Source organism: Nyctereutes procyonoides, unplaced genomic scaffold, assembly GCF_905146905.1.
Source record: "Nyctereutes procyonoides isolate TBG_1078 unplaced genomic scaffold, NYPRO_anot_genome, whole genome shotgun sequence".
Taxonomy (NCBI): Eukaryota; Metazoa; Chordata; class Mammalia; order Carnivora; family Canidae; genus Nyctereutes; species Nyctereutes procyonoides.
In genome coordinates, this window is record NW_026575140.1 from 33,864,212 (window position 1) to 34,007,164 (window position 142,953).

Here is a 142,953-nt window from a genome sequence, read left to right on the forward strand (position 1 = left end):
TAGTGTATAGGAGTATGCCCTGTCGTCTATCACAGGACTACTGTGATTGCTGAATGAGTTAATAGAGCTAAAAATTAATGGTAAAGCAAAATACATGATTTTACTGAGATCCCATGGACATAAATTAAAAAGTTAACTTTAGAAAATACTGAGAAAAAAAAAACAAAACCAAAAAACAAAAAAACAAAAAAGAAAATACTGAGGATAGGATTTTCTTTTCACTTTCCTCAGGAGCTAGACTAGGTATTTATCCAAAGGATACAAAATTAGTGATTCAAAGTGATTCACATCTACCCTAATGTTTACAACAGCAATGTCCACAATAGCTAAAATATGGAAAAAGCCCAGATGTCTGTCGACAGATAAATGGATAAAGAAGATGTGCTGTATATGGTATAATGGAATACTACTCAGCTATCAAAAATAATGAAATCTTGACATTTACAGTGATGTGGATGGAGCTAGAAAGCCTTATGCTAAGCAAAGTAAGTCAGAGAAAGACCAATACCATCTGGTTTCACTAATATATGGAGTTTAAGAAATAAAACAGATGAACATATAGGGGAAGGGAAGGAAAAATAAAAGAAGATAAAAACAGAGGGAGACAATCCATAAGAGCTCTAAACTATAAGGAACAAACAGGGTTGCTGGAGGGGAAGTGAATGGGGGAATGGTGTAACTGGGTGATGGACATTAAGGAAGGCACTTGATGGAATGAGCACTGGGTGTTTATATGCAACTGAGGAATCATTAAATTCCACTCCTGAAACTAATAATACACTAAATGTTAACTAAATTGGATTTAGATTAAAAAAAAAAAAAAGTTGCCCTGCCATTTTGAGGTAAATTAGTAATTAACTTATATGAGTTTTTGTCTTTAATAAATGTAATTATTATTGAACTTTTACTATACACTGTACTATTTTAGTCACTACAGATATAGCAATGAGGAAAAATAGGTAAAATCCTTGTATTGAAGGAGCTTGCAGGGATATATGCCAATCTGTTACAGCAGGGGGAGGAAAAGGGATATAGCAAGTAAAGCAATTTCAGATAATAAATGCTACAAAGAAAATAAAACATCTTATTAAAAAAAAAACAATAGGGAGGGATATTTTAGGTTGGATGGATAGGCAAGACATCACTGAGGAAGAGATGTTTGAAACCTACACTAATAAAGACAATGTTGGATAGAACATTCCAGGCAGGATGCAGCAAATGCAAATGCCCTAACCTAAGAACAACCTAGGTGTGTCTGAGGAACAGAAATAAGGTCAGTGAGGTCTGAATGCGGCAGAAGACTATGAAAACGGTAGAAGATAAGGTGGGAGTTCAGATTTTATTTCAGATATAGCGGGAAGATAGAGAACTTAAAATGAGTAGAATACATTTATATTTTAAAAGATTAGTCTGGATAGAAAAATGGGCTATACAGGACAAAAGAAAAAAGGAAATCAATTATAAGTCTAAATTAGGAAGGTAGCAGGTGAAGTGGAGAGAAATAGCTTCCTTGTTAACACAAATATGACAGTGGCTTTTATTTTAATTACCATAAATGGTTTTCAGAATAAATATATAAGCCATGAATTAAAAAACATATATCTAACTGCTTGCATGATATTCCTTCATTAGACTGCTGAAATAACCATGTTCTGGTTCTCTTTGTATGTTCACAATGCTTTGTCCATAGTAGTTACTCAGTAAGTGAGGTGGGCAACAAAACCTCTGAGAAGGGCTGGCAGGGGGAAGAGTCATGAAGAAATCCAGGGCTAGGCTCTAGGTGGTCAGGAAGCACCACTGGCTTTCTGTTCCTTCTTGTGGGATTACTGCTTCCTTAGACAAAGGTGCTGGTAATGTACTTTGTGTAGGGCTCCATTAATATATACACAGATTCAATGTCATACGCACGGCAGTAAAACTCCTCTTAATTCTTAAAACTTCTGCACTATAGGACAGTTGCTAATACTCACCTGCCGGCCCACTCGATCTGGGGGAGGCCACAAGGCATCATCCTCTTTAGTAATTTCACTATCATCAATTATTCTCTTCAGTTCCTCCATTACACTTTTATGTACATAAGCCTGAAAGCAAATTTAAAAAAATGGAATTTAAGTTGCATCCCTAAGCAAGTGTTCTGACTCAGATAATTATTAAAGATTTAAAAAAAAAAAAAAAAACGTAATAAAAACTGGTCTCTGGCACCACTGTAAGGCAGATGGCATTCAGGTGTGACCTCAGCATGCTCAAGAGGACAGGGCCAGAAGTGCCCAGTGACATCATACCCCATCTACTGGTTTCTACTTCTTGGCACATCCTGTTCACTTGGAACTTCTCCTTGCTTACAGACTGAATTCACACCTGAACCCAGAACAAAAGATCTGTGAGTGAACCCTGGTTATTCCTACCGAGATGACATGCTTATGAAGACCAGAGACACATCTTTTAAAATACATTTTGTATATCAGTCCACACATAAAATATATAAGTATATAAGGAGGCTGAGACATGTGGGTAAACATAAAACTGAATGCTAGTTAAACATAACAGTATGAAGATATATTAACTGTTAAGACATTTTCAAATGTGACAAAGTGGTTAAAAGGAAAGAGAAGCTTTGATGAAGCCTCAATAGTGTGGCAGAAATTAAACAAAATAGAGCACATGGACTTGACAGAGGCAGGCATAGCTTTGAATTCCCACTCTATCTCTTGCTAGTCAGGATGAGGTGACTTTGAACAAGCCCCATAATTAACATCTGGGCCTTCATTGTAAAGGGTATATAATACCGTTAATCAAAAAGGCTTACAATCAGGGTGAAATAAATCATATGTAAAACACCAAGTGCCAAGCCTGGCATCTAACCTGCATTCAATGATGTGAACTGCTTTCCCATGTTCCCTTTCCCCCATCCAAATGCAAATTAAAGAGCTCTTCTGAAAGCTATGAACCAGGAAATACACAAAACACTTTAGGTATAATGTATTTAATTCTGTGATAGCACTGGAGAGTGGGGGGGCAGGTTAATTATATCTGTTTCTGCAGACAAAGAAACAAACTTTATCAAGCCAGGTTATTTGCCCAGGGGCACAGAGTAAATAGCAGATTCAGGGTTTAAACCAAGATTTGCAAGACTTTAAATGATTACAAAAGTGGTTTAGCATTGTAAAAGAAAACATAAACTAAAAGATGTGAGAAAAAATTTAGGTGTCTATAGGTATGTCTATACTTCTCTATTCTTTTTCAATACTACTTACTCCCAGAAAGAACAAAAACAAGACAAAAGGCTAAATTGTAGTGAAAGAAAGGCTCTCAGAAGGCTCATTACCTCTTTTCTGATCATGACGTCATTTTTGTAATTGCTGTTGTTGGCATATCTCAATTTCCCTGTGAGGAGCGAAAAAAACAAATTCAGTGTATATTAAAAACGTATGAATAAAGCTTTATTAGCTCACCAAGACTATCAGCTGTTGCTTAAAATGTATCCTAGCTTTCCCCTCAGTGTCTACCAGATTTACTATTCATACTTCTGATGTTCCAACAATAGCAGTCTTTCAGTTCTTTATTTTCGGCTATTAAGTAGCCTCAAAGCCAGAATATTGCTGACATTGAATTATAATTCTTGCAAAAGGCAGCTCAGGTGTGATAAAAGAACATAAGCAGAACATTGTGACTCTGGCAAATCATCTCTCTGCAGGTTAATGTCCTCAGCTGAAAACAGGGATAGTGATGGTAACTTACTTGCACATAAGGCCTCCTGAGGCTCAGATGAATTGTGAAAGCAGTTTGAAAATTGTAAAATGCTGTTTATTTATTTTTTTTAATTTTTATTTATTTATGATAGTCACAGAGAGAGAGAGAGAGAGAGAGAGAGAGAGAGAGAGAGGGGCAGAGACACAGGCAGAGGGAGAAGCAGGCTCCAAGCACTGGGAGCCCGACGTGGGATTCGATCCCAGGTCTCCAGGATCACGCCCTGGGCCAAAGGCAGGCGCTAAACCGCTGCGCCACCAGGGATCCCTAAAATGCTGTTTACATATTATTCATGTGACCATGCAACACTCTGATATATTCCTATGGTGGAAAAGTTTTGGTTTTATTATTAAGCATATTTGGTATACAAGGCCTTTTGTGTGTATGTGCATCCAGAAGGCTATATGCTGGATATGAAGGAAAAGAGAAAAGGAAATAGATGAATTTTTACCTTTGGGATTGAAGGAATACATGTAAAAAGAGCCAGATTAATTGATGCCTCACTGCACTATCTCTGCCTTGTCTCTCTTGGTTCAGTTCATTCTCCATACAGTAGAGAAAGTGATGTAGTTAACAGACCAATCTAATTAGGTTACTCTAATACTTTTTTTTTTTTTTGGTAAGATTTTATTAATTCATGACAGATGCAGAGAGACAGAGACATAGGCAGAGGGAGAAGCAGGCTCTCCTGCAGGGAGCCCAATGCAGGTCTCGATCCCAGGACCCCAGGACCATGACCTGAGCCAAAGGCAGACGCTCAACTACTTAGCCACCCAGGTGCCCCAGGTTACTCTAACACTTTGATAATGACAATGGCTTCTCACTGCCTTCTTGATAAAAATCCAAATTCTTCAACATGGCGTAACTGACATGAGCCCCTGCCTGCCTTTCAGGCTCCCTCCTGCAATAGTCCACTCTTACACAGCTGGAGTTAACCACCTTACTTGGTTTCTGCTTGAAACATCCCATGCACTTTTTGGTTTTCAGCTTCTTTGATGTTGATGTCCAAATGCCTAACCAACTCCTACACATTACTAAAGACTACACTCCTCTTCCCCCAAGTCATTTTATGCAGGAAGCTTTCTCCCATCCTCAGGCTACCTGAGGGTTAGGTTAGGTTGCCTTCTTTCTGCTCCAGAGTCCCTTCTGCTTCTTTGTACCACAGCATCAAACACACTATCCTATCATTGTTTGTTTACAACTGGGGCTTGTCAGATTCATCTTTGTGCCCCCATTTAGTGGGAGGGTTTTTTTTTTTGTCATCTTTGATTCCTTTTCCTCCCCCACAGTGGTCCTTCCCCCAGATCTTATCAAACAGCAACGTCCTATTGGTTCTGCTTCCAACAGTATCCTGAACCCTTCTATGTGCTTTTGATAGTACCCTAGTCCTAACCAGCATCCTTTTTACCTTGACAACTGTTCACTGTCTAATAAGTTGCCCTGTCTCCACTCTTGCAATGATTAGATTACTTTTTCTAATCATTACTCTATTTCTAATCATACTCCATGATTAGAATACTTTTTCAGGAAGAGATCACATCTCTTCTCTCCTTAAAACTTTCCAGTTGCTTCCTGGTGCACTTAGAAAAAAATCCAGACTCTCCACCATGGCCTGTAAAGACCTACATGGTGTACCCCTACTTATCTGACATTGTCTCCTACTCTTCTCCTCGGAGCTCACTACTTCTTCAGCCATACTGGCCACTTGGAACATGCTCGTTCATGCCCCAAAGCCTTAACACTTGTTACTCCCTCTGTCCAAAATGCTCTTCTTCCCGAGCTTCACAAGGCTGGCTCTCCTTCTTGTCACTTAGGATTCAGTTCAAATATTACCTTTCCAGAGAGCACGCCAGTGGCCACCCTGCTTAAAAGCAGTCCACTAGCAATTACTCCATCGTTTTGTTTCATGCTCTGACCACTCGTCGTTATCTGAAATCTTTGTTTGTTTATATCTCTCCCAGCACCAGAATATACACGCTATGAGAGGAAACTTGTCCCAAATTGTGAAAGAGAGCCTGGCACAAAGTATGCAATCAGTGTCTGCTGAATGAAGCATTCCAGTTAAAAAAAAAAAAAAAAAAAAAAAAGGTCCGTGCACATGGAAGAACCAGTGGAGCGGTCACAGGAGTGGCCCTTTCAGATCCGCGCCGCAGTCATCAGTCCCGTCCTCTCCTAGCTCCCGCTCGCACATTCCGGGGCCCGGGCCTCCCCGCTCGCCCGACCCCAGGCCCAGTCCTCGCTCGGCCGGGGCCAGAGGCCGCTCTTACCGTCGGGTCGGAACTCAAACTCCAGGAACTCATGGCCGAACTTGCCCTTGTGACCCACGTAGTAACGCAGATAAAAGTCACTCTCCATGGTTCATAAGGAGGCAACGGAGACGAAACTTGACCAGCAAACCTCGCCGCCGCGCTCTGCGCCCAACACTGACGTTTACCGGGGCGCGCGGATGTGACGCCAGGGCAAGGCTGCCGGTCGCGGCGAAGCGGCCCAGGCCGTCCGCGTTCCCGGAAGTGGGGGCAAGTCTGGCCCATCCCCCGGCGGAAACCAGGGCCCTGTCACACGGAGGCGCGGTCAGCGCAGCCCCGCCCCCTCGGCCGCCGGCGGGAGCGCGGCCACGGGTCGCCCCCGGGTTTCCCGAGGCTGGAGGCCGCCGGCGACGCGAGGGCGCCCGGGCTTGGGCGGCGGGTCTGGGGACCCTGCTTCACGACGTCCGGCTGAGCTCCGCGAGGGCTGCGCCCCAGGCTCGACCTCCGTGTACGTGGACCCAACGTGGGCGAGGCCGAGACAGCTGTTCGCCGTCGGTGATGAAGGAGCTGACCGTACAGGAACAAAGGCGGAGGGACCTGACCCCACGGGCCGCCGCGCGCGCTGGCACAGGGCTCAGAAGTTGGCTCCGGCCGAACTTTGCTCACGGAAACGCTTCCCACAGACGCTTTTCCTGAATCCGTGGGGCTGCCGCTTCCCTGGAACTGACCTCTCCCTTTTTATCCCTTTTACTTTTTTTTTTTTTTAATTCCTACTTTTCCCTTTCTACTTAGCTGGTCTCTAGAGCAGGTGCTGCGAGTAGAGGTTAAACTGGATATTGAATTTCCTCGTCTCGTTTTCTAGGCTCTGCTTTCCTACCCGGCAGGGATTCTCCGACCTGGCTGCACAACGGAGTCATTCGCGAGCATCTTAAAAATACTGATGCTTGGGCCCCACCCCACACCAAATAATCAGGTTCTCTCGCCGCCGTGAACCTAGCGTTGGTACTTTTTTGCAACCCCCCCCCCCCCCCCATGAACAACAGGGTAGGACTGATGCCCAAGAGGCCCTTGTCCTTTCAGGCCAAATTGGTTGACCTCTGTGAAGTCTTTCTGGCTGTGGAAAATTTTCCTCCTTGAGTAGGCAAAGGACAGTCAAAATCCTAATTATTAGGAAACTGCATTAGCTCGTGGAAGTTCCAGCGAGAGCAGGGAATTGTGAAATCAGGTCTAGAGACCGTGCTAAGATGGCATCATTCTGGGGGCCTGGCCACTGTAATTGTATACTGTTCTTCATTGAGGTCAGTGGCCTCTTGATTCTCATTCCCAGTCTTAGCATTACTCCTTTTCTTCCCCCAAAAAATAACTGGTGTAGAGTGGGTGTGAAGAGGGAAAATCACTGGAAGCTTGTGTTAAAACAATCCTTGTGCGATTTGATTCGCTATGATCGAAGGTGTGAACTAACCTTCCACGCCGCAGTCATCAGTCCCTTCCTCTCCTAGGATCAGTGAATCTCGAGGTTCACTCAAGTTTATCTTTAAAATGAGGGACGCCTGGGTGGCTCAGTGGTTGAGCATCTGTCTGCCTTTGGCTCAGGGCATGATCCCAGAGTCCCCAGATCGAGTCCCACATTGGGCTCCCTGCATGGAGCCTGCTTCTCCCTCTGCCTGTGTCTCTGCCTCTCTCTCTCTGTGTCTCTCATAAATAAAGTCTTTAAAAATAATAATAAAAAATAAAATGAGAAAAATAATGTTATACATCTGGCAGGACTGTTGTAAGAATAGAAAACAAAATCTTGGAAATTGGAAAAATACTTTGCCAACTGTAAATTGCTATAAAACTACAGGGTGTTTTATTTAAACACACACACACACACACACACACTGGGGGACACCTGACTGGCTCAGTTGGTTGAGCATTAGACTCTTGATTTTGGCTCAGGTCATGATCTTGGGGTCCTGGGATCAAACCCTATGTTGGGCCCTCCCCCTCCTCCCAAGCAGGGAGTCCACTTGGGATTCCCTCTCTCTCCCTTTCCTGCTGCCCCTCCCCCTCTAATAAATGAATAAATCTTTAAAAAAAGAAAGCATGGGATATGGGTGGTAACAAGGGAATTGTATGAAAAAGAGAAGGGAACCACGAGGTATTAAGCACCTAATAAATGTGAATCCATTTACAAATGCTTATTCTTTGAATCCTCACAACAGTCTTGAGGTGGTAATTGCAATTAAGTATATAGATTCATCAGGTAATTACCACGAAGTTATTTTCCAAGAGTGAACTTATAAAAATTATACTGTAACTGTTGAATCTGGGCATCTGCAGATGTGGCAAATTATCAAACGTTTTGAGAAAACTTAAAGGAACTGGACACCAGTCAGACTGGATCCAGGTTTGGGGGCATGAGACAACATGGTATAGCTGAAAGAACATGGTCTGTGCACTTATTGTTCTGTGCTGGGAATAATACAATGGTGAACAAGACAGACCTTTATAGAACTTGCAGAGGAAGCAGTTAAGGAGCATGCAAGCAATTATAATGTAGAAGCAACGGTTACAAATAGAGGAAGCACAGACTACTATGGAAGCACATGGGATGGCTCCTAATCCAATCTAGGGGCCTAAGGGAAGTCTTCCTGAAGGAAATGTTCCAGATAGAGGGCCCAGAACTGTGTGGTTGGAATACAGAATGAAGTTGTGAATATAGTAATGAAGTTGGAGAAGGGACAGAAGCCAAATGGCTTACAAGCCATATTAAACTAGAATATGGGCCAAAACTCAAAGGTATTGGATTTTAACGCAAGGGAAACAGATGAAGAACTTTAAGCAGGACAATAGAAAGGCTGGTGGTGACGTGACCTCTTGCCTTCTAGGAAAAAAAATCACTCTAGCTGCAATATTGGTAGGAAGTTGCTAATAGTGATGACCACCCAAGATAATGGTAATGGAGATGATAAATGTGGATGGATTCGTAAGGGGTGGGCAAAGGAGAGTAAGATGTGGCCAGAGAGGTAAGGAAAAACCAGGAATACGGTGTCACGTGCGCCAAAATAAGAATACTCTAAGGTGTGCCAACGGTGTCAGATACTGCTTCCAGGACAAGGAAGAGAAAGACTGAAACTGTAAGATTTGTAATCAAGGGATACCCGGAGTGGCTCAGGGCTTTAGTGCCGCCTTCGGCCCAGGGCGTGATCCTGGAGACCCAGGATCGAGTCCTGCGTCGGTCTCCCTGCCTGGAGCCTGCTTCTCCCTCTGCTCGTGTCTCTGCCTCTCTCTCTGCATCTCTCTGTGTCTGTCATGGATAAAGAAAAAATAAAATCTTTAAAAAAAACTGTAATCAAGGAAGTCCCAAGGGACCTTGGTGAAAGTAGCCTCGGAGGCATAGAAGTAGAGGCGAGGCAGTAGTACTGGTATGCAAATAGGCAGAATTTGTTATGGAAGCAGAAATTACCCAACCCTGCGGGTTAGGTCTGAGTCTAAGAGAATGGAGGATTTGTGGAGGAACAGTCCTACGCAATATCAAGGACAAGCAAAAATTAGACGGAGAGGCGGAGGACAAGCTAGGCACAGAACACCCCATGTGCTACATGTACTTTGAGGTTACTAAATATAACTGTGTGACTTGGGGTAGTTCCTTCACCCATTTCCTCATCTATAAAACGGCAATGATAATATCGATAGTATTTATCGATTGTTGAAGGCTTAAAATAATTTATGTTGAATACTGGGTATACACAGTAGGGACTCAACCAGTGATGGTCCACCCCTCCCCCCCTTAAAGCATCACAATGAAACACTTTCAGATTTTAAAAAATGAATTTAATCTCTCTCTAGAAACAGTGCACTGATTTTACAAATGTTCACATTTGGTTTTTCGTTCACCAAGATGATGTCAGTACAGCTAGTGAGATGCAGCACACCACCCTTTGCTTCTGGAACAGAAACCAGACTGCACAGGGCACTGAGTACAGAAGCTAATGAAACTCGGAATGACAAGACAAAAAGAGCAGAAACTGTTAGTGTGACCCAACATTCTAACATGCCTGTTACATCAAATATGGTCCTTTGAGGGTGGGGAGTGGGGAAGACAAACAAGGAAAATTCATTTGGGTACAATGTGATGGAGTCTGCAAACCAGTACTTCACCCCCAAATTAACAACAGCTGTATAGAACAAAATGCTATTTTAAAACACATGGTTTTGTACAGGTATGTTTTCTCTTGTAGTTTTTGTAAAAAAGTATCAAAACCTTCATGTCTTTAAATATATATATACATATACAGGTGGCTTCTTTAAAATTACTTTTTATAGCACAAAGTGTTTGCAAATGCAGAGGGTTTCTGCTGATTCTTGACTATGCACATGGTGCATAGCCAGAATGAACAGAGTTCCTGATTTCTTATATTAACTGAAAATTTGAAGCTGTAATTCCTCCACCTCTAAGTTCTCTGTATCCTGAAAATCCCCAATACCCTAAAAATACACTGTGAAAAGACTCCGATACTTTATCTTCATGCATTGATGGGAAATGAAGTTATTTACTCTGAATGTTTAATTGCTAACTCATTTATATTCTGTTAAATAATGAGCATGGCTGGAGTCAGGGAGAGGAGTGAGGCTCACATTCCTGTGCTCTCTCCTGACTCCCACCGGCACCTGACTAGACAGTGCTTGGGGTTCCCTGTGCAGATTACACATCTCCCAAATTTCGTTTTCTCAATGTTGAGAAAACCTCAGAGACTCTTGACAACATGGAGTACTTCTGTGAAAATTCCATTACCCTTATATTCAAATAAGGGTCAACGCAAACATACGAAACGCAGTCACTATTTCCCTTTGGCCACTGGAAAGCTTGAGGCTAAAGACTGCCATGTCTGCAAAGTGCTGGCGATGCATCCTGACGAACTTTCCATGATGCACGTGGTGCCTCGTACACAATAAATGACTAAGAAATGTTTGCATAATTGAATCAAATTAAACATAAGTGTTCTATAAAGTGCTTACATTGAACCTGTCTTTCCATCCAGCCTCATTTCTTGCTAAGTCCTCCGTGAGCCTTTTGCTCATTACAATGAATTACATGCCGTTCCTGAAAGCCCCCATGCTGTTTCATGCATGTGTGTCTCCTCTGACACCCCTATTTAGTTTTTAAGACTTAGCATAAGGTCACTTCTACAATGCCTTCCTTGACCCCATTCCTCATCCCCTTATGTAGAAATGACCTCTCTCTCTCACTTGTGCCTTAATAATACTCTGAAAAGAATCTCTTCCTTTTTTGTTTCCACATGTCTTCCTCTATTGTTACTCTGAACTCCATAAGGACAGAAAACACTTGAGTGACTTGTAAATCTACAGTGCCTGGCACTTAGTTGGTACCTAGCAAAAGGTTTCAGTGAATGAATATACTGCCATCATGGAGAAGATTAGAGGGATCACAGTACTTATTGCCATAAATTTAACTCTGATCTCATCTTGAGGGTAAAGCTTACCTCAACCTATTTTATAAGTAATCATGTTATCAAGAGTAAATAAATAAAATTTTAGTTTTCTGTTTCTGGAAGGCTATTTCTACCAGTGTCTTCATAATTCCACTGGAAAGATAGGCCATAAGATAGGTAGCAGGTTTCATACAATGTTCAGACAGTCCGAAGTAGTCACCTGAAGAAGGAAAAGGAGGAAAAGGTCTGGGACCAGTTTCTTTCAGACGGAGGGGAAAAAAAAAAAAGTCTGATAAATCTTCTAGCCTCCTGGCATTATCTGTAGGTTTCCTTCCAGCTCTACAGTCCAAGGACTCTATGATCTGTTATTGGCTGTAGGTGCATGATAGCACAGGGGCAAAAGGCAACAGAAATGTAATAGTACCTCAAAATGAAGTTCAGAAGCCTCCAAGATTACAGAGGGAGGATGGACCTAACCACCTCAGATTTCATCTTATTGACTACCATCTGACATGTGGGTACTCTGCAATTTGTCTTCTGCAGGTTGCTTTCATAGCCACCTCTTCCAAACTGCAGTTGTAACATATTCAGGAAACGTGGATGTCTCTGAGAAAGTTGTGTTTCATCATTTTGAGATCTCAGGCTGAACCATCCTGACTCCATTCATTCTTTTTTTTTTTTTTTTTTTCCCTGTGAAGGCCAGGATCTGACTGAAAGTTTAGAAACTACACATTAGTCACTGTTCTCATTTCCCCAGGAAATTCTATTTCTTTGGAGGTGGGTCATAGAAAAAGTTGCTTGTGTCATGTAAATCTCAAAATTTTTTTGTCATTTTTCTTCAGTCAAAAATAATTTTACTTTCCATTCTTGAAAGAATAGTAGCAAGTGATTAAGCTCCATAGGAGTTGGCCACCTGTTCTTAAAATCCTATTTGGTATTGGTCTCTAGGTCAACTGCCTCTCAACGAATGTTTCGGGACGATCGACACATGCGTATCATGAGGAAAACTGCTTGTTTATGCAAAGCATAGGGCCGAGGCTCCAGAACACGTTGTTTTCTCAGAAGTTAGGAGACCATGAGTAACGTGGAGAAAGGTCCTAGGAGCAGGGTTACAGAACTCCCAAATGCCCACCTGGAAATTTGAAGGGTATCCAAGCTTCATTGAGTTGGGGGGCCCCAAAGGCAGAGGGGTATCAGAGTTTGTTCACATGTCTTGTCCCTGGCTGTCTGGCGGGCGTGAAGTGGCACAACAGCAGAGTTAGGAAAAGATCAGGTCTTGGATGAGAGCCGCTGGGGACAGACTTCCTTCTGGGACTGTAGGATTACGTTTTCAATGGTAGACCCCACAGAGAGAAAACAGCGCTTCTCCCACCTCTCCCAAGGCCCAGGAAAAACAAAGAAAAGTGTCCATAATGAAAAAAAATCTATACATATACCAGAGTTTTTCCTTTTATTTACAAAGTAGTAAACCAAATCCCTGTGTGAACACATGTACCCAGTATACTATAGTGTTGTGTATACCATTTCCCCCTCGTAGGACATCAAGTTTGGCCACTTTTTCTGACCTAAGCCAAAAACCAGTCTCATCTATATGAACACATGATGGTAGCAAACCTATGTTGTTTCCCTCACAGGAAATGGGAGAGAGTAAGGGAAAGGGAGAAACAGAGATGTAACAGAACCTACTCCACTGTCCTTATCCTCACCCACAGCATATCTCAGAGGTTCAGTGCCTGAGCCAGTCTCTACAGGAAACCTGAGCTGTTCTAGAAATGTCTGCACTTAGCTCTCTACGAGTAAGGACGGCACCCTAGGAGGGCTTCAGAGAAGACGAAATGAATCCAACCCAAGCATCCTGAAGGAAACTGAAGTTACTTGAAATGCTGAACTTTAAAACAAGGAGCGGCCAACGTTCAGGCATATTCTCACAGGAGCTCATGAGAACTTCTGGCACTGGTTCAAGTCTGTGCCCTGGCTTCAGCCACAGAAGAGAAAGCCCAAGTGGGAGCCACAGCAGCCATGGGAGAACTGAAAGGCTTTTCGTGACTGACGGGGGTCCTAGGAATTGCCAGAGGTGGGAAAGATCTGCCTCTTCCACTACATGTTTACACAAACCATGGCATCCGTTTTTTTTTTTTTTTTTTTTTTTTTTGAGCCAAATTGCCAAAGGCTTCTCTGAAAACTACAGATATCCCTCTGTGGACTGTTTTGCAATGCACTTATCTGTATGGATTTGAACAGCCACAGGTGCACCTCTTGTCTACAGACCTCTCTCTCTCTCATACATACACATATAAACGTAAATGCACACAGAGTCTGCATGGTGGGCCACTCATACCAAAAATAAATACTCTCATATCTCTAAATTATTTATAGAACTAATCTTATTTTTGAAATATGTTAATAAATAATCTAAGTGGGAGGAGGGGGTTGAAGTGTTTTCTTCTTTTTTTCACTTATGTTGATGGATAGCCACAAAGCATAATCATTTTATATACCAAAAAAAAAAAAATCAAATCCAAACTCCAAAACCTAAAAAAGCCCCCCCAAAACCAAATACCCTCTTGTAAATATACTTTTAAAATGATGAGTAAGCTACTGTACCACCAGCCCCATTTGGTTATGTACATCATGTTAGTCACTTCGCAGTAGCCATTCCATGAAATCCTCATGGGTAGTGCAACCAGTTAAAAAGTGTATAAAACATTATACATATAAAAACTCTCACATCCTTTGGATGTTTGCAGTTCATCATAACTTTGTGGTTACCGTTCCGCAACATAAATTAAAAAGAAATTACACACATACACGCTCACTCACTCACACAGACCCACGTACAGAAACCCCTTCACCCAGGCATACACCATCCAGAGAGTGTAGTGCATGGGACTGAATTCCATGAGGCACGAAGGGAGTGGTCCCATCCTCAGGGCAGTCCATCATCTTCAAGGCTTAATGCCACTCGCTGGGGAGACAGAGCAAAGAGATCGCCATTAGACCCACAGGAACTGAGTACCCACAAGGCAGCAAACATTCCATTACTTTACAGGCATTAGCTCACATCATCTTCATACTACCCCAAGAGACAGGTTTGTCTTACTTATTTTACAGATGAGGACACGGAGACTCGATGAGCTTTAACAGCATTTGTCCTGGATCGCATAGCAAGTGGGTGAACTTAAATTTGAACCCAGGTCTGTGTGAATGCAGAGCTGTAGCTTTCTTCATCACTCCCTTCTGCCTTGATGTAAAGCAGTGCTTAGAGTTCTCAACTTTCTGAGTCCTTTTCCTTATAGGATTTTAGGTTTGTTCAACATCAGTGGGTCAGTTCTGGCAAACGTTTCACCCAGGCCATTAGCTGCTTGCCTCTAGCTTGTGAATCACAATTAGGAAGGCAATCTGCCCCATTTCTCCTAACTGATTATACAGGAACAGAAGGCAATACAGGTCAATTAAATTCAATTTGTCTTTCCCTCAACCCTACTTTCCAGTCATTAGATGCTAGACTTCCTCTGTTAGTGGGCTGAGCCCATTAACCCCTGAGCTGGTCTATTCCATTGGGACAGTGGAATTCACTTCTTTCTTACACCCACATGAAATCTGTTTAAGTATTCTGAGGTTCCCTGACCCTCGTAGACTCAGTGAGTTCTATACAGACAACCTGTGAAATCTGCAGACAGTGTCTGTGTTCCCTTCCTTTCCTTCTGAGTATTTTCTCCTCCAGGCTACATATCTAGCTTTCCCTAGCTGTGTCTGATGTAACCCTGTGTCCCACTCTTCCATTTCCTGGATACATTCCTTTGGGAAGACCCCAGTGTTTCAATATCTTTCTTGTAGCTAAGTGAATTTGGGCTTACCACTTCACCTCTCTGAGCCTTGGCTTTACCATCTGTCAGATGGGAGTAGTAACAGGTCCTACCACATAGAGTTGTTGAGAAACCAAATGAGATGATCTCTATGGAGTACTTAATACAGTAACACACATGGGGGCCAGAGTATTCTAGATCAACCTGATAGCATAATAAAATAGAATCAGACTAACATTTCCCATCTGTGGAATTGTGCCTACAGACAATAAAAAGGGACCCCACTGCCTTTCAAGTCATCTTTGGGTTACTGGTGGTTTTGCATGAATGCCACAGCCTTGCTCTACTAGCATAGGCACTTAAGACTCTCTTCTTCCAGTCCAGTTACCCTCCCGCTCTCTCCAAAACAGATCTCTAGGCCAAAGGCAGGTCTCGGAAGTGATGCTGGCACTACCTGACAACAGGTTGCTGAGGACACCAGTTCTTGGAGCTCCCAGGCTATTCACCCCATGATGTAAGTGGAAAGAGCACAGACTTTTGTGTACAAACACACTAGAGTTTTTATCCTGCTTCTGCCACTTCTTAGCTGTGACCCCAGGCAAGTCATTCAAAGTCTCCAGTCTCAGTTTCCTCATCTGCAAAATGGGGCTAATCACATCAACTTTATAAAGCTGCTGTGAAGACCACACAAGGAAATGTATGTAAAACACCAAGTAGTGTCTGACACACAGGAGGTTCTCAGTAAATGTCGATTTCCTCCCTCTCCTGCTCTATTTCCCTGCAGCTGGCAGGAGCTGATTCCTCGGGCCTCAGATACATCAGAAATCGCTCCTCCAGAGTGGTAGTTTGCTCCCTGGGACACAATGCCACTTCACACGTACAGAGTGCTTTATAACTCACAAAGCTCTCGCACGTGTGCCGTCTCACCAGAACACTATGAATTTAGGAGGCAGATAGAATGGGGGTTATCATTCCCATTTTACAAATAGAAGTGAGCAGAGAGAAGTGACTAAGACCACAGCTACGGAGCAGTGAAAAAACCGGGAGTCACCTCCTCAGGCTAAGCTCAGCGCTTCTTCCACTGTGCCCCCACCTAGTCGAACACTTGGTCAAGCACCTGTTTGCGTGATCGGCCGAGGCTGAAGTCTCAAGGCCATCTGCCAGCCCTCCTCACTCGCTTGACGTCATTTCCCATGTCTCCCCTTCATGAATAACGTGCTTCAGCACCAATGCAGTCTGCTCTGCCCCATACTCGATCATTTCTTCCATGCGCCATTTGCTCAGTCTACAACGAACTCATCTTTCCTCTTTGCCCCAACACCCAGCTTACAGTTTGCAGCCTTTCAGGACCAGAAAGCCTTCTAGGATTGGCTGCACTTGCCTAGGCTCACGCCCTCACTCGCCAGCCCCTCAGACTCAAAGTGGCACTGCCCTACCTTGCACTTGACGACAGGCAGCTCGGAAAGAGGGTTCTTCGGGAGTTGGTGCGGCTGTGACCTTGGGTCCCCCGGCAAGACAAAAAGCTCCTTGAGGGCAGGGGCTGGGTCTTCCAGTTCTCTGGTCTCCCCAAGACAGGGCTCTGCCCACAGTGGGTGATCAAAGCTGCTGATTGCCTGATAGGGGGATGGACTGGATGACCTATGAGGTCACACTCAGCCCCCTGACTCTGCTACACCACCATGACATCTGCTCCAGACACTCTGCGGTCCTTGCTCCCCCAAGAAGCCAAATCCTACTGTACCCCTCAACCTTTGCACAGGCTTCTTTCTGGAATATGCCATTTTCCTCCTTCTCTTGCTGAAAAACTATTAACCTTTCAAGGATTACAGTTCATTTGTCACCACCTCTGTGAGGCATTCCCTGCCTGATTTCCCAGACAGAATTAAAAAAACTCCCTTGTAGATGCTCCCATAGCATTTGTTTGGCAAATATGTACTGGGAGCCAGCTATGCTGTGCGAGGCACCAGGGAGACAGATTAATTGAACAATCCTGCCCTCAAGGAGCTGACGGTCTCATGGGGAGACCAATGAGCAAAAAGACAAGTGGACTACATTGTGGCAGGAGCTGTGATGGAGACAGGCTGTGGAAGAACAAAGGAACCAGGGAAAGCTTCCTGGAAGAGAGACTCCTGAGCTCCACCAGGGCACTACACACACAGCTATACATAGTAAGTGACTCCCTCTCACCCCCACCAGCTCCTTGGAAGCAAGTACACTCCTTCCTTCCTTCCTTGTAAACATGCATATCTGGTGCCGTGCTTGGCTTGCTGCCAGCACACAGGGTTTGCTGAAACCAAAATATTTGAATTATGTGGGCACAGTTTGCATGGCCACAGTGATTCTTCCAGGCCAAAGATTCTGAAAACTTAGCAGAAAGAAAGACCTTTGGCTTCCTTAGCCTAGGAAGAGCCCCTAGCTACAAGGTGGTCCTGACACACTTTTACCCCAACCACCTGCCCCAGCAACCCTCTGTCCCGAGGGCCTAGAATAGTGCCTGGCACATGGTAGGTTCTTAATAAATGTTGGAAGGCAGGAAGGGAGGAAGGGAGGAAGAGAGGGAGAAAGAAAAGGAGGGAACAAAAGAGGAAGGAAGGGAGGGAGGGAGGGACAGAGGGAGGAGGAAGGCAGACTTCCAGCAAGGGGTACTTAAGGGGTACTTACTGCAGGATAGACATGGCCAATCTGTGCAGTCCTCCCTATGTGGAGCTCATCTTCATCCTCTTCTTCTGTTGTTTTCCTGTACACTGGGTTGTCAAAATTCATGCTTTTGGTGTTCTTCCGCTTCCAGTTTCTCCAAATCAGGTAGCCGCTCATGCACAGCAGGGCTATTACCGCTAGCGAAAGGGACACACACACTGAGCTTCCAGGAGGCTCCAGCCCATTGCTCAAATGTCGCTGCATTTCTTGCCACCTAACTTCCCTTGTTCTTCAGGCTGTTCTCCCCATTATTCTTCTGCTGCTTGGAAGCCCTTCTCCTATCTCTTCCCCTATCACCCACTCATCTTTGAGGATCCAGCTCAAATGTGAAGTCTCCTCAACTTCTCCAGCAACAAAGAGTCAGCTGCCCCTCCTGAGTGTCCCCAGCGCTTGGTACTGCACTGCATATACGGGTACCCTGGCCTGGACCGAGCTCTTTGTGGGCAGGGACTGTGTCTTCCTCATCTCTCTGCCTAGCTCAGCAACATGTACTGAGTGAATGAGTGAATTTCTTCACCACACCTTTGTCCTAATGCAGCTGCTTCCTTGGAATGGAGGGTGGATGGGGGTGTGGGGGCGTTTCTTTCCAAAGCTAGGGCTCTGCAAAAAGAGGAGCATCTCTAGAAGGAGACACAGGCTCTGAGCTGTAATAGACAAATGTATTAATGAGCAAAGGAGGAAGTTCTCAAACACAGCTGGGCAAAGATGGGGCAAAGCAGCTTCATGAGATAATAGGCAATCACCATGAGCATTCAAGTGGAGGCTGGTGACAGCTATCCAGGCTGCTAGAGAGGGAGTTTTTACTTTGGTAAGATTGTAATGGTCGATACCCTTTAAAGATAGGAATAAGGCAAGGATACCCATTAGCACTGCTGCAATTTATTGTTTCAGAGATCTAGCTCTGCAGTAAGACTAGAAAAAGAACTGAAGAGGACACACAGGGGAAAGCAAGAAACCAAAGTGTTATTATTATCAGTTTTGTACGTTTAGAAAAATCTTGGAAAAGCAGATAAAAAACTTAGAAATCACTTTAGTTCATCAAAAATTAACATAAAAAGTCAATAGCTTTCTTACTAATCGCAATAACCAATTAGAAAATGGAATGGAATAAGAACACATTTGTAGTAGCGCAACAAAAACTACAAAATATCTGGAAAACCTAATAAGAAATGCACAAGTCCTATATGATCTATACAATTTTATAGAAGGACATAAAAGAAGGCTCAAATAAGTAGCGAGATGTGTCTTGTTACTGGATGCAAAGCTTCTATATTGTAAAAACATGAATTCTCTCCATATCAACTTATATATCCAAAACGTAAGATTTCATCATGATTTTTATAGAATTAAGAGGATTCTAAAGTTCAGCTAGAAGAGAAGTTGAAAAAAATAGCTAAGTTGTTCTCCCAGTATTCTATTAAAAAATAGTGTGAAGTTCATCTTCTAGCAAATAGGAACAGATAGATAATTGGTGAAGAATGAACAGCCCAGAAGCAGATCAAAGTGTGGGTAGGCATGGAGTTTATAATAAAGATGATTCACATCAGAGGGATGGATGATTTTTTTTTTAATTTTTTTTTTATGATAGTTACAGAGAGAGAGAGAGGCAGAGACACAGGCAGAGGGAGAAGCAGACTCCATGCACCGGGAGCCCGACGTGGGATTTGATCCTGGGTCTCCAGGATCGCGCCCTGGGCGGCAGGCGCCAAACCACTGTGCCACCCAGGGATCCCGGGATGGATGATTTAATAATGGTCTTGGAAAAAACAGACAAACAGGTCTGTAGGAAAAAAAAATAGTTAAATCTCTACCTCACAGCATACTCTAAAATAAATTCCAAATGGATTACTGTCTAAATATAAAATAATATGGGGCACCGGACTGGCTCAATCGGTTGAGTGTCTGCCTTCAGCTCAGGTCATGGTCTTGGGATCCTGGGACTGAGCCCCACATTGGGCTCTCTGCTCAGCAGGGAGCCTGCCTCTCCCTCTCCTTCTGCATCACCCCCCAGCTGGCTTTCTCTGTCTCTCTCTCAAATAAATAAATAAATAAAACATTTAAAATAAATAAATAAATAAGTAAGTAAATAAATAAATAAATAAATAAAGTTTAACAGAAAAATATGCGGGGATATATTTTAATAATTTACAGTGAGGCAGACCTTCCTAAGTAAAACACAAAACCCATAAATTCTAACACAAAAAAATGAACATATCTGACACTTGAAATTTTTAAATTCATGCATGGCAAAAGATACCACAAACATATTTAAAAATCAAGTGGGAGTATGGAAGAGAATATCTGTAATGTATATTACAAAGGTTTAATGTTTGTTATGCACAAGTATTTCTACAAATAAGAATAAGATCAAAAGCCAATAGAAAAACAAGACAAGACAGTGAATAAGCAATTCATTAAGAATGAAATATAAATGGCCATTAAGCTTGTGAAAAGATACTCTACCTCGTAAGGAAATGCCAGGAAAAGAATACTATTCTTTCACCCCTCCGATGAGCAGAAATTAAAAATATTAATTATATCAGAGTGGGTTATATCAGGGAAACTGCACATACCAGCCATTCTGTAGAGGACAGGATGGCAGCAAAGAGCTTGACTTATCTTTCACTAAACAATGTTCAAAGTATTTCCCACTCTCTCTACTCAAAATCAGCCCAGAATGGTCTAGCCATCATCTTGACTGTCAAAGCCTTTCACGGCCAATTCAAAGGGCACCTTCTGTACAAGTACCATTCCCTCTCTTCTGCAGGGCATCACGCTTCTATTGCAGCACATGGTAATACGCATTAACACCTCTCTCGGGTCACTTACTATGACCAAGTCTGATTAAAGTCTGAAAGCTCTTGGGATCCCTGGGTGGCGCAGCGGTTTGGCGCCTGCCTTTGACCCAGGGCGCGATCCTGGAGACCCGGGATCGAATCCCACGTCGGGCTCCCAGTGCATGGAGCCTGCTTCTCCCTCTGCCTCTCTCTCTCTCTCTCTCTGTGTGACTATCATAAATAAATAAAAATTTATAAAAAAAAAAAAAAGACTGAAAGCTCTTAAAGTCTTTCATCTTTTTCTTCCCTGGATCCCTGGCATTTGGCACAGTTTGCACAGCACAAAACTTCTGAAAACATTCCTTCACTTGCTTACCACCATACTGGTGATTTCTGGGATAAATGGGCAAAGTCCTCATCCTTGAGAGGCTCATGGGCAAGGAAGGGAGATTAACCTGTGAATGGGCGCCATTCGAAGACCCCACCAAGAAATGAGATGAGACTGGTGCAAGAGATGGGACATTCAGAGTACTATGTAGACAGTGGGGTGGGAGAGAGTAAATCAGCCTCCAGGGTTTTCTGCGGGGTTTAAGCAAATTTTATATTTTGGCCATAGTGAACTTCTCGTTACACACACACACATACACACACACACACACACACACACACACACACACACACACCGTGGTATTTCCCATTCCTGGCCTTTGCTTCCTGCTGTTTTCACTGCTTGGGTTGCTCTGGATTCTTCTTCACTTGGCTGCCTCAGTGTGAGTAATTTCCTATCATTTCTACTAGTAAACCTTCCCTGCCCTCTTCCCCTCTCTTCTGATGCCAAGTTATGTACTTCCTCAGCACTTCCTCTGGACCACATATGGCTTGACTTTAGATTTCCCATGTCGTGATCAGATTGTCTGTTACACGTATCTCTCCGACAAGACTCAATGTTCGGAGGACAGGAACCGTGTCTCATTCATTTTTAATCACCTTCTCTCCATTTATCACAGAATCTGGTACATCACAGCGCCTTGATAAATGTTTGTTGAAAACCAAACAGAACGAAAGCAAGGCAGCAGGATTTGCTAAAGGGATGGCAAGCAGCTCTCCTAATTAACTCTACAAATAGAATATTTGTCCTACCAGACACTGCCAGGAGCTGGGGAGAGTAGCGAGCAAGAGAGGCACCAGGCCTGTGCCCGTGGAGCCTATAATTTGCCATCAGGTGGGTGGCATCCAGAGTGTGAAGGCCAGGGAATAGGGATGCCCTGGGACGGCTGCCTGGGGCCAGGTCCCAAAGGGCCTTACATGCCAAGCTAAGAAACCAAAATGCAGTACTGGGGAGTGGGCAGGAAGGCTGCCAGGGCAAAAAAATCTCTGAGCTAGTTTCCTCGATGGGACAGGTCAGGGTGCTCATTGTCCTGTCCTAGTGCTTCTCCCCAGGGCTTGAGTGCACTTTCTCTCTTCTCCCCAGTGACTTGGGGCCACACTCACCCATGGGCACAATGATCCCAATGACAGCAGCAGTAACTGTTGAGCCCATCTTGCCACCTTCGTTCCCATCTGCAAAACACAAATGTGCAGAATGATGCTCCATCACTGTGAGCCCAAGTCCTTGCTGGCCTCAAGCTGAAAAAACTCCCCAACTGCTTCTTGTCCCCATTCCAGAGAGATGATCCTGGCTCATGCCTAACAATTCAGTCTTCCCAGATCCTATCAAAACTGCCCTGAGGTGAGCAGGACAGATGTCATCTTCATTTCACACATAGGGAAGCAGAGTCTTCCTGGGTTCTGGGGACTCACAGAGAAGCAGCAGAGCTAAGACCCAAAGCCGGGATTTGTGCCCCATGTCCCTCACCCTTCTCATGGGACCACAGTGCTAGAAAGCTGCGGGGTGTGCTTGGCCAAGTGAACACTGTGGTCTCCATGCTGCTGACGGATCGAGGCAAATGTCTTTTCCAGCCAGGAGCTAGTGCCTGTCTCTATTGTTTGGATAGTCCATCTGTCCATCTGGATTCTCAGCTTATTTTCAACAAATAATTAAAATGGGATGCAATATAATGTAGTGGAATCAACAGCACAGGCTCCTGGGGTCAGACACCCTAGGTTCAAATCCCTACTCTCCACCTCACTACTTGCATGGGCAAGTTACCCACCTCCTGGGGACACTGCAAAAGTCAAGTGAGACAATTCACATAGAATGCTTACTTAGCCCAGTGCCTGGCACAGCCTTGCCTGGCTCAAAGGGGGTTGTTTCAAGGCCTAAGTAAAGTATACAAAAGCACATTCTACACTGGAAAGCGCTCAGTAAATGTACCATATTTTCAAAGTGTGTTGCACCATCCTTCCCAGTCTTACAACCATCTTTACGATAACATCTGTATAGCACTTTTTAGTTTAAAAAGCTGTTTTCCTGGATGTTCACGACAGCCCCCTGAGGCATGAAGAGGAACTGCCAGTGACATTCACTCCAGGAGGACAGGTGATTGCTGTGGAAATGGCCCGGATGCCGTCCTCACAGCATACCTGTTTCTCTGCATTACTCTCGGGCAACCTAAGTGGTAGGGGGAGCAAAGGGGGACACTGTGGCAGGGCCGCACCCCATTGCTCACGAGCACGCACTGGACAGCGAGAGTCAGGCCCAGAGCAGCAGGGAACCAGCGGGGAGACTCCATGCTTGGAGGCTCTGCCCCAGATGAGAGGACCCAGAGCTCATCCACGTGCCACCTGCCTCTCCAGACTTCGAGGCAAGTGCTCAGCTCTGGAAAGCCAGCTTCTGCAGGCAAGATAGGCCCGATGAGAAAAGTGCTGCCAAGCTGCTTGGTTTCTGGGCCACATGTGGGAAAAAATTTAAAAGGTGGTTTATCTTCTTAGGGGAAGTCCCCTTGGCAGGTGACTCAATTAAAAAGGTGTCTGCTGGCTAATGAGACAGAACATTCCTAGCAGTGACAATTACTGCTCCCGATGATTTAATAAGTGCTGAGCTTAATTATTTTCATGCCAGGGTTTGGAAAGAGGGCCTAGCAGACCACAGTGATGGATATTACTATCTGGGAACCTGCAGAGGGGGCTAAGAACCGACACCAGAGCTTCTGAGGTCCGCAGATTAGAGGGACACCCTGAGACACACCCATCAGCACTGCGTGAACCCCGGCACAGGCCCAGCAGCTGTGTATGTGAGCACTTCTGTTTACACTGCCTCCTCAGTCTATCCAGGCAATCTTGTGAAGCAGGTGGGGGAAGGGTAATTACCATTCCCTCTTGTAGGTGAAGAAACTGAGGCTCAGAGATGGGAAGTAGCTTCCCACAAGACCCTCTACAGGTTAGGGGCACCCGAGACTCCTGAATTATAGGAGGGCACCTCTACCTGCTTCCTCAGGGATTCTGCTCTGGTATGATCTCTTCTTCCACAAATCTACCCACCCCAGCCCCATCCTGGCTTCCCAAAGGCCCCCTCCCATGCCTTGGAAGAATGTGGAACTCAGTTCCTTACAGTGCTGGGAGTGGTTGCTGGTCCCAGGGCTTGGGGTAGATGGCTTGATGCTGGGAGTCCTGGGGACACTAACTGAGCTCGGGACCACAGCTGCCAGGCTTGGCGTCTCTGTGCTGTGGTTCTGGTAGGTGAGGCTGTGGATGGTGGTCCCAGGGGCTCTTGTGGTGTCGGCTAGTGTCCTCGCTGTGGTAGGAGCTAACGTCGTGGTTGAGGTAGATTGAGGTGCTGGAGAGGAAATGCCACAGAGGTCACTCGGACAGAGTATTCTATCGCTTTATGCCTAACTTATTGCCTCTACGAATTATAAACTCCTCCTCATGGCTCAGCTCAAATGCCACTTTTGGGAAGGCTTCCCTGAACCTCCTGAATGGGCTCTGACTTTTCCTTTAGCTGAATCCCAAGCACTTTGTGTTTATACTGCACAGTGACTTGATTAAGACAAGTCATTAAAACAAGGCTATAGAATCAGGCGTGGGCAAGACCACCGTAAAGACCGGGAGAAGGGGAAATCAGATAAATCTAGAAGGATTTTACATGCATATTGTTACACAGTGCTAGATTTAAATTCTCACTCCACTTTAAGCGACTGAACCTGGAAATCACAACAATCTCAAACAAAAGGTCTTGACTTTTGATCAAGACGAGACAATGAATATAAACTTATAAGGTTGAAGTATGAACTATTAGTCCCAATCATATCACAAAAAGGCTTCTGTGTACTGTGTTAAAGTGCTACTTGAGGAATAGGTAAGCTCGAGGTCACCTGCACAGAAACAATAACCAAAGCCATAGGGATCAAGGGTTCTTAATTTTAGGTCTTCAAGGGCTCCAGAAACCCCCTGAAACTGAATTTAAAATGTTGTATGTATACATGTGTTTCTCTTGGAAGTGAGAAGAGAAAGCCTGGGAAGGGCTGGGAAGGGCTGGGGGACACCAGCATTCCAGGAAGGTAAAGAAGGCGATAAGCATCCAGAACAGACAGACAAAAACCGGGAGCCTATGTCGCCCCAGAAGCAAGAGAGTAGATTTTAGCAGGAAGGGGCCAGACCCTTGGTAGGTCTGCATACCTCGGTAGCACCTCTTCATGTCTGGGCCAAGCCACATCGTGTCAGGACAGGCACACGTGTACTTGGGAGACAGGCTGGAGATCTGAGGAGCAGGAAGGCACAGGTACTCACAGCCTCCATTGGGCTGGGCACTTAGCTCACAGGCATCTGCAGCTAATGGCAGAGAGAGAGAGAGAGAGTTGGAGCAAAGATGAGACACCAAGTTGTCCTTCTCCCAAGGAGGGAGGCTCTTCTCACTCTGCTGGCTCAGACGGCTTCCTCCACCACTGTTACTGGTACCTGATGTTTTACCTCCCCCCACCACTTTCTTTCTTGCTTTCTTTTTAAGATTTTATTTATTTATTCATGAAAGACACAGAAAGAGAGAGAGAGAGAGAGAGAGAGAGAGAGAAAGAGAGAGAGAGGCAGAGACACAGGCAGAGGGAGAAGCAGGCTCCATGCAGGGAGCCCAACACGGGACTCAATCTCTGGTCTCCAGGATCAGGCCCTGGGCCGAAGGCAGGCGCTAACCGCTGAGCCACCCAGGGATTCCCCCCACCCCCCACCACTTTCCTTCAATCTGACGGCAGCTCTGAGAGGCGGCTGTATGCCCCAGAATCTCAGACAAAACACCCCTAGGCTCAAAAACCACAGATTGATCAGTTATAACTCCATAAATTTTACAGATGGAATTTACCCTGAGGTCTGCTGGGCTCCAAAGTCTATGTTTCCCCCTATGCCACATGCCACATCTCTTTCTTATTTAAATTTCTATATCTAGAATCAGGCACCAAGCTCATCTCCTTGCTCCCCTGTGCTTTCCCACCGGCACCCTGGCAGCCACAGCTGAGTGACAGGTACACTCAGCACTAGATCCTGGCGGGAGAGGACGGGGCACCCCAGTAGCAGGATTCCCAGCTTCTGGTCCCAATCCACGAGCTGGACTGCTACAAGGCCCCGGGGTACATTCGCTGATACTGCTGCAAAATGAGCACACATAATAAATGAGAGGCGACGTGCTCCCTCGGGGCAGAAGGAGCTCTTGGGATCAGACAGACCTGAGCCTGGGTTTTAGCTCTGTCTGTTTACCTCCCTGAGCCAACTTTCCTTTACTTTCTCAAGGAGAAAAGTAATAACCGCTCTTTGTAGGCACAAAGAGGAGTCTATATGGCTTCTATCTCCAGCCTTATTTCACCAAGAGCTGAAGGAAATGAGATAAAACGTGTGACAGCAAAGCACTGTACCAACGAGAGGGGGCTGCAGCTAGATCCCTCGGGTGCTGGGACATCGCGTCACACCAACGTGTGCACAGCCTGACTAGTACAGGGAGAGGACGTGGGCAGGGGACCTGGGGCCACGGAAGGCTCACCTTTGGGCTGCTTCAGCTCATGGAAGATGACAATGTCATGTGGGTTATTGAGGTTCTCAGCTAAGACGGAGATTTCCAGGCCGTTGAGCCGATTTGCACTGAAAATAGCCTCATTCTCCAGGTCTGTCCAGAACACCTTGTCCTGTGGGGTACAGAGGCAGAGGATGGAAGGCCTAGAGCCTACACCCATGACCTCAATCTGAGGGCTCAGCCCCAAACCATAGTCAGAGGAACTACCTCAACATCTCCCCTGATCTCCCCTCATCCACAGATTCACAGGAAGGGGGGGCTCTCAGCCTCGAATCTGTGGCACAGACCCCAGTTTCCTTCTGTCACAGATGGTTATCTGTGGATTCTGTGCTTTGGCCTGAAGCCTGCTCATTAACCCTGAGCTAAGCCTGCTTCCCCGAGTCCAGCAGAAACCCAGGGTTGGATCTCGCCAGTTGTTACCATTACTAGGCCTGGGACCGAGACTGGAAGGGAGGTATGAACCACAGAGGACTATTCTCTGTTGGGCCCTCCTACAGCCTCTGGGTATACACATGTCTGCATCTAGTCCATACAGGCCCACAGGTACATCCGTGGGCAAACTCACAACTACAGGTTTAATCATGCAGCTTCGTGCATAGGTCTGGACACACACCCATGTGTTCATACACACACAGAAAAGCATACTTGTACCGAAATGACACTTAACCAAGTACTGGTATACATATTTACATATTCACAAGCACCAGCACATACAGAAATGCACACTTTATGTATACACATGCACACATACTTTACACGTACATGCCACATATATGCACAAGCACACACACGTGTCTGAACACACCTGTCTGTCGAAGCAGGGGCTGCACTTGGAGGTGGGGCTTTGCCCACAATTTCAGAGCAGTGCTGAGTGTGTCACTCCAAGCTAATATTGCCAATGCCCACCACAGACCACTGTCCCCTTGCTTTCCCTCCCCTTGGGGGCAGAGTGAGTACAGGGGAAGAGATAGATATGTTAGACCTTGGTTGGTTCTGGCTTCCTCCTTCCCCAAAGAGAAAGGTTGTTAGGGTCAGAACACAGGCACGGGAGGGTCTGGCCTCTCCTCCCTCTGAGGAGCTCCGTGAGGACCGAGCTGATGTCCGATTCGCTTCTACGACCTCACGCTCCAGCCAAGGTCAGTGGGAGTATGCTGAACTGAATAGCATCTCTCAGGCTACTTTCAACAGGAGATTCTAAGGAAATATATGTTCCTTCTTCCCTCCCTCCCTTTATTGGATTCCTCCTGTACAGGGGGTACAGTGCCAGGTGCTAAAGGTACAGAGAGGAACACACGCAGTCCAGCAACTTACCTGTGAGAAGTGCTCTGAAAGGGGTCTTGGGAAGGAAGCACAAGACAACAGGCTGCAAAGCCTCGGTTTGCAGACATACAAGGTCACCTGGCTTCCCTGTCCCTTTGTCTCCATTTGGACAAATCTCAGAGAGCCACCCTCTTTGAATGAGTCTTTCCTAGGCTTTGGCTTCCTGATTGAGCAGTGTCCCCCTCCTGGGGCTCACCTCAAACACAGCTATCCCAAAAGGGTGGCTCAGGAAGTCAGGGGAGGAAATTAGCATCTTCCTGTTGCCTCCGCTGAGGTCGATGCTGGAGAGCTGGTGAAGCTTGGAGTCTACCCAGTACAAGCGCTGGTTCAGCAAATCTTGGGGAGGAACACGGGAACAGGGCATCAGGTCTTGAGTTCAGGACCTCAACCAGGATCTCTGCTCCCCTGTGCCCACTTCCCTACCCACATACCCAGGCCAGGCCTCACATAGAGGGCAGCCTGGGCAACCATCCACAAATACAGGCACCGGCACTGTAAGGGGATCTAAAACAGGAGCCATGGAGCTCCAGATGATAGTCAAGACCAGGTCGCAGGACAGGCCCCCAACCTAGGGAAGGCAGGGCTCACCCAGGGTGATTCCATTGGGCCATTCAATGTTGTCTGATACCAGTGTTTGCCGGTCCACACCGTTGAGCCCAGACTTCTCGATCTTGGCTTGATACCCCCAGTCAGACCAATACATGAACCTAATAAAAGAAGAACTCAATTGGGCTTTTTGTCTGCACCCAGGGTGTGGGTGGTCTGGGTCACAGGGCTCAATGACCCATTGAATGTTGAAGATTATACTCAGTGGGGACTGGGAGGGCCTCTGAAATCCATCGGAACCATCAAATCTAAGAGTTAGCAGGTGCGTTAGCTTCCCCTCATCTGAGAGCCTGGGGAAGCCGGGACCCCAAGAGTCCCCCTAGCCTCAGCTGAACAGCCTCTGAGCCCCTCTCTCCCACTCTGGCAGCTTTAATCAGAGCCCTAGAGGCCAGAGCAGGAAAGGCCCCTGTCAACCCTCTTTTACTCTCCTGGTCTACAGAGGAGAAAGTGGCCAGCTTACCCAGGGTCATACAGCGAGAACTCAGCCCAGGGTTTCTCTCTCGTCTTCCTTAAATATTTATTGAGTACCTACTATGTGCCAGGCACTGAGCTAAAAGGTTTCACCTCATGTACTGAGAATGTAGCATCCCTGGTCCGTTAATCCCATTCCCTATAGAGCAGGCAAATGAACTCTCAGAAACCGAAATAAGTTGTCACTCTCTAGTGTTTAAACTTCATGGTGGCTTCTCTTATTGCCTTTAAAATAAAATTACAAATCCTGGGATCCCTGGGTGGCGCAGCGGTTTGGCGCCTGCCTTTGGCCCAGGGCACGATCCTGGAGACCCGGGATCGAATCCCACGTCGGGCTCCCGGTGCATGGAGCCTGCTTGTGTCTCTGCCTCTCTCTCTCTCTGTGTGACTGTCATAAATAAATAAAAATTAAAAAAAAAAAACAAACAAACAAATCCTTCCCATGGCTGACAAAGCTCTGCCTGCCCAGGCCTCTGGCGGCCCCTTTGGTTGTCTCTCCTGCCACCACTCTACCCTTCCAAACCCCACGCATGCCCCAAGGGGCTCCAGGGCACAAAGCCTTTGTCAGACAGAGCTTTGTCTTCACAGAGCCTCAGGTCACCACCCATCCCGGGGCAACCTCCCAGCGTGAACGTCTCTGCAGTACAGGATCCTACTCTGTAAGTAGGTGTGCCCTGTTACTGGCCCTTGCCTTCCTAGCACTCATACAATCAGTTATTTATATGTGCATTTGGAGAGTTTGGTGTATTTTACCGTCTATTTTCCCCACTAGTCTAAGCTCCACCGGGGGCAGGCTCATCTGTCTTGTTCCCCATTGTATACCTGGCAGGTAGCTCATGTGTGACACTGAAAGAGATGCTGATTTAATATTTATTGGACAATGTATGTTCTCATTCGAGCCTTACAACAGCCCCAGGACAGTGTTAATTATTAGCCCCATTTTATAGATGAGTAAATTGTGGTTCAAGGAGTTGACTTCCCTCAGATCTCACTGTTACTACGTAGTGAAGCAGCCAGCCTTCAAATTTAAATACATAAGCCGAGGGGGACGCCTGGGTGGCTCAGCGGTTGGGCACCTGCCTTCGGCCCAGGGCAAGATCCTGGGATCCAGGATTAAGTCCTGCATCAGGCTCCATGTGGGGAGCCTGCTTCTCCTTCTGCCTGTGTCTCTGCCTCTCTGTCTCTCTCATGAATAAATAAATCTTTAAAATAAGAAAAAAAAAAAAACCAAAGTCAAGCCGAATGGTGGGCTTAACTCTCCCCAAAACTGCCTCTGCTGAAACCTAGTGTCAAGGCAAGGCTGACTTGGAGCTGGGGAGCTGAGTAGTTGCGCTGGCTACCCTCTGTTAGCCACTTTGGAGCCACTCTCGACCCATTCTGCTCTGCACACCAAAACACTGACCCACATGCGAGCCACATCAACGGGCTTGGCTCCCTGGCCTTCTGGCTTCCAGCTGCATTCAGCAAAATGTTTGAGCAGGAGGGAGAGGCTGAGGTCAGGATGTTTGTTCCAGGCTCCTCTCTACAAAGCTGCCTCTGGCTGGCTGCTACTCCGAAGGTGACCACCTTTCCTTCCTGACCCGGGTACGCCTACACTGTTAGGGACAGAGCATTAGACCTCACCCACTCCTCTGTAAATAGTCCCTTCGTCAGACCCTCCTCAAATGATCTTTTTTTTTTTTAAAGATTTTATTTATTTATTCATAGAGACAGAGAGAGAGAGGCAGAGGGAGAAGGAGGCATCATACAGAGATGCCCAACGTGGGACTCGATCCAGGGTCCCCAGGATCACACCCTGGGCTGCAGGTGGCGCTAAACCGCTGCGCCACGGGGGCTGCCCTCCTCAAATGATCTTAACTTGGGTGTGCGGTGGGTTTCCCACTGGGACTAGGACTTCAGATGGGCTGGGTATAACCATGTGTGGGGGGACACAGGGAGCAGGGCGGAAGTGGGGGTTAAGTGAGCCGACTCAGCACCATTGGGGGCCTGGCCCTGGGCTGGGTGCACCTAGGTATGATCATTAAAGCACAGCTGTCACAGTCACCACCCAAGGCCTCACACATTCAAGGGCCACCCTGCCCCCCAGCAGCCCTCCCTGGAAGAAGAGGGGTTTCCTATCCCTATTTCACAACTAAAGAAACAATAATAGGAAGAAGCTGGTGATCCTGACACACTTAATATGACTTCCTGGGACATCCCTGCTGAGGAAGGGAGGGAGGAGGCCTGCTCTGTTCAGAGTCCCTACCCCCAAAATGGAGGTGTGGCCAGAGCAGGGCAGCCTGGATGGTGAGAGGCCCAGAGACTGAGGGCACAGGGGTGGGGAGCCTGCAGCACAGCAGACCTAGTGATCTTGGTCCTCAGGTCTTACTGGTGTCCTGCAGGGCAGGGGGTAACATGCTTGATGTGACTCCAGAGGCCAACGGAGACAGTCAAAGTTAGGCAGATTTGGGAATATGAGGGAAAAAAATAATCCTAAACATTCTCTACGGGCAGAACTGCATTGAAACGAAACGGCCCCTATAGGAAGTAATGAGCTCCGTGTCTCTGGGAGTGTGGGAACAGCCACCAGATGCCCACCTGCAGCAGACGGTGGCCCAAGGAAAGGTTTCCTGCCCCAGGTGCTTCTACTAGGAATCTCTAGAGCCCGACTCTGCTCTGAGATGCACTGATCCTATGACATGATGAATGAGCAGCAGAGTCCAGGAGAACCCTGGTGACTATACCCAAAGAAGGGTTAACAATCTGGGGGGGGCCCACACGGTCTGTCTTGGGCTGCCTCAGTGGCCCGGGGCCTTCCGAAGTCCTCAGATAGCTCTGATGACAGACACCTGGGGCCTGAGTGCCTACAGTGAGAATGTGAAGTTTGGGTCAGACACTCACCCTCTCAGGGGGTCGACCGCGATGGCCCGGGGCTCACTGAGGTCATGGCTGAAGAGAGTGCATCGGCGGGCGCCATCCATCGTGGCCACGGAGATGGTCTTATTGCCGGAGTCCGTCCAGTAGATGTGCTTATGGACCCAGTCCACCGCCAGGCCCTCTGGAGAGTGCAGCTGCTCATCCACGAGGACCTCCTGCTCTGCTGGGTCGCTGGCCTTGTCCATGTAGGCGCTAAGAGCAACCAGAGCTGGCCATGGGTCCATCTGGAACTGCCTGGGAACCCTTTCCCCCTCTCTCCTCTCTAGGATATGGCCGTGGATTTTGGAGGAACTTGACTAGTTTCTATCCCACACATTCCCTGGGCCACCCGGGGTTGGCCTGAATCAGCCACGGCCTCTAGCCTGGAGGAGCCCATTTTAGTGGGGACAGGAATTACTAGCCAGGTAATCACAGCACAATGTGGTTACAGAAAGCCTCAGATACTACAGCAGCCAAGAAGGGAAAACCCCAGTATCCTGGGAGACTGGAGAAGGCTCCGTAGTGAGTCCTGAAAGACTGGTCATGAGGAGCACAAGGGACAGAAAGCAGAAGGGACAGCACATGCAAGTGCCCAGAGATATATATTCTGGAATCCTGAGGTACTGGGCAGGAGCAAGTGCAGGCAGCGGCCGCACCCTGGCAGGCTCTGCAGGATGTGCTAAGCAGCCAGATTTTACTCTGGAGGGAGTAACCAGACAGGTAAGAGGACATGGTCGGACAGGCATGTGGGATCATGGGCACTGATCATGGGCTAGAGGGGAGGGGATGAAGACAGGGAGATGGGCCAGGGGCCATGACAGCATCCGGGTGAGAGATGAAGGGAGTCTGCCAGCAAGAATGGAAGAAGGGGTTGAGAACACAGCAGGCACTAGCTGCTTCTACGAGTGACTGTAAACCGAGTATGTCTGTGCGTTCAGGGTGTGCTATGCGTCTAGTTGTCAGTGAGTACCACCCTATAGATCTGCCTCCATCCCTCCATCCCTCCCTCCCTCCATCCATCCCTCCTCCATCCCTCCATCCATCCCATTGTTCTTTCAACAGTCTACCCTGTGCTTGGTCATTGGCAGTCCTGCCAGGTGGATCTCAGGACACAGAAAGGACGTAACATCAAAACAGGAGCCTGGACATGCAGGGAGGCAGGCTTGTGGCATTTGAGAAAAACCTACGAGAGGACCTCCCTCCTCGTGTGTGTGAGGGGCCTGTGGAGAGCCAAAGTCCACCGACTATGGCATCAGACAAAGTAAGGGCTGGATTGGAGGTAGTGCCATCCAGAAAGAGTTCCCTGACACCCCAGATTGGGTAAGAGGCCCCCCTCTGTCCTTTACCCTCAGGATCAGCATAATGAACATCATTATGTCAGGAGTGCAATCCTCCAGGCAGGACTACATCCAAGTCATCTTGGACTGAGTCATCCTGAGTCATCCACAGGATCCCATACACAGGTATGTGAGCTGCTCTAGAAGTCCTTTCTGGCCGGTGGAACATTTCCTGTCCTGCACTGCCCCACTGGGTCACCAGGGGCCAGTCAGAGCCCAAGCTCCTCTCCCAACAGGGCTCTCAGCCGAGGCCAGCCCAGGGGCAGGAGGAGGTCTAGCAGTTCCATCCACTGTGATCCCGCGTCCTTTCCCAAGTCCCTGTCTGTCCTGGGGGACCCTGGAGGCAAAGAGGGGACAGAGGCCACCCTTCCTCTTCTCCTCTCAGGCCCCTCCCCTGCCCAGGCCTGGCTGCAGGACACCTGCCCCTGCTCACCTATAGATCTTGCGGTAGGAGAGGTCACACCAGTAGATGCGATTGGTGGCAACTTCAACATCCAGCGCCACAACGTTCTTGAGCATGGGGATGAGGCGCGAGTAGTCTCGCTTCACCAGGTCTATCCTCCGCACTTCATGCCGGTTGGTGAAGATCAGGGAGGGGCTTTTGCCAGCTGCCATGCAGGATGGTTGAGAGAAAGGGTCAGTGCAAAAGGCAGGGCTCTACCCCTGGCTAGCTTGGGTGAGGATGCCTCGTTTCCCTATAATATAGGAGTGTCAATTCCTAACTCACAGCTTAAAGGAGCAGATGAAAAATGGGTATAAAAAGTAAGGTGCAAAGTACCACGCATAACAGAAGGATTTTTATTCTTTTTATTAGAAACAAACTCCCCCACATCCTTTATGACTCCGTTTCCTCTTTAGGCTTACACTGAAGGCCTTCTGTGGTGTGACCCCGAGCTCCTGGTCTGGCCTCGTCACTCACCCCTAACACACTTTGACTCCAGCCACCAGACCACCTATTATGACCCAGCCGCAGCAGAGCTTGGCTGCCTCGCGCCTCTACTCAAGGGGTCCCCTCGCCCTAGAATGCAATGCTCCCTAACGCCCCTGCTTAGGGTCCCACTGTGACAGTTCAAGAAGGAGAAGCATGAGCATTAAGTGTTTTAGAAAGGGCCTGAGGCTACAGTGTGAGGACAAACATCAGAACTAGGGTGATTTAAAAGAGGAGACTCAGTCTCAGACTCTTCTCCCTGAAGCCAGAGTCTCTAGTCTATGCGGAATGTGTCTGGGGACACGGCAAGGGATGAAGCTGCAGAGGCTGGCAGGGGCCAGATCGGGAAGGGTCCTGTGAGCTGGGTGTAGACTTTGCCCTTGACTCTGAAACAGCAGCAGGGACGGGACAGTGGAGACAATACACGGCTGCCCACGCACACACAAAACCCACTTTTAGGAAGATCACTAGTGACCCTGACATTCCTGGCTACTCAATACAAGGGTCACTATCCCAGAGGCTGATGAGGGACTAGACTTAACTCCGGCTGCCACTCCCACAGCCTGTTTTTAGATTATCGGGCCACTCTCAAGTACCAACACCTGTACCTGGTGCTGCCTGGGCCTTCTCCCTCTGTGTTGCACCTGGTCCCTGTCACTATGCATCTGTGCCAGGCTAATGAGTTCCCTGGGGGCCAGGAAGGACCAGCACAGAGCCCTGTGGGCCTGGGCCTGTGACCTGTGTGTGGTGATGAGGAGGATGTGGTACCAGCAGAGAGTCCAGAAAAACAGAGCTCTGGGTGCAGAAAGGGAAAGAAGGAAAGCCGACCTGCCAGGCTCTGTTTTTTTGTGTTTTTGTTTTTTTAAGATTTTATTATTTAGGGACTCCTGGGTGGCTTAGCAGTTAAACGTCTGCCTTCAACTCGGGGCGTGATCCTGGGGTCCCAGGATGGAGTCCCACATCAGGCTCCTTGCATGAAGCCTGCTTCTTCCTCTGCCTATATCTCTGCCTCTCTCTCTCTCTGTCTCTCATGAATAAAATAAAATATTTTAAAAAATAAATACAAATAAAAAACTTTAAAAAGACTTTATTATTTATTTGAGATAGAATGAGAGAGAGCATTAGAGTATGAGCTGGGGGGCAGAGGGAGAAGCAGACACCCCCCTGAGCAGGGAGCCCGACACAGGGCTCAATCCCAGGACCCTGGGATCATGACCTGAGTTGAAGGCAGACGCTTCACTGACTGAGCCACCAGGGTACCCTGTATTTTATTTATCAAATTTCTTGTCTGTCCTCCAGCAGGATGTGAGTTGCACAAGGGCACACGGGGACCTGTGTCTGCTTTGCTTACTGCTAAATCCCCAGCGCCTATGACAGTGTCAGGTGTTCAGCATAAAGAATGGAATAGAGTGTATTCAGGTGGCTGAACTGGTCAATGTGCAGGTCTGCGCATGTCATGCTCTCTATGGGGATGACCTGTTCCGTGTGCTGTCTGCATGGTCCAGTTTTTGTCCGTACAATGTGTGCGGTGCAGGTGCACCCTCTATGCTATCCTGAGTGGCTCTATGCAGGGTCCATGCAGGTGTCAGTGTGTGATGTGTTGTGTGTGTGACGTACACTTACAGTCCAAGCATGTGTGCAACCTGCCTTGTATGTGTATGCATGTGCATGCACAGGTGTGCCCACCTGCTCCTCACAGACGTGGCAACATGTTGCTTTCTGAACCCCTTCGGAGCTGCCCCATTCCCCCCACCTCGGGGCGCCCATACCGACAGCCTTGCAGTTCTTGGTCAGCGTATCCATCTCATAGCCAGGGTGGCACTCGCACTTAAAGTAGCCCTTGTAGTTGACACAGATCTGGCTGCAGGCATCGGGGTCCTCACACTCGTCAATGTCTGTGAGGAGGAGCACAGGTCAGAACTGGCAGGGGGCTCGGCCTCTGCTTGGGGGTAGGCAGGGGCAGGAGAGGGGAGGGTCTCACCGCCACAGGTCTTCTGGTCCAAGAGCTGGTAGCCTGCTGGGCACGTGCACTCAAAGCCGATCTTGAGGTCCGTACATATGTGGGAGCAGCCCCCATTGTTGTGCAGACACTCATTCAGTCCTGGGGAGGGACACAGGCTCCTGAGGGTCCCAGAGCCCAGGCTAGGGTGGGGGCAGGACAGGGGCAGGGCTGGGAGCTGAGGTAGAGACTCGGGATGACAGGACCCCCGCAGGGCCCGGATGCTCTCCATCCACACTAAGCCGCAGCCTCATTAACCAGGTGACTGGTCAAGAGGAGGCTTAGAGAGGGGCAGGTCCTTGCTCAAGGCCAGACACAGAGGCAGGGACAGAGTGGGACTCAGGCCCTATGTCTCCCAGGCCAGGACTCTGTCTCCTGGGAGGCTCAAGGCAGTGAGGGCCACCTGAGGCCTTTCCTTCACAAGCACTCGCCTCACAGCTCCTCCTTCCTTGTGACCTCATGGTGCGTGGACCACACCTAACCCTCAGGATGCTTCAAGAACCCCTTCTGAAATGCCCTTACTTAAACATCTCCAGCCTCAAGGAGCCCCCTTCCCCCTAAGGCAGCTGGCCCCGTCTGGAATAGCTCATTATGAAGCTCTTCCTCATTGGACTGGCCTTTCTGAAGCTTCTGCTCCCACTCCAGCTCTGCCAGGTAGGGTTGGCCAGAGCCTGAGGGCTCCCTCAGAAGCTCCTTAAAGGGCTGATTTCTGGTGCCCTGCCATTCAAGTGTCTTCCTCTGGACACATCCCATCTGTCCACATCCCTCCCTGGACAGGGCCCAGAACTTGTCTGCCGCCAGCCAGTCTGAACAACCAAGGCTGTCCCCACTGAGCTTGTGGTTATGTAGGACCCCAGGCTTTATCTACACAGAGCTGCTGCTTGACCACTTCTCTCCTACCATGAAATATGATGTACTGTTATTTCCACCTTCTCCCCTCTCAGCACCTGTCCCTCTTCCTATACTTAGTCACAGGCCTGGTCCCGGGAATACCAACTGTCCCAAGGGCTGAAGGGATGCCAGGAGCTCATCTGCTCTCCCCATCCTCCACTCCCTCGTCCCCTCTGGCAGAGTCCTAAGGGAGATCAGAGAGGCCAGGACCGAGGCTCACCATGTTCTCACAGCATCTTCTGAACTTTGGAATCACAGGTTAACTCTGCAAGCCAAGAGAAGGTGCCATGCCACCCTTCTACCCACCAGGTTCATGCAATCACCACTCCAGCCAAGCCAAGCAGAGCTGAGAGGAGCCAGCCATGGCCATGCACACAGCTGGTCTGAGCTGCCCACCCAAGGCCATGCACAGCTGTGGGTGCCCCACCTTCAGCCTGAGCCATGCTTAGGGATTATTCCCCATTACCCCTGGGCCTCCTCCTGTTTGCCTGGGATGTTGGTGGAACTGAAAGAACAAGATCACAGCAATCCCATGACTGGAAGGTTTGGGGTGACTGAGATGGGCCCAGCCCTGGGAAGGCCCAGCCCCTTGGGGGGCACTGAGCCAGGACAATTTTGAGGTGGTCTCTGCGGGGCACCACCACAACACCAGGAATCTTCCATCACTCCACGCCTTCCCTGACCTGTATTATTCCCTCAGGGCTGTCCATCCATCTGCTCACTGCTCAGTCACTATCTCATTCATGCACCCACTCACTGCCCCCCTCCCCCCACAGGCAGCAGCAATTCAACAGCTGTATGTACCAAGCACTTGACAGACTAGCATGTGTAGGATGGCTCTGAAAAGGGAAAAGGGTTCAGATTTCTCTGAAAGAAGAAAAGCACAGAGTCCTCTAGGGCTGAGGTGCATTGGAGCAAAAGAATGAGCAGTGGGTCTGGACCTTGTTGACCTTGCTCTGGAAGGCCATGGCCGCCAAGGCAGAGAGGCTGAAGGGGATTCCCTGGGCCTTCCCGGTTCTATCTAGCCTGGAAGCGATTCCATTGGATGCCTGCAGGGGACGGAGGGGTGGTGGTCCAGAGGCACCAGGGAAGGAAGGGGAAGGGTCACTTTCCCCAGCACATGCACATACTTGCATGCTCACACACGCCAGTTTACGTGCAGAGGCACCAACAGGCCCATGGGCTCCATAGACACATTCATACAGACACGGGGACACACAGAGACACGAGATGTGGTTCCCTTGCCTTACTAAGAAGAGCCATAGACACAGAGACTGGCCTCTCACCAGCACAGAGACACAAATACATGCATACCTACTTCTCTCAGGTGTGTCATGCAAAAGACCAGAAAGAAGAGATTTAGTAGGTTGGCAGTCCCTGGCTAACTCCAAATCAGGGTGGAGTGGGCGGCCAGACTCAGGTGCTCCCACTTCCTTATCCTCTTTTGTCTAGGCTCCTTCTTCTGGGGCTTTTCTTGGCAGGGCCTCTGCAGGAGCAGTAGGGCCCAAGAGGAGCGTCTATCCTGCAAATTCAGGTGGAGGGTGGGTGACCTTCACCCAACTACTCTTCCTTCCAAAATCAATTTTTAAATCTCCCCCAGGGGTGGCAACATGCTGCTCCTGGGGAGTTCTAGACAATGAGGATCCCTGGAGTGCCCAGGAGGGGAGGTGCTGAGTGAAAACGGGTCTGCCAGGAAGGTAGGGCTTGATCTAGGCTCTTTGTTCCCAGGAATTCTCTGTCCAAACCCCTGAGCTCAGAAATGAACCTTCCTGGAGCCCACACTGGGTTTCCGGCATGTTCTATCAGATGCCCACTTCACCTACAGCCCAGACTCTCCTGTTCTTTTTAGCCTGGAACCCACCCTGACAGCTCTAGCCATTAGGACAGCTCCCTCATTCCACCCCTTACTCATGCCCAGCCTTTAAGTCTTGTCTCCCAGAAAGTCCAAGCTCCTTGGGGCTCAAGATAGTGCCACCCCCTGCTGCTGGGTCTGCCTTACTCTCACTCAGGCCTGGCCTGAGGTGGGCGGCCTTGGATGCACCGCAGTTGGCTACCTCCTGCTGTCCCATCTCTCCCCCTTTGCCAGGATTCCTACAGGGCCTGGATGGCCTCAGAGGCAGGGCACTGGCTAGGTCAGCAGGGTAGAATCACTGAGGAAGAAAGTTTCAGAGTGAGCACACTCAGAGGTCTGAATGAGGAAGGAGGGAGGAGAGGCCAAGTCTGTGAGAGGAAGCATAATTGGGCACCTGGGTTGGAAAGGAGAGGCGGTTCGATTTGGAGAGATACAGAAAGAGGCCCCAAAGGCAGAGAGTCCCACCTGAGGCCACAGGACAGCGCAGGAGTCCAGAGAGAGGGTCAGAGCAGACTGTGTGCAGAGGGGCAAGGCATGGGCCTGGGCCCGGATGCCAGGAGGGGGTGCGGTGGGTGGGGGGGTTAGTCCAGCAGCCAGAAGTGGACAGGTACTGTACCACACTCTTTCAGAGGCTCATCCGACCAGTCCCGGCAGTCTCTTTGAGCATCACACACTTTCCCGCCGTCCACGCACTCGCCACTCTTACACTGAAATCTGCGGGGACCCTCACATGTTGACTCTGTCGGGCCGGATAAGAGAGTGGACAGGACCTATGAGACCTTGGGCAGGAGGGCTGGTCTAGGTCCATGGGAGGCGAGCAGAGTTCCAGCCCCAGCCCCAGTCCTACTGGTCTCTAGAGGGCCCAGGACAGACGGTTGAACACAGGGCTGGTGGGAGCTCAGCTCTCAGAAGTGCAGGACCCCAGGGATAATCAGGATGCCCAAGCATCATCTAGCTGGGTAAGGCCGGGGCGGGGTGGGGGTGTGTGCCTATCTGGCAGTGCTGGGCCCGGAGACAGAAAAGCAGGAGCCCTACAGAGATCCTGGGGGCTGCACTGACCATCTGAGGTGGACCTGTGCCCTGGAGGCCCTGCACAGGGGAGGTCACCTCACTGCTCAACCCTTCATCCATTACCCCAGATGACCCCTGATCAGGACCCTAGCTCCTGCAGGCGGGGAGGATAACCAAACAGTCATCGGAGAATTAAGGGGGCTCCGTGGGGACTGAACCTCCACTCCTGGGAAGGAAGCCACTTGGAGGCCCGGATGTGGACAAATGATGGAGGCTGGACATCCTACAGTGACTTTTCATGTATCCCTAGTCCTCTCAGCTTTTGCAAAGTCCTTTAAAATCCTGTTCTGGGGCCAATAAGATCCCAGGAAGTAAATCTAGGTAATTTAGGGGCAAGTCATGCTCTGGGGGAAGACACATCTCAGGGACGGAGGGGAAACCTCTCTGAACTCTGCTCTCTCTGGAGCCCAGAGAGCTCAGGGCTCTTCTTCAGGGAGAGTGTCTCTCCTGTGGCCCAACCCCACATACCCTGTAGACAGCCAGCCTCGTCACTCCCGTCTGGACAGTCCTGTTCCTGGTTGCAGCGTTTGAGTGTTGGGACACAAGTCCCATCCCCACATTGGAACTCATCCCCACGACACGTCCCCAGAGCTGCCAAGAGAGGGCAAAGAGAGTGGGTCAGGCCCAAGGTGGTGTTAGGACCTCTCTCCTCCCCCAGGCCCCAACGCCCAGACCATATCCACCCTCAGCAAGAACAGAACCAGTGGCTGAACTTGGGAGTCCTCAAAGGACACCTGGCCAAGGCACTTTCAGTGTAGAAATGGGGAGACTGAAGCTCAGAGAGGGCGAAGGCCTCACCCAGGATCACATAGCCCTCTGGCTGGCAGAGCCGGGACTAAAACTCAGGTCCCGTTTTCCCATCCACCACCTCTCCCCAGAGCCACCTATCCCCAGTGGACCCGTGGCCCTCTTTTGAGTGTTGGTGCTCATTACTTAACGACTTCATCCCTTCAGCAAATCCTTCCTGAGCACCTACTGCATGCCGGGCACTAAGTGGGACGTCGGGAACCCAGAGACTACTGGGGGGCTCCCCACCTTCTTGGAGCTCAAGGTACTACTGGAAGGGGAGCTGAGGAACAAACAGACGACATCACAGCAGAGCTGTGCTGAAGGAGATGGTGGTTCAGGGGAGGCGGGGAGTACCGGGTAGGGAAGCCCAGCTGGGAGGGTTGAGGCCCAGCAGGTGGAGGGGGGGCAGCTCCTGAGTGTACCAAGGTCCCGGGCACTGCAGCCAGGAGGCAAATGCTCCAAAGGGCAGGGCCGGAGAAGACCCTCGGCCTCTGGGGTCAGACCCGAGCTGCTCCAAGCAAGGACTCCACCTGCCTCAAGCCCGGCCGCCGTAACCCAGGTAACCGGGGCCTGCAGTGAGGGGGCAGGCGCGCCCACGGAAAGGAGCGGGGGCTTACGGCAGTCGGCCTCGTCCGACTTGTCCTTGCAGTCGCGGTCACCGTCGCAGCGCCAGCCCAGGTGCACACACTCGCCGCTGCGGCAGGCGAACTGGGCGGCAGCGGCACAGGCGGCGGGCGCGGCGGTGGCCCCGGGGCACAGGTCGGCCGCCTCGTCCGAGCGGTCCTCGCAGTCGAACTGGCGGTCGCAGACCCAGCGCTCGGGGATGCAGGCGCCGCCGCCGCCGCCGCAGCGGAACTCGCGGGGCCCGCAGGCCGGGTCGGCGCAGCCACGCTCGTCGCTGCCGTCGCCACAGTCGTCGTCGCCGTCGCACACGAACACGGCGGCCAGGCAGGAGCGGTTGCTGCACTGGAACTCGTGCGGGGCGCACACTGCGCGGGACAGAGAGCCGGTCGGCCCCGCTGCGGGCGGGCGGGGACACGACGACACCCTGACCCTTGCACACGGGCCACAGGTGGGGGCCTGACTGGGGTACCGGAGGGCACTGGGGCTTCTGATCCCAGCAGGGGCCTCGCAGGGGACATTGGGCAACACCCTGCCCTCCCTGACCTCGCGGCCTCCTTGCGGGGATGATTCCCCTCGGGCAACAGCACGGAGGTGGGGCTGGGAGCACCTGGGCGGCAGGCCCCGGCGGTCTTGAAAGGCCAGGTGATGTTCCTGGACACGACGCCCAACGTGATGCTGACCCTTCCCCAAGGAATCAGGTCTGGAGCTGTCTCCTGATGGCAGGGCTGAGGCCTCTTCCCACAGCTATGTGCCCGCAGCATCCGGGTCAGTCCCCTGGCCTGGCATCCAGGCCGCTGGGCACAGAGCCGCTGCTCTACCCCAGCACCTCAGTCAGCCATACTAGACCCTTGGTCCACCTGCTCACCTCGAGGCCTTCGCCCAAGCAGTTCCCTCTGCTGGGCGCTCGCCTCCTGCCCACCACTGCCTCTGTATTTCAGTGACATGTACTCATCCTTCAGGGGCCCCACGTCCACCTTTTATAACACCCTTTGTACTCTCCTACTTGGGAAGCCTCCCTCCACCCCTCTCCTTCTGTGTGCCCTTCACAGCATGCTCACGTGTCTGGGTCTCATGTCCTTCTGTCTCCCTCACAACTACTGCGTGGGGATGGGCTCTGAGACTGACCCAGCTTTGTCCTGAGAGCCTGGCACAGAGCTCCCTGCAGGGGGTAGCTGTGCAGTGGATGGATGGGTGTGGGCAGTAACTAAGGGATGTGCAGTAGTCAAGGGCACGGGTCACTGGCCCTGCCTGGGGCCCTGGGCTTCCTCTGTCTAGTGAACTGCTCACCTCAAAGGCTGGGAGGGCTTTGGAGACCACCAGCCCAACTGCTAGTTTACAGATGGGGAAACTGAGGCCCAGAAGGAGCAACTTGCCCAGGGTCACACAGAACCAGAACTCAGGTTTGGGGCTCTTCTCTCCTACTCTGACCCCTCTCAGTTCCCTTGTTTTCTCTTCTTTTCCTGGAATGGAAGCCGTTTTCAGAGCAGCGACCTCCTCATCTCCTCCCTGCTTCATTCCTTACACAGAGGCCACGGCTAGGTCTGGGGGCTGTAGCCTTGGGTAACCTGATGGTGGTGGCAGCACCAGATCTCTCCACATGGGGGCACCAAGAGTCTGCTTCTATTTTCTGATAGAAAAATGTCATTTTTCATTGTTATTGAACATAAAATAGAATGATGTCTTAGGTTTCACAATGTAGGCAGCTCGTCATGTGTGTCTGACAGCTCTATCAAGTTTCTGACAGTTGCGTTTCTCCCCCTTCTGGGATTTTCGGATGTTGGGGCACTGGTGGGAAAACCACATGCTACCTTGTGGTGCCTGCCCCCGAAGATTACACCAATGCCTAGAGAAGCTCCCCTCTTTCCTGCCAGACTCCACTTGCATGTGTCTGGGGGTGGGTAAGGACTCACTAAGTTCAGAGTTCTGGAAGTCCTTCCTTATTCTGAGTTCTCCCTAAGGTTTTAAAGTTGACAACGACTTCAAGAGCCATATTCTCACACCTGCCTCCAGAGACCCCACTCCCAGCACTCACAAATGGAAGCAGCTCTGGGGGAGGAGAGAAAGAATAATTTTTGCTCCTCTGCCCAGCTGGTCCAGAGCTGTAGCAGAGCCATCCAGTAGGACCTTCTAGCCACCCTCCCGTCTCCCATAATTAATGAAGAACATGCCTGCCACACAATTTGCCCTAGTTAGAGATACTCCCACCCTGTGCAATCGTGGCTGATGGCCCTTAGAGCTGAGGAAACATCTGATGGTGGTGGGAGGCGGGTGCGGAGTAAGAAGAGAAGAGGATTCATATTGGCCAGTGAAGGCCTGCAAAATTATCACAGCTCAGGAATCAAGCCAGTGCCATCACCATGGACGGCTCTGAAACTGCTGGTCCCAGCCAGCATCTCCTCCCCACACCCAGATGCTTCATGCTTCAGACACATCAGAACTCCAGACTTGGAATCTAGAGTGCTGTGACTCAGACACCTCCAGAAAGAGATGGCATTTCCCTTGGGCCAGGGAGGATGGATGGGATGTAAATATAGAGGCTGGTGGATAAGTGCCTGGCAAAAGTCCTCATAATACCCCAAACCACCTATATTTCAGTCCAGCCTTGCAGCCTAGTTATCGACAGCCAGTCTGTCTCCCCTATTAATCATGAGCTCCCGGAGGAAGGTGGCACGTAGGATTCACCTCATCATCCCTTCCAGAGCCTGGCTCTGGGCCTGGCACACAGTAGGTGTCCATCCAATTGAAACAAGCATAAGCCCCACTGGCCCAGGAAGCTGCTGGCCTGCTCCCTGGGCAGGAGATAATCCTGTGTTTGAAGCTCAGTGATGTGGAACTGCCCCAATGACCGCTTCCATCTGTTCCTGCCGAGGCTGCTGGGTCTGTCTTCCCGCCCTGTGACATTCCTGCTGGAGTCTGAGATTTCAGCATCAGGCGTCCTTCACACTTCAGGAGTCTGCCCCTCCCCCACCCCAGCACCACCAGTGCCCTGGCCCAGGCCGCCACCATGACTCCCTATGGCCCAACCCTGGCCCCCCTGCCCTTGCTCGGAACTCAGTGGAGACGGATGGAATGGATGAATAGATGTCAGATATGGTAAAAAGACTCCTGGGCTCGGCTGTCCAGAGCCAGATCTGAATCTCACTTCCATCACTCGACATTGGAAGCTATTCCTCGCTTGTCTGAGCCTCAGTTTCCTCACCCATAAAATGGGGATGACAATGGCTGCTTGTGCAGTGGTTGTGAGGATGAAAGCCGGAAATGTCTCTCCAGAGCGCCTGGCCATTACTAGTGTCCTCATGGTTACCCTTTGCTCTCCCCCCACCGAGCCCCTCCAGAAAGCCCCTCCAGAAACGGAGGGGCTGCTCCCTGAGGCTGCCTGACTCCCCAGCAGACCCTGGGACCTGACCCAACTCACAGGTGGCACAGCCGGCCTCGTCTGCACCGCTCTCGCAGTCCTTCTCCCCGTCGCAGCGCCACGAGGCGGGCACACACTTGTGGCTGGCGGGTCCACAGCTCAGCTTCTCTGCAGGACACACCTGCTTGGCTGTGGAGACAGACACACATGCATGGCTTAGCCAAGGGGGACATGGGGCATGGCGCCAACCGGTCCTCCTGCCTGATCCCAGCCACCTGGCCCAAGGCCTTGGGAATCCATCAGGGCCTCCCTGCCCTGGGTCTCAGTTTCTTCATCTGAGAAGCAGCGTCGTCCACCCCAAAGACCCTCTGAATCCTACATCTGATCCCCCACTCCCTGCTAATGCCCTCTCGTGGGCCCCTGGGCCCTGGCACTCAGGCCCATCCTGGATCCAGCCACCTGTCTGCCTCACCAGCCCTACCTCCCACCCTTCAAAACCTCCCCTTGAGCTCCAGCAACACAAAATTGCCCCGCCCTTCATGCTTCTCTGCCACTTCCCTACTGTGTGCCAGGGCTGAAATATGCCCCGACAGGGCCTCGGTTTGGCTTCCAGATCAGCAGCTCCGTGATCTGAACCTGTGGATTAGGAGGGCTCACCAAGGCCTGAGCAGCTCCCTGGGTATGCCACCCCCCTCCCGCCCCCTCCCCTGGTGATGGTGCTGAGCCTGCATCAGAGCAGTGCCGTGCTGCAGGCCCAGCGGGACCACACAGCTATAATTACTGCAGCAGCAATCAGAAGCTGACTCAATCAGGGGCCTGGAGCCCCAGGGTTGATTCTCAATTTGGAAGAAAGAATGAGAACCCTGATCAGGGCTGGGCACAGCTCTCATCCCGAGCATCCCAGGACGACCCACGTGACAGAGCCAGCTGTGGCAGACGCATTTCAGACCTCTGCGGCCGGCTCCCTGCTACCCTCCATGGTATAAATGCTGTTGTCTCCAGGATGTGCCAGGCACAGAGCTAGGCACTCACTTAATCCTCAGAATAGCCCGGCAGGGTGAGGATTATGTCAAGCTCTCCAGCTTGGAGGTCACGGGCAGGGGCTCTGGAACCTGGCTTCCTGGGCATGAATTCAGTCACTCACTGGCCATGTGAGCTTGGCCCACAGTCCTCACCTCGGTGCCAAGACAGTGGGGCTAATACTATTCCCTAGTACGTAGGATTGTTAACATCTGTCAGGCACGTAGAAGAAAGCCCAGCCCAGTGCTCACTGAGGATTATCCACTAGTATTCTCCAAACGGACAGATAAGGACTTGTACATTCACTCAGTGAGTATGTCCTGAGGGCTACTGCGTACCAGAGGGAGGTAAGCTCCGGGTTCTAGTCACACAGCTGCTAAGAACTGCGTGACAACTCCAAGTCAGCTGGGGCTGACCCCAGAGGCTTGGCACAGTCTGTTGCACCTGCCGGCATAGGGTCACTCATACCTCACTCAATTTCGCCCCCTCATCTCAGACCAGTTTCCCCTTCTCTGACTTTCATAGCTGGGATGATAGGGCAAGAGAGATGGAGAAAAGGGATAGGATGGGGCGGAGGGCAGGTGTTTGAGGCAGGGCCCCCAGACGCTGCTATGCCAAGGAGGAGAGTACCTTGGACTCCAGAGTTATCCCTAGGAATACATTTCATGAAATATGAGGCAACCCATTGGGAATACAGGATCTATGAGATTCATTTTCTAGAAATTCCCCTTCACAAGTAACTGTGGCGTAGAGTCCTAGAGAGCGCTGACCCTCCAAGATCTTTTACAAAGGCTGCCTTGGCGCTGTACTGTAGGGTGGTGAAGGAGGTATGGCAGCTGGGAGGTGGGGCCCTTCCAGAACACCTCTCTATGGCCCCCACACTGCAGGACCCCTGTAAGCACAGGAAGGAGCTGAAGCTGACCAGTGTTTCCCAGAGTCCTGACTGCAGGGTGGGGTGTGAGGAGCTGCTAGAAGTGCAGGTTCCTAGGCCTGGCTCATATCAGACCAAATCCAGACTTTGAGGGCAGAGCCCAGAACATGCATTTCAGCAAGTCCCCCGCCCCCTGCCCCAGTGATTCCCATGCACCCCATCTGAGAGTCACTGGGTTAACATTCTGCAAGTCTAAAGGATATAGAATATTTTATCTCCTTGAAACTCCCTCCCATAAGGGTGACAGAGGCATTCTGTATGCCTGCAAGCTCCCGAGAGAACAGTGACACAGAGGGACGAGGTGACCATGTATCCTGAGCCAGGCCTCCGGAAACAGAACTTGAGCAGGGAGCTGGAAGGAAGCCCTATTTACTGAGCACCCACAGGGCATCAGGCTACTCCATTTCCCACATCGCCCTCCACCTCCCAGGTCAGCAGACCCTGCAGGCTGTAAGTGCCCACTCCAGGGTGCCATTCACAAAGGTCATCCTAGCAGCACCCCCAGAGGAGAGCAGGGCAGCAGTACTTAAGATAGGCACTCCGTTTTAGAGATGAGGAAACAGGCTCAGAGAGAACAAGGAACTGATCCAAAGATGCACAGCAGGTGAGAGGCAGAGTCCTGGTTCCTCTGACTGAACCTGCCCTTTCCATCAAGCCCTGCAGGCTCCTGTGGGTAGTGAAGTAGTCCAAACCAGCCCCAAACTCTACACCTCAAAGCCCAGGTGAGTGAAATGGCCCTTCACCATCTTTCCTCACCTCTTGAGGCCTGGTTCTGCATACCCCAGTGCAGCAGGCAGCCGCTTGAACTTTTAATGAATATTTATATAGTTAATTGCATAACCTTTCAGCAAGGACAATGATTAAACAATCCGTCTGCTTTCTTTCTTTATAATTAATAAGACATTTGCTGTGTCCTTAAATAGACAGCTCTAATTACAGGCTCTGGAGGATTCAGCAATGCCTGACACCAGCCCTCCTACCTTCAAAGTGCCAAGGCACTGTCCTGGAATGCTAGGTCACCCACGAGAGGTCACCTGGAGGAGCACCCATTACAGTAACAGGAGACAGTGGCCCAAAGAGGGGAAGGGACCATCTAGGAGACTAGATACCAGGTGTTTCAACCACCTCTGTCTCCGAGAACCTCACCATTGCTATTGTTAATACAGCTTCTCCCCAAGGCTAGGAGGCGAACCTCACTTTCTAGGCTCCCCGCTCAGGCCTCCTCACTGCCTAGCCCTGGGAAGCTGGTCTGGGTAAGTGCTGACATGCAGTATCTCCTTATGAGGGAGGGGAGTGCTATTACTACCTCCTGTTTACAGATGAGGCAAGCAGAGCCCAGAGAGGGTAAGGTGTTTGCTCAAAGAGAGAGCAGAGCTGGACTTCCAGCCCAGGTCTCTTACCTCCAAACACACTGTTTAACCACGGCCCATGAGGAAAGCAGGCCCCGTTGGTGCCCCCAATCCCTCTGGGCTGGAGACAGGGTCACCAGAGGAAGGAGGCTCACCGGGCCTTTACTCAGGCAGCATGGCCACCTCATGTCCACATTCAGGACAGCCAGCAAGTCACTTAACCTCTCCGTGCCAAGGCTCCATCTGAAAACGGGGCTACATGCTCTCTTAGAATTGGTTGTTGACTTAAATGAGGAAACATGAAAATCTAGACACTCAGAGCCTGGAACAAACTCAGAAACCAGTTACCCGTTTCCTCTCATGAAATGCAAATGCAAGGGGCTGGGTGGGCCCTGCTCTCATCCCTGGGGTATTCATTACCAGAGTCCACAGGGCCTTCCGCAGAGGAAGACGCCCTGAGGAATGCCCTGGCCTGTCAAGTGTCCTCGAGGTCCTGAGAGGCAGGTGTGAAGAGCCCCACCATCTCTAAGATACCAGGCATCCTCCAAAGTCAGCAAGGGCCTGGAACTGCATGCCAGAGTGGCTGGAGGCATTATCAAGTCCCAGAGAATCCTGCCCCAGAAATCCAATCCACTGGCATTCTCTAACGTATGAGTTCACAAATTGATGAAAAGAGAAATGTCTGTTGAATAAAAGAATGAAAGTGTATGATGGCTGCTTAGTGAGCAAGCACATCTGCAGCATCAGGACATGTGAGGCTTAAGGGCAGGCAACCTCCAGATAGGAACTGGGGACTGCCAGCTTCAGGGTGGGGGGCCAGGGACTCAGGCAGTAGGGCTCCCAGGGTCCAGCTGCTGCCCGGAAGCACGGCAGGGGGGGTGGGGGCAGTCAGACCTGTCTCCTTCCCAAGGGCTCAGGCAAAGGATGCCTAGCTGGTCAGCCTCTAGCCTGCCTCTGGGCCTCTCAGACTGATCGATAATAGGAAGGGGCACTGGGTTCATCTGTAAGGTCCCTCTTTCACTGGAAAGATTCTAAGACAATGAATAAAATCCCATTTTCAATAAGCAGTACCCAAAGTTGCAACTCACTCACCTTGAATCAACCTCCCCATCCCCACCCCGTACCCCTCCCATCAGACGCCTGAAGGTGGGTCAGAAGCGTCCCCAATCAAGTGAGCTATAATTAGAGCCGAAATGCCACTTTCATTAGGCAAATGTCCCAGGCTTTCCTACTGTGACTCCTGGCCGTATTTGATAAACACAAATCCCAGAACCAGAGGAAAGAAAGCCTGGAGAAACCCCAGCTAGCTAGGGGTGGATGACATAGTAGGGGAGCACGAAAATGGGGACCTGCTCCCAAATTCCTTTCCTTCTCTATCCAAACCCCCTTACTTACTCTAAAATTTTAAACTAGGGATCCCTGGGTGGCTCAGCGGTTTGGCGCCTGCCTTTGGCCCAGGGCGCGACCCTGGGGTCCCAGGATCGAGTCCCACGTCGGGCTCCCAGCGTGGAGCCTGCTTCTCCCTCTGTCTGTGTCTCTGCCTCTCTCTCTCTCTCTCTCTCTCTCTCTCTATCATGTTATTCATAAAATAAACATGTTATTCAAAAAATAAATAAAATCTTTAAAAAATAAAAATAAAATAAAATTTTAAACTGGTGTATGTGGGAGAGAGAGTCTGGAATCAAAACACAGTCTATAAGAGTAACACTGCCATTTACCCCAGCACCAACACTTTGCCGTATCTTTTCCATTTCATCTTCGTAACCCCCGTAAGGCGTATGTCATCACTCCATTTTACAGATGAGTAAACTGAGGCTCAAGGAGACTGGGCAACCTGCCTGAAGTCTCACAAGACCTAGACCCAAATATATCACACACCAAACCCACTACACTTTACTCCTGTCTATAATCTTTTTTTTTTTAATAAAGATTTTATTTATCCATGAGAGACAGATTGAGAGGCAGAGACACAGGCAGAGGGAGAAGCAGGCTCCCTGCAGGGAGCCTGATGTAGGACTTGATCTCAGGACCCCGGGATCACAACCTGAACCAAAGGCAGGTGCTCACCCGCTGAGCCATCCAGGCACCCTTGCCTATAATCTTTCTTTGAGTTACCATTGATAGTCCCTAGGAACCCAGTAGGCTAAAGAGGTGAACCTGGTAGACTGTGGAGGTTGCTATGGCAACACCAGTTAAATGGGCAGTGGGTTGGCTACCAGGTTCCCATTCGGAAGGGAAACAGTGAGCAAGCCTGCTGCCAGGTCCTGCTGTCCCAAATTCTGCTAACCCCTGAGGTCCTACTCTGGCCCACCTCCTCTGGGCAGCACCCCCCAACCCACCCACAGGCCTTGCCCACCTCTGATCAATGTAACTGCACAATAGGTGGGATCCTGGGCCTTACGCCTCAGCTGGGAGAGAGTGTCCTAAGAGTCCAGGAATCTTAGATCACGGTCTTTGGGATTCTAAGATGTTAGAAACTAGAGCCCAGAGAGGGATGGGAAGGTGTGCAGGATCTCACAGCAAATTCACTAGGAGAACCCAGAGGAGGGCTGGGCCTCCTGACTCCCAGGGTTCATCCTGGACTCCTGTTCCCACAGGTGCTCTGTCAAACCTGAGAGGCTGATGAGCCCATCTCATCAAAGAAGGCCACAGGGCAGCCACAAACCTGTGTGTCTTGGAAGCAAGGCCCTCGACTTCTCCAGTTATTCAACTGTCAAATTATAGTGCCTTACAGTGGGCACAAGGCAGGCCTGGGAGGCAGGAGAGGTGAGGCTGGAGAGCCCCTGTGCAGCCAGGAGATGGAAAGGCAGCAACTGCTAGGATAGGTGAGAGGGAGAAAGACAGGGAACCCCCACGGGGCACAGAGGAGAGGGATGGCAAGAGAGAGGCTGGGAAGGGGGCAGGTAGAGGGAGAGATGGTCCAAGGGAGCAGGGTGGGCAGGGCCCTGGAGGGGGAGCAGGAACAAGAACAAGGAACATCAACACAAAGAGACAAAGACACAGGGAGAAGGGGAAGCACAGCTCTCAGGCTGGAGGACAGACCCTGGAAGCAGTGTGTTGAGGCTCCCCTCCCTCCCCTGCTGCACCCACAGTGTCCAGGGTGGCTGCTGGAGCGGGGCCTGGCTGGATGCTGGAGCAAGGCCAGCCAGCTACAGAGCCCCCTGCACAGTTCCCTGTGGTCACCACCCCCTCCCACACACACAGTCCTGGCCCCTCCTTAGCAGGGCAGCCAAGGGCAAGTGGCCAAATGCATCCTAGCCTCAGTTTCCTTCTCTCTAAACAGGGATCCAAGCTTGCCCTGAGGATAAGAATCCCCATGGGCATGGCCGGGCTTCATGCCTTCTGTGGCTCAGGACAAAGCTCAGGACCAGCCCCAGGACAGGCTGGCTGCCGGGGGTAAGAAAAAGCACAGGGTCGATGGTCTAGCTGGGGGTTGGCGGGGGCAGAGGCAGCTGTGTGAGAACCAGGGTCGCTCCTGCTCTCCCTTTCTCTCTCTCTCTCTCATGGAGAGACTGGTAGTAGATCTGTTGCTAGGAGACGAAGAAACCCAGTTATCACCAGCCACAGCCCTGGATGGGCAGCAGGCCTCAATGTCCCCGCCTCTGCCTCTGGGGCAAATGTGACCCCTAACAAGCATGAGGACTAGGACTCAGAGGTCCTCCCTGGCCCAATCATCCTCCACGTGCTCCCCGCTAACCTTTTGTCTCTGTCTTACTCTGCTGAGGCTCTGCCTGGGACTGCTGGGGACTTCCCCGCCCCCTCCTCATCTCCTTTTTAATTTAACAAATGTCACAGAATGACCTGCCGGGTGTAAATTTGCTTTGAGGATTAGGGCCTGGAAAAGAAATCAAGGCGAGACAAAGGCCTGAGCTGGGAGGCAGGCCTGGGGCTCCGGCTCTGGCCCTCGGCTCACCCTGGCTGCCTCTACTGTCCTCCAGGCCTGCCATGGACGCCAGGGTGCCTGGGCTCAGCTGGCTCAGAGGATAGAGCCAGGGCCTCGAAGTCCTGGCTGGATGGTCTTGGGCATGACACTCAACCTCTCTGAGTCTCAAAAATACAAAATTCAGAAAGTGATGGTCCCCCGCCTCATAAGGCTGCTGTGGGAAGAAGATGAATTAGTGCACACGAAGAGCCTAGCACTGTGTCTGGCACACAGTCAACACTTAATAGGCACCTGTTGTTACCAGTACTGTTAGAATTATGATCAGAGTCCTCCAGAAAAATAGTGGGGGAGGCTGCAGGGAGACCCGGAGGATACGCTCTGGCTGCTTCTAGGTCTGGCCGCTCCAGGAGCAGGACCCAAGCTGCAAGACACCAGCAGAAACTAGCACTGGGTACGCCTGGCCATTCACTGGGAGCCCTGGAGGGTGCGGCCCGAGGAGGGTCTGGAGCGGTGGCTGACAGGTCACCTCAACTGAGCCTCCCAACCTCCTGACAAGGAGGATCTGATGAGGAAGCTGAGCAGCACTCCCACCCCCGCCCTAGGGCCAGGACTCACTGCAGGTGGCCTCAGACTCATCAGAGCCGTCGGGACACTCCTCCTCGCCGTCACACTTCCACCGCTCTGGGATGCAGTGGCCGTTGCCACAGGTGAAGTCACTGTCTGCACAGGTCTTCTTGGCTGTGGGACAAGGAGAAGAGCATGAGGGGCCTAGTGGGCACAGGGTACAGTCCAGTGGCCCTGGGGGGACCAGGACATGCTCCGTCTGAAAGCAGGACCATGTGACCTCCCACCACCCCACAGGCCACAGAGGGCCTCACTAACCAAGGGAGGACAGGAGAGCAGCTCTGATTTATTCCTCAGGCATCTGCTGCGCATCTGGTAGAGACAGGTGACAGCTGTCCTTGCCTCCAAGCTTAGGACCTCAGGGTCAGCAAGGGCACCTGGATCCATCCTCCAAAGGACTGCCTGTTCTCTTGTCTTACTCCTCACTCCTCCTCCCCTGAATGTCCAATTTCACTGCCACCACCCCCAGGAAGCCTTCCCTGATCACCTATGGCAATGACTTTAGCCCCTTCAGCCAGCTTTCAGCCCCTTCACTGGCCTGTCCTGCTACCCCTACCAGGCTCCTCTGGAAGCACCAGGGAGCTATTGCCAATGAATCCTAAAAGCAAATGATTACTCTGAGACAAGATTAATGAGGTATGTTCTGTTGGGGGTGATGAAAAAAGCATCTACTGGGTGAGACACCCACTCCATTTCCCGAGAGTAAGTGCTCTGGAGGCACTCACAGCCTTGGGAGGGAGGCTCTGCACAGGCATCTGAATCCCAGCTCTGCCTCTGTCTGCGTGACCTTGGGGGTGTTACTGAACCACCGAGCCTCTGTTTTCTTATCTATACAACGGGAAGAAGCAAACAAGGGCTCTGCGGAGGAGCGGCAAGTTACAACGTCTGAAGAATATGGAAAGAGGTCCTGGCACAGAAGATGCAGTCCGCAACAGCTACTCTGTTTTTTGTTTTGTTTTGTTTTGTTTTTGTTTTTGGGTTTTTAAGATTTATTCATGAGAAACACAGAGAGAGAGAGGCAGAGACACAGGCAGAGAGAGAAGCAGGCTCCATGCAGGACCCTTGACCCCAGGGCCCTGGGATCACGCCCTAAGCCAAAGGCAGACGCTCAACCACTGAGCCACCCAGGTGCCCCTGCTATTCCCGTTTTTATGGATTGAGCCTTAGAAGCAAAGGAAACAGGTGTTTTGTACCCTCACAGGGGCCATTATGTAGAGACTAAATTCTCACAGCTGGTAACAAAAAGTGGGATAATAAGGTAGGGGCCACCAGAGTCTGCCTTTGTCCCTGTCCCTGTATTGGCCTGATATTCCTCCAGGGCAGGGACTCTGTCAGATTCAGAACAGGACCCAAGTCAGGACAGATGTCACTGGGGACACTGACCAAACGGGGGCTTGGCTGCCCAGCCTCTGCTCCCACACTTCTCCCAGGGAAGCTTCGTCCCAGTGGCCAGTCCTGGATGATGTAAACCCTCCCCCAGGCCCTGGGGCTGCCTCTGGGGCCATGTGACTGCTCCCCTGGCCTGAACAGCCTGGATTTGGGGACCGACACTGGGTCTCCTGAATCCATTATATTTCTGCCTTTCAATGGAATCCTTCCAAAACATCTACATTCTAAGATGAGCTTTCTTCACACTTTCTTTAGGAGAGTACCTCTCTGTGCAGAGCTAGAAGAAATGAGAGGAACCTGCATACCTACAGATTTGCGGGGGAGGGGGCTTTAAGGCCCAGAGAAGGAAAGGGGCTGGCCCAGGGAAACACAGCAAAGCAGGGATCACAACCACTTCTCGAGCCTCCCAGCCCAAGCCCCCAAGCAGCCCTCCCTGAGCTCCGCACCGAGGAGCTGGTGCTGGTAACAGGTGCCAATATAGTCTTTTAAAATCACAGCCTACAATCATCTGAAAGTAAATACGGCTATGAACCACAGCACCCGGTGCACTGTCCCACACGAGGACCAGCGCATCCCTTGAACAAGAAGCTCGGCGTCCGCAGAAAAGAAATGTATATCCTAGTGTCTTCTTTATCCTGTTGTAACATTCTCCAAGTGCAGTCTGTGTGCCCATCTCTGTGCAGATGCTTTACCAGGAAACCTCACGACATAGGGCCACTTAGGTCCCCACTTGACCCCATGGAGACATCTTGGCCCAGAGACGTTAAGTACATGGCCAAGGTCACACGTGGGTGGGAGCAGGGCCACAGTTTGACTTCACAGTCAGGTCCCTCGCTTCCCCATTGTGGCTCTTCAAACAAAACACTCAGCGGCATCAGGTGTGGAAGACAAGCCTCAAATGAGGGGGGAAATCCCGCAGAAGCTCCGGCTCAGCGTTCAGTGAGCTTGCATCCGTGCTCACTGCATCCCAGGCTCCACACTGAGCACACAGAAGAGAAACCAGCCCAACCTATCCCCCAGGAACTCCGTGTGAGGAAAAACAGGCAGAACCCAAAAAAGCAAGGTGAACTTGATGAAGAAGGGGACAGAGGGGCTGGCCCGGTCACAGGTCTGGGCCAGCTGACACTATCAAAATCAGTCCCTTTCCTCCCTGGCATTCTGGGAGCCTGGGAGTGAGCTTGGCCCCACCGTGTGCCGAGCCCTGGAGGTGCCAGGCTGGGAGGCCAGGGCAGTCCTGGAGGGCAGCCCAGCAGCCTTGAGGCCGATCAGGTTCAGAAGCGGCAGCCTCAGGGATGGATGTCCCATGTCAGTGTGCAGAGAAGGGATTTGTCCACTGTCAGGACCAGTTTGCACATTTTCCACCCTGGCTCTGGCCTGGCACCTTTCACCCAACACCCCAGGGACTCTGCACGTCTATCCTGGTGGTGCTGTGGAGCCCGTCTGACAGAAGAGGAACCTGATGCCGGCAGGCAGCCGTGGATTTTAATTCCACGTGGCAGCTGCTGAAGCTTGGGCTCTTTCCACGAAGGCCGTCAGCCACCTCGGTGTTATCACATGGCTCAGGGGACCCCATAAAGTATTCCCGTGGAATGTGCCAGAATAGACATGCACCTGTGACCCGTCTCTGCTAATGGACCACTCTGGGGAAACTGAGGCAGCATGGTTGCTCTCAGGTTGTGGACCAGAACTAAATCACCTCAGTAGGTCACATCTGACAGTGTAACCAGATGGAAAGATTTGGAGCAGGGGGTGAGACCAGATCCTGGCACAGCCACCTCTTCTCTGGGTGACCCTGGGCCAGTTCCCTCCCTCTCCGGGCACTCGGAGATCGTGGCTTTCCCAGGCAGCACCTGTACAAGGACAAAAGGCAACAGGGCTGTCCCAGGAGACCCCGGTGAGCATCCTGGTGTTGGGTCAGTCAGCGCAAGGAGCCAGCAGAGGTGTGAGGCTACACAGCCCTGCCACGGCAGGAGGGCTCAGCGGCCTTTCAAGGCCATAGGAGCAGGCCATGCCAGACCCCATTCCTGGCCTTGGCTCTAGCTCCCAGAGGGACTCCCTCGCTGGGCTGGAGGCCGTGGCCCCGGTTTCCAGGGATTTCTTTCCTTCCATGCCAGTCGGCCCCTTGGACAATGCCCACCTCTGTGAGCCCCTATGCCCCACATCCAGGAGCTGTGCATAGTCATCCAGGGTCTGCGACATCATAATCTGCTACCATGGTAACAGATGGGCTGCCACAGAGGATTTGGGATTCCAGAGGGCAGTGGGGAGGAGCCGACCCCAGGGCAGAGTCCGGGGAGAATGGGAAATCCAGGACAAAGGAGGTAGGCGTTGCCACTTGTAACAAGAACACAGGCAGAGCAAAGCATCAGACACGCCGTGGTCAGTCGAACTCCACTCTGCTACACATGGGCTGTGTGACCTTTTGCAAGTTACACAACTTCTCTGAGCCTCACTTTCCTCACCTACATTCAGAAATAATAACCCTGCTTCGCCAAACACACAAGGTTGTGGGAAGCGAACGGGCTAAGGATGGTGTTGGGGCTTCATAAACGGAGAAGCTTAAAGGTGCAAGTTTGAGTGAGGCATGTGAAGTCAGCAGCCTCGGCTGCTGTGTGTGTGACGTCAGGCCCATCAGTCATATAGGGCCACTGCCTCAGTTGGAGATGGAGGTATGACAGGTATGACGCCGACTGAATCTTAGATCCCTCAACACCCAGAGTCTATGATCTTGTGAAATTATCATGATCGCTCAGGCCCTCCCAGCTTCCTCCACCTCCAGGCCTCCTTCCAGGGGACAGTACACATCCCTCACACTGCTGTTCCCCACACCCCACTGGCAGCCCCAGGGCACACAGGGGATTTCAAAGCAAAGATGGGGCAGGGCTGCCAGGTGGAGCTGCTTGGTGTGACTCCACTCAGCAATCAGTGCTCTGTCCTGTCAGAGCCGCAAGCCCCCACACAGCTCTCCCATTCTGCAGGCCAGAGAGCCAGGGGCCAGGAAGCTGACCCAGCCCAGGAATCAAGGAAGGAATCCTGAAGGAGGGGACCAAGTCCAAATAAGAGGAGTCAACCACCCCGTAGGAGTGACGAGAGGGACAAAGAGCATTCCAGAAGAGGGACAACAGGGCCTGGGATGTGGAGGGGCCAGCACACAGCCATGTGGGGTTGGAGAGGAGGCAAGGGGCCTGGGAGCTCCCCTAGGCTGGAGACCAACTGGCCTTGCCTGGCCCCACATTGCCCCTCAGAGGCCCCTTCCCCTGAACTCACCCAGCCTCCACTAAGGACAGGGGCTGCTGCTTAGCAGCCAACAAATACCCATGTCTCTAAGCTGCCTGGGCTTGGCTGAGAATCTGGTGAGACTGTGAGAGACGATGACTGGCCCCTAGCAGAGGAAGAGAGAGGCAAAGGGTAGGAGAGAGAGAAGGGAGGAGTAGTCATCCACCCAGATGTTTCAGACCATACTTGCTATCTTCCTCCTCTGTAGAGCCATGATGCCCACTGGCTTACTGAAGGTCCTGAGAAGGCCTACAGATATCAGATTGACTTTGTTTCTCCCAGCACTTCCCAAACCTGTTTAGCCAAGGAACCTCCTTTTTAGATGCCACGTCTATTAATTTCCCAGGAAACAAGTGCATCAATGAAGCACATCGGAGGAAATACTGCTACAGGGCAAGTCCCTCATCCTGCAGATAAGATGAAGCCCACGGAGGCGCAAAGGCCTATGGTCACACAGCTGAAGCCAGTACCTAGTTTTCTGTCTCTGGGCCAGCTCCACCAAACCATGAAAAACAGGAGAAGGTATTCACAGGGCACGTGGCCCAGAGTGAGGCTAAAGGGGATCCCAGTTGTCAGAGCAGGGACCTGTGCAGAGAAGAGCAGGGGCAAGGAGACAGGTATTGGGCCACATGGCACAGGGGGATAGGAGAGATGTCAGGAATGCAAGCCCTCAGGTTTCTGCAGACAGGCCGTGGGCCCCCGGGGAATATTCTCTGAGGGCAGAGCAAAGACCCATAGCCAAGGTAGAGTCCAGCTTGACATGGCTGTTGAAGAGTAGCTCCCTTCCCCTCCTAGGGCACAGAGGGACCAGTCTGCTCCCACTTCCTCTCCTAAGCCTGGACCTGGCTCTGGCTCCCACAGCCTGGCCCTAAGGCAGCTGGGCCACTTGTACCCGGGTCGGGAGATGAAAGGGCCGCCCCCACCCCTGCCAGTTACCCTACTGCAGAGCTCGCCAGGCCCTGGCATTGCCAAGACAACCGCTGCCAGCAGAATGAAGATCCGGGTGGGGGCAGGGGGCGTGCCAGCCCGCCCCGGCCTACTAACCTGGCAGGCAGATTTAAATGACAGCCCAGGAAGCTACTATTAAACTGTCACCCCAGTCAACGGGACGACAGACCCCAAAGTGTTCTCTGGCTGCAGCAACAACACAGCAGGGGTGAGAGGAGGAGGAGACTGTGGTCCAGAGCAACCTGCACCCCCTCCGGGGAGGCCCCTGGCTGCCTGCTCGGTCACCCGTGGGCCGCAGCCACCCTCCCTGGCTGTGGCAGGTCCTGGCACGGAGCTGCAGCACCGCGCAGGGCCTGGAAAACTTGTTTTTTTTTTTATTTTTAAGCAGAGGAACTCTTTATCCAAGTAAAACCTCGACATATGAAACAGGCAAAAACGGAGCTGCACTACTTACTAGAAACGGGGTGAGGGGAGAACACATTACCCATTTCCCCATCATCCCCTGAACAATTCTGAAACAGGCCCCGGGCGGGGGCATGAAACCCTGGGTTCAAGGCTCATCCCTAGAAGCACCAGGTTCAAGCCCCAACTCCCACCGCCCCCAAGCCCTTCCTGGATTTGTGATGTTCCTACGATTCTTCTGGTCAAGGATTCTCGTGGGTCTAAGTGGTGGGTTGTCTCAGTCTAAGTAGAGCACATGATTCTCAGTCTCGGGGTTATAAGTTCAAGGCCCATGTTGGGTGTGGAGATTACTTAAAAATAAAATCTTAAAAAAAAAAAAAAAAGATCCCGTGGCTCTAATCTAACATTTAGAACAGCTTCTGAGGATTTAAGATTCTAACTCTCTAAGCCAAGGTTCTAAGCACGCTGTGATCTGCTCACCCTCAGCCCCGTGACGGGCAGTCCCAGCTCAGGACCGTCATTGCATAAGGCACACATGGCCACCAGCTGCGCATGGCCTCCAACTCCATCCTTGCAAGGCACCACATCTCTGAATCTGAGCATCCCCACATGCTGACAAGCACACTCAAGGCTCTTGGCGGTGCTGGAAAGGCAAATGGTTCCCACCGTGTCCTAACACCCACCAAGTGCGGTGGGCGGGGCTTGGCTCCCAGCTTTGTGCAGCCCAGCAGGCTCTGGGGCCTCGGGCCACCACCATCCATCAGCAGGTGACATCTGAGTGCGCTTTGTCCCCCACCCTCTCATCCCACCTGGGGAGAAAGAGGAAATGAAGCAGCAGCAGGTGCTGGGAATGGGCGATGGGGGTGGAGGGTTTGAGGCTGTGGCTGGTGAGGGCCGCCCCACAGGGGGACATGAGAAGGGTTGAAGAAGAACAACAACAAAGCAGTGGGCCTGGGAGGACCACTCTTTGGTGAGGGCATCTTTGCTTTCTAAATTCGGCAGTTTCCCTCAAAATTTTCCAGATTTTCTCCTCCTCTTCCAAACTATTCCACTAAGAAGCTACACGTTTTATAACCTGTCCAGATGATAAAACGAAACAAAAAGGTGTGGATATGAAGTCTGGAAGGTCAGAGGGGAGACTGGATGGGAGGCTGCCAGAAAGGTCTTCCTGGGGGAGGTGGCACTTGGGTAGGGCCAGATTCCCCAGCTGGAGGAGAGGCGGCGGAGGGATGGTAGGGTCCGCAAGGCATCCCATGGTCGGCTGTGGTGGAGGACACAAATGTTGCTCACAAACTGCCCACGCTACGTTGTTCTTAAATGAGGAGATGGGGTCTCCATACTGCCCTCAGATCGGGGTCCTTCAAGAGATATGCCATCCTCATAGGTGAGGGTGCAGAGACGGCTTCAGACCAGGGGGGGAGGGGGGCTAAGCAAGTCTTCCTGGGGAGACTTGAACTCTAGTCCCATCTCTCCTGGCCCAGGGCTCTTTCCTGAACGTCCTTAGCCTGGATGTTCACCTGGTTGCACAGCAGTGCTTCACCATCATTCCCACCATTTCCTTCATCCCGGTGTCCCCCTCACATGGGGTCTGACGCCAAGTGGGTGCTCAGAGAATACCTATGGCTCTGACCTCTTCCCATTCTGTGCCTCGGTTTCCCCAGGCGAACAGGTCTTTAAGGACGCCCTTCAGCTGAAATTCCAGGTGTGTGGCTCTATGACACAGATGTTGCTGTCCCTCCAAAAGGGTCACCTGGGGCTTCCGAAGCCCAGACCCTGCTCTGGGCCCCAGCACATCATAGCTGCTCTCAGACACTGCCGGCCCCCAGTCCCACCGTCACCAAGGGAGGTTCAAGCCCTTGCTGGGGTATGTGGGACTCCCTGTCGCCACGGGGAAGATGAGCGTCTCCGAGGGACTGACGACAAAGGGGTCTAACTGTCACAGTGATTTGTGGACACAGGAGGTATTGAGCCAGCGACAGCTGTAGGGGTGGGGGAAGGTGGGTGTGGGGAGAGGTGAATGGGATCCGCAGGCCTGGCTGGTGCCTACAAAAGTACCAAACATCACAAGAAGGGTGCTGCTTAGATGATAAGGTGGCACACAGCTCAGGCCGCTCCCTCCCTGGATCTGAGCCATCCACTTGGCACTGAGATGTTAGAGCCCCAGAAACAGCTAGAGGGAGACTCATGGTGCCCTCAGAGTAGAGCCTCCAGGGAGGAGGCGCGGCTGGAAAACTGCATGACCTCCAGCCACAGTCCAGCCGGGCTCCCGGCTTCCGGCTTCCTGCTGCCCATCTACTCGGTGCAGAGCAGACGGCTGGCCCCAGAGGGAACTCAGCCTCCTCCCACCCAGGGACCTTCTGGTCTAGCCCTAGCCAGGCCACCCGAGCTGGGGTTTCATGGCTCCCCCTCCCTCGGGCTGACAGCAGAGACTGCCAAGGTCTCTAACTCCCAGCCCTACTCTCCTACCACCAGCCCCTGATCAAAGAAGGGGCAGCTCTGGGGATCCCTGGGTGGCGCAGCGGTTTGGCGCCTGCCTTTGGCCCAGGGCGCGATCCTGGAGACCCGGGATCGAATCCCACGTCAGGCTCCCGGTGCATGGAGCCTCTTCTCCCTCTGCCTGTGTCTCTGCCTCTCTCTCTCTCTCTCTCTCTCTCTCTCTCTCTCTCTCTCTCTCTGTGACTGTCATAAATAAATAAATTTACTTAATAAATATTTAAAAAAAAAAAAAAAAAAGAAGGGGCAGCTCTACCTCTTCCTCTGCAGAAAAGACTCCAGATCCCACTGCAACCAGGCTCTGGCACCCACAGGCTGGGTGACACCCACTGGACCGTTCAGGTTTCAAGAGCTCCCTGGGCAGACTCTGCAGCCAGGAGCCAAGCCACGGGAGTCCAAGGACACAGACCGGGCAGGCGCTGCCTGGGGCGACAGCTCAGGTTGGGCCTGCTGGTGGTCAGGGAGTGAACGATGGAGTTATGACCTCCCAGAGAGGGAGAGGGGCGGTCCTCCTCCCACCCCATAGGCAGTCAGGGACCGAGCCCCTGTGGTCATGTTGAGGCAGCACCCTCCACCTGCCAGGCAGTGGCTGACCACACGGGGAAGTGGCCCTGGCTAAGGGGAAACTGCAAACATTTTCACCAATTGGGTAGCTGGGAGAAGTGCACTTCCCAAGAGGTGCCTCACTGGGCGATCCTGGTGACAAACCGGCAGCAAATCTCCCGTGTCTGGCCTGGGAGGCCTGGCTCTATTACGTGACCTTGCATAAGTCCTGCCTACTGGGTGCTTTGTCTCTTCCTCCACGGCATGGCTGGATTGGACAAGAGGCTCTCTAGTGCCTTTTCTTCAGAGGTGTAGTATTACCCACCACGAAGTCCAGAGCGAGAATGAAAGACAGTGGGAACTGTGGCTCTGTCCCTACGCCCTGTAAGGCCACTCTGCAGCTGCAGGTGGGAGCCATAAAACCAGAGCCAGTTGCCGTTGCTCCGCTGGAATCCTCTCCATAATCAGAAAACCATCCTTCCTGGTTCTGCCAGGTTCCCACCTCCCCAGGAAGATGACCAGTGTCTCAGCACAATCCTCACAGACACCTCAAGCTACACTGCTAATTGCTCTGGCTCCATCCCTGGCTCCCATGGCTTCCACATCCACACAAGGGTCACGGACAAACCGTGGGCTTTCCCACCAGCTACCTTGACTGACACAGCTCTGCCAGGCAGGAGGTGCTGCATCCCTCTCTCCTCCCTCCTCAAGACCAGCTCAAGAACCTTTTTTTTTTTCTTTTTAAAGATTTATTTATTTATTTACTTACTTACTTACTTACTTATTTGAGAGACAGAGACAGATCACAAGCAGGGGGAGGGGCAGAGGGAGAGAGAGAATCTCAAGTAGCCTCTGAGCGGAGCGTGGTGCTTGACTCAGGGCTTGATCCCACGACCCTGAGATCATGACCTAAGCCAAAATCTAGAGTCGGATCCTCAACGGACTGAGCCACCCAAGCATCTACTACTGATGGTGTCTGACCACGCCCTCTACAGCCAACAAGGCAGAGAGGCGTGGAGACCCAGCCTGGGGCCCACAGGGCCCGAGCACTCAGGCAAAGCATTTACAAACTCCATTCCCATGGCTGCTTATTTTGCTGCCATATTTCTGGCAGGTCAGATGTGGGCAGTGCCCGTAGCAAGCCCTTCCAGACTACACCCACCCCGGCGGCCAGTGGCGAGGTGAAGATCTGCAGCCCTGCAGAACAGCATTCATCTCCCTGTCAACGGCCTGGGGAGGCCTCCCCTCCACTAGACCGGAGCACGGTGAGAGCTCAGTAAGTCATCCCAGTGATGCGGTCAGCCAGCCGTATGTGGCTCAGCTACCCACCATGACGCCAGCCTCAGGCGGAAGCAAACCCTCCCTGTCTCATCTTAGCGGGGCCCTTGGCTACAGGAAAGCCCTTCACAGGGCTTCCCTGGGGGAAGCCTTCCACAAACCCAGGCTTGGGCTGGGGAAGAGGGTTCTGAGTGGCCGGGGCCTCGGAGCTTCCCCTGCAGGCTTTCCCTGACCTCTGTGGTGGCCTTGGACCAATCTCTTACCCTCCCTGTGCCTCAGTCTCCTCATCTAGACGTGGGAGGAGAAAGGACCCAGGTTTGTCATGTGTGTCCTTCATGGGCCTGCCTTGGGCCCTCACCAGGTCAAGAACGGGAGGGACAGATGAAGGAAGGGCTCTCCAGGCCTGCAGGCAGGGCTGAGCACAGTCAGCACCTGCTTCCAGGAGGGGCAGCAGGGGTGCAGCTGGCTGACAGGGACAGCAGAGGAGGTAACTGGTTCTGGGTGGCTGTTCCATGGGGAGAGGGGAAGGGCCCTGAAAGTCGGGGCCACAGAGGAGCAGCAGACCTGGGAGGGGGATCTGGGGGGCTGCTGTGAAGATGGAGACTGTCTGGTTGGAAACTCGGCAGAGTCCAGCAGGAATGTGCAGAACTAAGATCCCAAATGGAGGTGGTGCTGATGGCATATGGGACCCCAGCTCCCTGCCCCTAGCTCTCTCCTGGGCCCTGCTCTTCACAGCAGTTCTATGAGGGGGCACACGGGGTGCGGGGCATCACTCCCTTTGAGAGATGAGGCAGCAAAGCCCTAGAAAAGTAATGGATTGTCCCAAGGTGACAGGGCTCAAGCAGAACCAGAACTAGGCATTTTTATCCATAATGCTCTCCAAGGAAATTGAGGGGGGTGAGGCTGCCGTGTGGCCTCAGCCATGCCCCCCATTTGAGGAGTCTCAGTGCCCTGGCTGAAGACAAGGGCACTGAACTTGGGGGTGTTGGCCCTCCCAGCACCTCCCATCTCTGCAAGTGGAGACAGCTGGCAGGGAGGAGGGCAGGGCTGGGAGCCCAGGCTGGACCTCGGGGAAGGGGTGCTTTTGGTTGACAGCAGTGGGGACTGGGGACTCTGGTTTGATCCAGAAGTCAAAGTTTGATTCTATAAGCAGACGGAGAAGGTGGTTTCTTTCTTTCTTTTTCTTTCTTTCTTTCTTTCTTTCTTTCTTTCTTTCTTTCTTTCTTTCTTTTTTTTTTTTGTATCTTGGTCCTTCTGGAAGGCAGTGGGGTCCACTCTCCGAAGCCCCTCAACAGCCTGGGAAGGGGGCTAGGAATGGAAATGTGGAAACCCATTCCCATTGGACGTGGGAATGTGGGACGTGGGAATGTGGGAACCCTGCCCAGCAGGTTCCTGGGGGAGCTGGCCCCTGGGCCTCCAGCTCCCACATCACGCTGAGCACCTCGGGCTGCTGATGTTTTGTCCAGTGCGCAGGCGGCCTACACAGTCAGCAGGGCACTCGATGTCCTGGAACCACCGGTGTGACTACGGGGAAGCTACTTAACCTCCCAGAGCCTTGGATCCCTCACCTATTAAATGGGGCTAACCCTAACTACACCCCTTGGAGGGCACAGATCACGGGAGATTGCAGGTGTTGAAATTATCTGGTGAACTGTACAGCCCACAAAGGCAATGCAGCTCTTGTCCATGACTGTGGTTTCTTACCATCACCTCCACTGACCTTCCTGCTGGGACTTTGGAGGAAAACTTGGTTGCCTCCCTGCTGGAAGGGGAGAGGCCAAGGGCAAGTACACAAGGGGCTCAGTTCAGATGGGAGAATGCTCTGGGTCCCCCGAGGTGCCGGGAGGTGGCCAGTGCAGACGGGGCCATGGGGGGCGGGACAGTAGATTACAAGCAGAACATACCTGGAGTCAGGCCCCGGAGGCCATCTGGTCCAACTCTTACATTTTGGGGAAACGGAGGCCAGAGAGGGCCTAGCCTACCCAGAGGTCACACTCCCAAGGCAGCCTCAGCAAAGCAATTACATTCCTTCCCAAGACCCAGTCGTGGAGCAGAGCTAACTGCAGCCTGAGAGACTCGCAGTCATAAAACAGACTCTTAGAATCACTGAACAGACATTTCAATTCTAGGAGAGGCCCTTGGAATCTTAACACACATGGTCTAAAACGCACTTGCACCCAAATGGCCCAGGGTTAGCACTGTGGATGCGAAGAAGCTGTCCAACTCCGAAATCATGGAGAGAATCTTAAACCCGCAGACAGAAGACAGAGCCCCAGAAGGTTCTCATCCAGGCGCCAGGACTGGCAAAGGCCTGCCCCTTCCCCCACCCAGTGCAGGAATCCTCTGTTCCCACTGCTGACATATGGCCATCCTGCCCTCTTGAATGCTCTCAGCGACAGGGGACTCAGTCAGCTGTGCCGGCTGGAGGCTGGACGCGTTCCTTCCTCTTGAACAGAGAGGGAAATAAGTTCTCAACAGGAGATCCCCACTTTGTACAAATGGGTTTTTCACCCCTCCTTGTTCTTTGGCTCTGGTCAGAAAGATTCCTAGGGAAGTGGAAAGGAGCCAAGAGCTGCCACAAAATGACTTTAACCACCAGACAGGCTGGTAATAGGTTTCGGTGGGAAAAAAGGAAGGAGAGGAGCGATTAATTCCAACTTGCTACGCGATAAAGGAAATTAAGGCATAATACCAAGAAGGCAGCAATTCTATTAACCTGTATGGAATACCAATTACTTCAGTCTTCTCAAAATTGCTAGAAATAAAGAGAAAACCCCAAAAGAGAATGTGATTGTGGCCCAGGGCTCATCTAGATTAGGCTGTTTGTTTGCCCTGGCACCCTAATGATGGGAATGAGAAAAAATTCCCCGTTTCCTGGGAGACGGCCGTGCTGGAGTTGGGGAGGAAAGGCAGGCCCACGCACGCGTTGCCACTGGACTGCTTGGCAAAGAGCTCAGGACAGAGTGGTCCCCAGGCGCCCTTCAAGGAGAGCTTTGGTGCAAGGGTCCCCAGGGCCTCCCTGCATCCCACACCCTCAGTCCTGTGCTTGAGAGGGACTGGGGGAGGGTCCAATGACCCCCTACTCTAACTGGAAAGCCTTAGATCTCCATTGCTGGAAGCCAGAAGACTCAAGCCAGGAGCCTACTGTGTACTAGGTGCCCTGCTAGCTGCCGGCAAGCCCTGCAATTTGGAAAGACCTTCAGAGCTGGCCACATCTCAGGGTGCTCCAGAGCTGGGGCTCAGGGCTCTGGCTGAGACCACCCACCTACCTGGGCAAAGTTAATGGCATGGATACCACTCACTGCCTCCAGCCAGGGGCCCAGCAGGACAGGTATGAGGCCTCTGGGCCACATCTAGGCAGGAAACAGTGGAGAAGGGGGTGGGCAGGTGCCCGCAGATCCTCACATCCTGCCCAGGCCTTGGCCATCTCTGCCACTGCTCACCCCTTACCCTGAGGTTCTGAGCCAGCATGGTAACTCCAACAAGACAGGTCCCAACACAGCATGAGTGAATGTCAGCCGATAGACGAATCTCACAACCAAGTACCCTGCAAGTCAGGATTCACCATCACAATTTTAGATGAGGAAAACCCAGGCTCTGAGAGGTCAAGTCACCTGCTGGTGGTCACATAGCTGCTAAGGGAAGGGGATCTAGGATGTCAGCCCTGGTTCCTTAACCTGCTCCTGGTGGGAGGGGGGCTGTAGTGGGCAGCAGACCAGTATGGCCAAACCTCAGTGCTAGGAAACAGTGTCTACTTGAAGACAAGGTGGAAGCAGCTGGAAGTCCCCGAGCAATGGGTATGTTCACAGAGCAGGCTATTTCAGAAGTGGCTTCCCATTCACTCACGCTGTGTTGGGACCTGTCTTTTGGTCACGGACTCATCACCCTGGATTATTGTCACTCAACTATCTTTCCCCACCAGCCTAGCAACTCACCAGAGGTAGGATAGGTATACACGGTGGGCAGTGAAGAGACACTTAGGGAATGCGTGTGGGACAAACGAATGAGTCAATGAACACAAGCAATCTTGAGGCCTGGGTCTTTTCTATCTATATAGAATTTACAAACCATATTCAGCACACTGCATTCTGCATACACAGTAAGAACAATCATTGTTAATCCACTGCTTTAAAAGTCCTCCATTTATGCATAATGACTTTGGCTTCAGGGGATCCCACGTTCTCTCCAGTTGGTTGGTTGGCACTCCCACATCCTCCCCCCAGTGACAAGAAACTCCTTATGTCCCCTTTCTTCCTTTCTAAAGACACAGCCAAGGAGAATAGAGCTAGGAGCCAAGAGGCCTAGGTTCTGGTACCAACCATAGGGCTGTGTGGCCTTGAGCATGTTACTCACCCTCTCTGGGCCTTAGTATCACACCTGTTGGATAAAGGGTGAGTCCCACTGCTTTATGGGTCCCGTTCTTGTTCTACTTCATTGTTATATGGGAGGCTGGAGCTGCGGGACAGTGCTAGCACCCAGGTTGATGGTTCTGGGGAAAGGTTCATGATCTGCAAAGCTAGGGAGGGCACCAGCCTCCTTTTAGGGTGCCACCTCCTGGCCATCTCCTTAGAGAACTTTGGGGACATGTGGCCCTGATTATGGTCCAGACCCTCAACTATCCACTGCACCTCAGGGTTTACAAGGCTCTTTGTATACACCTCTCCTCATTGAGTTCTTATAACCACCCTGTGAGGCTCAGAGAGAGACAAGACAGGCCTAGTCCCTGCAGCTTTATATCTACCCAGTGTCCTGACCTGATGCCATCTCCTTGCCAGCACAGTGGCCTAGCTGCCTCCTTCCCCAAATGGGAAGGACATGGGGTCTGCAGTGCAAGTCCTGAACTTGCCCCCTGAGCAGCCCTGAGAAATGGGGGTGGTACTGTCTCAAGAACATCTCCAAGTCACCATGAAAATTTGACAGCATAAAAGATGCCAAAGGCAAGAGACACTGGCCAGCAGAGCAGAATGAGCATGGCACAGCAAGTTCCAGAGCCTGAGTGCCAGTCCTGGCCCCTCCACCTTGGTTCTGTGCTTGGGCAGGCCTGGGCTTCCTCATCTGACAAAAGGGGAACAAGACCCTCTGCGCCTGCCCCCTGCAGGCCACGTGTGTACTTGCCAAAGACACCATCTCTCCCCCGTGCAGGCCCACTCTGTGATCTCCACCTCAGCCAGGAGGGTTGAGGTCTGCCCCCACTCTGCACACAGCCCAGCATGACTCACCGCCCCCAAAAGCGAGGCCTGAAGTGTGCTCAGACAGGCGTGCAGACCCTCAGGCACATGCACATGGCACGTGTACTCTCATATGAGCACACGCACATACAGAAAGGCACACCTTGCACACTGAGATGTGCCCCACACACCAAACATACCCAGACACACACGCCACACCGTGCACACACGCCACAGCACACGAACTGCACACCCACACATGCACAGGTGGCTTCACATGACATTCACACACTATAGACAAATATGCATAGATTTTCCTGCTTCTCTCACGACAGCCAGATGGTGGGATTCTCCCAGAGGGCTACCATTTAATGCTCTAATTAATTAAAAAAAATTCTAGGTACGCAGAGCCTGGGTTTGTTCCAAACGTCTCAGGCATGGCACAGCTCAAAGCCAAGGAGAGAAGCAGGTCCGAGGGGAGGACTGTGGGGCCAGGGACTCAGGAGACGCTATATCCCGCCCTGGAGGGTTGATACCTAGCCTAGCAAGGGGGGCTGGGCTCCAGGGCCATCTGCCCAGACATGAGCCTGGTCCTGGTTCCAAGACTGCCCCACGACCCGGGACAGGGACAGACTCCTTCACAACATCCCTGGCAGGGCTGTCCGGCCTCGGCAGACCAGGGGTTCGGTCCCCGAGGAGGCCACTGAGCTCCTGTCAAACTGCACGGCAGTTCTGGGGCTCAAGTCCAGATCCAAATTCCCTCTTTAGGGGCCCTACTGTGTGAGGCAGTCTGGAGGAAACCGAGCACAGAGCTCCATCGTCTGCAGCATGAGATGGATGAGGGTAAAGATAATGGGCAGGTCCGGAGGGACTTGCAATACCCTGTCCTCCCGCTTACATGCCTCCAGGGAGGGGGAGCTCACTACATGCCCCAGCAGCCTGCTCTGACTGGCCCAGAGTCCATTCTCTCCCAGTCTCCCGCTGAGCCCCAGCTGCTCTCTGGGCCACAGGGCCCAGGCGTGTCAGGCTGGCAGGAACCACGCCACACGCACCCCAGGCCTTCCCTCTGACTTTCCCGGGGGCACGTGCTTTGCTGCTGAGTGTTTGGGAAAACGCAGCAATAAATTTACCGCCTCACTTATGAGTAATTTGCTGTCAGGAGCTCTGCGTAAGCAGAGGACTGAATTAACGAGGCTTAATTAACATTAATGTTGTGACAGATCTCAACCCTAGCTGGAAATCCCCCCTCCTCGCAGCCCCGGCCCTTGCCTGCCGCTTCGGGGCTCCTGTGGGAGGTGACAGGCCCAGGGAGGGCTCTGGGAGCGGTTGATGGACGTGATGTGGGAGGAGGGGGTGCTGCCTCCTTCCTAGGATTAGGAGGGATTTGGGATCTGGGGGCTGGAAGCTCAGCCAGGAGCTTCTGCAATTCTAATTCCAAAGGAGCTTTCAGGTTAAGTCCTTCATCCTCGCCTGGTGTGGTGGCAAATATGTAGACCTCAGAGGCCGAGCCGCCAGGGCTCGAACTCGCCACTCACACACTGCGTCTCCCCACCCCTCTGAGCCTCGCCACCCCCCCAGCAGAGGGCTGGGGGTGTCAGGGGATTCACGAGGCCACCCACAGAGGGCAGACATGTTCTGGGATCTTCATCTCAGCCACTCCCTCCTGAGTGATTACTGTGCCCTGTGGTCATCACCTCATCTAATCCTCCCACAGGCCTTTGAGGAGAGGATTGCTAGAACCCCACTGTACAGACGACAGACTCGAGGCACTGAGAGGGCAGTGATAGTCCAAGGGGGTGAGCAAGCAGAGCAACCCAGTACACTCACTGGAGAGCCAGTGGGTAACTAAAGAGCCAAGGTGAGGGGTGAGCTCAGTCGGTGGGGCCATGTGGGGTGGGCACAGGGCCTGGCAGTAATGTTTGTGGAATCAGTCTATGAATGATGGAAAAAGGAGAGAAGTTGCATCCCACCAAAGGGGCCCAGGAACCTGTTTCTCCACCACTAAGACTTACTAAGCTGCCCCCTCCCCCCCCCCCCCCCGAGTGCCCAGCCAGTGACAGGCTCTGGAGAAGAGAGAAATGTGGTGGAAAGTGCATGCCCTGCTCTCAGGATCGGTACAACTGTCTACTCCTGGCATTCCCCCAGGGCACCCAGCTGAGGTCTGGCACGAGGTGGACACACTATAATTTATCATTAATGATTGCCATTATTAATATTAATGGGGAGGATAATTCCGGCCAGGACCAACATCCAGCTCCCCCCCACCTACCTGACAGCTCGGCCCAGCCACGGTAAGATCCCTGGGTGCCACCCTGCTCTCAAGGCGAGGACAGGCTCTGAGCTTCAGGTCCCAGGTCTCTCCCAAAGGACTGCCCGGTTGAAACCCTAGTGTCAAAGATCTGCCCAGAAGTAGTGTGGGGAGGAAGGTAGGGGCAGATCCACCTCCAGAGCATGGCCCCTCTTCAGACCTGCCAAGCCCCACATATTCCCAAACTCTGCCACAGAACCTGCCCACCCAGCCGCCCCTCACCTCCTTAGACATCAGCCACATGACCTCAAGCCACCTGCTACCTTCTACCTCATTCCTCTCCTCTGTTAAGACGGGGGATAAAACAGTACCTATCGAACAGGGCTGATGGGAGATCAAATGAGCTACTCTCAGGCATGGAGTAAAGGTCGATAAATGACAGCTGTGATTACTGATAACCCACAGATCAGTCATGGTGGAGACCCAGCCCTGTCCAATGCCACCAAAGAGCCAGATGAACCGGGGGGGTGTCTCTGGTCCGCAAGGCTGCTCTAAGGCAGCATGGTCAGAGCCCCCTGTGACAGGTCTGGGACCCATGAGGCCTTTCAAGGACAGAATCAGAAAGAACACTGTTTCTGGAAATAGAGCTGCCATATGAGGAAGTGAGGTCTCCACCCCAGAAGGTGTGCAAGCAAGGATCCATCCATTCACTGAACAAGCATCCACTGTACCCCTACTGTGTGTGAGGCCCTGTGTTGGGCACGGGGTGCTGGAAAAGATGGCAGTGACCTAACTCTGCCTGGGGAAACCCACACTCTATAAAGGGATGCTGAAGGTGCCAGGTCTCCCTGGAACAGGCCTGTACCACTCCTTCTTGAAGCCTAGAGAAAAATCAAGAGGCCTTGGGAAACCCCCAGGCTAAGTTCTGGCCCTGCAGACATGAGGCCAGGCCCCACCTGCTCTGAGCCCCCCATGGCCCCAAGGGCCCAAGGGCCTCCTGGTGCCCATGCTCTCCTGTCCTGGTCCACCTTGACCACAGCTCAGCCCCAGCCCCCGGAGCACCGGTCCAACCCAACACTCAGTGTTCCCTGGGGTAGGGCCTCACTGACACAGGATATGGAAAAAGAGGAGTGGCCGTCTGCATTTGGGCAGGGGCAAGGCCATGGCCATTCCCAGGCAGGTGATAGGCTCACCCCTTGCCCATTTTCCTGCCCAGCAGCTTCCATGCCCCTCGGCCACCGCAGTTCCTAGGGAGCTGGCTTCAAGGAAGCCCAGCAGCCAGACCACCAGCTGCTGCCCCCTCCCCATGCAAACCCTGGCCACAAAGCACCCTTCCCCCAGTTCTGCCCGCCTGCGGTGACAGCCTCTTGGCACCAGCTCTCCCCTTCCCTCCATCTGTCAGGAGTTGGTGCAGACAGACTGTGAGAACCACAAGAGGAAGTAGCGGCTCTGTTTGGCCCCTCCCCCTCCCCCTGCCTCCCCAGCACTCTCCCCCTACCCCTACCCCACATCCATCCTCCCGTTCCCCCCTCCTCCCCGTGTCTTCCTTTCCCTTCCATCTGTCTCCATCTTCTCCTACCGATGAAGACACTGATGAAGGGGGAGTGGGGAGAGAAGAAGGACCATCCTGCCAGTGACCCCCACTTACTTGTAACTACCACACACCACGGCCAAGACTCAGCACCCATTTGTTTTCACACCTGCACCCCGTGGGCCTATGGGCTCAGTGTCTCCCCATCCGTCCAAGTGGTGCAGTAGATCCTGTCAGGCCCACCTCCCATGGGTACCAGGAGCCCAGAGGCAACACATGGGAAGGGCCTAATAAACTGTAGAGCCTTGTGCAAGTTCTTGGTGTCCTCAGTTTCTTCCCATTTAACACAGGAAATACTCCTCTTGAGAGTGGTGAGGCCGGAATGGGACATGAACAAACAGAAACACGGCTTGAAGATTATAAATGGCAGCAGGAAGGTGAGGCTGGGTCACCAAGATGATCCTCACCATATTACTATGAGGTGAGCAGGGCCATGCTGGGGAGACCGAGGCCCAGACACAGCAGTCACAAAGCTGTGTCAGATGCAGGATCAGAACAATGGCCAAGGGCCCTGGCCCTGTCCACACCAGCACCCTGACCAGGATACTCTGAGCTCCTCCGGGCCTTCCAAGGGGCTCTACGTCTCCTTGAATTCTCCCAAATTGCGGAAGGGTCAGCTTTTTCTTTATTCTCAAGCGAGCCCTGCCCAACCGGGGCAGCAGAACCCACAAGTAATGGGGCGGCCCTGCTGCAGATATAGAGGGAGTTTGTAGGACACAGGTAGACTGGCACTTTCCGCTGTCAAACCAGGACAGCTGTGAGTCAGCCAGGATGAGTTAGTCACACTGGATGGGGTAGGCCCTGGGCCACACCAAGCTGCTGGCCAAATGCAGCCGTGGGCATTTCCCCTGAAATAGAGCAAAACCTGTGCTTACTCCTACCCAGGGAAGCTTAGCCCAAGGCCCCAGAGAACAGATGGAAAGGAAGTTTTCTGATCTAGCTGCAGTTTCAGGGCCATGTCTGACCACAGCACAGATGACCCAAGGCAAAGGGGAAGTGTCTTGGGCCCTCTACCCCTTTCAGAGCCAACGTTGCAAGAAGGGAAGCCGATTACTCGAGGTCACACATTTAGTTAGGCGGCCAACGTTCAGAAGACAGGGCCTACTTTCCATCTATGGATCCTCCCTTCTGGCACACAGAACAGGCCTTCAGGGGATGCAGGAGCTCAGACTCAAAGGCTCCACACCAGGCACTTCCCCAGGACTCATAGAGACACCCCTACCTGGCATGTGCCATGTAAGGAGTGGAAAGAGGTCGGGAGGGGCACTGGGCACGTGGACCCAGACAGAGCTCCATCCTGTCTTCCTCTTCCTCGGGCCCTGGCTGGATCCCCCTGCCCTAATTCCCAAGGCCTGTGGTCTGGTGTGAACCAGACTCATCATCAGACCCTCCCAATGCAGAGTGGTAAGGACAGAGAGAAACACAGGGATGGACAGCCCAGAGGACGGCCAGGCCCACCTGGGGCTGGAGGGAAAAACTCCCTGGAAATGGTGACTCTTGAGGTCAAGAGTTATTGGACAAGCAGAGAAGAACCATTCGAGGCAGAGGAAACCACATGTGAGAGTACGATGCCCCTGTTGACATTACTCATTTTGGGTAATGCTAGAGAATAAAGTCTTGGCATTTGGGAGGCAAGTAGATGGTGAGGTCTGGAGCTGGAGAGATGCTAGGTACATGTTAGGTCCTGAAAGGCTCTGAATGTCAGTCAAGCAAACTCGATCCTACAAGTAGATGTCACATGTCACTGCAGGATGCTGAGCAAGGATAGGACATGCTGGACAGTATTTGACGGCAGAGCAGAGAATGGATTGGAAGGGAAGAAAAGAGATTGGGTTGGCAGTGCTAGAGAGGCCCAGGAAGGCCACAGCAGGATGGGGCAAGGACTGGATTTGGCAGGTGGTAGGGGGAGGAATCTAAGGACTTAGTGACCCTTAGAAGTGAGAAAGACAGGGGTAGTGACAACTCTTTAGGTTCCTAACCAAGGCCAGAGCGGTGCCCATGCTGCCAATTGGTCTCAGGGCCAGAAGAGGCCCATCCACAGCCCCGTGCTTATGTGCTAGGCTGCAGGTCACTGTGGGCTCCGGGAACTGCTGCCTTACTTACCAGGAGACCAAGATGCCTGGAGAGGCATCACTTCACCTGTAGGTAGGGCACCTCTGTCTTCACTCTCACTTCCCTGGGAAGCAGGTCACAGTTACAGGAGGTGAATATGCAGCCTGCCAGGCCCCAAGCAGCAGCAGCCCAAGAGGGCAATGGGCCTGACCTGAGGCCTCACAGTATGTCAGTGTCATAGCTGGGAAGGGATGCTAAGCAGGCTTGGGGGTGAAAATAGGCCTCTCTCAGCAGAGGCCCCAGAAACAGAGCTGGTCATAGGATGTAGGCCTGGTCTTACTGGAAAGAAAGAGATTTTCTAACAGAAAGAGCCATCCAGGAACAGAAGAAGTGATGTGGTCAATTAGTGAGCTCCCTGTCCCTGGAGGTATTCAAGCAGAAGTTGGCCATCACCTTCTCCAACTTCCAAGGCTGCTGAATGGATTTCTGTGTTGGGATCAGGTGGGAAGGATCCTCCGGCCAAGCTCCTCCGGCCAAATGAGGCTGCCAGTGCAGCCCCAGGAGCCCAGCTCGCTCCCTCACTCACCGAGCACATAACCACCAAGGCCTGCTCTGTGCCAGACCAAGGACTACAGACACCAGGAGTGAGGGGTGGGTGGTGAAGCTGGCGCCCGGCAGGGGACAGAGGATAGAGGCTGCCCACCGTCTACACCACAGGTCTGCGCCCTCCCCCTAATGGACCCAGCACCCGTATCTTCCTGGGCACACCCGGAGCGCAGACCCCGGGCTGGACAGGGTCACACACAACGCAGCCTCCTCCCGTGCCCCGCCCTCCCAGAGGTCCCCGAGGCTCTGGACTCATTTCCTCATGAAGTCCCTGGAAGAACTCTTCCTAATGAAACTAGGACAGTAAGTTCTGGCCTGGGGCCACAGGGAAGAAGCAGGGACAAAGAAGCCTTTTTAGGGGCTCCCTGACTCCTCCCATCCCACCTGGCAGTGCAGCAGCTCAGCACAGGAGGGCGCCTGCAGGACTGGCGAGACATGGAGGCTCAGGGAAGGAGATCAGCAGAAACCTAGCAAACCTTGAGTTGTGCGCTGACCATGGCCAGGCACTGTTCTTCATGCTCTACCCACGTGAACTCACACAGTCCTCCAACCACCTTGCCCAGGTAGGCACTGAGGCCCCCGTTGTACAGTTGAGACAAAGGCTCGGAGAGATGAAGTAACTTGCCCAAGGAGACCCCGCTGGAAAGAGGTGAAGTGTGGACCTGCCCCCCAGCCATCTGGCTCAAGGCCCTGCTGTCAAGAGTCAGAGTGGAGGCTCTCACAGATGGTGCAACACTCGCAGGAGCGGTCAGAGGTAGGAGGACCTGGGAGGGGTCTTCCCGTCTGTGACCCCCACCGGTCTACCCGGCCAGCAAAGGTCTGTAGTTGGGCCCAGACCACGCCAGGGACTCTGAATGGCAAACACTGTCCAAAGGGACTGAAACTCCAGATCCAACTCTCCCTCCTTCCCTCCCAGTACAGATGGGGAGAATGAGGCCCGGGGGAGGTGGGGAATGAGGCCCAGGGGAGGGCAGAGACTCACTATCACTCAGCAAGTCAGTGACAAGGAGAGGCTGCCTAGGTCCCGGTGCAAGGGCACTGAGAGTCGGGGTGGACTGGCTCTCCGTAGGGTTCAGTGACCACACAGAGCCCTCCACTCCCAGCACAGAATCTGCAAGTGTGGATGAACATAAGGCCAGGGAGTGGGAGGGCGCGGGGCAGAGCACAGGGGCTGCGACCACACAGGCCGGCGGGCATCTGTGCCCAGGGCGGCCCAGTTCCTGGCTCTGTTTCACTGTGCACAGGCTGGGAAGTACTTATCACTCACTGTACAGAAGCCTGAGGTTCAGGTTTGAGGGACTTGGCCCAGGGCCTCCAACTAGGATGTGAAAGAACTACAGGTGAGACCGAGGTCTGGGGGGGAGGGGGGCTGGGGGCCACGCTCCTTCCCGCACCAAAAGGAGCAGTCAGGGGAAGGGAAAAGCACATCATCGCCCATGGCCCTGATACGAGGTCCATACTGACTAGCTCACGGGCATTAAAGAATTGGCCCAGGCTCAGCAAGAGAATAAACCCCCAAGAGGATACAGGGTCTGCTGATACATGGTCAGGTCTGGCTTTGTGTGTATATATGGCTTAGGCCATGTGTCCCGTGGGACAGGTTGGCTTTCACAGCCGCTGCTCTGGAACTCCTGGCCTCAGGGACCAGGGGGCAGCTCCTCGTGGCCGTGCACTTCGGGCCTGGCCATAGCAGACTCCAGCTCCTGCCAACACCCTGGCTCTCAGGGGAAAACAGAAGATTCCCAGAGAATGGCGTCTGAGAGGGATGCCCTCCTCCCAATGAGCAGAGACCCCAAGAGAAGCAGGGACCTGCCAATGTGACTCAGCAAGACCGGAGCTGGAGGGGCAGAGGTGGGCCTCTCATCCGGGCCATGGGGCGATATCAACCTCAGCCCCCTGGGTGGGGGCAGGTGAGGGCCGCAGAAAGGCTGGGGTTAGTGGGAGAGGCTGCCGCGGCGTGGTAGGGGACAGGCTGGGAACAGAGGCCGCTGGCGCCTCTCCAGCTACAAAGAATTCCCTGCCACAAACACCCAGTGGGGGGCTATAGCTTTGGCTCAGCTCCGTGGCCTTGGCGGGCGTGGGAGGAAGAACGTCACCTTGACCCTGCAGCTTTGTGTGTCCAAACTGTCACCTGCCTCCCAATGCACCGGGTCTGGGAGCGCACTCACCCTACCTGCACACATGTATGCTGGTGCACACGGCTCAGAGAGGGCTCTGAGGTGACAGGGGCTGCAGATGATAGCTTGGGGTCCAGAAAGTAGAAGAGGGAGGGGCGAGCGCCGGTCTGACTGTCCCTGGATTCGGGCCACCAGGAAAGCCCACCCTTGGCCACCAGCTATTCACCCAACCCCGATGGGGCCTTCCTGCCTCTCATCGGCTGCCAACTCTCTGATGTTAACCTGGACCCGGTGAACTAAGGCCCTTTCTGGACAACTAACAGTGCCAGGCCTGTAGTGAACCAGTTCTCCTTGGCCTCATCTGCTCAGCCAGCTACCCCAGGCCACCCGGGAAGCAGTCACCCTGGGGTCCCCCAAGTTGACGGGAGCAGAAGTGAGAGGATTCCTAGAACTTCCCAGTCTGAGAAGCTACTGTTCTCCCCAGCAGCTGATTCTCCCACCTGGCCAGCTGACCTACATCTCTCCTGCTGCCATTTGAGCAGCTTCCCCTCGTGTCTTTGGCAGAGGAGGAGGGAAGCTGCTGACCGTCCCTTGTGCTGGGCCGTTCCCTGCACAGGGATCATAGGCTCAGGAAGGGGAACAGGGATGCTCATTTTCAGGGCCAGGTGCTGAACACCGGCCTGCATGCCTCTGAGAGGGGGGCTTATTATCCCTGATTCACAGACCAAGGATCAAAGGCTCAGAATATAAGACCCACACTAGGAACCCCAGCTACCCATGGGGCTGGGGGGACCTGGCTGTTTCACTCCATTACTGCAGTGCCTCCAACCCAATCGATCTTGGGCATGAGAAGCAGGCAAAAGGGAAAGTGGCCCAAAGAACCTGGGCCTCAGGGGTGAGTTCTAGAAGTAGATCCTAAAAAGCCAGGTGCCCTCCATCTGCTTGTCTGGAATCCACCCACTGAACCAGCTCTGCTGCCACGAACGCCCCTCACCAGGCAGTAAGGAGCTCGAGGCCCATAGCCTCCCCTGCCACCCAGGCCAGGACTGGCCCTGAGCCAGTTCCAGGTAGGAGTCGCTCAGAGTGCTGGGTGCAGTGGAGGTGGAGCAAGAACTAATGGGGAAAGGGAAAGGGAAAATAAAATTCAGACAGGAAGAGACACTTGGCTAGGGTCACTCATCAAGTTACAGGCAGAGACAGCTACAACTATTACAATGCTGCAGTTGGATGGATTTCTAGAAATATCTGGAGAAGAATGAAGACTGGTTTGTTCCCTTTTGTTTTCTTTGGCGGGGGTGAGGAGTCCTTGGGGCCAGAACACGGTTGTTCTTTCTCCTGGCCTGGCTTTCGGTGCTCTTGATCTGGCTACTTTGTCTGCCCTGTGAGGCCAACATGAGCGCGCCCTGTGCTCAAGAAAGAGGAAGCTCCTGCCGGCTGCCTGCCTGGCGATACTGCCATGCTTGACAGTATCCTTCCTCGGAATCCATCCAAAAGACGAATGCGCAATGGTATATACAGTGCGAGGGCGCATATCCCAGCACCACGTCACAGGGTTGGGATGAAGCAATTGAACATATGTCAATCGATAGGAGACTCTGTCACTAAGTTATGGACAATTCCCGCGGTGCACTACTCTCTACGCCTTGGAGCGAGGATAAGAAGCTCCGTAATTGACAAGGAAAGCCACATTTGGCGTGGGGAGAAGACCGTTAGCATTAACACATCCTCATTTTTGTTAAATGAAAAAAATACACATGTTCACACACTCCAGCTCACATGCAGAGAAACACCTGGGAGGCGATGCTGCTTCCACAATCGTACAGCCAAGGGGGGCGGTCACCTTCCTCTTTCTGCTGGTGTGTTTCGTAAAATTCTAAGTATAAGATTACTTTTGCATAATCAAAATAGTTTCTTTTTTATTTTTTAAAGATCTTTTTTCTTTTTTTTTTAAATAATTTTATTTTATTTATTTTTATTTTTATTTATTTATTTATTTACGATAGTTACACAGAGAGAGAGAGAGGCAGAGACACAGGCAGAGGGAGAAGCAGGCTCCATGCACCGGGAGCCCGATGTGGGGATTCGATCCGGGGTCTCCAGGATCGCGCCCTGGGCCAAAGGCAGGCGCCAAACCACTGCGCCACCCAGGGATCCCCATTTTTTAAAGATTTTATTTATTTGAGAGAGAGAGAGACAGAGAGAGCACGAGCAGAGGGAGAGGGAGAGGCAGACTCCCCACTGAGCAGGGAGCCAGACACAGGGCTCAATCCCAGGACCCTGAGATCATGACCTGAGCCGAAGGCAGATGCTTAACTGACTGAGCCACGAGGGGCCCCCTTAATCAAAATTATTTCCATTGGAAAAATAAATAAAATCAACTGAGGCGGGCTTCAGCTTCAGCACTGCCGGCAACTAGCTTTGTGGCCCTGGGGATGCCCGGTGCCTTCCCTAAGACTCAGTTTCTACATCAGGAAAATGAGGATGATAATTAACTCCTACATCACCCTCTTCCAAGGATGGCCATGAGGCACAAACCCACAAAGGCCATATTGCGTGGTTCTCACAGGCTGAGAGGGCTGGCACTGAAATTGTCTCTGAGGCAGCAGGGGATGATCTTGGCCTCATGACCACTCCTGTGGACCTAAACTGGTAGTCCCCAGAGAGGCTTTGGGTGTCCGTCCTGCTGTGTTCCAAGCCACAGGTTTATGGAGGGTGGGAGGCGTCGTGGGAACCAGGAGCCTCCTGGCTCTGCCTCTCTGGGTGAGTCTCCCAGTCACCAGAGCACATTCTGAGGGACCTGACGCTATGCTGAGTTCTGCACCCCTAAGGCAGCCAATCTGTGGGCCTCTGGGATGGGCCCTGCCAGGGACACCGAGGTCACAGCAGGTGCAGCAGGTGGGGAGCTCACAGCCAGAGCCCCTTCCTGAGCCACTCAAGCTAAGGGGCAGTCCCTGGGGTCTGTGCCATAAGGCAGCCTGTGAAGAGTCAGACAAGCATGGCTGGGGGTTAACAGGAGCCCCAGCTCCTGCCCGAAGGCACCCAGAGGCCAGAGCCACACAGGAGGGAGCCAGTACACCCACTGGCAGCAGGGGCCAGCAAGAAGGGTGCGTGGGGCACCTGGAAAGGCCACACTGTCGCTGTTGTTCCTGGGATGTGAGAGCGTCTAGACTTCCTTTCCCTTGTGACAGCCTGCAACCAGACAGCTGCGGTCCAGTCCTACCACTGCCCGGCTGGGCTGCCCTGAGCAAGGGACCTCACTCCTTCCTTTGTGAAGTGCTGCCATGATCCCTCCCCATCCCGGCTGAGAAGGTCTTGCCCGAGAAAGCCCTCAGCGGCAAGCACACTCCTTAACTCCTGTTACAACAAACACCAGTATTTTAGAGCAGCTCCCAGCAATCCAGAAGCAGGCCCTAGCCCCTTCTCGCACAGGAGCCTGTGCCCAGCCCTGGTCCTGAAACACCTTCTTCCCTGACCCAGCAGGGCACGGAGAGGGCAGGGGCAGCAGGGAGGGGAGCGTACAGTCTCCACCCAGTCCAGCCCGGGGAACTGAAGACATCTGCTTCTGGGAATGGGCCCCTGATGACAGCTAGGGCCGATCTCTGGACACCGGGGTCCTGGTTGCAGCTTCTGGAGCCTGAGGCTGGGAAAGCTCCCAAGTTTGCAGGGTGAGCACTGAGAAGCCGGCGTGCATGTGCAAGGGAAGGAAGGAACCCTGTGTAACTGTCAGTAAGCCAGGAGCCTGAATGAGGTCCCTGTGGGATACCCAGCTCCCTTCTTGGGCCTCAAGGGCCCCCCAGCTGACCAATATCAGCTTCTCACCCTCAAAAGGAGGTGACATTTTCACAGTCATGTTTATGCCTTCGCATGCCATCCCCCAAAAGCCTCCTCTGTGCCAAGCCTTGTGCTTATCTCAAACTGCTCAGACTCTCCCAAACAGCCTGGGGTTCCTACAAGGAGTAACTGGACACAGAAAAGGTTATTAGAAAGCTGGGGAAGGCTCCGTGGAGGTGGCAGTGAGCTAGGATTTGAAGGATGGGTAGTAATCAGTAAGTGCAAAGACCCAGAACCAAGAACATGCATGGGAGGTTCAGAGAAATGAAGACCACACCTTGATGGTCTCAATGGATGCTCTTGATGACTCAGGCTCTTGAACTTTCCTGGAGGAAGCACCTTTCCACTCCTAGAGCAACTCACCTGTATTGGTGACAATCAGCTGAGTCCTCAGTTTCCCTACCTGTACAGGCAAAACAGTAATCTCCACCTCACAAGCAATAGTCAGGACAGGCCTTAGAAATTGTGGAGGGTCATACCCACGGGAGGCTGCACCCGGGGCCACCGTATGTAGAGGCTTCATGGGGTCTCCAGAGGGGAGAGGCCCCCCCCCCCAGTCCAGAAACCTGTAGCCCAGGGAGGCATTGCTGGACATCGCCGCCACTTACCCACTTTCTCTACATCCTCCGAGTCCCAGGCGTTCTGACCCCACTAGAGGAGACAAGCGCTCAGAGAGGAAGAAGTCTGAGGAAGAGTCTAGGCTCCAGAGCAGATGTGAATCCAATCCTGGCTCCACTATTTATGCCTCGTGACACTACCAAGTCACATCTCTCTGAGCCTCAGTTTTGTCATCTTTAAAATGGGAATAATAAGAAAAAGCGGTCTCTCCAGGTTGTGAGCTAATGACTGCAAACTGCCCAACGTGGTGCCAGGCATGGGTTAAGAAGTCGGGATCTGTTATGAGTAATTCCCTCTAGGGAGCTACTTCTTTTAGAATCCCTAGTGCCCAGCACAAGGTTGGCAGAGCAGACCATGTGGAAGAGAATCTGAGACCAAGGGAAGCACAAGGACATGCTGTGGGAGCTCAGGGACCAGGAAGCTGGAGGACCAGGGGTCAGGGAAGGCAATCTGGGGGAGGTGGCATGCCCACCAGGCCTCCAAAGATGGGGTGATCTGGATATGCAAGATCTGTGGGGCCCCAGGTCTGGCTTCCTGGGGGTGGAAGTGCCCCAGGCCTCTGACTACCAGCCCTGGGGCCAGGAGAGCTTCCACTTGGTTACATCCCTGAGTTGGACACAGCCAGGTCCACACACCGTCCTTCTCCCCACAGGGCATCTGCTTCACCTGCTGTTATTTCTCCAAGGAGGGAAAAGCTGTCAAGCCAACTACCAGCCGACACCTAGGGAGGACAAAGCCGACCTACTCCAAGTCTGTGGCACCTGGGTTACCTGTGGCCTGAGAAAGCCAAGGCACTCACGGAGCAGAACTCTTTTGTCCCAGGAGGGCCTGTGGGAAAACCCATGGGAGACTCAACCAGACATGGGGGCACAGTCCTTGATCTAGAAGACAGGGAAGCTTGGGGCCTGGTGGGCAGAGCCCTGGGGGGCTGTAGGTCTTCCTCCCCTTCCCAGGCACAGCCAGGAGGAAAGGAACACTGGCCAGACAGGACTGAAACCTGCTTCCGGACCAACACAGGGCCAGAGGGACGCCATCCTCTGCCTCTCCCAGGGCCCCACACCACCCATCTACTGGGACCAATCAGGCTTTTTGATTCATTTCTTCCCTCAGCCCCTCCCAGGGCACCTTCCAGCCCTTTCCAGGTCCATCTCAGTGGCCTTGGGACCACATTTGCCATGGCTGGGCAATCAGCTGCAGGAACCTTCAGATATCAGGCTAAGCAAATGGGGGCAGGGGAAGCAGGGGGGGTCTTGGGTAGCCTACAGAGCACCCTCCCCCCCCCCCCCCCCCCGCCAAGTTAGGTACCTAGAGACCTCAGTGAAGCTCCTCCCTCTGAGAATGATCATACCTATTACCATTCATTGAACACCTGCTGCTCACCAGGCACATTATCTCATTTAACCCTCACAATGTCTTTGGAAGGGAGAGACTATCATCACCCCTAACAACCAAAGGTCAAAGCTAGGATACACACACCTTGTGTGATCTTATGTGTCTGATTTAGGGCCCCATTGAGTATTTCTACATGGCTCCCTAAGTCCCTTCTCTCTCTCAACTCCTAATCTTGACCTTGAGAATAGAGGGTAGCAGGGAGGGTTTCCTGGAGGAGATAATACCTGCACTGAATCTTCTAAGATGGCAATAAGAAGGTAGACAGCTGAGGTTGCAGAAAGAGTGTCCCAGGCAGAAGGAACGACATGTGCGAAAAGGCCTGGAGGTGAGAAGCAGTAGGAAGGCTGGAGTGAGATGGAAGCTACCGTTCAGGGTTGCAGGCTTCTAGGAAGAAGCTGGGAGGGAGCAGCAACAGGGGCCAGTCACAGAGGACCCAATGCATAGGTGTCTAGGTTGACTTTCCCCTATGGGTGTGTGGAGGGCTCAGGAAGACTGTAGATGGTGGAGAAGCCTGGTCGATAGGAATTCACAGTCAGAAATAAGCCATACGGTCCATCCAACAGGATATGAAGCTGGGCGTGGGGTCGGGAGAGTGAGAACGGGGCCAAGCCCAGGCAGCACATTGAAGGCAGATGCCGCTGCAAGCTCCAGCTGGGAGCTGTGGCTGAGCTTTCATTATTTCCAGGGCCTTCCCAGCAAGCCTCGGCACTTCTGCAGCCCAGCCTTGCCCACTAATGAACCCCCAGCCATGGGAGGCTCGGTGTGCCCACTCTTTATTAAACCTGGGGTGGAGGGCTGAACAGGTGAAAGAATCTGACTGAAACAAACCTGGTCCACCTGTATCCCCCGTCCGGTCCCAAAAAGCAGCACAGAGTTCTTCCCAGAGCTGGGCCAGGGGGTGGGGGTGGCTCAGTATCATCTCAAGAAGGGGAAATGGAGGTCACAAGGACTTGCCTGAAGTCATCAGTTCATGCTTGAGACAGCACAGGTGGCATAGTTAGGGGCCTGCATGCACACCCCAGCAATTTCACTTAAAAATCCTCTAACCCTCGGGCCAGTTACTTAACCACTCTATCCCTTTGTGAAATGGTGCTAAGGCAGGTACTTTGGAGACTTGCCCCATTTTACAGAGCCAAGGAGCATGAGGCGGCGCATAGAGAACCTCGGCACAACACCTGCTCCAATGCAAGTGCTCAGCCAGCGTTCACTGTGGTGGTTGTTGTTACTCTGGGAGAAAAGGGCTGGCCAGAGACCAGAACCCCTGCCTCTGCCCCCAGACACTAAGGAGCAACAGGAAACTGAGGCCAAGGAGCCAACTGGCCTACGTGACCAGGTCCACACCCAGGGGTCCCACCCTACTTTGATGGGCTGGGCAGCCCCTGGGCTTCCTTGAACCCAGCCCTCCGGCTTCCAGCCCTTTCCTCCACTTTGAAGGTCTTTTGAGCCTGGAACCGAAGTCCTACTAGCATTTTATTTCCCCATCCTCCCAGTTTTTTTTCTTTTTCTTTTTCTTTCTTTTTTTTTTTTTATTTATGATAGGCACACAGAGAGAGAGGCAGAGACATAGGCAGAGGGAGAAGCAGGCTCCATGCACTGGGAGCCCGACATGGGATTCGATCCTGGGTTCCCAGGATCGCGCCCTGGGCCAAAGGCAGGCGCCAAACCACTGCGCCACCCAGGGATCCCTCATTCTCCCAGTTCTAAGGACATCTCCACTAAGTGCCAAGTCCCACCCACCATGGATGAAGATCAGGACTTTAGCAGGCCTTCGTTTGAGTTCCTGCTCCAGCCCTGAGAAGCTGTGTGACTTTGAGGGGGGGGGAGTCATTTCACCTCTGTGAACCCGTTTCCTCCTCCATAATATGGGGACCGTACCACTTATTTTGAAAAGGTAACCCTGGCGGGAATGGTATTAGGTATCATCTTTTAAGACTTGGATTAGCTATCTCCTCCTCCAGGAAGTCTACCTTGGCTTCCTCCACATAAAAGCTTCCTCCCTCCAGACTCTATCAGCTTTTGGTATTCTTGGGTGGCATTCTGGCCCCTTTGGGAGCTTGTTCTCATGTACCTCACGTAGACTTCAATTACAAATTGCAATGCAGGCCCAGAGAGGTACGGGTGGGGGGCGGTGTCAGGCTCTCTCACGGGGCGGAAGGGTTGGAGCACCAATGGAAGGGGTAAGATATAAGACAGAGGGATCCCTGGGTGGCGCAGCAGTTTGGCGCCTGCCTTTGGCCCAGGGCGCGATCCTGGAGACCCGGGATCGAATCCCACGTCAGGCTCCCGGTGCATGGAGCCTGCTTCTCCCTCTGCCTGTGTCTCTGCCTCTCTCTCTCTCTCTGTATGACTATCATAAATAAATTTAAAAAAATTAAAAAAAAAAAAGATATAAGACAGAGAGGCTGTTCAGGAAGGAGCCCACAGACTTGAGGGGAGGGTAGTTCAAGGAAATGCAGTTTGGGCAGGCAGCCCAGAACGGGGGTGGGGGCAGGTGGGAAACTCCCCACATGGGGAAGGAGAGGATTATGAAAGACCACTTTCAAACACGTAGCCCGACACAGCCACCCAAAGCCTTCCCACGGGTCCCGTTCTAAGGAGGTATGAACTCATCCCTTGCCTTTGCCGATCATGTCTGAAGACCTTCCACACACAAAACCTACAATGGAGGACAAGCTGCCCCATTGGGCACATGAGGAAACAAGCTCGGAACAACTAGGCCATGTAGGACTGGTAGGAGCCAGAGCCCCACCCTCTCACACCAAGCCCTCAAACTCGTCTGCTTTTGTTCAAGAACTCTGCGCAGTGACTCTCCCCCATCCACTGCAGAAGCAAAGCAGGAGGCCAGATTGGCCATGAGAACTCCCCTGGTCCCACTGGGGTCACCCAGACACCCCATGCCTTCACTCCTCCATCTGACCCTGAGCCTCACATGGAGATGAAAAACAACAGGCTCAACATGTGGAGCACAGCTTTCCAGCCCCTGGATCACGCTCTCGGGTCCTCCTGCGCCATACTCCCCACTGCAGAAGACAGTACCCCTGAGCTAGGAGACACATGGATGTCCTAACCAAGTTCTGTCGCTCTCAGCTGTGTGACCTTGGGCAAATCACTCAACGTCTCTGAGATAGCATCCCTATCTACAAAGATGACAAGACCAACCGTCACAGAACAGCTGTTACAGAGCCAGGAAGATAAGGTAAAACCAACCCAGAACTGCCATTTCCATTTCCCTGCCTCATCTGTGCCACTCCCCCTGTAAAGGGCCAACAGAACAACTCCAAGAGATGAGACTCACTATAATATTTTACCCCAGCAATGCCATTTTCATCATTTCAATAGCAGCATGGAAGAAATGGGAAGGGTTATGATTAGGCCTCTTTAAGAACTAAATTCAGGCTCCTACTTAGCAGCTCACTAACTGTGGAGCAAGTAACTTAATCTCTCAGTGCCTTGGGATCCCTGGGTGGCTCAGCGGTTAGGTGCCTGCCTTTGGCCCAGGGCGCCATCCTGGAGTCCCGGGATCGAGTGCTGCGTCAGGTTTGCGGCATGGAGCCTGCTTCTCCCTCTGCTTGTGTCTCTACCTCTCTCTCACGCTCTCTCTCTCTCTCTCTGTCTATTATGAATAAATAAATAAATAAATAAATAAATAAATAAATAAATAAATAAATAAATAAATCTCTCAGTGCCTCGGTTTCTTTCTTTTAAAAAAAAACTTTTTTTATTGGGGATCCCTGGGTGGCTCAGCGGTTCAGCGCCTGCCTTTGGCCCAGGGCATGATCCTGGAGTCCCAGAACTGAGTCCCGCATCATCAGGCTCCCTGCATGGAGCCTGCTTCTCCCTCTTCCTGTGTCTTTGCCTCTTTCTCTGTATCTCTCATGAATAAATAAATAAAATCTTTTTTTTAAGATTTTATTTATTATTCATGATAGACAGAGAGAGAGAGAGGCAGAGACACAGGCAGAGGGAGAAGCAGGCTCCATGTAGGGAGCCTGATGATGTGGGACTCAATCCCAGGACCCCGGGATGGTGACCTTAGCTGAAGGCAGACACTCAACCACTGAGCCACCCAGGCATGCCGTCAGCACCTCAGTTTCTTTAGCCTGTGAAAGAGGCCTGTTGAGAGGAGTAGAAGAGTTTATGCAAGATAAGCACTGACCACCGGGCTGACACACAGGGAACAGTCAGCATATGTTAGTCACATTACTTCCAATTACATTACTAGAACTAGTGCGAGAATCCTTAGCCCAAGTGGTCAGGTGAAGCCAGGAGGGGAAGATAGGCACAGAGCCAACTCTGGATTGCAGCTGGGAAGGCATCCTGAGGCTGACGGACAAACCCACAAAAAAAGCCTCAAGGACTCAGCAGACCACGCCTGTCCAGGTGGCCCTCTACCCCTCCTGCCCCTGTGCGGTGCAGGAGGATTTGTCCACCTGTTGCCTTCCTGCAGACCCTGCAGGGCTCCCTGACCTGGAAGGTGGGCCTGTTCTCCAAAGCGCCCCAGGGCTGGCCCGGAGCAGAGGCACTCAGTAACCATGAATATAGGACCACCTGCGTGGATTTCTAGAGTCCTGTTTTTCTGTTCCGGGGGCCACTCTCCGCCAGGGCACTGCCTGCTCACTCACTTCTGCCTGGCAAATATCCGAGACCACAAGCACCCCAAGAGGAAACCTGCAAAGCTGTAGAGCCCCAGGGTACGAGCAGCATGCTCAGCCAAGGCCGCAGCCCGGCGCGCACCACCACCAGCTGAGGGTTCCGAGCAGCCCGGGGATCCTCGGGCCTCTTCTGGACGCGGAACTCCTGCTCCCGGCTCCCTCCTTCCTGGTCCGCCCGAAGCCTCCCGCCCAGGCCGGGCAGGCAGGCTCCCCAGGGGGGCAGAGCAAACTACACCGTGACTAGGCAGAAAGGCGGCGGGAGCCAACCAGCGGCCCGGCCTCACCCGCACTTAGTGCCCCCGGGGGACGCGCGGGGGTGTGACCGGGGCGGGGCCAGGGTCGGGCCCAAGCACCCCGGCGCCCGAAAACTGCACACCCGCCCGCTCCACGATTGGCCGCTCCGGCCACGGGGGCCTATGGGGTGGTCCTCGCCTAGCCAATCAGGGGCCCCGGGGAGCCCATTCATTCACAAAAAAAAAAAAAAAAACCGAGCAGGAAAAGGAGCAAGGCGAGGCCCGGAATTGCCGAGAACTTTGAAACACCGGCGCGGTCCGCGGGGCGGACGCTGGAGTCCAGGGGGGCCGGATGGCAGGAGGCTCGACACTCGCAGGGGCTGTCGCGTCCCGGCCCACAGTCCAGGCCGGCGAGCCGGGCGCGGCGAGGGCGAGCCCTCTTCCTGGCCACACCGCCCCGGGCTCCGCCCCGAACCCCACTAGGACGCGGCGGCCGCCCGGCTTACTGGGCCACACCCAGGGCCACCCCACCCCGGGAAGGCCGCACCTGGGCAGCTTCCGGCAGTGAGGCCCACGCAGGCGGCCCCGCGGCTGCAGCCACGTGCGCGCTGGGCCTGCCGCCCCCGCCCCGCCCCGTCCCCGGCAGGTCCCCGCAGGTCCCCGCAGGCCACTCACGGCAATCGTCCTCGTCGCTGTTGTCGGAGCAGTCGTCGTCCTCGTCGCATCTCCACACGGAGGGGATGCAGCGCTCGTTCCGGCACCGGAACTGGTCCTCCTCGCACACTTTGGCCGGCCCTGCTCGAGGGAGAGGGGGCGTGAGCCGGGTCTGCGGACGGCGCAGCCGGGGCGGCGGGGAGGGGCCCCGGGGTGGGGGGCGACGACGGAGCCAGCGCCCGCCGCGGCCGCGGGCACCCTCGGTGCGGCAGGGCGGAAAGGTAACGGGATGGCGGGCTGCTCCGTGGCACCACAAGGCCAGGCGCACACAATCGGGGTCACACGACTTGGCCAGGCCCGCCCCCCTCCCCCGAGAACGCTCCCCCGCGCTCCCCCGCGCTCCCCCGAGAACGCTCCCCCGAGAACGCTCCCCCGCCCACAGCCCACAGCCAGCCCCCGGCCACGCCGCGGACGCAGCCCCAGCACGCAGCCCCTCTCCGCCGCGCAGGGGTCGCCGGAAACGCATTGTCGGCGGAGAGGTCGCCCGGCCCGGCTCCACGCCGCCGCGGGGCGCGTGCCGGGCAGATCCCGCTGCTAGAATCCCGCGGCGCCCCCGCAAGCATCCCTGGCCGCACACGCACACGCACAAACGCACAAAGTTCCCGGCCCGCCTGGCCCCCACTGGGCCCATCCCCCAGGAGCAGGTGCCAGAAGGCAGGGCCGACGCCACCAGGAGGCGTGGGGGCGGGGGGCGAGGGCACCCTAAGGATCGCTGGGTCCCGAGAAGCCATCCCACCAGGCCCGGGCTCGGGGGGCCCCCGCGCACCCGCAGCCCGCTGGCCGGCGGCCGCGCTTTGTTGGCGGCTCCGGCGGCGCGGAGCCGGGCCAGGGACCAGCCTCACGCACCTTGGCCGCCGCGCTGTGCATCCGCCGCCGCCGCGAGATGCTGGAGCCGCAGCGGCAGCAGCAGCAGCAGCACCGGCAGCGCCAGCGGCCGGAGCGCGCCCCGCTCGGGGCGGCCCATGGCGGGCCCCGGGCTCCGGCCGCCGCGCCCCGCGCACCCCGTGCGGCCGCCGCCGCCGCCGCGCCTCAGCCCGCCGAGTCCTTGCGGCGCCGGGGATGCCGCTGCCCCCGCCGCCGCCGCCGCCGCCGCCGCTGCCGCCCGCCCCGGCTCCTCGGCTGCATTTCAAGCAGGTTCCGTGACGCTCGGCGGCGGGGCGGGCTCAGGCTGGGCGCGCGGCCCCGGCCCTGGGCGGCCGCCGCCGGCGCGCGCGCCCCCTCCCGCCGCCTCCTCCCCGCCACGCTCCTCCCGCTGCTGCCGCCGCGGCCTCCTCCCTCCTGTCCTGAGTGCGGTCCCCCCTAGCCTGGCGCGGGTGACCCAGCCGCGGAGCTGGGAGCTGCAGATGCTGGGAAGAGCCAGGCGAGGTCCCCGCCGGAGAGGTAGCACACCGGCCGGGGGAAGCAGCGCTGGCTGCCTGGAGGAGGTGACAGGCTAGTAGAAGGCTGGAGGGTGCATAGGAGTAAACCTGGGTGGGAGGGGAGATGACGTTCCTTGGTGCACAGGCCTGGGCAATGTGCACACGGAGCAGAGGTGGCGGTGGTGAATAAGAGTCAGCATTCCAGGACGCCGGAGATCAGGGAGATGCTGGGGAGCTGGGCGGGACCTCTGCACCTCTGAGCTGCTACCACCCAGATACAGTGCACAGGTGTAGCCGGTTGATGTCCCCATGTGCCTCTGCTCATGTTACATGCTCATGTGGCCATGGCTGAGGACGTGAGGCAGGTGGCTTGAGCCTGGCACGCGGACTTTCTGCATTTATCCTATTCAGCACTCTCCATGGGGTCAGGCAAAGGGGCAATCAGGGGGACCTGCAGGGACAACACCTAGGCTTCGCTGTGATGGAGAAGGGCGGGGACTGTGGGGCTCCATCAAAAGGATGTGCTATCCCTGCTTATGGGGAACACACACCCAGGGCCTCTGTCCACCCTTTGTGAAAAGGAGAAGTCCCCTTCTCTGGCAGGTCACAGCCCCACCTTGCCTGTGCCAGGGTGCAGAGAGCTAACTGGGGACAAGATTTTCCCTGCCTGCTGGTAAGTGAGGCTGACCTGGCACAACCGTCTTTGGAGAATGAAGTTTGAGGTTATTGGCCACTAAAGAGTCAGACTTGCCGGTGTCTGGGCCCAGTGAGGCCCTCTCCCATCTCCTCCTGGCCCTTCACCTCCATGGCAGAAGGACAGAAGAAGGAGCTTCAGGAGCTGTTAGTCCCGGGCCTGGGAGCCACTGTCTCATCAGCGGCCCTGTTACTGAGCCTATTCCTTTCCACAAAGGACAGCCCCCTCGGCAGTGGCTGTGGCCACCTCATAGGAGAGGGACACAGACCCCAGAGAGCCCAGCCGGTGTTCTTGCCATTAGCCCTTCTAGCCTTTGTTCATCCAGACATTGAACAAGCATATCCCAGCCTTGCTCTGTGCCAATCCTTTCCTGGACCTAGCAGGGTACCAAGGTGAGTCACACATGGTAGCAATCCTGGTGAAGTCCCTGGCTGACGGGGAGACACACTGGCAACACACAGGCAATGAAATGCATGCACACTTTCAACAGAAACCGATGGAACACCCACTTTGTGCAGAGCATTATCTGAGGCCCAGGAATACAGTGTACAAATGGAGGAGGTTCCTCTTATGTCTTACTTGGGAGAGACAGACACAAAAGCAAGAAAACAAAAAAGATTTCAGATCATTATAACTGCTGTGAAAAAAAAATAAAACAGGGTGATGTGACAGTGATGAGACATAACCTAACAAGTGATCAGGGAAGACCTCCCTGAGGAGGTGACATTTCCCTGAATGGCAAGAAGGAGCCTGCTATGGATTGAATGTTTGTGTCCTTCCCAGATTCATATGGTGAAACCTAATCCCCAATGTAAAGGTATTTGAAGGTGGGTCCTTTGAGAGGCAGTTAGGACATGAATGGAATAAAAGTAGCCCCAGGGGATCCCTGGGTGGCGCAGCGGTTTGGCACCTGCCTTTGGCCCAGGGCGCGATCCTGGAGACCCGGGATCAAATCCCACATCGGGCTCCTGGTGCATGGAGCCTGCTTCTCCCTCTGCCTATGTCTCTGCCTCTCTCTCTTTCTCTCTCTGTGACTATCATAAATAAATAAAAATTAAAAAAAATCCCCCCCCAAAAAATAAAAGTAGCCCCAGAAAGATCTCTGGCCCCTTCTGCCATGTGAGGACACTGCGAGAAGATGGCCATCTATGAACTAGGGAGTGGGCTCTCATCAGATACCAAATCTGCTGGTGTCTTGATCTTTTGGTGTCTTGATCTTGGAAATTCAGCCTCCAGAACTGTGAGAATTGAATTTCTGATGTTTATAAGCCACCCAGGCTATATTTTGTTATGGCAGCCCAAATGGACTCAGAGCCCAACCACGTGACGATCGGGTGGAAAGGCATTCCTGGCAGTGGGAACAGCATGGCAGAGGTCTTGAGTTGGCCTGGAACCTGATGATGAGGAGAAGGGTGCATCAGTTGAGGTCAGAGGGAGTCAACGAGGCTCTGATCACATGAGGGCTTTGTGGGTCACAGCAAGGACTTTGGGTTCCATTCCAAACACAGTGATGCCCACCATGACAGCAGGATGCCTGAGACGATGGAGCCCCTCCAGCAGCCCAGACTGACCTCTCTGGATGAGCCCCTCCTCCTCCACACCAAGGTCTTAAGAAAACCAGTACCCATCTCTGAGTCTCAGTTTCTCATCTGAGAAATGGGGAAGACAGGGAATTTCCAAGATTGATTCTAGTTTTAAGATTCTTGTATGGATGGCAGTTCAGAGGCAGCAAGATAGAGAGAGGTTAAGGGTATGAGCTCTGGGTTAGACAGCCTGGGTTTAGCTCTGTTCTTTCTCTTCCCAGCTACATGATGTCGGGTAGCTCACTTAACCTCTGTGGCTCAGTTTCTTTAGCTAAAATGAGGATGGTGGAGGTACCTGGGTGGCTCAGTGGTTGAATGTCTGCCTTCGGCTTGGGTCATGATCCTGGGGTCCTGGGATCGAGTTCAGGACCCTGAACTCATCAGGTTCCCTGCAGGCAGCCTGCTTCTCCCTCTGCCTGTGTCTCTGCCTCTCTGTCTCTCATGAATAAATAAATTAATTAATTAATAAAAATGGGGATGATGACAGAACTCATCTCAGGGATATGAGGGTTATGTTAGATGAGATTATGTATGCGTGGTGTGAAAGGTACAGTTTGTGCATAATAACTATTAGTTATGTTACTATTATTCAAACAGAATTCCCTGTTCAGAAACCCCTGGTGACTTCCCAGCACTCACAGAATGAAGACTGAGCCCAGGTGTTCCTCGACCTTCCCTCCAAAGGGGGACCTTTGCTTGTATGGTTCCCCCAGATCCCCTTGCCAAGATGGGCAGCTCCTCATTTCTCAACAGCCCCTCCTCAGAGGTTCTCCAGGCTCCCTTCGGTCTCCAGCCAGTTTGGACCACTTCCTTCTCTCCCTCGTCAGCCCGGGACTTCCCTGAGGACAGGAAGCAGCCGTCTTGCATTTCTGGGTCTCTGGCATGGGGCACGTTTGACCAATATTTGTTTCTGCCTTCCTGAGGGTTTCTGTACCCTGGGAGGACTTATTCATCCTTATTTTCAGAGGATAAGTACAAGGCCTGGCACGTAACACACATTAAATAAATGACGTCTAAGTGTTTGAAAAACTTAAAAGGTAAAACATATCGAGTAATTATAATACAGCAGAATTTTTCAGGGCGCATAAATTGGTGAATTCCAGGGAGGGGCAAATGGAGAAATCCCGGCCCTTGACGGACACCAGACAGCACTTGGACACTGAGGCATAGCTTCTGCTGCCCAGGTGACTTGTCCCCACCTGTTCGCTCTCTCCACACTAGGCCAACTCAAGCATACAGGGCCTACTTACGGGTTTCCAAGGAAAATCCTCAAACCCAGCTCCTCATGAGGCAGAAACAGGTGACATTCCACCTGCTGTCTGCATAGCACGGTGCCCCGCCTAAGTCTCCACATCCTGCCTCCACAACTGCCAGGGGCCCAGCCCATGCACACTCCACTCCCTCACCCTGGCCCCCCAAGAACAGGAGCTTCAAGCTTATGCCAGTCTGTACCCTCTGCCCAGAACACTCATGCACTGCCTGACTTCTATTTCATCCTCAGCTCAAGTGCCTCCTTCTCTGGGAAGCCTTCCAGCCTCCTCCAGAGAGGTTGCAGCTGAGGCCTTCTAGAAGAACTTCTGCATACATCTCCCTAAACTCCCTTGACTGGCCTTGTGCTAGGTGAGGGGCACAGATAAGCAAGACTACGCCCTTGCCTTGGAGGGCATACAGTGACAGTGCTGTGTAATAAGAACCCCAGATGGGGCTGCTCGGGGGTGTCAGATTCCTACCACCACGTACCCAAGGCTGTGTCACCCACCAGCCAGGGTAACAGACCAGTGACTTGAGCTAATCACAGCTGAGCTATAAGGGCAGCAGAGCTCTCCCACTGTCCGTGACCTTCACTTTACAGAAGTCTAGCCCAAGTCCTTCATGCTGCACTGGGAGCCAATTATCAATTTCTCTTTGCCATAATCTCTCTGTATTGCTTTCTTTCTCTCTCAGACTAGACAGTATCTTCATTCCTATAAAAAAAAAGGATTCTAATTCATTACATGAGCTTTATATAGATCAGACCACTAGGGTTTAAATCACTTGCTAACTATGTGATCTGATCTGAGTCAAGTTATTTGAACCCTCTGTGCCTCAATGTCCTATCTGTAAAATGGGGATGACAATGTTACCTAATAGTATTAATTATCTATTACTACATGACAAAATACACCAAAAATTACCAAATTAAAACAACAATAAGTATTTATTATCTCTCACAGTGTCTGTGGGTCAGGAATTTGGGAGCAGCTTCGTCGGGTCACCGTGTTAGTGAGGCTATGGTCTTCTGAAGGTCTAAGTGGAGTTGGAGGGTCTGGGTTGTCTCGCTCACGTGGCTGGCAAGTTCGTGTTGACTGTTGGCAGGACCACTCAGTTTTTCACCACCCAGATTTCTCCATCAGGACTGCTTGAGTGTTCTCACAACATGGCGGCCCACTGCCCTGACAGTTCCTGATTCGGGATAGAGAGACGGAGAAAGCGAGGAGGAAGTCACAATGTCTTTTTATGATCTAACTATGGAAGCCACACTGAGTCATTTCTGCAATATCCTACTGGTTACCCAGGTCAGCTCTCACCCGTGTGGGAATACATATGGGAGCATGACAGCCAGAAGACAAAAATCGCCATGGGTGCCTTGGGGATGGGTTGCCGCACTATTTCACGAGTTAGTGGGAATGAACTAAATATACATAAAGTGCTCAGAAGGGTTTTCGGTACACAGCACGCCCTATACAAGTGTTTGCTATTATTGTTTCTGTGAGTAATACGAGTACAGAGTACACACTGCATAACGATTATCTACAATTACCGGGATCATCATTGCTGTTAGCTCCAGAACCCCTCATTACATAGATGAAGATACCCAGGAATTGAGAGGATGGAGGCATTTCAGGGTTTCGCAACAGACCACAGGCAGAGCAGGACCAGCCCAGCCTTGGTTTCTGGCCTCCTGGCCGTGTGTTCTCGGGAGAACTGGCGTCGCATCTCCCTCCTTCACTGCCTTGCTGCTGGACACTGGGCAGGTACCTTTCCCTCTCTGGGCTCTGCGTCCCCTCACATGAGGCGTTGGACTTGGTCAGTATTTTCCATGATCCGTCCTTCTCACCAAGTCCCCAGAAGACTTCCTCCCTTTCCACCTATTTCCTCTCCCGTCAGCCTAGATTTTCCTTTAAATCCTTTCACTTAATAAACTTAGCTTCATTCTAAATAATAATCTCCATGAAGTCACAGATTTGAGATGCTAAATATATTTTTCCAATACACATTAAAGAACTCATGGCCATTCCAATAAACAATGCTCCTCTGTCCATCCTTCCAGATGGATCTTGCTTCTCTCAGAGGCCCCAGCTCTGTGTCCCTCGTTTATTTATTTATTCATTTATTTTTTAAAGACTTTATTTATTTATTCATGAGAGACACAGAGAGAGAGGCAGAGACACAGGCAGAAGGAAAGCAGGCTCCATGCAGGGAGCCCGATGCAGGACTCGATCCCAGGACCCCAGAATCGTGACCTGAGCCAAAGGCAGATGCTCAACTGCTGAGCCACCCAGGTGTCCCTGTTTCCCTCATTTAATGTGGGGAAAAGGATGGAGGGCAGGAACCTTGACCGCTCTGCTTGTGACAGTGAGTTCCTCAAGGTGACCTGGTGACCGCCCAGTTCCTGAGTGCCCACTGCCTGAGTCCCAGGGCTTTCTAGCAGAGGCTCAGCAATTTTCCATGTGCTTTTGTTTTGGTTTTGTTTTTATTTTATTTTTTCTTACCAAAGTTTTACTTCCCATTGTTTCCAGAATCAAATAGTTTTGTAAGACTTGTTATGAAAAGTCTTATGTCTTTCACTTTCTCCTTCCTTTTCCTTCTCCCCAGAAGCAAACACTTTCAGTTCTTCCAGTTGATTCTTTTGCTATTTACCTCCTATCATTAAATAACACACTCATTTCTATGTTTTGATCTTTCAGTTTTAGGCACTCTCTTTGACTTCCCACTGTGAAGATGAGGATTTGGCTCTCACACATACCCAGCACCCGTAAATGCATAGCCGTACAGACACCCATGCATTCATTGTCTGAGTCAACCCCTGCCCATTCTTCCATTATCATTGTGATATGTGATTTTAAAACTTTTTTTTTCATATTTTACCTATTTATTCATGAGAGACACAGAGAGAGAAAGGCAGAGACACAGGCAGAGGGAGAAGCAGGCTCCATGCCGGGAGCCTGATGTGGGACTCGATCCCGGGACTCCAGGATCACGCCCTGAGCCAAAGGCAGATGCTCAACCCCTGAGCCACCCAGGCATCCCTAAAATTTTTTTTATTATTATTTGTAAATCACTTTTAATTGTGGTAAAACACACGACACAAAATGTGCAATATTGACTGTTTTTAAGTGTACAGTTCATTAAGTGGCATTAAGTACACGCACACTGCTATGCCCCATCACCACTGTCTACCCAGAGCTCTCTTCATCTTGAAAAACCAAAGTTCTGTACCCATGACACAGTAACTCTCCATTCTCCTTTGCCCCAGCCCCTGACAACCACATTCTACTTTCTGTCTCTATGAATGTGACAACCCTAGGTACCGCATGTAAATGGAATCACACAGTGTTTGCTCTTTTTTAAAAAGTTTATTATTATTTCTTTTTAGTAATCTCTACACCCAACATGGGATTCAAACTCATAACCCTGAGATCAAGAGTCTCCTGCTCTACCCAGGGAGCCAGCCAGGTGCCCCTACTCTTTGCTCTTTTATGATTGGCTTATCTCACTTGACTTAATGATTCAGGCTTCATCCAGTTGTAGTGTATTGCAGAATTTCCTTCCTTTATAAGACTAAATAATATTCCATTGTATGCATAGTCTACATTTTGTTTATCTATTTATCCTTGATGGACACTTGGGTGGCTTCCATCTCTTGGCTGTTGTGAATAATTCTGCTCTGAGTATGGGTGTCCAGGTGTCTCTTCCAGTCCCCATTTTCAATTAATTTGGATATACACCCAGGAATGGAATTACTGGATCATATGATGATCCTAAATTAAATACTTTTCATTTTTTTTAGAAACAGCCATATTGTTTTCCACAGTGACTGCATCATTTTATATTCTCACCAACAGTGCATGAGGGTTCCAATTTCTCCACATCCTCCCCAACACTTGCTATTTTCTGCTTTTGTTTTTACTTTCTTTGATTCCCATTCTAATGAGTATGTGGTAGTATCTCATTGGAGTTCTGATTTGCATTCCTTTGATGATTAGTGATAACATCATTTCATGTGCTTATTAGCTATTTGTATAGTTTCTTAGGAAAAATGTCTATTCAAGTCCTTCGCCCATTTTTAAATCAAGTTGCTTGGGGTTTAGGGTTGTTGAGTTTTAGGAATTCTTTATATATTCTGGATATTAGCCCCTTATTGTATATGTCATTTGTGAATATTTTCTCCCATTCCAAGGGTAGCTTATTTGCTCTGTTGAGTTTTTATTTTTGATACACCCCAATTTATCTATGTTTTCTTTGTTGCCTGTGCTTCTGGTGGCATGTCTTGGAAGGATTTTTATGTGATCATAATGGAACATGCTATTCCTAGTGTGTCATGATGAATTTTTTTCCTGCACAACTTTGTGTCTTTCCTAGAATTAATAATTGATATTTAGGCTTCTATTGTTTCATTCTTTGCTTCACTTTCTATGTATTCATCCCTTATTTGTCCCAAACTCTCCTTAATTTTTGTAAATCTCTAAATACACTCACTCACATTAAGTATTTACTTATGTGGAAGAAATCCCTGCAGATCTCCCGCTGTTCCACCCAGACAGATGGATGGGAAGGCTAGCTGCTCAGCTCTCAGCTCTCACCTGGACTGTCCCTTCCCCATTCCTTGGAGTTCTGAAAGGTCTCTCCACTTTTATATTGAATTTCTTCCTTCCCAGATCCCACGTCTTCCTCTTTCTATACTCACTGCTGGACTTGAAGGAACACCTATCCATAGCTTTCTAGAAGAAAGTATTTGAGGTATATTTTTGGAGACCTTGCATTTCAAAAAGTGCCTCACATATAATTGATAGTTTGACTAGGTATAGAATTCTAAGTTGGAAATAATTTTCCTTCTGAATTTTGAAGGCTTGATCCATTGTCTTCTAGTTTCTGTTGAAAAGATCAATGTCATTCTATTTCCTAACCTTTTTAGGAAACCTGTTCTTTCTCTTGAAGCTTTTAGTCTCCTGTATCCTCATTATGACTTGGAATAAATCCATTTCCATCCAATTGTATTGGGCACGCAGTGGGCCTTCTCATTCAAGAAACTCATCTTCAGTTTGGATAAAATTTTTAAAAATTACCTCTATAAGGATTTCCTCAGCTCCATTTTCTCTGTTGTTATAATTGGTTTCTCTTCTCTTTCTGACTTTCCTAAATTATTTCAACATTGACAGTCTTGGACTGGTCTTCTATATTCTTTTTTTATTTTTTTTTCCTTTTTTTAAGTGATCTCTACACCCAATTCAGGACTTGAACTCACAACCTTGAAATCAAGAGTCACAGGCTCTGCTGACTGAGCCAGTCAGATGCCCCTCTACATTCCTTATATATATTTTTCCACCTCTTTTTTTTTTCTCCATTCTGAAAAATTTCTTCAACTCCCTACAGAGTTGGGTTTTTTTTCTTATCATATTTCCCAAAGCTCCTTATTTGTTCTCTGACCACATCTTCTTTATAGCATTTTATTGGGGGTGGGGTTTTTTTTGATGCAATATTTTTTTTCTTATTTCTTTGAAGATGTTAATATTAACAATGGTGGTGGTGGTTGTTTTGGTTAAGGTGTTTATCACCATGCATAGTCTCTGCTTCCTCCAAGTTAACTTTTTTCTAACCATTGAAAAGACTAGTTAGAAATTGGGAGGATATATGGCAGCACACATAGCAAACAAAGCATTACTACTTAGAGTACATAAAGAATTCTAATAATTTAATAAAAGAAGACAACTCAAGTTTTAAAAAAGATATTATTTATTTATTCATGGGAGACACAGAGAGAGAGGCAGAGACATAGGCAGAGAGAGAAGCAGGCTCCCTATGATCCCAGGACCCTGGATCACAACCTGAGCCAAAGGCTCAACCACTGAGCTACCCAGGCACCACTCAATTTTTTTTTTAAGAAAAAGACACAAAGAAGTATTTCACAACAGGAAATATGAATGGAACATAAATGTGAAAGAAAGATGCTCAACATTATAATAATCAGGAAAATGCAAATTAATATCACAATGAGATTTTCTACAGAAGAGTTAAGTAGTGACAGTGACAAGTTTCAGTGAAGGTGTGAAGCAACAAGGATTCTTCTATATTCCTAATGCAGTGAAAACTGCAACCATTTTGTAACTTGGGATTTCATTACCATATAAACCCTAAAGAAACTCATGCATACTAGCACCAGGAGAACTGTACAGGGGCATTTGTGGTAGTGCTGCTTATAATGGCAAAAACGCAGAAACCAAGCTAACATCCTTAGCAGGAAAATGAAGTAATAAATTGTGCCACGTCCATATAATGAAATCCTATACAGCCATGGAAATAAATAAAACACAGCCGCAGCCAACTATGTGAAGGAAGCTTAGAAACATAATACTGAGTAGAAAAGCTTGTTGCAGAAGACTGTGTACAGCACAATCCAACATTTGTAAGACCCCAAAACAAGCAGAAAGAAAGTATAGTGTTTAAGTTTTCATACACATGTGATCTGTAATATAAGTTTGTTGTTTTTTTTTAACAGAGGTAATAATTCAAACAATTCTAGATAGTAGTCACTTCTATAGGGAAGGCAGGGGGATGGGATAAGGATGAAGCCCACGTATTAGTCATCCTCTCATAGCTTCATTGGGTTCAAAGGTTTCCATTATTAAGCTTCATATCCAGGGTGGTCATACATCTGGTATTCCCAGGACAGTCTTGATTTATACCTGTTGTCCCAACATAATGAATCATCGCAACCTCTTTCTAAGAGAGGTCCTGATTTGGATAATAAATTGTATGACTAGCCTATTTTTTCCTTTTTAAAGATTATTTATTTATTTATTTATTTGAGAGCGAGCACACACGTGTGTGTATGCACACATGCGTAGGGGTAGGGGCCGATAGAAAGGGAGAGGACAAGCAGACTCCCCACCAAGCAGGGAGCCCAACATGGAGCTCAATCCCAGGACCCTTAGATCATCACCTGAGCTGAAGTCAGACACTTAACCAACCGTGCCACCCAGGCATCCTTAGCCTATTTACTTCTTATAAAAATGCAATATATGTCTGTTTTGTATTTATCCATTATTATATAATATATACATTTAAAAAAAAGAAAAAATATATACATTTTTATTTTTTTATATTTATTATTATTTTTTAATATGTACAATTTTAATGCCAAGGCCATAGTCTGACCACAGTCTAATAGGGAATTTGTGGAATGGCCTGGGCGTTCTTCTGAATCAGTCTGGGTATCTGTCCTTGAGACCTCAGATGAACCCTTCTGGTCAATCTGACATCCATGCCCCTTGGTACTCACACCCTACCCTACCCCAGGTCCCATGCTGCCCTCTTCTCCACCTGTCACTCAATGTGGGGTCATCCTCTAGGGGGTCCTGGAAATTTCACTCACAGTGCAGGCTCATCCAGGATCACTGACATCCCCTCTGTGCCCAACCCTATGCCGGGCAATGGTGAGGACCCAGTCTAGGCCCTGCCCTTGAAAAGCTGTCCAGGTTCAGGTGGAGATGAAGACTGTGACAAACCAGCATATCATGGCAGTGACACAGCCTGGGGTGTGGCCCTGCAAGGGGGAGAACATAGCCCAACCTGGGGACTCAAGGAAGCCTGGTGGGAGCTGGGTGGGACAAGTGAGGAAGAATGGTCTTGGTACAGGAGACAACATGTAGGGAGCAGTGGGTGGGCAAGAGCCAGCTGGACTCAGAAAGGGCTGTTCACAAAGGCCAGTCTAAGTGAAGCACAGAGCACAGGGTGACACAGGGGCGGAAACAAGACTGCAGAGGGCACTTCTCGGGAGCCTTGAATGCCAAGCCTAAGGACCTGGGCTCTATGCTGAGGGCAGTGAGAAAACACTGAAAAATCAGGGAGGCACAAAGGACTATAAAGTCAGGGACAATTGTATCAAATGAGCTTAAGAAGAAAACTGGGGAGAGTCAGGGAGACAAAAGGAGACAAAGTAATAGAGAAATTTTACTATTGTGCTGGGGTTTGGACACCACCCTGGATTGGCCTCCCCTCCCCCATCCCTCGTGGCCACCCAAGCATCTGTGTATCTGTGCATCCATACACATGCATGCTCAGGGGTCCTGTGTGTGAGCCCTGGTGCAGGGCTCTCTGGGTTCATGTACCACCCTTGCCACAGGTCGTACCCATGTCACCCTGGGCAAGTGACTCAGGATCTCTGTAACCCCACATTCCTACTATAAAATGAGGATGAGGAATGTATCTACCTACCTCATGGAAGCTCAGTAGAATCATAAAGGGGGAGGATCCCTGGGTGGCTCAGCGGTTTAGCGCCTGCCTTGGGCCTAGGGTGTGATCTTGGAGTCCCAGGATCGAGTCCCACGTCAGGCTCTCTCCGTGGGGCCTGCTTCTCCCTCTGCCTGTGTCTCTGTCTCTCTCTCTGTGTGTGTCTCTCATGAATAAATAAATAAAATCTTCAAAAAAAAAAAAAAGAATCACAAAGGCCTGGAACATAGTAACCTCTCAAAGAGCATGAGCCATCCTTGTTAATGGAGTGGAGACAATTCAACTGCAGAGACTAGACGTGTGGCCCAGGGCGGGATGTGTCCCAACCAGTATACACACCCAGAGGCAAAGACTTTGCTGTATGTAGCTGTACCCCTACAACTAAAACAGTGACTCATTCAGTGACTAGATGAATGAGATTATAGGACTCCCAGGTACCCCACTTAGAAATAAAGCCCCGAAGTCTCTCTCTATGTCCTTGCCTGGAGTGGGGTGTGTGTGTGTAGGGGGTGGAATGTGCATAATGATGTAGAAAACGTTCCCTGAAGCACAATCTACCCCCCTACAGTTAACAGCTCTTTTTTTTTTTTTAATTTATTTGAGAGAGAGAGAGCAAGCATGAGACAGAGGAGGGGCAGAGGGAAAAGCAGGGAGCTCAAAGTAGGACTTGATTCCAGGACCTCGGGATCATGACCTGAGCTAAAGGCAGACACTTAACTGACCAAGTCTCCCAGGTGCCCCTACAGTTCCTTTTGGATCCTCACCGCACCCTTGTAGGTGAAGTATCACTGCCTGTACTTCACAGATGAGGATCCTGAGGCTCTGAAAAATACAACACCAGCCCACGGCCACACAGGATATATGACCAAGCTCAAGACTCCTGGCTCCCACTGCCCCACAGCTGTCTGGATATAGACCCTCAAAACGTCAGAGTGGGGGGACCTTGAGAGAGGCCATCTTGGATGTGGGCTTTTAGTTGCAGAGTTCTTTCTTCAATAAAAATCTGGGGGTACCTGTCTGGCTCAATGGGTGGAGCATGCCACTCCTGATCTCGGACTGGTAACTTTGAGCCCCACATTGGGCATAGAGCCTACTTAAGAAAATAAAATTAAAATCAAAAAATTAAAACCTGTGTGAATCCTCAAGATGTGAGATCTGTCCAAGAGGAATATATTCATCACGCTAGCCTGGGCTCTGCTAAGGTAACAGACCCTGAAATCTCAAAGGGGTAACACAATAAAAGTTTATTTCTTGCTCACACAAACACAATGTGGGTCAGTGGCTCTCCCGAGCACCCTTTTTCCATATGTGATGACTCAGGGACCCAAGTTCCTTCCATCTTATGATGCCACAGCATACAATGTGAGTCCACTACGCTGCCACTGTGGGAAACGAGGGAAAGAGCACTGTCACACGAGGAGCTTTAAAGCTGGGCCTGGGAACAGTGCACCCTACTTCTGCCAACACCCCTTCCAAACACCCCAGTCACCGGCTTTTGTCTCCTTGGCAAGTTAGGCAAGAAATTCAGTCTTTCTGTGTGCCCAGGAAGAAGAAATAAGGCTGGCCAGCCTGTGGTGGCACCACGTGCTTCTGTGGCAGGGCAAAGAGCAATCCTAGGGCCCCGGAGCCAGCATTGTCCATCCAAGCCCCCCCACAACATTTGAAAATCTCCACTTGTGTCCAGCAGCAGCTGGGGAGGCTGAGGCCCAGACACAGCCTGGATTCATCCAACCTCACTCCGAGAGTCCCAGGAGAAGTGTTCCCTGGGGTCCCAGGCAAGGGGAGGGGACACCCCAAGAGCCTAGGCCGGGGTGATGCCTGGAGCAGTTTCACGTTTCTTCTAAACCTCCGTTCTGGCAGCACTTGGCTGCTGGGCTGAATTCTTAGAGACAATCAGCCTGGCGTGGAGGCTTCTTAGTTTTTAAAATTCTTTCTGCTGTAATCTCTTAAACCCTTGGCGCCAGCGCCAGCAGTTGTCTCACAGGAACTGGGGTAGCCTGAGATGCTTGATTCCTTCTGATCAGGGGTTTTAGGAGTCTGGGGTTCCAGGAACCTGTCAGGGACACTGCCTCCACCTGGAAACCGGGCCACAGCCTGTTAGGGCCTGGAAGTGGGGTGGAGAGAATAAGTAGCAGGAGCTGGAGCTGCTCCACTGGTGTCTCCCTTTCAGACCTGGAGTCCCTACCCTGATGTGACAAAAATGGCTTCCCAGAGCCTGAAAGGCCAGGCTGCTCTCCAGCAAAATCTACCCTGCTGCTTCCCCAGACCCAAAGAAAGACTCTACCCCACCCAAAGTTTCCCTGCTCCTGCTGCTTCTCTGGGTGGCAGGTGAGGCCTGAGGGGACCCCGCACCACCCTGGGGGGCACAGGGACCGGGAGCTCCTTCGGGAAAGCTGGTTCATCTCTGCCCCATCATCCACAGGCGGTGTCCCTTTGGACAAATCCCTTCACCTCTCTGAGTCTCCGTTTCCACACCTTTAAAATAATTCTATGAGTCCGTGGTGTCAGGAGAATCCCAGGAGATGGTGTCAGTGCTGTTGGGCCAGGACCAGGGCTGAGGCCTGGGAGGCCCCTGGGGTGGAGTTCTCCCCGTTTGGCCTTGTGCTCAGCAGACGCTGGTAAATGCTTGTTCTGATTATTTAAGGACAAGACTGCCAAGGGTGCCTAGAGCAACGGCAGGGCCTGGCCTGAGGGGACAGGTGGTCTGAAAGCACAGCTGCAAGAAGAAAGTGGGAGCCAGGAATCAGCCCAAGAGGACTCCTCTCTTCCAGGACCTTCCACCCAGGAGCCCAATAGACATATCATTTATCTTCCCCTCCAGGCCCACTTTCCCAGGCCCTGCCAGGGGCCCCCAGCCTGTCTCCGAGGAGATGTCCTCCCAGCCTGAGCCAGGAGCCAGCCAGCCACCCCAGGCACCCACACCAGCATGTGTGCGCTTCAGCTCATCTGTGCTGGGTGGTGGTGCGTGTTTCTGCACTTCTGTATACTGGTGTGTGCATTTGGGTGTAGAGGCGATTTCTGCAAGCATGTGATCCTGTGTGCTTGGGCATACACTGTGAGTGCATGAGTGTGTGTAAGTTCACAGACGTTGCCTTGTTGCTTGCTTGAATCTAAGTGTGTACATGGGAGCCTTGGTTAGGGGGTCATGCATGCTTTTGGTAATTGGGGTGTAGGTACCTGGGTGGACCCTATGAGAAGAGAGGGGTGATGTACGTCTGTGTGGCTGTGTGTTTTTTAGTGTGTTGCTGGGTTAGGAGGGGATTGTGTGCTTGTATAAAACTCATACGCAGGGACGCCTGGGTGGCTCCGTTGGTTAAGCGTCCGACTCTTAGTTTCGGCTCCAGTCATGATCTCAGGATTCTGGGATCGGGCCCCATATGGGGCTGTGCATTGAGCGGGAACCTGCTTGGGATTCCTCGTCCTCTGCACCTCCCCCCTGCTCTCTCGCTAAAATAGATAAATAAATCTTTTAAAATAAAACCAAAAACTGGGATCCCTGGGTTGTGCAGCGGTTTAGCTCCTGCCTTTGGCCCAGGGCACGATCCTGGAGACCCAGGATCGAATCCCACATCAGGCTCCCGGTGCATGGAGCCTGCTTCTCCCTCTGCCTATGTCTCTGCCTCTCTCTCTCTCTCTCTCTGTGTGTGTGACTATCATAATAATAATATAATTAATTAATATAATTAAAATAAAATAAAACAAAACCAAAAACTGCTAGGTACACAGACCAGGGTTTGAGAGAGGCAGACACACAGTTGTGATGGTGTGTGATGGGGGGCATGACAGAGGTCCTTAGGGCCATGGAATTTTGGAGGAAGGTGGGACAAACTTTGCTCACAGGGAAGAGAAAGTCTTTCCAGAGGGAGACCCTTCAGGCAGAGGGAATAGTTGGAGCAAAAGCTTAAGGTTGGAAAGGGCACATTGGAACAATGTTGTAAAAGAGGTCCTGGAGGGGTGAGATAAGGGACCCAAGAAGGGTCACAGAGCTAGGCTTAAGAAACAGAGCGAGGGGGGTCCCTGGGTGAGGATGGAGACTAGGAGGCAAATGCCTCCCTCCCGTATTGGCTGGGCCAGCCCTGCCCCAGGTTTCTAGGGAGATGGATGGCATGCCTCCCGCACTGATCTCAGCTTGTTAATTCTTTGTCCTGGTGGTGATGGCCTGCGTACCCAGCCAGATCCTGGAGTAGGGCTACAGTGATGGAAGTTGCAACCATCTGGGATGGAAATTCCAGAGGCCTGCATCTTCCTTGCTGAGAAGAGCCCATGTGAGTTTAGAGGCCATCACGTGCTGTCATGCATGGTGCTCTATATTCATAGGGTAGTGGGTAAAAGCAAGGACTCTGGTGTCCGAAGGCGTGGGTTCAAATCCTGACTCTACCACTCAGTAGTTTGTGACATTGGGCATGCTACCTAGCCTCCATGCCTCAGTTTCCCGACCTACAACAGGGAGATGACCATAGTAGCATTGGTGTCTCCTGATAGCATTGAGGCATGGGTTAAATGTCTAAATATATGTGATTTACTTAGAACAGTACCTGGCTTGGCCATTAAAGGCTAGGAAAGTCTTAACTACTATTGTATGTTTTATTATCTCCCATGTTCTCACAAGGACTGGATGAGGTGCACATTATTTTCTTCATTTCAAGAGCACAGGCTTTGGATTCACTCAGAACCCAGACCTGAGTCTGAATCCTGTCTCTGAATCCACCCCCAGCTGTGTGACCTGGGGAAAAACTCAGCCTCGATCTCTTCATCCATGAAATGGGGCCGTTGTCAAGAATAAATGGAATCGTACACGCAAAGCCTTTAGCTGGGTTCCTGGTGCAGGGTAAATAGTTTTGACGAATCACAGATGAGGAAAGGGAGAATCAGCGTGGGTAAGAGGCTTGGCCAGGGTCACAGAGCTAATAAGTGGCAGGGCTGGGATGAGAATGTGGTGGGCCTGACCAGAACCTGGGCACCTCCACCCTGCCACCCTGTCCGGCCTTCATTTCCCCATCTTTAAGGCAAAGAGCTGGACTAGGAGGGCCTGCTGGGTGGATAAGCAGGGATGGAGGGCGCTGGATTCAGGCTGCAAACCTGGGAGGGAGTGGAGGAAACCCAAGCTGCCAAAGCCCAACTGCAGCCCCAGCCCTCAGCCCTGCTGGTTTCCTTGCCCCTCCCCAGGGACTGTTTCCTGAACCCAGCCCCGCCATCAGAACCTACTTCACGGCGTTGCCCAGCTACTGGAAGTCACATGTTTCCCATCTCAAGAATCCTCTCCAAACCACTTGCCCTGTGACCTTGGACAAGTCTCAATCTCTTCAAGCTTCGGTGGCCTCATGTTTCAGCACACGAGCTCCGTGATGGTAAAAGTGTCTGACTTGTGTGTTGATGACTAGCCCTTATCGAGCACCTGCTGGGTGCCAAACTCTTTTCTAGCACTTTACCTGCATTTAATTAATCCTCCCACCAGCCCTGTGAGTGGCACACAGTTTCCTGTTACCCCTGCTCCCCAGGGCAGTAGAGGTCCCCCCTCACAGGGCCCTGTGCAGTCAGTTTCTCCCAGGATCTCATTTGTCCCTCACACACCCCTTGGTGTCAGTTAAGCGTCCACCACTAGCTTATTTTTATATTATTTTTATTTTTTTAAGATTTTATTTATTTATTCATGAGAGACACACAGGCAGAGGGCTAAGCAGTCACCTAGCAGGGAGCCCGATGTGGGACTCGATCCTGGGACTCCAGGATCACGCCCTGAGCTGAAGGCAGGTGCTCAACCACTGAGGCACCCAAGCGTCCCCACCACTGGTTTAATCTGTTTGTTCCATGCTCAATGTGGTAGACCCTGGGTGTGCAACAGTGGATCCGGTTTCCTTTAACGGAAGGTGCTGAGTCTCCCTAGAGTCCAGGCTGGAGCCTCCAGCTCCCTGTGCCTCGTGGGGCAGTCCTTTGTGGTGAGGCTTGCCAGGCACACCGTCCACTGATCAGTCCCCAGCCTGGTCCTGGCCTCCTCTTCACTCTCCTGATTTCACAACAACTCCCCCCATGTCGTCCACCCTGGGCTGAGTGCCTGCCTTCTGACTATTGCACGGCCCCCTCATTGTTCTGCCCACTTCCACTCCTCTCCCACCCAGTCACAAGGGTCTTTGCAAACCCAGATAGGACTGTTGCTCCCCATCTAACACCCTGTCATGCCCCCGCACCCCACTGTTGGTCTAGCATTCATGACCCTCTTCCCTCTTTGGTTCAGGTCTACCTCCCTCCACCCACCCCCACCCCCACTCCCACCCCCACCCCCACCCCCGGCCTCTCCAGTCTCATATTCTGCAGGGCCTTCTAACTTCCCCGCGCCTTCACATCTCCAAGACTCTGCATCTGCTGTGCCTTCCTGTGATCCATTCTTTGTTTGATCCTAATATTCGAGGCTACTGTTAACAAGTGCTGCTTAGGCACAGAGATATACAAGCAAACAAAAAGGACAAAGACCCTCCCCTCGTGGAGCTTACATTAGCAGGAAAGCCAGAAAATAAACCAGTAAGCCAACTTAAAGTGCATCACGTGGCCGGAAGAACTGTGCTCCCACACAAAAGTGGAGTCGGGAGGACCAGATGTGCTAAGTGGAGGTGGATACCGGAATTTCACACAGGGTGGCCATTGAAGACCTTGCTGGGCCCAGCCCCAGGACATTTCCACCTCAGGAGAAGCCCCCGTGCCAAGGAATCAGGGGGCTGAATCCCGGCCATTCTGGAGGGCTTCCTGAAAGAAGTGTCCTGATACTGACCTTGACCTTGAAGGATGGGCGGTAATTATACAGGTGTGAGAGTAACAGTAGAAGAGATACCAGATGCAGCTGGGAATCAATTCATTTCTGACCGTTTGGATGTCAGGGGCAATTCTCGCCCCAAGGCTGGGCCTTGAACCCAGACTCCTAGCTGGGACACCTCACCCCCGAGAATGCCTCCACTCCCACCCAAACCCCGTTCTCCTGGACTGGAAACCGTGGGGCTGAGCCACTCAGGGAAAGCATGTCAGGCAGGAACACAGCCTAAGCAAAGCCTGGTGCCCAGTCTCCATGTGGCCTCTGGGAAGGTCGGGTGGACGTGGTACACACTGGGCTGAGCCTTTCTAGAGGCAACCCTGCCAATCCCTGGCTAAGGGGGCCAAGTGGAGTGGTTTGCTGCTGCCGAGTTGCCACAGCCCACCCTGACTTTATGAACTTAATTTGTCCTGAGCGTCACATGGACACTCAGAATAAGGCTGCTGTGGGGCCCCTCGCCTGGTTCCTGCACCATAATTCTATCTGTGCTTAGGTGAACCAGGCTATGGTGTTTCTCTGCTGCTGACTTGTGCCTGAGGCCTTTGGGGATGGGGTGGTTCAGCTGCTATTTGCAGAAAGCCCCTGGGGCTTAAAAATCTGACCTAGAATGTGTTCTTATCCTTGGGCTCAGAACAAGCTCACTGTCCCCATTTTATGGGAATGGAAGGCAAGGCTCAAGGTTATACAGTGGATCATAGTGGCAGAGAACCCAGAACTGCTGTGTCTCAGCCGGAGCACTTTCCACTGCTTCATCCAGCTCAGGATTTTGTCAATAAGTCCTCTATGCTAAGAGGAGGATGTTCCCATCTCCTTACTGGTAGAGAAGTGTGGGGAGGAAAAGCAAACTGTGGGGAAGTAAGGAGCCCACAGGCCTGGAGACTGCTGAGAAACTAGACCATTGCTCAGAAATATGCATATGGGGTCAGGAGAAACAGGGTCCTTGCTCTTCCTGAGCACCTGATAGGCACCCTGTGCTATGCAAAACCTCCTTGTCATTTCCTCAGGGAAGTCTCGGCTTTTGAAAGGTCATCAAAAATCAGATCTATGGGCAGCCCCGGTGGCGCAGCAGTTTAGTGCCGCCTGCAGCCCGGAGTGTGATCCAAGTCCCACATCAGGCTTCCTGTATGGAGCCTGCTTCTCCCTCTGCCTGTGTCTCTGCCTCTCTCTCTCTCTCTCTCTCCTCGAATAAATAAACAAAATCTTAAAAAAAAAATCAGATCTATGGGAAAAGAAACCCTCCAATGTGGTCACCTTTTAGGAGTGTAGGGACTGAATGCTCTACCGGGGTTCTGCAGACAAGGGCTAAATTAACCCTGGTGTTGGCACCAGGCCTAGAGTCTGAATCTGAACCCCAGGCCACAGATTCAGTCATTCATCTATTCATCCAGTGATCATTTATTAAACACACGCTAGTGTTGGGTCTGTGCCAGGCACGGGGGTGCTGTGCTGAGGAAATACGCACTTGCCCCTGCCCATATGGAACTGCCAGACTAGTGCAAAAAACAGTGTCATGGTTTGAAACGCTTTGAAAAATGAGGCAGGTCAAGCAGGGTGAGGGGCACTGTGCTGGCCTCTCTGAGAGGGACACACAAGCAGGACCCGAGGGGGAAGGTGCCTGCACATATGCAGGAAGAGTGTCCAGGCACAGGGAATAGCCAATGCGAAGCCAAGTCTACACTGCTCACATCCGTCCCCTGTCCCCTGGCCTCCATCCCAGTTTATTTTATTTTTTTTTAAGTTTTATTTATTTATTTTTAAGATTTATTTATTTATTCATTCAGAGAGAGTGAGAGAGAGGCAGAGACACAGGCAGAGGGAGAAGCAGGCTCCATGCAGGAAGCCCGATGTGGGACTCGATCCCGGGTCTCCAGGATCACACCCCGGGCTGCAGGCGGCGCTAAACCGCTGCGCCACCGGGGCTACCCTCCATCCCAGTTTAGGCAGGATGCTCCTGCCTTCCCCGCCTAGCCCCCACACTATCACGGGAGGGAGCCGGTGGGTTTGGGTGGCAGCCTTGTTGAAAATAATCAGAGATCCACAGAGATCCCTCCTATTTTAAGGCCTGATTTTCCCAGTATATAGCAGTCTTACCTGCAGGAGCGCACAGGATGATTTTAGGAGATGCGTGGGCAAGTGTCTCCTCATTTTCACAGTAGTTTATTTATTCCTGAATGTATTTAGAAAACAATAACGAGCACATCAAACCTGGTATTATTGCCAAGGACACATGGCAAAGAGGCTTTGTTTATTTCAATTTGAAATGGAAAAATACAAACTATAGGGAGAGAGTGTTAACTGTTGAATCTTGGAGAAGGATATAGGGCGTTCATTTCTAGGCTGTCACCTTTTCTGTGTAATCGAGGAATTTCAGAGTATAAAGTTGATGGGGTAAAAATAAAACCAGGTGGAAATCCCTCCTGGAATCCTCTTTTAAAGACAGTCCAGGCCTTCTCTGGGAACAGAGCACAGCGGTTGCAAATGCAAGCTTAGAGGCCCGACTGCCTCAGTGTGGCTTCTGCCTGTGGCCTTGAAACAGTTCTTCAACCTGCCTCAATCTCTCCATTTAAAAAGTGAGATAATAATAGCACCTAACATCTTGTCGGGTTGTCTTGAGGCTCTGATGAGCTAATAGATGTAAGGCCTCAGATCATTGCCTCCCCAGAGGTGGGAGCTCCTCGATGCTGGCTGTGCTTCTGCTGGCCGGTGGATGTGGGTCAGGGTGGCAAAGCACCTAACACCCGGCCGTGGCCTTGCACTGTGAAGGGCTTCATAACCTGCCTTCTCTTTTATCTACATACACACAGAGACCCTGGCCAATTCTGCACAGAATGTATTTTAACAAATCAATCAGATTGATTCGTACTTGTATGGGGCTGTTAATTTTTTATTTCAGTTTTCAAAATTTAATGGCATTGTTTTGTTTTCCCTGTTCATTTTTATGATTGAAGTCCATGTGAGGCAAGTCATGGTGGTTTTCCATTTGTGAGTATAATGAAAAGCTGCCCTTTAAAATAAAGTAGAAGTGAGTTGATCTCTGAACTACCTTCACAATATTTCTGTAAACCTAAAACTGTTCTAAAATTAATATTTTATTTTTAAAAAATCAGATTCAATTTTTTAAAAAACAACCTTTTACAGAAAATTGCACTGATTAAAGGCAAATGCTAGACACCGGCTCTTGAGATTTGCAGAGACAGAGGACGGGCAGGGAAAGGGCTTTGCGGGGTACCAGTTTCATCAGCCAGCTTTGCTGAAGGAAGCAAGCCGGTCCAACAGGAAGGGATCCAGGCAACAAATCCCCAGCCTGTCTCTCCTCCCACCCTCCGGGCAACTGCTGCTGCTTCCCACCCCAGGAACCAACCAAAAGCCAGAGGGCAAGGGAGCCCTAGTGATGCAGGGGGTGGAGCAGAGAGTAGAGGCAAATGGAGAGTGTCCAGTCCCGGGAAGTTGCCGGTTAAAAGGTCTGCTGGAAACATCTAGCAGATTTGTGGAAAGAGCCAGGAAGCCAGGTTAGACTGCCCATGCTTCACACCAGCTGTGCAGTACGGGACAGTCACTGCCCTCTGTCCTCAAGGGTAGCAGACGTTCCCCCTGGGAGTGCAGAGAAGCTTAAGTGAGTCAGCGCAGACTGCCAGCCATCAAGCTGTGGGCCACAAGCAGGACTGCTGGTCAAACCAGATGATCCTCTGCCCTTTCTAAGAGAGGATAGTGCTCCTCCCATTTCCTCCTTGCCTTGCCAGCATTGCCTGCTGCCCACGGCCTCCTTGGGGGCTGTAATGAACTCTGGCACAGCCAGGGTGGGTCCTGCCACACTGCCCGTTTGTTCACACAGTCTCCTTGCTGTCTCAAATCCCACCACACCCCTTCTCACCTTGTCCACCCTTCAGGGTACAGACCAGGAGCTTGAGGCCTAGAGAGGGGAGCAGTTAGTCCAAAGCCACAAGGTCAGTGGCGGCTGAGTGGCTTTACAGAGAGCTGACTGGCCAGGACATCAGCAGGGAGGCCCTTTCCCTGGAACTGGCCTGATTTCCTGGCCTGAGGGTCTCCCCAGGAGGCGAGAGAGTCCTGGTCAAGGCTTCTGGCTGCTATAATTTTCTAGCCTAATTAAACACCTGCAAATCCATTTGCAGCTAATGATATAGAGGGAGCCCCAGGGAATTTTTGGAGGAAAGAAAATAATCATTCAAATTGAAAGAATAAATAAATGTAGTCCTGCTGGAGTGTAGAGGTGCCGTGGGGTATTTCCGTGATTTCAGCACCCACCCATGTCCGGCAGGCCTCCCCTCCCCATTCTTTAATGGATACATGATGGCTTTTGGGTATTAAGTAAAGAGATTGCAAAAGTACCTTCCAGCCCCCTTCCTCCCACGGCTTTCCTGGGCCCAGCGGGGAAAGCCCTGCTTCCCATCCCTGCCTGCGCACACTGACTGTGTGGCCTTGGGTGCGATCTGCCTTCTCTGGGCCCTTGTCTTTCTCACCTGTATGAAGGAATAATGGTCCCTCTCCTGTTGTCCTTGTCCTGCCGGTCCAGGAGACGAGAAAGCATGTAGACCCAGCCAGCCTCCTCTCTCTCCCCATCTTTTGACAACCCACCGTGCTACAGCCACACTGAACCTCCTGCCGCTCCCCAAATACACCCCATGAGATGGAGAGGGTGGATCAGTCAGATTTTGCTGTGTAATAAACCGTCTTCCAAGTTCAGTAGTTGGTTGAAAACAATAGGCATTTACCAGTCAGCTGGGCTTATTGCTGGGCCTGAGTCGGGACTTGCCTTCTGTGGCTGATTGATTACACAACCGGCCCCAGTTCTCCATCCTTGGCCCCCGCTTCCATGTCCTTTGCAAACAGGACTTTACAATCCATCCCATCAAGCAGGGGAGCTGAGTTCTCTACCCCATTAATCCACCCTGGCCTTATGACTTGCTTTGATAAATAGACTGTGTCAGAAAGGCCACTTGTGAGTTTTAAGGCCTCAAGGGGCCTGGCATGCCCTCTGCTCACTCTGGATCCCTGTCACTGCTGCCATGAGAACAGCCTCGGCCAGCTTGCTGGGGGTGGGAAGACACCATGGAGAGAGGCCCCAGCCATCTCAGCCCGGGCCAACCTAGACCTGACGGCCCCAGTCAGCCAGGGCAACTGACTGTTTCAATTTGCCCAGGATTGACGGGCTTCCTGGGATGCGGGTCTATCATCGCTGTACCTGGAGAAGGTTCCAGCAAACCAGGACGGTTGGTCTCTTTATAGCTGTCTCAGCAGCTGTCTCGAGTAGAGGATTAAGCCCACCTGGGGTTAGAGGAAGTCACTAGCTGACACATAAATGTTTATTGTTTTAAACCAACTGCTAATTTGGGAGGTGATTTGTTATAAAACAAAATCCAATGGGGGCACCTTCTCCATTTCTGTGTGAAGAACTCAGAGTTGCAGCCCATGCAGAGCACAACTGCAGGGGGAGCCCATCACAGAGACTACCTGGTGAACGGCAATGCTTGGAGTGGTGCAGGACAGAGCCCTGGAGAAACTCTTGGAGGCCCCCATTCAAATGTCACCTCCTCTGTGAAGCCTTCCCAGACTCCTCTGGATCTTATTTATTAGGGAAAAGAGTAGAAGTGTGAAGTCAGACAGACTGGGTTCAAAGGCCCTGCCACTTACACCTTGGACAAATGATTTTAACCTCGTTTGGAAAATTGGAATGACAATAACCGCCATGGGCACGGATTGTTAGGTCAAGTAGGTGCCTGGCCTGTGCCCAGCAAACGGTGCTGCTAAGTCAGGCTGTGTTTCATGAGAGAATGAAGCACAAGCTTTTCTCCTGTGCAGTTCTGAATTCTCGTCTCTCTGTCTCCACTACTGTTACTCCTTCCCTGGGCTCCAAGAGTTTCTTTTCTTCCAAAATGCAGTCACCTCTTCACTGACCTCCTGGCCTCCAGGCTTACTCTGTATTATGCATTGGAGCCAAAGGGACTTTTTTTTTTTTTTACAGCAAATTTATTTTTCTTTTGATGTACAACTCTATGAATTTAACACACGTATAGATTTGTCTAACCACACCCATAACCAGGACATGCAACAGTTCCACCACCCCAAGGGATTTTCTTTTCAAAATACATATTTTTTTTAATTTTAAAATTTTTGAATATATGATACATATACCTAGTAAAAATATATATTTAAAATCATAAAAGTTACTCACTGAGAATCATCTCCCATCCCTGATCGCTCCTCAGATGGAACCTCTAGTTTCCAGGCCCTCCTAGAGATGTCTTATACACACACAAGTGTGAATATTTAGAGCTATCCTGCACACCCCAGTTTTATACAGCTGGAATGGCACCTTGTCTTTCTGTACTTAATATATTTTGGAGATTGATTCAAATTTGTAGTAATTATTGTCTACACATACTTACCATGTGCCAGGCACTGGTCTAAATGTCCTAAGACCTGGTTTTTTAAAGGTCTCAGCATAACTTTTTGAGGTAGGTGGTATTACTATTCCTGTTATTGCTAATTACAACCCCCACTTTAGAGATATGAAAACAGAGGCACAGACAGGCAAGGTTAGGTAACTGGCCCCAGGTCACACTGCCAGTAAGTGGCAGAGCTGGGGTTAGGGCCCAGGCATTCTGGCTGCAGGATCCACATTCTGAGAGACCAAATTAATCCACTTTGGTGAACTTCAGGCAGTTTCATGGAATTCCATTATACCCAGACCTGGTCATTTATTCAACCAGCCTCCTTTCGATGGCCGTTATTTTGCCAGTGGGAACAAGGCTGCACTGTATATCTCTGTCATTCATCTTTCTGGACACATGAAGTGTACCTGTTGAATTAATTCCTGGAAGTTGAATGGCTGGGTCATAGGGTATGTGCAATTTTATATTTGAAAGATATCTTCAGATTGTCTTCCTAAGACCTGGAACAATCTATACTGTCGTCAACAATGCATGAGAGAGCCCTACTCTTACCAATACGGGGTATTACAAAAAATGTGGTCTATCTCATCCAATAGGGGAAAACGGTAACTTGATGTAGTTTCTATATGGCATTTCTTGTGTTGCCACTGAGCATGAACATCTTTTCTTATGTTTAGAAGCCATTTGTAGACACACTCTGTGAGCCTTCTGTTCATGTCCTGTGCCCATTTTCCTTCTGGATTCTTGATAAAAAAATTGACCTGTGGTCTTATAGATACATAAATGTTTGATTGTTTTCTTTTAATTGTATTTGTGGAACTTTTTTCCAGTCAGACCTGTTCAATTTTAGAGATTATGTTCATATTTTCTTCCAAGCTTCTGCATTTGAATCATTTTGAGAAAGTTCCAGATTTAGAATCATGAATTACCCATGTTTGCTTCAGTACTTTCACAGTTTTGTTTATTTACCTTTAAATCTTTGATCCATCCACAATTAATGCTGGTGTCAGCAATGACATACGGTTCCATCCTGCTTTTTTCCAGTTACCTCAATATCATTTATTATATAATCCATTTCTACCCACTCATTTGCAATGACATCTTTATCAAATTAAAGTTTCATATGTGTTTCTGTCTAATTCTGGATTCTTTTTTTATCATCTTCCCAGCTATTCTTTTTAGGGTTTTTTTGGTGATATAATTTAAATATAATAAAAAATACAGATTTTGAGTGTTCAGATTACACAATTGGCAATTGTCTACATATGGGACTACCCCTCAGAATAAGACAGAACATTTCTATCTTCCCAGAAGATTCCCTAAGGTTCCATCCCAGTTTCCACCCCCACCATGACAGAGGCCACAACTTTGAGTTTTTTCATTGTGGATTTGTTTTGCTTGTTCTGAAATGTCACATAAATGGGATTATATGGTATGCACATGTTTATGTAAGCCTTATTTCATTCAGCATAACGTTTCTGAAATTTATCCAGGTTGTTGTGGCTATCGATAGTTTGATCCTTTTTATTGCTGTGCTCTTCTATTATATGGATATTCCAGTTTATTTAGCCAATCCCCTATCAATAGACACTGGGGCTATTTTTAGTTTGGGACCTACTCTGCCAAGAGCTGTTAAAACATTCCTTTCATTTAAAAAAAAAAGGTTTAATTTATTTATTTGAGAGAGATAGAGCACAAGTTGGGGGGGGGCATGGAAGCAGAGGCAGAGAGAGAAACAGACTCCCTGCTGAGTAGGGAGCACAACAGTCTTGGTCCCAAGACCCTGAGATCATGACCTGAGCTGAAGGCAGACGTTTAACCAACTGAGCCACCCAGGCACCCTGGTGTTACACACATTCTTATGAAACCTTTTTATGAATACATTTTTTTCATCTCTCTTGAATGGAATTGCTGGGTCAGAGGGTCGATATATGTATAGTTCATAAGAAGCTATCAGATTTTTTTTTTCAGAAGTGGTTGTGCCATTTTACATTCCCACCAATAATATATATAAGAATTTCAGGGGCTCCTGGCTGGTTCAGTCAGTAGAACATGCAACTTTTGATCTCAGGATCATAAATTCAAGTCTACACCCATTTTGTTGGGTGTAGAGCTTACCTTAAAAAAAAAAAAAAAAAGAATTTCAGTTGCTCCACAACCTTGCTAATAGTTGATGTTCCCAATTTTTTTAAATGTTAATTATTCGGGATGCCTGAGTGGCTCAGCGGTTGAGCGGCTGCCTTCAGCTCAGGGCGTGGTCCCAGGGTCCCCGGATCGAGTCCCACATCGGGCTCCCTGCATGGAACCTACTTCTCTCTCTGCCTAATGTCTCTGCCTCTGTGTGTGTGTGTCTCTCATGAATAAATAAATAAAATCTTAAAAAAATAAAAATGTTAATTATTCTGGTGGGGGTGTAGTTGCATCTTACATGGTTTAATTTGCATTGCACTGATGACAGAAGGCATCAAGCACTTCTTCATTCACTTTTTTTGCCATTTGTGCATCTTCCTTTGTGAATAATCTGCTCAAATTTTTTGCTTATTTTAAAAATTGTGTTGTCTTTTTTTATTATTGAGTTGTAGGAGTTCTTTATATTTCCTGGATACCAATCCTTTTTCAGATATATATGTTTTACAACTATTTTTTTTTACCAGTCTGTAACTTGCCTATTCATTTTCTCAGTGATATCGTTTGATGGCAGAAGCTTTTAATTTCCAAGTCTCACATCCATTCTTTTATTTTATGGTTATTTTGTGTCCTGTCCAAGATATCTTTGCTTACCTCTTGAGTTCTCTAAAATATTCTCCTATGTTTTCTTCTAGAAGCTTTATGATTTTGACATTTTCATTTAGGTTTACAATCCATATCAAACTAATGTTCATGTGTGGTGTGAGAGCAAGGTTGAGTTTTCTCATACTCACATTTTCTCATGTGAATATCCAATTGTTTCGACACCATTTGTTAAAAAACAAATTCCCCTCCAATAAATTGTTTCAGTGCTTTGATTGGAACTCAGATAACCATATATGGAAAGTCTATTCTGGATTTTCTATTCTGTTCCTTTGATCTATTTGTCTACACTTACATTGATACTGCATTGTCATAATTACTGTAGTTTTAAGTAAGTCTTTAAGGCAGCCAGTATCAGTTCTTCAAACTTCTTCATTTTAAAATTGTTTCCGCTCTTCTGGACTCTTAAATTCTCACATAAATTTTAGAATCAGTTTGTCAACCTCTTCAAAAAGGCCTACTGTGATTATGATTGGGATTGTGTGAAATCTACCAATGTGGGAAGAATAGACGTCTTATTTTTGTTTAAGATTTTACTTATTTATTTGACAGAGAGAGCAAACACAAGCAAGGGGAGTGGCAGGCAGAGGGAGAAGCAGGGAGTCTGATGTGGGGCTCCATCCCAGGACCCCAGGATCATGACTTGATCTGAATGCAGCCCCTTAACTGATTGAGCCACCCAGGTGCTGGAGAATGGATGTCTTAAATATATCAGGTCTTCGAATCCACAATGCATATCCCTGGTTCATTTTGTTACTCTTTAATTTCTTTTAGTCATATTTTATATATTTTTAGATACAGGTTTACACCTACTTTATGATACATTCCTAGTATTTTATGTTTTCTGATAACAATGTAAGTGATATTTCTAAAATTTCATTTTTCCAGTTGCTTTTTTTGCTAACATATAGATGTAAAATTGATTTTTTTCAAGTTACCTAATATCCCCTAACCTTACTAAATTTGCTTTTTAGTTCCTATAATTATTTATAGATTCCCTAGGGTTTTCTATGTAAATAATGTATCATCTGCAGATTCCAATAGTTTAGATTACTCTTTTCTAATCTTTACACCTTTTGTTTCTCTTTCTTGTTTTATTGCACTACCTTAAACTTCCAGCTCAGTATCAAATTGTAGTGGTGAAAGTAGATATCCTTGCTTTATTCCTGTGCTTGGAAAAAACTCAGTGTTTCACCATTGATCATAGTTTTTTTTTTTTTATCATTTACTTATTTTTTAAAAATTTTATTTATTTATTTATTTATTCATTCATTCATTCATTCATTCATTCATAAGAGACACACAGAGACACAGGCAGAGGGAGAAGCAGGCTTCATGCAGAGAGCCCGATGTGGGACTCCATCCTGGGGCTCCAGCATCACGCCCTGGGCCGAAGGCAGGCGTTAAACTGCTGAGCCACCCAGGGATCCCCTGATGATAGTTTTTAATCAGAAGTAGGTTTTGAATTTTGTCAAATGATTTTTCTGCACCTATTGAAATGGCAATACGGGTTTTCTCTTTTGTTAATATAATGAAAGATATTAATTGATTTCTGAATGTTTAACTTTGCATTTTTGGAACAAATCTCACTTGGTTATGATGTATTGTTCTTTTGTTATGTTTTTGGATTCTACTCAATATTTTGTTTAGGATTTTCACATCTATATTCATTGTCTGCATTTTCTTTTCTCATAATATATTTTTTAAAAAGATTTTATTTATTTATTCATGAGAAACAGAGAGAGAGAGGGAGGCAGAGACACAGGCAGAAGGAGGAGAAACAGGCTCCATGTAGGGAGCCCGATACAGTACTCAATCCTGGGACTCTGGGATCATGCTCTGAGCCAAAGACAGACACTCAACCACTGAGCCACCTAGGCATCCCTCTCATGATATCTTCATCAACCTTTTGTATCATATGCTGGTCCCATATAACAAGTTGGAAAAAGCTCATACTGTTTTCTTCATAGATGGTGAAATTCATCATTCATTGCTGATTTTAAAGCTCTATTTTCCTGAGGCTGTTTGTGTAGAGTAGGTGTTATTTCTTCTTTAAATGTTTGAAAAAAATTCACCAGTGAAGCCCATCTGGGCTTTGAGTTTTCTTTGTAGAAAGGATATTTACTACAAATTCCATTTCTTTAAAGAAAATTATCTATTTAAGTAATCTCTACACCCAGTGTGGGGCTTGAACTCATGACCCTGAGATCAAGAGTCTCATGCTCTTTCAACTAAGTCAGCCAGGCACCCCTACAAATTCCATTTGTTTGATAGATATGGGTCTGTTTAGGTTTTTTATTTCTTCTTTTGTCAGTTTTGCTAGAATTACATTTTTAAAGATTTGTCCATTTCATCCAAATTGTTGAGTTTTGCATAAATTTTATAATGTTCTCCAACTATTCTTGCACATTTTTCATGTGAACTTTAAAATCTGTAAATTTTCCCATGACAAAGAGTACTTTGAACTCAAGAGTACTTTGAACGCAAGTTTTGTATTTCCTGGGCACTCAGACTCCATATGCTAGCCTTTCTTGTAATTAAATGTGGTCATACAACAGAGCTCTAGCCAATGGCATGTGAGTGGTAGTGATGTGTGTCCATAAAAATTTTCCATGCTTAAAAAAAATTCCCATGCTTAAAAAAAAAAAAGTCCCATGCTTAATCATTCATGTTCCTCTGCCAGCTTCAGACTCATGAGCACAGTCACCTTAGAAATTATGTGTTGAAAATAGCAGAGCCAAAAATTAAAGAAGTCTGGTTGAGAGAACACACACACACACACACAGATACCTGCCAATCAGGAATATCTCTTTTTGGGCTTCATATAAGCTAGAAATAAACATCTACCATTTTCTAGGTATATATACTTGGGTTTATTTATTAAAACAATTGGCTTACACTAATTAATATGTACTACTAAGAACCCTATTTTTTATTTTTATTGGAATAATTTCAAATATATATATATGTATTGATACAGAAAAAAATGATTTCTTTTACTATCTTCCTATCTAAGAACCAGCTACTGTTTCCATTTACTTCTGTTTTGTTTCAGGTGTCTGGTATCATTTACATTTTTTTCATATAGAACTTGCATTTTTCTTATTAAATGTATGGCTATTTTATTTTTATATCTTGTCTTCTTTGCTATCTTTGTAGATGGGATTTTTCCTTTAATTGTCTTTTATAATTCACTGTTCATGTATAAGAAAGCTATTAATTTTTATATTTTAATTTTTTACCTGATTATCTTACTGATTAACCTTATTTGAAACAATTCTTTTACTTTCTTGAGTTTTTCAACTGTATGATCATATCCTATTTAAAAACAATACATCAATACATTTGTCTCTTTCTTTCTGATATCATGCCTGCTATTTCCTGTGGAATTATAGTTGCTTGTTCTCCATTGTAATGGTAAACAAGCCTGGTGAGAGAGAATCCTTGTCTGGCTCATGAATTTATCGGAAATGTTTCAGGTTGTTATACATACCGATGCTTTTGCCCCTGTATATATTTTCCTATTAAGGAAATATCCTTCTATTTCTATTTTATCAAGAAGTTTTTAAAAACCAGGAATTAAAGTTGAATTTTAGCAAGTGTTTTTTTTCAGCGTCTATAGATAAAATAACATACTTTTCTTCTTTTGATCTATAATGATGACATTTTATAATATTACATTCTTGATATTAATCCACATTAATAGGTTTTCTAAAATTGACCCATGCAAAGATTAATTATAGACATGTGCCATTTTCTTACTATGCTCTGAATTCTAAACTACATTCCTCTATTAAGATTCTCCAGAGCAACAGAACACAGAACACAATGGGCATGTGCATGTGCCTGTGTGCAGATAGAGATTTATTATAAAGATTTAGCTCATACAGTTATGGAGACAGAAAGTCCAGAACCAGGAGACAAATGGTGTAGTTCCAGTATGAGTCTGAAGGCTTGTGAACAGGAGAGCCGATAGTTTTTCAGTTCTAGTCTCAGTCTGAAGACAGGAAATCAGTGTCCCAGACGCGCTGAAAGACAGACAGAGAGAAAGAATTCTCCCTTCCTTAGCTTTTGTTCTATCCAAGCTCTCAACAGATTGGATGAGGCCTACCCACACTGGAGAGGGCAATCTGCTTTACTCAGGCCACTGAATCAAATAGTAATTTCACCCAGAAATACTCTCATATAGACACACCCAGAATAATGTTTAACCAAATACCTGTGGCCCAGTCAAGTTGACATATAAACTAATCATCACAATTCTTAAAACGTGTTTCATTTAGGATAGTCACACCCCCAATATTTATGTGAGACATTTTTAAAAAAGATTTTATTTATTTATTCATGAAAGACACAGAGAGAGAAGAGACAGAGGGAGAAGCAGGCTCCCTATGGGGAGACTGATGTGGGACTTGATCCTGGGACCCTGGGATCATGACCAGAGCCAAAAGGCAGATGCTTCACCATTGAGCCACCCAGGTGCCCTATGTGAGACTGGTTTTTGTTTTCTATTTTGTGCTTTGCTGTGCTATCAATATTAAATTGCCTTCATGAAAATAATTGGAAGTTCTCCTTAACTTTATGCCCCCGAACAGTTTACTTGCCATTGGCAGTATCTATTCCTTAAAGGCTGAGAAAAACCCACTTTAAGACATTTAGGGGCACCTGGCTGTCTCAGCTGGTAGAGTGTGTGACTAGATCTTTTGTAAGTTCGAGCCCCGTGCTAGGTGTAGCATTTAAAATAAACATATTTAGGGGCACCTGGGTGGCTCAGTGGTTGAGCATCTGCCTTCTATTCGGGGTGTGATCCTGGGGTCTTGGGATCGAATTCTACAACAGGCTCCCCACACAGAGTCTGCCTATGTCTCTACCTTTCTCAGTGTGTCTCAAACGAATAAACAAATAAAATCTTTAAAAAATAATAGACATATAAAATAAATAATAAAACATTTAGAGGGTGATGGTTTAAGAGAATAGCTCTTTAACAATGTCCTTGGTTTATTCTGTGGTACTTAGTCTTTTAAGATTTTCTTTTAGGAAATGCATATTTGATCCTATCCCACACCTGCTTAGACTATAACACCTTCAGTGACTGTTCCTCAAGGTAACCTAATAGCTAATAAAAGGAAGTTTCTTTTAATAGAAACATTCCAACTAAAAAAAATGATAAAGGAATAAGGGAATCAGAATATCTTAATTTTCCAAGCCCTAATAAAATAACGGATTGGGTCTATGTTCATCAATGACTGCTAACATCACAAAATGACTATCAGACATTTTATTCCTCCTGTGAAGTTCACAATACTACCTATGAATTATTCTTTTTAGAAAATCAGCATAAAATTGATCAAGCCTCTACCTCTAACCATGAATTTACAGGAAATACAGTGGACAGAGGAACATGTTAAATAATGCAACCGGAATGCAAATAAGAAAAATCCAGATGGTGAGGTAGGGGGAGAAAGCGGGGGAAACCCTCAGATTAAGAGATTTATGAGATCTAATAATCTAATGCAATGTGTGGACCTTATTTGGATCTTCATTCAAACCAACTGCTAAAATCATGAGATCATTGGGATTGGATATTTGACAATGTTTTTTTTAAAATTTATTTATTTATGATAGTCACAGAGAGAGAGAGAGAGAGAGAGGCAGAGACATAGGCAGAGGGAGAAGCAGGCTCCATGCACCGGGAGCCCGATATGGGATTCGATCCGGGGTCTCCAGGATCGCGCCCTGAGCCAAAGGCAGGCGCCAAACCGCTGCACCACCCAGGGATCCCGATATTTGACACTGTTAAGGAATTCTGAATAATATTTAAAGTGTTTTAATTGTTTAACAATATAACACGTAAATAAATAAATCTTCCATAGTTTGCTCAGGCTGCTATAGCAAAATGCCACATAGACTGAGTGGGTTAAGCAACAAAACTTTATTTTTCTCACAGTCTTGGAGGCTAGAAGTCCAAGATCAAAGTGTCAGCAGGGTTGGTTTCTTCTGAGGACTCTTTCTTTGACTTGTAGATGGTTAGTTTCTCCCTGCATCTTCCTGTCTTCTTCCTTCTGTGTGTATCTGTGCCTTAATCTGTTTTTGTAAAGACAGCAGTCATAGTGAACTAAAGCTACTATAATGGTTTCAGTGTAACTTAACGACCCCTTTAAATATCCTCTCCCCCCCCCCCCCCGCTTTTTTTTTAAGATTTTATTTATTCATTAGAGACACAGAGAGGCAAAGACACAAGCAAAGAGAGAAGCGGGCTTCTTGCAGGGAAGCCTGGTATAGGACTCGATCCCAAGACCCTGGGATCACGACCTGAGCCAAAGGTCGGCTCTCAACCACTGAGCCTCCCAGTGCCTCTAAAGACCCTTTTAAAAGCCAAATACAGTGCAGCCCTGGTGGCTCAGTGGTTTAGCGCCACCTTCGGTCCAGGGTGTGATCCTGAAGACCCGGGATTGAGTCCCACATCAGTCTACCTGCATGGAGCCTGCTTCTCCCTCTGCCTCTCTCTCTCTATGAATAAATAAATAAAATAAAAATAAAATAAAAAAATAAAAGCCAAATACAGACACATTTTGAGGTCCTGGGAGTTAGAACCCCAACATATGAGTTGGGGGGGGGAGCATAACTCAGCCTGTAACAATTGTGATTATTATTATTATTTTAAAGAATCCTTACTCTTGAAGCTTTACATTAAAACTGTAACGTAAAAGATATGCTATCAAGGGTTTGCTTTTAAATAATCCAGTTTGCAGAGGAGGGTGGTAGTGAAGGTAACAACTTGGTCATGAGCAGATGACCGTTGGAAGTTGAAAGATGGGGCTAATTATCCCGTTCTCTTTACTAGTATATATATATGAAATTGTCTATAACAAAACTTTTGGTTTTTTTTTTTTAACACACTAAACTTCAGTGGCTTCCTATCACTTGCTGAGTAAACTCCCAATTTCTGACTGGAGGCTCTTTGATTCTGAGGCTCTGTGCCTCCTTCCTATCCCTCAGCCTACAGCTTCCACTAAACTACCACAGCTCCCCAGACATAGCAGGCTGGTCCTCATCCTCCCACCTTTGTTTCTGTTCTTCCCTTTGCTCATGATGCTTTTCCCCTGCTTTTCTTCTCCTCCCCCAGAGTTGCCTCCTCCAAGATGTCTTCCCTGATCTCCAGGCTGGTAAGTTTCCCTCCTCTGGGCTTCCTCACCTTTATGTTTCCTGGTGCTGACCCACTTTTGTAGTGACCATTGGTTTCTTTCTTCACTCTTCTTCTCTCCACTCCCTGATCCCCTCCCCTCCTCTCCCCACCTTCATCTACACATGTGCCCTTTTCACCATGAGTACGGGACAGGTGAGGCTAGGTAGGGAAAGATAGGTAGGGGGGCTCCCTGACTAGGCTCCCAGAAATCCCTGATGTAGAGAAATGTTATGGAGGAGATATTAACCAGAGAGAAGGGAACACCTTGTTTGTGTTCATGATATTTACAAGAACATCTTGTTTGTTATTATGATGGTTACAAATATAGATGTGATATTTACAAACCCACCTTGTTAGTGACAAGAAATTTACCAGGTCCCCTGATCAGCTTCCTATGAAAGACCATAAAAGCTCTCAGTGGCAGGCTACTCAGGACCCCTTTCAATGGAGAGTTTTGTTTTCTTTTTGTTCTTACTTTCACTTAATAAACTTTGACTTCACTTTACTCTTTTGTCCCTGAGGTTCATTCTTCTACTCCTGAAACCCTGCAGCAGCTACATGTGCATACAATGGGCTCCTTAGGGCTGGGACTCATCCCGTTGGTTTAAAGATCCCATTGGTTTCGGGCCTGTGTGTGTCCAGCAGTGGGGAGCAGCGATGACTGGGAGGCTGTCAGCCTTGTTATAAGGTGGTTTTACTACAGCCCCAAGGGCAGCCTCTGATTGCTGGGGTTGGCTTTGACCCAGCCTCTGCCCCAGGGACAGAGAGAGTCTGGCCAGGTGTCAGGGCCTGGTACCACTGGAACTCTGATTTCCAGGAGCCTGTTCTCAGACGAGTGTGGAGAGGTTCCCAAACCCCTTGCTCCTTGGGACCCTTTTCCAGCCTGATCCCCTCTTGCACAGATGAGGAATCTAAGGCTCAGTGGAGAAGTCACCTGCCCACTTTCTACCTGTGTGCCCTTGGGCAGGGCCTTAGCCTCTCTAAGCTTGCATGTCAGCCAAGTAGTCAGGATGGACAGTAATGCCTGTTCCGCAGGCCCCTGACATGTGCCTGCTCAATGAAAACTGTTCCTGTCCCTAGTGGGAATTAAAAGACCCATCCTGGACCAATGTTCCCAGCCTGCCACTCCCTCATTAATTGTATAGCCTGGGGTAAATCTTTGCCTACTGCCTCAACATTCCCATCTGCCACGCAGGCATTCCTGGGGGCTTGCTGGTCACCATCTTCCTCTCTGTAACTCTGTTCTGGGGCCTGGCACGTGTGAGGCACCCAAGCCAGAAGGACAGATCCAAGGGCTTCTGGGTGTGCTTCCACCTGAAACAATTGAGGGGGTGCCTGCTAGAACTGAGATTTCCACACAGACTCATGAGGCAGGACTAGAAGGAGTCAGCAGAGTGAACTCTGCAGAAACAGGTCCTTGATTATTTCCTTTGGCCACTTCCAGGTGACCTAAGTCTGACCCCATAGCCTTTCTTTTTTAAAAAAAAAATTTTAAAGATTTTTAAAATTCATTTATTCATGAGAAACACACACACATACACACAGAGATAGAGAGAGAGAGAGAGAAAGAGAGGCAGAGACCTAGGCAGAGGGAGAAGCAGGCTCCATGCAGGGAGCCCAACGTGGGACTCGATCCAGGGTCTCCAGGATCACACCCTGGGCTGAAGGCGGTGCTAAACCGCTGGGCCACTGGGGCTGCCCCCCCATAGCCATTCTGCAGCCAAGCTGGTCCCTGATCTTTGCAGCCCAGAGGGAAGCCTCCTGCCTCATCATAGCCTCCCCCAGGGCCTCCAACCTGCCCCTGTCTGAGCTTCCTTGGCCAAGATGACCGAGGCGAAACTCTTCAGCCTGGCTGCTCCCCACTTAGGGACCCTTCCAGAACCTCAGTTCTATCAAACCCTGTGTACAGACTCCAACCCACCATGACTGATCCTCCTCCACCCTTTTGTTCAGGCTTCTCTGTTTATAGATGACAGCTACCCTTACCCTGTCCTGAAGAGAGGATGTTACGCTTTCAAAGACAGCTTATGCATCTCTCCCCCACCACCTCCAGGAAGCCTTCTCTGACTACACTGTATGTCTCAGCCACTAGACAATGAGTGCCATGAGGCTGGGAACAGGGCCTGACTCACTTGGGGCAAGGGACAGTCCCAGTACTCCAGGGAGGCAGTTCGGGCCAGAACTGGGTTTAAACTGCATCTCAGGGCAGCCCCGGTGGCCCAGCGGTTTAGCACCGCCTTCAGCCCAGGGCGTGATCCTGGAGACCCAGAATCGAGTCCCACATCGGGCTCCCTGCATGGAGCCTACTTCTTCCTCTGCCTGTGTCTCTGCCTCTCTCTCTCTCTGTGTCTGTCATGAATGAATAAATTTAAAAAAAACAAACAAATAAATAAACTGCATCTCAGCCACTTTTAAGAGTTTTGATTTCTCTGAGTCTCAGTTTTTCATCTGTACAAAGGGAATAATATCAATGATCAGTCCCAGATTGATTGTCTGGAGGGAGATGTACTCTGTGAACTCCCTGAATTTCAGCCACATTTAGCAAAGATTTGCAGGTTTAGAGTCTGGAGCCAGGGGCCTGGCCCTGGATACTAATCTATTAATCCTCACCCCTGTCACAGAGTTTTACAGCTACTCTCTTGAAATCCCCTTATCACCTTAATCTTCCTTAGTCTACCATTCATTCCTTCTCCCCCTTCCCCCTTCCCCCTTCCCCTTCACACACACACACACACACACACACACACACACACACACACAGAAGGAGGGAAGCCTCCTGGTGAGCCTGGAAGGAAGCACTGTGTCTGAGAGCTCTCCTTGCTGTGCCCCCAGGGGAGCCAGAGTGGGAGGGGGCTTCCAAGCTGTCCCTCACCCCAATGTCCTAGTGGGAAGAAATGTGCTTAATCACTTACACATACCCACAGGCCTGTGCTGGGCACTGGGGACTCTGGAGTAGGCCCTTCAGGAAGCTTACAGACGGTGAGAGGTGATGCCTCCTCACCCCAGTACTGCTGAGGGATACCCCAGGGCTGGGACCCACCGGACATTGGGGGATGGGATGCACCAGGAGGAAGGGAGGAGTTAACAGGGCTAAGCAGTGGAGCCTGCTTCCTGCAATCTGTGCCCTCAAACAGGGCCCTGAAGTCAAAGGGATTAGTACTCTGTAGTCACCATCTTGAAATTCTTTTTTTCTTTTTTTAAGATTTGTTTATTTATTTATTTATTTATTTATTTATTTGAGAAAGAGGCGAGGAGGGACAGATGGAGAGGGAGAGAAACTCCTAAGCAGATTCCATGCCCAGTGCAGAGCCCAATTTGGGACTCAATTTCACGACCCCGAGATCACAACCTGAGCTGAAACCAAGAGGAGGAGGCTTAACCGGCTACACCACCCAGGTGCCCCCTTGAAATTCTTAAATGATAACATTAAATGAGGGATCCTACATTTTCATTTTGCATCAGGCCCTGCAAATTATGCATGAGGACTCTATGGGGTGGGGATGAGACTGTCACCAGTGGGACCAGGAAACAGGTCCCATAGAGAAACACAGAATTGGGGCATATCCAAAGTATCCCTGATACTGTGTGACCCTGGACAAGTCCTTTCCCCATTGCTGGGTCTGTTTCCCCATATGAATGTTGAGGAGGGTGATTAGGTGGTGAGATGTAAAGATTTAGAAGGAGGTGGGGAGGCAAGAGTAGGAGAATTCAGAAGGAAGGCCTTCCCCTGGGCCATTTTCTCTCCCCACTGGTCTTCCCAGCCTTCCCAGACCCACCTGCAAGTCTTCCCAGCCTTCCCAGACCCACCTGCAAGCTAATCTGATCATAGAATCCTGTAGAATGTGTGACAGTGCCAACAGGTTCCTGTTCTCCTGACAGACACCCTGCTGGCATTGTTCCAGGATCGTCATTCCTCTGAGGACTTGGTGGCCACTCCAGTCCCCTGGAGGCTGGGGTGATAGTACCCCTTCCCAACTCCTCCACAAAAAAACAAACTGTGTTTAAAGATCTCCTCCTACCTGGGAGTGATGGGGTGGCCCCAAACCTCCCCCTTGACGAGTACACATCTGCTTCCCACCAGGCCTCCCACCTTGCCACCATAGTCACCAAGTCCCCTCAATCGGACCCCATCACTGCCAAACCCACCCTCTTTTCTGTCTCCTCCAGTTGTCATCTGACACCCTGATAGCTGGGAACTGGTTTCTCCACCCCACCCTGGTTCCCCCAACGCATCCTTCACAAGCAGCCACAGTGGATTCTTACAGTGAAGTTCTTCAAGGAAGTATTTTTAATATTGAAAACATTTTCTCATGAAAGCAGGACTTGCTTATTGTGCAAAATGTCAAACGGAGAGTTATAAAGTGAAAAGTAAAAATCTCCCTCCTCCTCTGGCCCCCCACAGCATCCCCTTCCTCAGAGCCACCACACTACGGTGGATAGTTCCTTGTGGGTCCTGACACACATTTTCTATTCATATGTGCATATATGTTTTATTCATGCAAATGAAATCGTATCATAAATAAGAGCCTGCAAGTATTTTTCATCTGTAACACATCTTGGAGAACTTCACACGTCACATACATAGATTTACCTCTCTCTTTTTAGCTGGTTGCTTAGTCTTTTCTGATATGAATCTACCACAGCTTTCTCTTTCATTTCCCTGTCAGTGGGTGTTCAATTATTTCACATTTTCGATGGCTACCACTATTGCTGCCACAGGCATTCTCGTCTAGATACTGCTGCGCTTGTGAGTGGGCATTTCTGTAAGGCTGACTTGCTAGGTCAGAGTATGTGCATTTAGCATTTGGATGGATGTGTCAAATCGTCCTGCTGAACACTGTCCAATCTACACTTGCACCAACAGAAGACAAGGGTGTCTATTTCCCCGCATCTCTGTCTAAACTGGGTTTGTTTAAGATTTATTTATTCGTGAGAGACACAGAGAGAGAGGTAGAGACATCGGGATCACATCCTGAGCTGAAGGCAGGCGCTCACACTGAGCCACCCAGGTGTCCCCAAAACTGTATTTTAAATTTTTTTTTAAAGCTTCTTTTTTTTTTTTTTGTTTTTTTTTTTTAATTTTTATTTATTTATGATAGTCACAGAGAGAGAAGAGAGAGAGGCAGAGACACAGGCAGAGGGAGAAGCAGGCTCCATGCACCGGGAGCCCGATGTGGGATTCGATCCCGGGTCTCCAGGATCGCGCCCTGGGCCAAAGGCAGGCACCAAACCGCTGCGCCACCCAGGGATCCCCCCAAAACTGTATTTTAAAGAAGAAAAACCTAACCATGTGAATTTCCTGTTTGAAACCCCTCACCTCTCCAGCCTCTCTTCCCCGCGTTGGCAGGGCTGGGCATAGGAAACCACCTTCCAAAGAGTACAGTACAGGACGGGGGAGGGCAACTTCCAGTAACAGTAGGGAAGCCCGACAAGCACTACCCCAGCCAGGAGATGAAGGTCAGCATCACCAGTGGAGAAATCGTGCTGACAGTAAGTACTGTCATTATACTGTCAGGGACATGGCCCTTTATCTCTCTGCTCTTTCTCCCCAAAACCCACAACCTCTGACGAATCATGGTGAAAGCATTCGACAAATCCCAGTGGAGGGACGTTCTACGAAATGCCGACAGATCTTCTCAAAACTGTTAAGGCCATAAAAAACAAGGATAAGAAACTGCCACTGCCAACGGTGGCCTAAGCCAACTTGACAACCAGGGTAATCCGAATGGGATCCTGGGGCAGAAAGAAGACAGTAGGTAAAAACTAAGGAAATCTTTTTTTTTTTTTAAGATTTTATTTATTTATTCAAGACACACACACACACACACACACACACACACACACACACACGGAGGCAGAGACACAGGCAGAGGGAGAAGCAGGCTCCATGCAGGGAGCCCAACGTGGGACTCGATCCTGGGTCTCCAGGATCACGCCCTGGGCTGAACCTTTGAGCCACCCAGGCTGCCCCAAATCAAGGAAATCTGAATACAGTATGGACTTAACTTAATCACAATGTACTGGTACTGGTTGGTTAGTCGTAACAACATGCCATCCTGAGGAAGGAGAAACTGGGTGATTAGGAACTCTCTGTACTACCCTCACAACTGTCCTGGAAATTTAAAACTGTTTCAAAACATAGTTTAGAAAAACAAGCCTTGCATGAGCATCAAGTGGCCTCTGAGATCAAGCCGTTGCCTTCTGTTGTGTCTGCTTCCTCTGTCCTCCTGGTACATTCCCTTCCTACCATGTCTCCAAGTTGAGTTTTCTAGAAGGCACTGTGATGATCAATTCTTCCAGGCAAACGATATTCCTCTCTCTTCCCTTCTTGATAAGTACTTCCTAGTCAAAGTCAAAATCCAAGGTAAAGAAAACGTCCTCTGAAGAGCCTACTTCTCCGTTCTGACCCCAGCCCCGGCTGGCAGAGTGCCTGACCCCGGGGACCTCTGGGGATTTCCTGGAAAGCCTCTTGAGGGAGGGGTGGGAAGTACATATGGGGCCTGTATTCCTTTCCTGTGGCTGCTGCCTCAAATTACCACAAACTGAACGACCTGAAACAACAGAAATCTACCCCCTTTCAGTTTGGGGGGCCAGGAGTGAGAAATCCAGGTGATGGCAGGGCTGCACTCCCTCCGGGGCACTGACAGTTCTCCTCCTTTGCCTCTTCTGGGGGCTGCCAGCTTCCTTGCCTTGTGCCCACACGCTCCTATCTCCACACCCCATTCTTCTGCATGTGTGTCTCTCTCCTTCGGTCTCACTCTTATAAGGACACTTATAATTGGATTTATCCACTTGAATAATCCAGAGGAGCTCTTCATCTCACAACCTTTATATATCTACCAAGACCCTCTTTCCAAATCAAGTAAAATTTTAGGTTTCCAAGGATCAGGGTATGGACATATCTTCTGGGGAGCTGCCATTCACCCCACTCCAGGGCTCAGCTGGTTCCTCATTTCCATGGATCCTCCTGAGGATGTGGGTGGGGACATCTCAAGGACTGGCCTCTGAGGCCATGCTCCTCACAAAAGCAGTATGTGGGCACCACCAGGATTCAGGACTGTCATGCAGGCTGGAATCTAAAGGAGCCCAGTGGCAGGTAGGGTTGCCCAGGAGCAGACCCCAAGATGGACTGTGATGTGTTGGGCATTTATTAGGGATCAACACCAGGGAAGGGAGGGAGCAGAAGCAAGATTAGCTGACAGAGAAGTTAAGTTGAAGGGCAATGCTGGCCCCACAGAGTGTTAATCACCCTGGAGCCTCTCCAGCCCCTCTAAGTTATCTCCTAGTGGGTCTGAATGTCTGGGCCTTTCTGTCCTAGCCATGACCGGGCACTGGTTTGCCACTCTGTGAAATGGAGGTGATGAAAGCTCCTACCTCCTAGGTGGAGAGGGTTAAATGAAAAGCCCTGGGCTCACAGCCACCATCTACAATGGCCCCAGGAGGCCGTTCTTCACATAGAGGGAAGCCAAGGCTCAGAGAGGTCAAGTAACTTCCCAAGGCCACCCAGCAGGTAAGGGCAGAGCCAGGACTCAAACCCAGATGTACTTGGTGCTGGAGCCTAAGCCCCAGACAACTGGCCCAGCTGACCCCAGGAGCCCCACAGGAGCCTGCCTCCAAACCCAGCTCTTCCTTCTCACTCTCTGCGGCCTGGGCCCTGTTCATCTTCCTCCCAGCCATTTCCCACTGGCCTTCCCTGCTTCAGAGCTCAAAGAGACTCTGCATACCCTGTGGGACCGCAGCAGGGGGCTATGGTGCCTCCCTCCCCTCCCTGCTCCGGGCCAGTGCTCCCTCCAGACACCACATCATTCTCAGAGCGCTGCCTTGACCTGCCCTCTGACTCCAGGCTTTGCTCCCACTGTTCCCATAACTGAAATACACCCTCCACCTTGCCTTTTAAACTGCTGCACAGCATATATAAATAAATAAATAAATATAAAAATACAATAAAAAATTACAAATTCTTTTTTAAAAAAGGCACGGGAGGGGTGCTGGGCCTGGCGGGCTCAAGTCGGTAGAGTGTACAGCTCTAAATCTCAGGGTTAGGAGTTTGAGTCTCACCTTGAGGGTAGAGTTTACTTAAAAAAATTACAATAAAAAAATCACAAATTCTTTAAAATAAATAAACAAATGAATTGATGCATGGCAGCCCAGATGACCCAGACAGACACCTTCTCCTTCTTCATGAAATGCTCTTGACGGGCACCCCCTCTTCTGTCTCTGTCTCTCAAAGGAATCAGTTGATCTCAATCAGTGCATCTCAACCACAGTTCAGTTGCCTTGGTTCTGGTATGAATGTTTCCCCAGTGGACTGAAACTTCCAGCAGGGCAAAGAATGGCTGCAAGTCAGCACTGACACAGCCAGCAGTGTGACCCAGTCCCGGGGGGGTGGAGGGAGACATACTTTCTCTTCTCTGAACCTCAGTTTGGTTATCTGTAAAATGGAGCTACCAGCCCCCACACATCGCCAGGGACAAAATAGGTGCCTGTGCTGAGCCTTTAGCCCTTTTGCCACTTTGTGCCACCAGTGGGGCCTTCAAACCCTGCACGCTTATCAGCCCCCTTTGCCTTCAAATATACCTTTTTAGGACACCTGGGTGGCTCGGTGGTTGAGTTCCTGCCTTCGGCCCAGGGTGTGATCCTGGAGTCCCAGGATTGAGTCCCACATCGGGCTCCCTGCATGGAGCCTGCTTCTCCCTCTGCCTGCGTCTCTGCCTCTCTCTCTCTGTGTGTGTGTGTCTCTCATGAATAAATAAATAAAATCTTTAAAGAAAAATGTGCATTTTCTTTCCACGCTCTCTAACCCTCAGTTTCTCTTCTGCCGAATGGGCTGTCATCACAATTGCACGCTGCAGGTTGTTGTCAGGATCAAAAGAGCAGTGCGTTCTGGGGCCTGGCCCAGCAGAGGTTCGGTGGGAGTGATGCTTCCTTCTTTTCACCCTGCAGCGGGAGCCAGGGGGCCCTGACGCTCGGCCTCCCACGTGGCACGTGGCACGAGCCACACACAGACAGCCCTCCCCAGGGCAGCCACTCTTCTTCACCAGGGAGCAACTGTCGGGTTCTGGCAGGAGGTGGGAGGCCCTGCCGGGGACACAGATCTGTGCCTTGACAGGGGGTGGGGATGAGGCAGCAGCCTGCTGACAGTCTGTCCCCCGCCCCCAGACCTCCCTTCTCCCCCCTCAGTCCCACCCACCTCCCCAGCTGCCTCAGTTCCTGTGTTCAGCTTCGTCTGGGTACACTTTGAGGGGGCAGAGTGGAGCTTACCACCAGGCCCTGGGGCCTTGGCAAGTCCTGCCTGTCTCTGGGTCTCAGGAGTGTCAGGGGCTAGCTTTGCTAGCCCAAGAATTTGGAAAGCAAATCCTTTCCATTCCTCCCCTGCCCCCAGTGCACGCTGGGATGGTTGAAGGGCCCACTCGGCAGCTGGCCTTAGCCACTGTTAGCCACTGTGGGCTGTGTCTTTGGGTAAATCATCCAACTGTCTGCATCTCTGTGCTCTCACCTGTAAAGTGGGGTGACGGTACTTGCCTCACAGGCTGTCATGTGGATACGTGGGTTCTACACAAACGGCACTCAGGGCAACAGAGCCTCCAGGAACAGGCCCAGGGGATGAGCTATTGTTACTTTATCTGTGTCCTGTGAGTGGACAGGCAAGGGCTCTGATCCCCACTAATAGAAGGAAAACTGAGGCCCAGGAAGGGGCCAAAGCTCCCTAAGAGCACAGCACCACATACTGGAGCCAGTATTCACTCCTGGTCTCCTCATTTCCTAGGTCAGCACATCAACCACCACAGCAGCTCTCTACCTCACAGCCCTCGGGGCTCAGTACCCCTCCTATGTGCTGAGCCCTGGAGAGACTCACACAGGCCTGCCTGGGCAGGTCTAGGGCCACAGGAGGAGGAGTATGACAGTGCTTTACATAAAAGTTACACACGAGATGGGGGAGGCTCAGAGAAGTCAGAACACTGGCCCAATGTCACACAGCTGGCTCGCAGCAGCTAGGGTTTAAACCCATTTGGCTTGAGTCCTTTGCCTCAAGCAATCTCCTAGACAAAAACTTTTCTTCTTCTTCTTCTTTTTTTTATTTTTATTTTTTTCCTTTTTTTAAAGATTTTATTTATTTATTCATGAGAGACACAGAGATAAAGAGGCAGAGACACAGGCAGAGGGAGAAGTGCAGGGAGCCCGATGTGGGACTCGATCCTGGGACTCAATCTGGGGAATCCAGGATCAAGGCCTGGGCCAAAGGCAGATGCTTAACCTCTGAGCCACCCAGGTGTCCCCCAGGCAAAAACTTTTCAAGGGCACCTTAAACAGAGCCCACCAACGAGGCACCCACTTCCCCCAAGACTCAGAAAGAAACCCAGGGCTCAAGTGCCCTTTCTCCAGCCAAGAATCCTCCTGCTCCCACCAGTGCTCCTGCCCAGTGCCAACTGGGCCCTGCCTCTCTCCTTGCAGCCACCAGGCTGCCGTCCCGGTCACCTACCCCAGTGCAGAGAAAGGATGAAGTCTGGGCAGTGCCCTGAGGACACGGCACTGGTTGATGGTTGATGTCTTTCTCCTGGTATCTCGCTCCACCCTTCCCTCTTCCGAACAAGGGCTCTGTTCTGGCTCAGGAGAGGTTTGTGGCAGGGCCCAAGCAGAAGTTGCCTACTGGACACTTCCCTTTCTGGTCTGGATTTCAAAAAGCCCCAGGAAATTCAGCTTAGGGGGTGGGGATGGGGACTCTGAGGGAAGCAGGGGGAGGGGAGGAATTCCCACAGAGGGAAAGGACAGGAGTCCTGGGGGGGGGACACGACATATGGGCCGTGAAACAACAGGACCTCAGGCAGAAGTGGGCACATGGTTCCAGCCCCTTCGAGACCCGAGGACCTACATGGCCCAGACCCGCGAGGCCAGCTAGCATCGGGAGCTGGGGATTGGAGGACTATGTAGTGCCAGGCGTCACTTATACTTCAAACCTCAGCCACAAGGCCCCTTCTACCCCCTTGGGCAGACTGAGTTGATTCTTAGGAAAAAACAGTAAGGTACTACTCACATGCCTGGGCACGTGAGTGGTCACCAGGCCAGGCTTTACACCACGTCCCTACGCTGGGTGACCTGAGGGGACATGCTGTTATCTTCCATGGACAGGCAGCAAGTCACCTGCCTTAAGTCCCCTGCCCTGGTTAGGAGCCCGGGCTGGGTCCTGTGGAAAGACTGCCAGGATCCCACAGGCACACCTGGGTCCCCATTGTGAGAAGGCCAGGCCAGTGAGGCCCAGCTCTATTTCTGCCCCTAATTCAGAGGCTTTTCCTCTGGCAGCAACCCCACCCCCGTTGGAGGTCCTCCACTCTCCACCCTCCCTGCACTCCACTCCCCCAGGGGCCTTCTCCCGTTTGAGGGGCTTGGGGGGCGCTCCCTCGGGTTCTCTCGGCCTGTGACCCCGGCCTGTTCTCCCTGCCCCACGGCTGCCTGCGGTTCTCCAGCCCCAGTTAGGGAACCACCACCCCGTGGCCTCCCCCACCCGGCCTGCCCCCTAAATGAGGCTCGATGCTGGGGAGCCGCCGGAGCACCTGCGGGGGGTGGGGGGTGGGGGTGGGGGCGGGGGCGGCCACTGTCCCGCCAACCAGCGCGGGAGCCCTGCAGGTCCCCCTCCCCCCACGCGGTCAGCAGCCCGGAGTTTCATCCCCTCTCGCGCGGAAAGGCGCTTAAATAATTTATTCGGACGTTATCGCAAACCCACTCCTGGCGCGGTGGGGGCGCGAGCGAAGGAAGCCGCGGCTGGAATGACAAGCAGCCGCCCGCTCCCCTCCTCCCACCGGCCGCACCTGCAACCCGGGGGCGATGTCGATTCCCGCCCGCACCTGCACGTCCCATCCGCAGAAGGGGCAAAGTCACACCTGTCCCATTCCTCTCTGAGATAGAGACCCCCGGGGCTGGGGCACAATAGGCACACGCAGCGCCCTTCCCCCCCCTTCCACCCGGCCTCTGCTGGCTGCGCCCCTCACCTGTACCCCCAGAGCCGGCTCACACAGAAGCTGCTTGGTCTGGCCTTCGGCTCTCTCCCCCTCTCTCCTGCCGCAAGGCCAGCCATCAGCACGCACGCTCGGGCCGCAGTGAACAAGACCAGGCCCCGTGCTCCTGCGGCTTTGAAAATCGGAGTAGGCACCAAACAGGTAAATTTACTAAAAAAGGATTTATTGAGCAACTAAAACAGGGTGCTGGGGTAGAGTTCTGAAGGGAGGGGGGCATAGGGGCCACCAGTCCTGCCAGGGATGGAGGGCTGGGCTGAGACCTGGAGACCACTCAGGATTGGGGGGGCGGGGGGCAGGGAGTTTCAGACAAAGGGAAGGGCTGATGCTAATGGAGGAACGCAGTTATGCAGGGCCTCTAGGCCAGGTAAGGAGTTCGATTTCTACTTTAAGTGTGAAGGAAGTCATTCCAGAATTTAAGGTAGAGGAGAGACATTCTGCTAACTCTTTGCATGCCTGAGGAAGGAAGAAAGGATGGAAGGAAGGAAGGAAGGAAGGAAGGAAGGAAGGAAGGAAGGAAGGAAGGCAGGCAGGAGTCAGTGATTGCGTTGTGAGAGGAGTCGTACGGATATAGCATTATCGTTACCACCACCATGATGAGCACCACTGTGTTCATGGTAGTACCACTTGGTATTCTTGGGACATGGGATGGCACGTGGTGTCACACAGAGAGCTGGAGAGCGTGGGGAGTGGGACACATCTGTCGGGAGGCTGTCCAGGGTGATGAGCTGATGACCCTTACACAAACAGTGAGTCCTGGCCTCTCCCCTTGGCCACTGTGTAGCGCGGATCTCCGCTCTTCACCAGGACCCAGCCCAAGGCTGTTCCAGCTGGTTTCATCTCAGGCTGCCAACTCTGTGTTAGTGTCACATGGCCAAATGTGTCCCTGAGAGCTAGCTGTGTGATTTGGGCCTCCTCCACTACCAACCTCTGTACTATATCACCTCCCAGTCATCCCCACAGCTCACTACTGTCTCCTTTCAGGTCCTTATCACCCAGGCAATGGAGCTTCATAATGGGCAGTAAGCAAGATGCCAGCTTGACCTATGGGTCCTTCTGTGGGAAATAGGATCTTTTCTTCTCAGGGCCATGTTGATCTGTGAGGCAGGTCCACTTGCCCCAGGAGTTTGCCTATCCCTTTCCCCCTGTAGCCACGGCTGGCCAAGGAGCTGGTGCTGGGGTCATGAGGCTGGAGCCAGGGCACGAGGAGCCTGGATAGACAAGTATGGAGTCCCAGGCAGCCTCTGAGCCTAGGCCAGGACCATAGCATTCACGTTCAGTTCTAGATCTAGAATGAATGGTCAAGGTCTGTGGTCAGCCTCCTGGCTCCTTAGCTAATAAGTCTCTGAGCCTCTGTTTCCTCATCTGTAAAATGGGAATAATGATCATGCCTCCCTCACAGAATTGAGATAAAAAATAAGAGTAACAAGTTACTCTTATACTTTTATAAATACCATTATAATAGCTAATTATTTTTAAATTACTATGTGCTAGACACTCTTCTGAGAGCAATTAAAATAGTGCAAAGACTGGTACTCAGTAGGTGCTTAATAAGTGCTGAGTGACTGAACTGAATGAACATTCCCATCATCCAAGGACAAGCCATATACTCACAGATGACCATGCAGAGGGACTCCTGTGCTCCAGGGCTTTGATTTGGTGTCATGGACCCTGCCTTTCCCTCCCACCCAGACAGCGGATGCTGTTGCCAGCTGTCAGACATGGAATCAAAGAGTAAATGTTGAGGCTGCTGTAATATGTGTCATTATTGCTAACTTGCCTTCTCCGCAGCGAGTACCTTTACACAGACAACTGGCCGCATTGTCTGAGGGTGGCCAGGCCTCATGCCACTTTGCGCAGAATAGGAGGAGGCTCTCACTTGCTCCAAATGTGGCTCACTGACAGCCCAACACACTCTCTGATCAAATATTTAGGTCCTCAGGAGCCCTGGCTACAATATTAATGTGGCTGGTCAGAGGCCTTGGCTGTAGCCATGCTGAGGGTGGAGACTTCAATAATGAGCAAAGTCCTTGCCCAGAGAAATGTGAGCCATTCTGGCCCATGAATAGGACAAAGACACCACCATAAAACATCAGAGTTGACCACCCCACACATAATTCACACACTGAGAACCTCTCCGTCACAGACATCAACACAGTAACAGGCGTCCAGAGACTTTTTAGAAAGTCTGTACAACTTGACACCTGGAGTTTCCTCTCTTGAAATCTGGATGAAGGAAGTAACAACAACAACAAAAGTGGGAAAAGCTTAATGTTGTTTATTTATAGTAATACAAAGTTAAAAATAGCCAAAATTTTAAATAATGAATGATGAGGGAAACAATAGCATGTCCCCTGGGAAGAATATTCTGTAGCCATTAATAATTAGGTTTACAAATAGTGTTAATCACATGGGGACATGATCATGATATTGTTAAGTGAAAAGGACAGGATAAAAAAATGTTGTATCCAGTACAAACATAATTCGTTAAGATAGTGTTTAATGTTGGGCAGATTTCTTCATCCCACCGGGCCTGTTCCCTCTTCTGAAAAATAGGAGTGATACCTATCACATGGCTTGTTGTGAATAAGATCATCTTTGGAAACGGTCTAGGATAGTGTCTGTAGGAGACAAGCAACTCATGGATCTTGCTGTAAAAATTTTAACAAAAGGGACTGAAAGACACTCTTTCAAGACATTAATGATAAAGCTGTGTTTGAGTGGTAAAACTGTAATTTTAATTTTCTTCTTTTTTGTTTTTCATACTTTTTATAGCATGGTGGATTACTTACAGAGTGAAAACATTTCTAATGACTTTTATTTATTCAACAAATATTTTTCGAGTGCCTACAATGTGCCAAGCACTGTTCTAGATTTAAAATGAATGAATAAGACAAAGATCCCTGCCTCTGACTTACCTGAGCAGGAGAATAGTGCAGAATAGACACAGTAAGTAAGTAAATGATGCAGCTGTTAGAAGGTGCTAACAGAAAAAGGAGAGCAGGTGAGGGAGATTGGGTGTGCTGCGTTGTGTGGGGGCCCAGGCCGGGGTGGGGGCGGGGGCACAGGTTGCAGCATTGAAGAGGTTAGTGGGTGCTCCAGGCTGAGGGAAGACCCAAGGTGAAGGCCCTGATGTGGGAGCGTGCCTGGAGATCACCAGGAGCAGACAGGAGGCCAGTGAGGTGGGAGCAGAATGAGCAAGGAGCAGGCAAAGAGGAACCAGAGAGGGATCAGGACCAGGTCAGGTGGGGCCCCTGTAAGGACTTTGGCTTTTGCTCAATTGAGCTGGGAACTCAGAGGGGTTCTGAGCTCAGGGGGACTGTGATCAAATGTGGATTTGATCAGGCTCGTTCCTGACACTAATCTGAGAAGAGACTGCTGGGGACAGAGAGACCCATGGGCAGCTACCATGAATATCTGGGCCCAAGTGGTGGGGGCTCAGCCCGGAGAGAGACACTGGAATCTGAAGGAGTCACGGATCTGACCAACTGGATGTGTCTGACAAAGCCAGAGTCTTCCAGGATGACCCCAGTAGCCTGGGCAACTGGAAGGAAAGGCTGTCCCTGCAGATATGGATCAGGAGAAGAGGAAGGAGATGAGTACATTTAAAAATAACACATGGCTCAGAGAAAGAGAAGTGTTTAATGTGCAATCTCTCGGGGGAAAGGGACCAGGGCAGGACCAGGCCCGGGCACATGCGATCCTGGGGCCAGCCCTGCCTGGTGAGACATGGGGAGGCCGCTGGCCCCCAGGGGGGAAGCAGTTCAGGGCTGGACCACTCTGGGACTCCATGGGACCCCTTCCCCTGCATAGGCATCCTTCCATTCCAATAAGAGTGAGGCTGACTGTTCTAGAAGACCAGAGTCCCTCTAATACTATTTCCATGCAGGTAGAACTTCCCACTACAGATTTCCTGCCAACTGGTCCCTCTGCCTGTGCCATCATACCTCTGGGGACAGGAGGAGGGGGCCACCTGCCTTGGTTGGACTGGCAAGAAGTCACCCCCCTCTGATGTTCTTGCTCCCACTCTCTCTCCATCCCTGTAGGCACACCCTCCCTCCCTGCCCCCCCACCCACCCCCGCCAAGCTTCTTGGAGATGGTGCCCAGGTAAAGGCCTCTCCTGCCCTTGACTAGAAGCCCCTTTGTAGCCCAGTCTGGAGAAGTTTGGGAGAATGCAGTGCTGTGGGGATGAGGCCTAACTCAATCTTCTGCTATTAACTTGTGGCTTAACCTGCACCTTCCAAATTCGGCCTTTCACTGCTCACCACCCTTCCATTCTCATCTCACCTGTCCATTCACATTTCCAAGACCCACCCCCACCTCAGAGCAGATCTAAATACTGGCATGGCCATCTCCCAGCCTCGTAGCTGGGACATGCTTCCTGCCCTCTCTGGGTATCAGTTTCTGCCCCTGTAAAATGGGGATACTGATCTGGATCTACCTAGGAATGGTGGTTGGGAGCATCACATGACACTTGATGAAACACCCTGCAGGTATCTGGAAACAGCTGGCACTTGAGGGTGACATTTCCTTCCCCTGCAATCCTCCCCAGCTTCCTCTGTAGCATCCCAGAACCCCTGTGCTGGCCCTTCCCCCGCAGAGGGAGGCCCCCAGCACCCCCCGATGCTCCTCATCAAACCTGCCCTCAGCGAAGATGGAAGATGATCGGCAGGGTGTACAGAGCGCCCTAGCTGGGGAGCCACCAGCTGCTGCTTTGCTGCTTCTCCCCGAACATTCTATTCGGGGGCATACGAAGTGCGGCCCTCTGAGAAGGAGCAGGAGGGAAGCAAAAAAGACTTAGGATAAAGCAACTTGAGTCTCATGGTGGAACCCTAGGCAGCAGTCCACAGGTGAGGGGGGAGCGTTAACTGAATCGGATTGCTGGTAAGGAAGGGCCTTGGTTAACTGTAGAATACTGTACAAATGCAAGCGTTGCTGTGATTGTCATGACTTCTGCTTTTTGATCCTTAGAATTATGCAGTGAAATGGGAGAAGCCATTGCTTCTAAAGAGGAGGAAACTGCAGCCCGGGGAACTAGCAGCAGGCAGCTAGCGCTGCTCCCTTCAGGGCACCTCACCCACCTCCACCTGTGTCTTTGTTCGGGGCTGCCTCAAGGAGCGCCCCCCACTCCTGCCCCCGCTGATGGGCTCGGCCCTGGGCCAGGGCCGGGGAATAGCAGCCAGCTGCTGCTGTGGGCTCTCCGTGCCAGGCGGCCCCAACCCTGCCTGCTTGGAATAAAGATTGCACCTTCCGAATGTCACTCGTCACAAGACAGTGGCTCCCTCCGGACTGCCTCCTGCCTGAGTTCATGAAAAGCAATTTACTGTGTGTCAAGTGACCGCAGGAGTTACAAGGAAGGCCCCGCCTTGCGCCGCCTTGGGCATCTTGCTGAGCCGGTGGGCTGCCAAGCAGGGCGACTCGCAGCCTTTGATTAAAGTTGGGAAGGAATGGTGCCCACAGGCCCAGCTGCGATGAGACCCAGAGGCCCCATACAGCTCTGTAGATTTGAAGGGGCCCAGAACCTCACCCCACTCCCGCTTGCTTGCTGGCAGGATCCTCCCCTATATGCCTCAGTGGAACTGCAAAGCAGGCCTCCTGACTTCTTCCAGAGCTGTCCCTGCCCTCCATGGAGACCCCTGCTCTGCCCAGCTTGCAGGGGGAGTGGGGTGGACAGGCTTGGCTGCAGTGGGCCTAAGTGCTAAGGTAAGGATTTTGGACTGGATGGGGCAGAGCAGGGTGAGAGGTGGGCCTGAATCTGTGTAGTCCTGCTGACGAGTTTGGGAAGAGTTTAGGGAAATTCTCTAATGTGGGTGAGTGACGGGTTACTGAGGGAAGCAGGAAATGTCACCTTTGAGAGGAATGTCAGGAAGAGCAAACTTGGGCCTTCTGGAATCCCTGCTTTGATGTTCTCTTGCCCAAAATAGAGCCTATTCAGATATTGTACCACCTGGCCCTTCACCTGTGCATTTATCTACCTATCCATCCACAAAACTAACCATCCACTTGTCCATCCATCCATCCATCCATCCATCCAACCTGTGTCCAGTCATGGACTCTGTGAATCTAAGCCTGGACGCATCTCAGTTGGCCTCAGGGAGCAGGTCCATCATCTTGTGTCTGGACAATAACCATGATAATAAATGTCATGCTTAAAGTCTTAACTGGGTACCATGAACTCTACCAAGTGTCAGATGCATGTTCTCAGCATGGACACAACCCCACGTGTCCAAAAACTCCATAAGGTAGATGTCATTAGCCCATTTACAAATAAGGATACTGAGGCTGAGAGAGATTAAATGTCCCCTACAAACTCCCACCATTTGTAAGTGTTGGGATTAATATTCCAGTTCAATTCCACATGACCCGAAAGCTTATGCTCCCAACTCATTTTTATCTCTAAAATGTGATGGGGCTTTGGAGAAAGGAGTTTGGATATGGGCACATGCACATGTGGTTGATGTTAATTTACAAACCAGATGTCAAGTGCCCCCTCCAC

At 50.6% G+C, this 142,953-nt stretch overlaps 2 protein-coding genes across 9 annotated transcripts in view; both read right to left on the minus strand.

The window, feature by feature from the left end:
* Positions 1-6,247, minus strand: part of MAGOH (mago homolog, exon junction complex subunit) — a 10,883-nt gene extending 4,636 nt beyond the window's left edge. Inside the window, exons 1-3 of the mRNA XM_055305691.1 lie at positions 6,015-6,247; positions 3,326-3,384; positions 1,971-2,081 (exon numbers count right to left, since the gene is read on the minus strand). Coding sequence (XP_055161666.1) covers positions 1,971-2,081; positions 3,326-3,384; positions 6,015-6,102 — 258 coding nt within the window. The 5' untranslated portion in view covers positions 6,103-6,247. The remainder of the gene's footprint in view (positions 1-1,970; positions 2,082-3,325; positions 3,385-6,014) is intronic.
* Positions 6,248-9,787: 3,540 nt separating this feature from the next.
* On the minus strand, positions 9,788-89,105 carry LRP8 (LDL receptor related protein 8). Of its 8 annotated transcripts, none has more exons than XM_055306034.1 (20): positions 88,986-89,105; positions 88,101-88,220; positions 52,580-52,702; positions 44,842-44,970; positions 41,420-41,791; positions 40,482-40,604; positions 37,557-37,595; positions 36,182-36,301; positions 35,970-36,095; positions 33,706-33,880; positions 31,921-32,148; positions 28,552-28,670; positions 28,160-28,299; positions 26,614-26,755; positions 25,266-25,418; positions 24,199-24,423; positions 22,200-22,268; positions 17,896-18,068; positions 16,671-16,847; positions 9,788-14,393 (listed from the first exon to the last, which is right to left on the minus strand). In XM_055306034.1, the coding sequence occupies exons 1-20, from the start codon at positions 89,101-89,103 to the stop codon at positions 14,355-14,357; spliced, it is 2,910 nt and encodes a 969-aa protein (XP_055162009.1). In that variant the 5' UTR covers positions 89,104-89,105; the 3' UTR covers positions 9,788-14,354. The 8 variants fall into 8 exon arrangements, with proteins under 8 accessions (XP_055162009.1, XP_055162008.1, XP_055162013.1 ...); XM_055306033.1 differs by lacking the exon at positions 37,557-37,595 and adding an exon at positions 39,559-39,681; XM_055306038.1 differs by lacking the exons at positions 37,557-37,595; positions 41,420-41,791 and adding an exon at positions 39,559-39,681.
* Between the last annotated feature and the right edge of the window lie 53,848 nt (positions 89,106-142,953).

Excerpts from the sequence above, each read along its gene's own strand:
- LRP8 (XM_055306033.1), bottom strand. The coding sequence starts at position 89,103 with ATGGGCCGCCCCGAGCGGGGCGCGCTCCGGCCGCTGGCGCTGCCGGTG. Across the intron at positions 39,682-40,481 it reads CGAGGCTGGCTGTCTACAGG|AGTCAACATGTGAGGGTCCC; the intron begins GTATGTGGGGTT and ends CCGGCCCGACAG. Across the intron at positions 22,269-24,198 it reads CAGCAACCACTCCCAGCACT|ATGGGAACGAAGGTGGCAAG; the intron begins GTAAGGAACTGA and ends TGTGTTTTGCAG.